At 40.4% G+C, this 144179-nt stretch overlaps 4 protein-coding genes across 6 annotated transcripts in view; 2 read left to right on the forward strand and 2 right to left on the reverse strand.

Moving 5' to 3' along the window:
• LOC124115802 overlaps positions 1–7027 on the forward strand; it is an 8641-nt gene extending 1614 nt beyond the window's left edge. Inside the window, exons 2-6 of the mRNA XM_046476966.2 lie at positions 1511–1653; positions 2090–2481; positions 2952–3084; positions 5870–6045; positions 6320–7027. Of these exons, the coding sequence (XP_046332922.1) occupies positions 1511–1653; positions 2090–2481; positions 2952–3084; positions 5870–6045; positions 6320–6576 (1101 nt within the window). The 3' untranslated portion in view covers positions 6577–7027. The remainder of the gene's footprint in view (positions 1–1510; positions 1654–2089; positions 2482–2951; positions 3085–5869; positions 6046–6319) is intronic.
• A 6239-nt stretch (positions 7028–13266) lies between these two features.
• LOC124126030 (ileal sodium/bile acid cotransporter-like) lies at positions 13267–19086 on the forward strand. The gene is made up of 3 exons (XM_046489489.2): positions 13267–14310; positions 17153–17327; positions 18086–19086. Exons 1-3 carry the CDS (start codon positions 13606–13608, stop codon positions 18778–18780), a joined length of 1575 nt encoding a protein of 524 aa, XP_046345445.2. The 5' UTR covers positions 13267–13605; the 3' UTR covers positions 18781–19086.
• Positions 19087–42012: 22926 nt separating this feature from the next.
• On the reverse strand, positions 42013–119349 carry LOC125377865 (sodium- and chloride-dependent betaine transporter-like). 3 transcript variants are annotated; one of them, XM_048391932.1, is made up of 15 exons: positions 119242–119330; positions 98002–98074; positions 79657–79895; positions 74644–74775; positions 50861–51158; positions 50460–50592; positions 49989–50123; positions 49635–49738; positions 49152–49276; positions 48468–48580; positions 48067–48198; positions 47723–47822; positions 45990–46090; positions 43606–43773; positions 42013–42759 (listed from the first exon to the last, which is right to left on the reverse strand). In XM_048391932.1, exons 3-15 carry the CDS (start codon positions 79877–79879, stop codon positions 42613–42615), a joined length of 1911 nt encoding a protein of 636 aa, XP_048247889.1. In that variant the 5' UTR covers positions 79880–79895; positions 98002–98074; positions 119242–119330; the 3' UTR covers positions 42013–42612. The 3 variants fall into 3 exon arrangements, with proteins under 3 accessions (XP_048247889.1, XP_048247890.1, XP_048247891.1); XM_048391933.1 differs by lacking the exon at positions 98002–98074 and having other exon boundaries at positions 119242–119349; XM_048391934.1 differs by lacking the exon at positions 79657–79895.
• A 4120-nt stretch (positions 119350–123469) lies between these two features.
• Positions 123470–138076, reverse strand: LOC125377874 (sodium- and chloride-dependent glycine transporter 1-like). The gene is made up of 7 exons (XM_048391947.1): positions 138073–138076; positions 137417–137529; positions 136881–137009; positions 135809–135908; positions 133499–133599; positions 132960–133127; positions 123470–125944 (listed from the first exon to the last, which is right to left on the reverse strand). Exons 1-7 carry the CDS (start codon positions 138074–138076, stop codon positions 125807–125809), a joined length of 753 nt encoding a protein of 250 aa, XP_048247904.1. The 3' UTR covers positions 123470–125806.
• Positions 138077–144179: the final 6103 nt, after the last annotated feature.

Raw genomic sequence — 144179 nt, forward strand, 5'->3', positions numbered from 1 at the left:
GTGAAGATCCGGGGTAGAGTAGGTCTTCAGCAACCCATTCTTGCCCTAAAAGGCGTCTATGCTTTTCGTAAGAGGCGACTATCGTGATCGGATATCATCGTATCTCAATTGCGTGGATCGATGTTCATGATGTTAATCACTCGATTGTCGGGTCCAGACTCAGTTATTTACAGATCGCCGTCATATAGCTGGAATATTGCTGAGTGCGGAGTTAAACAACAAACAAACCAGCATGCCTTGTATCTTAATTGTGCAAAAAGTCTGATAATGTATAAAGATATAAAACCACAATTTAATGTCACTTGTTAACAAAATACTACAGCCATGTGTCAACACAAATGAAGGATACTGAAAGACATAAATCAAAGATGGTATCTGACTGTAAATCACTAAAATAGCCCTATTACTTGCAATCAGAGCGAGCCCCGCCACAAAAACTAACACACACAATCCCCAAGCGTGCCCTTTAGGCAACCCCGAGTGAAGGTCACCGCCAGTGAAAGCCTGGTGAGAGAGATAGGTGGGCCTCGGTTCCGGGAAGTCGGCCCAAAACACACTCTCAACAAAGTGCTGACATGACGCAAAGGTCGTTACCTAACAGAGGAGTGTGACATGGGACGGCCGGCCCGACGGTGTAGACATACTGTATATGGGAGGCCTGTAGAATAATAGCGCTTATTACTGAAATATGTATGGTGAATATTTTCTCGTCCATTAATTCTCTATTATATCCCTGTGTAAAGTATACAAGAAAACATTGATGCAAAGCATCAAAGTTCCCCGCCATATGTGATGCCTCACAAACGCATAATTATGATGTTACTGAAAGGCATTAAGGAGCATAATTAGATTAACCACAAATAACACAACGCTGTTGTGGAAGAAATATTATTTATTTTGAGTATTGGGCAATATACAGTGGATACATTTGCATAGGGAAGGTCTATTTAAAAATAGTTTCTTGTTTAACGCCGCACTCAGCAGTATTTCAGCCATTTGACCGCGGTCTGTAAATAATCCAGTCTGGACCAGATCATCCAGTGATTGACACCAAGAGCATCGAACTAGGCAATTGGAATATGATGTTATGCATCGACCAAATCGGCGAGCCTGACCCACAGGGCCACGGATAGCCATACTATACTGACTGTACTGATTATTGTGTAAAGCATATAACTTGTTCTTATTGTAAATAATTGTAATATCTAAACAGATAAAGTAGAATTTATCTTTAAAAAAACGCATAGAAATTAATTTTATGTTACCACTTCTTAATTGGGTATGGGAGCGGTCGGGTAGCCTAGTGATTAAAGCGTTCGATTCCCGACATGGGTACACAGTGTGAAGCCCATTTCTTGTGTCCCGAGCCGTGATATTGCTGGAATATTGCAAAAAGCAAATTCACTCACTTACTTGTGTATGAACACCGGTGTTCGCTTATCAGTTATCGTTAATACCATTGACATCATACTTGTCAGTCATACATGTATGTTTTTTTGTTTGGTTTCAGGTAAGAATTTCTGTATCAACGACATTAACCTCAAAGATGCTAACCACTCATGAAGGTTGGTACAGGGTCAAGGACGGTACCAAGGTCATGGAGATTGAGGTACCCTTCAACTTAATCAAGGTCAAGAGGATTTCAGGAGCCAGGTATATATGGAGACGCGCATGTGAATCGTTTATCTATACGTCTAGCCGAGCTAATGCCGAGCGACAGGCAGTGTAACAACAAGTACCGTCTTTTAACGTCCTATTGGTCTGACGCGGCCGGGGATCACACCCACGACCTTCCGCTCTTGAGCAGATGTTCTTTCCGCTAGACCACAGAGGCGGTCAGAATGTAATGAAAGAAACTGGCTTTGTTGCAAACATGTGTAGTTGATTAATAGTGGTAAAGAAGGCATTTTGATTCCTTTTGACGTCAAGGCTTGCGTTCAAGGTTAAAGTTGCAACTCATTGTTTATCAACCCACATGGGTAAAATGTGTAAAGCCCATTTCAGTTGTCGCCCGCCGCGATATCGATACTGGGGGAATATTGCTAAAAACGGTGTTAAACCATACTCAGTCACCTCCATTGTTTTTCAGATATATTCCACGTGCAGTCAGTCCCCGTGTGCGCATGTCTAGGCATCTGATACAGAACGATCTGCCCCAGGATCGACCTAACTACATGAGGCGGAAGAACCCCAAGTTCAGCCTGAAGCCCCGGAAGCAAAGGACCTACCTCAGCAGCATCCCCACATCCAACAGCGCATGGACATTGCGCACCTTTCGGTCACTTCTGGATGCCTTGGGTTCCGGTCGAGCAGTGTACTTCATCATGGAGTTGTCGCGGTGTATGCTACCTTCGCAGGCCAAGATTGAGAGAACTTCTTTCGGAGACGCCATAGACGTGTTTGAGCACGTGAAGCAAATGCAGGGGAGACGGAGAGAGTTTATCAAGTTCAGCCAACGAAAGTTTCAACAAAGTGCCAGAGGTATGTGAATCAAATCAATGTTTGTTTGGATGACTGAATAATGATGACCTACTTATTGAGGGGATAAACTAGTTATCAGGCTGACAATCGGGCTTCGATTCCCCGCGTCAGGTTCGGTGGTGGTTCTCGAATAGTGCAAGGAGCGCCGTAAAAGCCTTCTCACCCATTAACTTCACCGAAAGTAGCTGCTCTGCTCTCGTAACAATGATGTTGATAATATCGAATGTTGAATTACATCCGGGAAATCATAACGCATTTAAACACATGAAGAAAAACTATGTTACAATTTGCATGTTTTATCAACTCCTGGGAAATAGTCGCCATGTATGTGAATATAATTGTCTTGACACGGTGATCAATACATATGATTCACATCAGAATTATGTTTTGTGTAATATACTATCTCTGCATCTAAGTCGTAATATAGTTGAATATATTCAGCAGACATATGTTACATGTCTTTTTTTAAGGATACGAAACTGCTGTGAGAGAAATTACAGTTTTCCGCAATGGCAAAGTAATAGTCCGACTCCGTATGACGAAACCAGACAAAGTCCCAGTCACATACGCAGCAAGCTGCAGGCTCTACGATTATGACGCGAGGTAAGTTTTCTCTACTATTTCAATAAGCTGACCTGCTCTGTGTGTGTGTGTGTGTGTGTGTGTGCGTGCGCGTGCGCGCGTGTGTGTGTGTGTGTGTGTGTGTGTGTGCGCGCGCGCGTGCGTGTGGAGCTCCTGGTTAACATATTGGTTGATTGGTTCGTTGTTTAACGCCGCACTCAGCAATATTCCAGCTATATGACGACGGTAAGTAAGCGAGTCTGGACCAGACAATCCAGTGATTGACATCATGAGCAACGATCCACGCAATTGGGATACGATGACATGCATCAACCAGGTCAACGAGCCTGACCACCCGATCCCTTGACCTTTTACGGCAAGCATGGGTTACTGGAGACCTATTCTACCCCGGATCTTCACGGGTCGGTTTACATATTGAGACACGTAGGCATGGATATGCTGGCTTACATATTCAGACACACCAACAGACACGTAGGCATTGCAGTGCTGACTTATGTACACAGACACACTTAAGGACATGTGGGCAGGGAACTTCTGGCTTTTATATTCAGACACACAAACAGACACGTAGGCATTGCAGTGCTGACTTATGTACACAGACACACTTAAGGACATGTGGGCAGGGAACTTCTGGCTTTTATATTCAGACACACAAACAGACACGTAGGCATTGCAGTGCTGACTTATGTACACAGACACACTTAAGGACATGTGGGCAGGGAACTTCTGGCTTTTATATTCAGACACACCAACAGACACGTAGGCATTGCAGTGCTGACTTATGTACACAGACACACTTAAGGACATGTGGACAGGGAACTTCTGGCTTTTATATTCAAACACACAAACAGACACGTAGGCATTGCAGTGCTGACTTATGTACACAGACACACTTAAGGACATGTGGACAGGGAACTTCTGGCTTTTATATTCAGACACACCAACAGACACGTAGCCATGGAGCCCGTAGCCAAACATTCCGGCAGTCAACACATCTCTACAGGCAAGGCCCAGCTGTGGTCAAGCTGTCCAGCAATAACGTGACTGTTCACGACTTAGTTCAGACTTGACTTGTTCAGAAATGAATTGCAAGTGATCCCGTGGCACTTGATGGGTTAATTAGCACATCTTTTAATGTGTTTATGTTTTCATAAAACAAAAACAAGACAGCTTGTGTTGCATTATTGCGCTGAACGAAGTCATTTTGTTGTCTACAGATGTGTTGGGTTGTTTATGATTCAAAAGGAAGTCAGTGAAGTTTTTATTGTTGACGTATACTACGCGGTTTTAATTGTTTTAATCCGGTCAGTATTTCATGGGACGAGTGAGGGTTTTATCGCTGGTTTGAACAGTATTCCAGTTATATCACTGTGTGTCACCTGAATGTGGGAGGAAATGGATGTAGGTCTCAGGCGTCTACCACGAAGGTGAAACCCACAATCACGGACATAGTGCTGACAAACCTAGATTCATAAAGGGGCCAAACCGGGATTCGAACCCAAACTCATAGGTGTCTTGCGTGCACGGCAACTTGCGGCGCCTTAGACAACTGGGCCACCCGTTGCCTCTCTTGGTCTATATAAATAGTTATAATGGTTGAATACCCGTCAAGTCACATACACTTCTAACACAGCCTCCACAAGCTTGTGCCTCAGCTAACACAGACCAATGTCAGTTCAAGTTGATTTCACTAAAGATCTATATATTCTTTATACTCCAAACACAGGTAACACTTGTCACTCTCACGTACTTGTTACATGGCATTACACAAATATAAATCCTTACGGCGTAATGTTATGACTTGTCAATATGTACGAATGTACACTGACGTGTCTATTGCCTGACTCGCGAGTATGCACAGCCCTACATTGCCGTGTCACCATGCAACCGAGAAACTACATCCAACATTATCCACCACTCAGCACGGCACATAATGACATGCATCATCTTCATCACTAACTGTTGAGCGTGATTCATTAGTACTGTGGTGTGAAACGTACATTCTGGTCGGGCTTTAAGTGGCTTCCGCCGCAGCCAAGTGCTACATCCGCCATAATCAGGGATCTGGCATATTAAGATGCTTTGACCTTTCTAAAAAATATGCTGAGCTTATAAGTAGGCCTCACTTCCTTTCGAATGTTGTGTCACTGACATTACTCAGGTAAATTAACTGAAAGTTTATATAAATATTATTCCTTACCAGAAAGAAAGACATCCTGCATGAAGCCACGTGAGTACACGGAAGCCGCACCGGCTACATGCAAATCACTCGGATACCTACCGAAGGCGCCATGCCACGTGTCTACAGACCGTCGTGTTATAGCTTGGATGTCGCTAACCGCGGAGTTAAACATCAAACAAACAAACATTTACCTATCTACGAAAACTTACAACTTTATGGATAGCATCTTCTGGTTTACTACATTATCAAGACGTGACATAGGTTTTCTTAGTTACAGAAATGCCTATCAAACAGTTAGTAAGAAGTCTTCGTGGAGACGTGACATCAATACCATTAGCACCCTCACCCGACTTGACGCTTATGTAATAAACAAGAAGTTGTGATCCATATAGTTGTACGTTTTCTGATTCACTCACCAACTTCTAGAATGCCAATCAAACAGTTAGATACCTGTGTCGACGAGGGACGTGGTGTATCTGGAAACTCGGCAGTTGGTCACCCTGACATGGTCACACTGGTGTCTTTGAATTCGGGGACTAATTGCGTTTGTAGTTTTAAGACTTTTGGATTAGATATGCATGCTTTGTTGAAAGCTATTCAGTTTATCTTTTATTGCATTGACAGTTCTGGAGATGTGAAATTCTCAACGGATCCTTTCAAAAACGTGAGGAGAATCAAGACTTTTGGCTTTCTGAGGTCATCATTGAAGAAAGGTCGACGAGTACGGATGACTGTGGATTTTTCGAAATGTTCCGGAAACAGCCCGAATACAATGACGGAAATTGGCGGCGAAATACGAGGTATGTAGTGAAACAGCTAATTCAGTTGCAATACATGTTGTGACTCACAGTTGATGGAGAAATGCATAATCATCATTATTATGTACATCATTTCATATTTAACTCAAAATATCACAATGACAATGGCTTTTCGGGCTATGTCAGCATAGGCCACTACATATGGAGGTGATTATATCTCGTTATCTCTGTATGATGAATTATGATAGGAAGTAAAGATTATCTGTCCATCCCATAATTGTCTCAACTGACATGACCTTTCTTTGTTGTTGCTCAGGCTACGACTTCATCAATTCCGGAAAAGGGATTGAATTTTCATTGGCAAGACCAGAGCTGGACTTGTCACGCGACGGAGTATCGCAGCGCTTCCTGCTTGGTCGTGTTTTACACAACGGTGACGTCATATTTACAGACATCGGTGACGAACATTCAAATTCCTTCCACCAAAATGAACATCACTTCAAGTGTTCCCTGAGAGGCAGCGAATCGGTAGAAAAACCTGGCGAGAAATCAGTGAAAATGTATTACCTGTGAAATGATTCCGTATAGTACTGTGTATCACCCCCTCACGTTAATCGATGTGTGAAGATGTTGAGAATAGTGACAGCTTTGTAAATATCATTGATATGTGATACTTTATTCAAATACCTGAATGCTACATGTTACATCACTTGTCTTTTTTACTTAAATCACACTTTTTTGTCCAGTGAAACAATGTTGCTGAAAAGCAAAAATATTTTAAGGTCTTTTTAACATGTTTATGAATGTTTGGTATGTAAATGATTTATCGGATATTTAAATGGTTATGAAGTTTATAATTACGTTGTATATCTTGCTACTGTAAATACCCAATGTGTATATACCGACAACTCTCTGTATAGCGAGCGTAAGTGGTCTCATATTATTAATTTAATTTTGTGATCAGGAAGTTGTGATCATTTGTCCTGAAATGTAAATAAATATCTGAACGCTATCGACAACATAATACATGCTGTTTTTCCTATATTTCGTTATGGAGCTGATGTCGTTGAGCTGCAGTTAATGTGCTGTGTATTGATGGTGAGAAATCCCTCTAAAAATGTATTTAATAAAAAAATTCTCATCACGAAAACACATCATTTCTGCCATTCGTTTTGAGAAATGCGTATGACAGACCCACTCATATAATAATGAATATATAAATATATATATATATATATATATATCCTTATACCGGACACAATGAGTCCTGGGATATTATCACATTAGTTATGTGTTCGGTGTATATATCCATAAACACACACGCACGCACGCACGCACGCACGCACGCACGCACGCACGCACGCACACACACACACCACAGACTCACACACACACACACACTCACACACACACGCACGCACGCACGCACGCACACACACACACACACACACACACCACACAGACATGTGATAATGGATGCGAAACATAACTCGCAGGAAACCCTCTTTGCGCGTGGTTCACTATTCTCTAAACGCTTCGCCCTATAAGCCCTCACAACGCAGAGCAAGCCAAAGACGGAAGGTGTGAGAGTAAATATGTTGTCCCTGAACATGTATTCTGGGGAAACGATAAACCAGGAGTCCGGAACAATTTGGCTAATCAAGGAATATTTTTCCCAACTCTTTCCACGGCAAGGTGTCCCTGAACACAGATGTGTAGACACTCAACGATTCAAAATAATTTAAGTATATTTGTGTATAGTTAAATATCACTTTCGACAATCAGAACTTGGGTCTCAATGCCTTGTTGGGTGCACATGATAAACTATTGAAGCACCGTAAAATATCCCCCTCATTCCGATCCAGGAATTAAAGACATTGTGTTTTGTCGTGTGTGACCGGGGAAAAAGGTATTCTTAATCCGTCAGGAACTATTGTCCAAGGGAAAAGACAACTGTCCCATGCTTATATACATTGTTTCCCCGGGTATAAAGCGCCCTTGCTATTGAACACGAGTAATAAATATCATGGGAACGCTGCCGGCTGATAATGCGATCGTAGGGCTGTGGCATCTACGACACCGGGCACATTTCATCAACACTTTCTTAGATGTGAACCTTCATCCCTTAGTACACACTGACCATTCCCACTGGTCGACATGGAGGAGCACACGTGCAGGTGTAGTGTGGTTGCTGGCAGACAGTATGTGCACACACGTGTACATCAATCAGATACTAAGCTTGTAAATGTATTAGCCTCTGTCTTATCAACAACTTATCTGTATTTGAATGTCATTCAGAGAGACACGTATGAGAGAAATAATTTATGGATGTCAAATTCTTTATTATGAGGAACACAACGTTTCGAGGTATATGCTTACTCCTTCATCGGGTGAATGAAGGATAGGACCCATATGTACATGTACATATATCTGCTGTCTGCATTCCAGCATTTATTCAGCGGTATCTCCTTCAAAACATTCCATAAATTATCCGTCTTCTTCTGTATCACAGCCCAACCGTATCACAACTCAATTTTATCACAACTCAACCGTATCACAACTTAACCGTATCACAACTTAACCGTATCACAACTCAACTGTATCACAACTCAACCGTTTTACAACTTAACCGTATCACAACTTAACCGTATCACAACTTAACCGTATCACAACTTAACCGTATCACAACTCAACTGTATCACAACTCAACTGTATCACAACTCAACCGTATCACAACTCAACTGTATCACAACTCAACCGTATCACAACTCAACTGTATCACAACTCAACTGTATCACAACTCAACTGTATCACAACTCAACTGTATCACAACTCAACTGTATCACAACTTAACCGTATCACAACTCAACTGTATCACAACTTAACCGTATTACAACTCAACAGTATCACAACTTAACCGTTTTACAACTTAACCGTATCACAACTTAACCGTATCACAACTCAACCGTATCACAACTCAACTGTATCACAACTCAACTGTATCACAACTTAACCGTATCACAACTCAACTGTATCACAACTCAACTGTATCACAACTCAACCGTATCACAACTCAACTGTATCACAACTCAACCGTATCACAACTCAACTGTATCACAACTCAACTGTATCACAACTCAACTGTATCACAACTCAACTGTATCACAACTTAACCGTATCACAACTCAACTGTATCACAACTTAACCGTATTACAACTCAACAGTATCACAACTTAACCGTTTTACAACTTAACCGTATCACAACTTAACCGTATCACAACTTAACCGTATCACAACTCAACTGTATCACAACTCATCTCCGTCACAACACACCCGTATCAAACGCATCTGTATCATACATAACATTGGCAACAGAAAATAGAATAGATACAAAATACTCCAGGCAATTACCAGCACATATATACTGAAAGACATATGGTCATGTAAGGAAAATAAGCCAAGTATTTGACCTGGTGACTTCCCGCTTCCCATTTGTCGTTGTATAAGACGCAGCTTCAGACCTTTAATGTTCATGTGAGCTGACTAAAGCTGAAGCAGCCCTGTTTTAGGCGACGCCTGGGTTAATGTTCAGACCAAAATAGTTCTGCAGTGACAAATGAGGCAGTGGAGAAAGTTCTTGATGACCGTTTTCGTTTCGAAATGCCAATACATGTACATAGACTCTAAACATAAAGTTTACTGTATACCACATGTCCATATATGTACAAACCCCATCTCTGTATAGTCCGATAGCTAGCTGTGGCATTTGTTAGCTTGTAAGACTTGTATGGTAAACATGTATGTACACAAGCGGTCACTGGACCTTGTGATTCATGAGCGATGGCTGGAAAGTTCACCTTAAGAGCAACAATGGTGTCCAGATGCAGGTGGCCTGTATGGTTGGCTGATGCTGACATACAGGCAGACTACCTGGGACGCACTGGCGACCTTCAGGATGTTGTGAACAGTCAGATTCCATCACGCGTGAGTACCCTCAGCCGTGTGTAACCAGTGAGGGGACTGGCGTGTTGCTGAAAAACACATGTATGATGGAAGAGTAACCAGCGACGCTCAGTCTTAGGTGTAATCCATTATAGAAAAGGGCAGCGACCTTCGAACCGAGCCGCACTCATGATCGTCGCCATCATCATCATCATCGTCGTCATCATCATCATCATCATCATCATCATCATCATCATCATCATCATCATCATCATCGTCGTCGTCGTTATCCTTTTTGTAGGGGTTCTTTTTAATATACACATGCATGTAAGCATGCTGTTACACAAAACATGTTTAAATCATGTATTTTTAGTAGAAAACGACAGATCAAAATAAAATACGCAGAAACATGCACGGATATTTCTAAGGCCGTATTTGCATGTTTCGGTGGTCACAGATATGCTCGGCAAACAAACTGTGGCTATGTGCAATAACATGTAGTGATAACAGGGTCGCCTGTGTCTCTGGTCAGTTGTGTTTGCTTGACCGGTCAGCATTGTAGCCATATCTCAGAGCCTGTTTACCCAGGGGTCAGGCGCATGGACAAGGATTAAGGTCACGTACCTTTTATTCCTTGTGTTATATACTCAGTATCCCCAAAATAATGCATGCAAATAGATGTTATAGATGGTTATATGTGTTGGTAGCTGGTGGAATTAGGGTAGTTATATGTGTTGGTAGTTAGTGGAATTAGGGTAGTTATATGTGTAGTTTGTGGAATTAGGGTAGATATATGAGTTGGTAGTTAGTGGAATTAGGGTAGTTATATGTGTTGGTAGTTAGTGGAATTAGGGTAGTTATATGTGTTGGTAGTTAGTGGAATTAGGGTAGTTATATGTGTTGGTAGTGGAATTAGGGTAGTTATATGCGTAATTATTGGGTGGTGGAGGTAGACAGTGAGGGTGTCACAAAAGTTATGGAGAGGTGGAGGAGTTATAGAGACTGGAGGAGTTATAGAGAGGTGGAGGCGATATGGACAGGTGGGGGAGTTGTGGAGGTGTGGAGAAGTTATGGAGAGTTGGAGGAGATATAGAGAGGTGGAGGTGTTATGGAGAGATGGAGGAAATATAGAGAGGTGGGGGAATTGTTGAGAGGCGGAGGAAATATAGAGAGGTAGAGGCGATATGGAGAGGTAGAGGTGTTATAGAGAGTGGAGGAGTTATTGAGGTGTTGAAAAGTTATTGACAGGTGGAGGAGTTATGGAGAGTTGGAGCAGATATAGAGAGGTGGAGAAGATATAGGGAGGATGAGGAGATATAGAGAGGTAGAGGCGATATGGAGAGGTGGAGGTGTTATAGAGAGTGGAGGAGTTATTGAGGTGTTGAGAAGTTATGGACAGGTGGAGGAGTTATGGAGAGTTGGAGGAGATATAGAGAGGTGGAGAAGATATAGGGAGGTGGAGGAGATTTAGAGAGGTAGAGGCGATATGGAGAGGTGGAGGTGTTATAGAGAGTGGAGGAGTTATTGAGGTGTTGAGAAGTTATGGACAGGTGGAGGAGTTATGGAGAGTTGGAGGAGATATAGAGAGGTGGAGAAGATATAGGGAGGTGGAGGAGATATAGAGAGGTAGAGGCGATATGGAGAGGTGGAGGTGTTATAGAGAGTGGAGGAGTTATTGAGGTGTTGAGAAGTTATGGACAGGTGGAGGAGTTATGGAGAGTTGGAGGAGATATAGAGAGGTGGAGAAGATATAGGGAGGTGGAGGAGATATAGAGAGGTGGGAGGTGTCATAGAGAGATGGAGGCGCAATGGGTTGTTATAGAAATGTCTCTTTACAAAGTGTTGGTCAAAGTCGCGTTCTCTTGATGATGCAGGGCGCGGGTTCTGTCTTCCATGGGGCAATACACCCGGCATCCTATTAGCCGACAACACTACGTTGTCGAGCAGCTCCCCTGACGGACTGCGGTGTCTGCTCAATGTTATATACATATATGCCATTTCATCTAAAATATAATGCAAGTAAAAGTGCCTTTCTACTGTTTGGGAACAGGTGTGTCAGCACGTTTATATTGGTACCTCTCAGTATGTTAGTCAAAATCAATTCTCTAAATCCTATCACAGGCGTTCGTATATGGGAAAGGGTGATACTACCATGTGGAATATCTGCTTGTAATGAATGGTGTAAATTGTCATCTAAGGTATATGACATGTTTGAAATTATTTAAAGCTCATTTGTGAAAAAAGAGTCAAGGATTGTCCAGACGCACTTCGTTCGTTGTCACCAGAGATTGTCTTGGGTGAATCTTTCTTCAGACGTACATTGATCAACGACCTCTTATTCCTTGGACGACTATGCAATTGTGACATTAACTTTGTATTTAAACGACTATTACAGCACATACCTGTTCAGTATCAATTCTATGCAATTAAGAACGAGATGATAAATATCACCATTATATCACATGTTATCACCAGTAAATAGTTCGAACCTAAAAATGATATAGATATCTATTCTACCTCTTCTCTATGTCCCGACAGACAAGCATGGGCGGTCCTGTTGAAGGGGCAAATAAGCGTATTTGACCGTAACGTAATTCCCACAGAGATTCATTCAATAGAAAACCTAAACAGATACTCTCTTATACCCTCACCTTAGGTACACAGGTCAATGTTAATGACAATTGAAAAACCGGATCATTTCAATGAATAAACTTATCTATTATGTCTTACTATTTATACTGAACAATCTGATAAATGTTTATAAGAAACATTTGCATATGATAGAATAAAACATGTATTTATGTATTGTAAGAAGACGCATAAAGAGAAGATGATCGTGTTGAGTATAATATTGATTTACGAGGTGTAAATATTGAACACAATTTATGGATTAATATAATGCTTCTTATATGTAAAACAGTGAAAATGTGAAAAACCTTTGTCAGTAGCCATGTATGATAAGAATGTGACATTTCTTGTACAATGAATATAACCACTGTTATATGACTGTAAAATACCGTAATGTTTATGATAAGATTATCTATCTGTCTGTATGTCTGTCTGTCTGTCTGTCTGTCTTCGGGTTTTCCTCACATATCTAGTATTGCTCACAATCGCGTTAAATCGTCCACTCATACACTTTACTAGAAAGTTAGACGAACAATCAACGAGTCTGATCAAACTGATTGACAGATACAAGACGTTACCTAACATGCAACGGGTAGCGATATGGAAGCGTCAACAACGGGGGCTGGACAAAGCCCATGATGTGACCGTGACCTTCATGGGGGGGGGGGGGGGTCGGGGGACGCTCCACGACAGACGAGTCCAAGCGGTCAGACCAGTCAGAGATAAGCATGTTGTTGACACCTAGGGATATCTTCAAGACACACTGCACTTCTCCTGTTGATGTGGACCAAATAACACCATTACTTTGTGTAACAACTGATTTCGCTTGGTGCAATGCAGGGAGATGACTTACGTCCATGGGACTTACGATTCTCATAGAAAGCTGAAAGGTGAATAACATTTGACTGCATAGCTTTCTATACAGAAGGCGTAAACGGAATAGCCTTTCAAAGGAAAGGATTTAATTGACTGTTTAAGTGACACTGTTTTTAATTATTTCTTCGTGTGGCTCTTTATGTCATCAATGCTGAAATGAATACGCACGTGGCAGGCATCGTCGCTGTGACCCTCCTCCTCGGTGTTGCAACATCGTCCACGAACAACACCATTATGTATACGCCCTGGTCAATGGGAGACATTTACCTTAATTCAACAGACAATACAACAACGGATTTCATGATTTCTGTGATTTCACCCTCAGTTGAAATGTTCATGGACGCCAGCGCCGTTGTCAACGTGTCCTACTCCATCCTCTGCGACACACCCGACACAGTTTACAATCTCAGTGTCTACACGACGGAGGATAAGGTGGCGTTCCTGACACAGCCTGGCGACGTCAGCATGTCGTGTAGCAATGTATCCAATTTGGCAAGTCGGGCATTCAAAAAGCCAACCCGTGTTTCAGGAACACTCAGCATCAACTTACACTCGGATCTCATAGGAAGAACGTGGCTTGTCTTTAAAACGGATCACGAAAGGTCCACACCACAAGAAACACAGCCAGACACGGATACAATGGCAGGCCAACCAGGTGACCACTTCCAGAGATACATGATCGTGGTAGTACGGAACTACCGGCCTATCGATACCGTGTTTCGTGTTGTCATGTACTTGTTTGTGATCGCCAGCACTATAGGAATGGGATGTAAGATCGAGCTGAGCGTAGTCAAGTCGGTGCTGCTCAAACCCGTGGCTCCTGCAATTGGCTTCTTCTGCCAGTATCTCGCCATGCCGCTGGTAAGTCTCACACCTACACACACAGTCGCGCATTCACAAGCACGTACATGCACATGAACATGTCCGCGTCTGGCTGTTTGTGTGTCACCGTGCCCCGAAAGCGTGGGTCGTTATTCATAGTGTCACACCAAGGGTTTGCAAGCCCAGATTCAATTATTTACTGACGGACGAGGTATCCTTGGAATAATTACTGGGGGGAAAGGCAACATGTACTCATTCACCCATGAACAACATGCACTCATTCAGCCCTGAACAACATGCACTCATTCACCCATAAACAACATGCACTCATTCAATCATAAAAAACATGCACTCATTCACCCATCAACAACAACATGCACTCGTTCACCCAGGAACAACATGCACTCATTCACCCAGGAACAACATGCACTCATTCACTCATAAACAACATGCACTCATTCACCCAGGAACAACATGCACTCATTCACCCAGGAACATCATGCACTCGTTCACCCTTGAGCAACATGCACTCATTCACCCTTGAGCAACATGCACTCATTCACTCATAAACCACATGCACTCGTTCACCCAGGAACAACAACATGCACTCGTTCACCCAGGAACAACATGCACTCATTCACCCAGGAACATCATGCACTCGTTCACCCTTGAACAACATGAACTCATTCACCCTTGAGCAACATGCACTCATTCACCCATAAACAACATGCACTCATTCACCCATAAACAACATGCACTCATTCACCCATGAACAACATGAACTCATTCACCCATCAACAACATGCACGCATTAACCCTTGAGCAACATGCACTCATTCACCCATAAACAACATGCACTCGTTCACCCTTGAACAACATGCACTCATTCACCAATAAACAACATGCACTTATTCACCCTTGAACAACATGCAGGCATTCACTCATAAGCAACATGCACTCATTCACCCATAAACAACATGCACTCATTCACCCATGAACAACATGCACTCATTCACCCATCAACAACATGCACTCATTCACCCATCAAAAACATGCACTCATTCACCAATAAACAACATGCACGCATTCACCCATAAACAACATGCACTCATTCACCCATCAACAACATGCACTCATTCACCCAGGAATAACATGCACGCATTCACCCATCAACAACATGCACTCATTCACCAATAAACAACATGCACTCATTCACCCATAAACAACATGCACGCATTCACTCATAAGCAACATGCACTCATTCACCCATAAACAACATGCACTCATTCACCCATGAACAACATGCACTCATTCACCCATGAACAACATGAACTCATTCACCCATCAACAACATGCACGCATTAACCCTTGAGCAACATGCACTCATTCACCCATAAACAGCATTCACTCATTCACCCATGAACAACATGCACTCATTCACCCATGAACATCATGCACTCGTTCACCCTTGAGCAACATGCACTCATTCACCCTTGAGCAACATGCACTCATTCACTCATAAACCACATGCACTCGTTCACCCAGGAACAACAACATGCACTCATTCACCCATGAACAACATGAACTCATTCACCCATCAACAACATGCACGCATTAACCCTTGAGCAACATGCACTCATTCACCCATAAACAGCATTCACTCATTCACCCATGAACAACATGCACTCATTCACCCATGAACAACATACACTCATTCATTCATAAACAACATGCACTGATTCAATCATAAACAACATGCACTTATTCACCCATGAACAACATGCACTCATTCACCCATGAACAACATGCACTCGTTCATCCTTGAACAACATGTACTCATTCACTCATAAACAACATGCGCTCGTTCATCCTTGAACAACATGTACTCATTCACTCATAAGCAACATGCACTCATTCACCCATAAACAACATGCACTCATTCACCCATGAACAACATGCACTCGTTCATCCTTGAAGAACATGTACTCATTCACTCATAAACAACATGCACTCATTCACCCATGAAAAACAACATGTACTCATTCACCCATGAAAAACAACATGCACTCGTTCACCCTTGAACAACATGAACTCATTCACCCATAAACAACATTCACTCATTCACCCATAAACAGCATGTACTCATTCACCCATGAACAACATGCACTCATTCACTCATAAACAACATGCACTCATTCACTCATAAACAACATGCACTCATTCACTCATAAACAACATGTACTCATTCACCCATAAACAACATGTACTCATTTACTTACACTACAACAAGGGAGTGAGGATGGTTTTACGCCGCTTATTGCAATATTACAGCACTATCACTGCGGGGGACACCACCAAATATCTTCCCCCATTGTATCTACTTGGAGAAGCGAGCCCGGGCCTTCAGTGTGACGAGCGACCTGTGAACGTCCGGGTGAGAATAAGTCGTCAGCAACCCATGCTTGCCGTGAGAGGCGACTACCGGGATCGGGGGGTCAGGCTCGCTGACTTGGTTGATGCATGTCATCGTATCCCAATTGTGTAGATCTATGTTCATGCTGTCAATCACTGAAATGTCTGTCCAAGACAGATTATTGACAGACCGCCATCATATAGCGGAAATATTGCCTAGTGCGGCGTTAAACAACAAACAAAAGACGAGCGAACGCTTTAACCCCTTGGCTACCTCATCGCCCCCATTCACTTGAGAACAACATCATGCACGTATTAACTTATGCGAAGAGCATTCCAAGCGTAGACTGGAAGTCCGCGTTTTCTCTCTGGACAGTTCTTTGCTATTTATCTACTAAACGCTCACACACGTTCGTACACCAGGCAACACATGCATATTCATGGCAGTCTCTGATATTTCTTCTTTCAGATTGCCTATGGTGTGGCGAAGCTTGTGACTTTCGAGATCCCTGCCGTGGGGCTGGGGATATTTGCCTGTGGGATCTGCCCGGGGGGAGGGGCTAGCAACATCTACTCCTATCTCCTGGGCGGGGACCTGTCGCTGTCTGCTACCATGACAACCATCAGTAACATAGGAGCGCTAGGTAAAAATGCCATACAACTGACATCCCTTAACCTTGGAAATGTCTTTAACACAGTTATTGGCGCAAACATATGTGCTTTAAATTTACAAGGTGCCTCCAGAATCGCAATTGAGTATTCCTGCGCGTAGAGATACGTTAACGCCATAATCAATACCACAAGCCTTTGCATGTTATAGTCTTATGAAAGACAAAATGGAATCATTCATGCACGTGTGTGTGTGTGTGTGTGTGTGTTCTAGCCCGGGCTGATGCCGATTTATAGTGCCAGCTCACTAAGATACCATGCTGCAGTTTAACATGAATTATTGAATACCCCACTTAGACACAGTATACTGACTCCGAACCGACCAGTCCTTGTTTTAGCCCCTCATGCGCCGGACAGGGTAACAACAAGTACCATTTTTTAATGTTTTTTGGTAAGAGATCGAACCCCAGACCTACCGCTCTCCGGGCGGACGCTATACCACTAGACCACGGAGGCGGTCTGTCACAGTACTTAAGGTTAATCGATATATAGACAATGAACATATCACTGGATTCTCCATAATTCGTTATTGATGATGGTGTTCATGTTTGATAGTTAATTTAGATTTGATGTCGAGGGAAAGATTTGAGGAAATACGATTTGATAAAACACGATTTTGTTACGTTTATATGAACTGACCGAGGCGTTCTTAAAATACTTCCTCTAAGCAGTCTTCTGAAAACCAACACAGTATTTGCATGTTTGTCTGAAGATGTTTGACCTTTGCCCCCAGGTATGGTTCCTCTGTGGATGTTCACGCTGGGTCAGCAGTTTCACGATGACAAGATGCAGATCAACATCCCGTACGCCAACATCATCCAGACCCTGGCATCTGTCATCCTGCCGATCTTCGCTGGCATCCTCATAAAGTACAAGTTTCAGAAGCTCGCGGCTGTCATCGTCAAAATCCTCAAGCCGGTCACGTTGATCACGATCGTTATCCTGCTCACCTTCGGCATCTACGCCAACCTCTACATCTTCAGACTGTTCAAACCGTCCACGCTCCTCGCTGGGTGCCTGCTGCCCTACTGTGGCTACATCATCGGCGGGTTGGTTGGGTTGATGTTCCGCCAGCCGTGGTACCGAGTGAAGACCATCGCCATAGAGACTGGCATACAGAACGTCATGGTGGCCTACCTCATGTTGCAGATGGCGCTGCCGCCACCAGATGGCGACCTTGCCGCTGTCGGCCCTTTAGCTTCCGCGGTTATGACGCCACTTCCGCTCTTTATTTTGGCTATTGGCTATACAATTTATTTGAAATGCACTAAGCAGGATTATGACAAAGTTTCAAAGAGAGATCAAGGTGAGAATGGTGTAGTAGACAAGAGTGAGGGGAAACAGACAGGGGTGGGGGCTGACGGACAGGGGCAGGATGACGCTGGGGTGGGGCTGGTCAATAAGGCGGATCGTGTTAGTGTCAAATAATTGCAGTAGCAGTTTGAAACATCCGATAGGCGGCCACTTGCAGCCTCTCAGCCAGCAATGTGACACACGGTTGCGGCCTAGTTGGCAGTGAATAATCTAATGTCTGTATTACCGGTGACATCCTTCCTAGGCCAAACGAAACTTTTGTTTGTTTGATCGTTTCTTGTTTAACCTCGTATTCGGCCATATTCCAGCTATACGACGGCGGCCTGTAAATAATCGAGTCTGGACCAGACAATCCAGTGACATCATGAACATCGATCTACGCAATTATGATACGATGACATGTATCAACCAAGCCAGCGAGCCTAACCACCCGTTCCCGTTAGTCACCTTTTACGACAAGCATAGTCACCTTTTACGGCAAGCACGGGTCACTGAAGACCTCTTCTACCCCGGATCTTCACGGGTTCGAGGGCTTAACTGAACATGTCAGCTTGTAGGTAATCAGACACCTAGTCTCATGGTCGCAGATACGGCCCGTGGAAGCCCGTCACCGGTAATACAGACGCCAGATAACATCACCCGGGGGATGGAACTGGCTGCGTATCCGTTGGCAATAACCAGACACGTGTCAGTGTTACATTTTCATAATCATGTCCCTAGAAACACAGTAATATCTTCATTTTATGTTAAGAATATCTTCTGCAGACTTTGACATCACGTCATCATTAAATACTTCGGTCGCTTTTTGGAAACAATTGCATAATTATTGCATACGGATATTTGAGCTTCATTAAGGGGTGACTATTCAAACAGTTTGTTATAACCCAAAGGGAGTGGGGATTTAAGTCATAACTGCTGAATGCTTAAGATGTGTTTTCTAAACATCTGAGTGACTGTTGCAGAAAAGACCGGTTGGTTGGATAATATTTTTCATCTATTGTTATGTTTTGGCGTTTCTCGGATTGTGAGGTCATAGCCTGTCAGAGATAAATAGCATGTTAATGGAAGTGTTGTTTTAACTAAAACTACATTAGAGTTATTATTTGGTAGTGAAGACGATCCTCCAGACATCTTCCCTGTGACCACAGTGACACGCGGGACGGGGAAGCCATGTCGTAGTCCGTATGCTATTGACTAGATAGTAGATGTGCAGGTACAAATTAGACTATGTACTCTGGTGTATTCGTCCTTCGTTCTCAGTATAGTATACTTTTACGCCGCTCTTAGCAATATACCTGCAAAATCAAGGTGGGGAACAATTTAACCACTAGGCTAACCACACACACACACACACACACACACACACACACACACGCACGCACGCACGCACGCACGCACGCACGCACGCACGCACCTCATTCGTTCTCAGAGTAAAATGTCGCCGGCGGGGTATTATATTAATTTTATATAACTAAATCTTTTTTCAATACTGGAAAACAACAATATATTTAATTAACTGTCCACTTTAGCAATTGGATATAGCGTTTCTGAATAGTTGCTTTCTACAACTTGTGACGGAACAGTGCATTTCATCGTTGATAGAATGCCTGCCTCCAACTTGCCATAGAAATAAAGTTTCAATAAATAAAATATTTCCCGTTGTGTTTTAGGTTTGTTCGTATTCATCGTATTACATTAAGTCGTACAGACAACGTCTGTGGCAGGAGCTGTCCTTGTCACATCCCAGGACATGAAGCGGTGACAGAAGATTAAACCAAGTTCTTTCATGATCGTATAACAAGCAGGGGGTACAGGTGTTAATGTTTTAAATAAACACCAGCAGGGGGTTAAATCTGTTAATGTTGTAAATATACACCAGCAGGGGGTTAAATCTGTTAATGGTGTACATATACACTTGCAGGGGGTTAAATCTGTTTATGGTGTACATATACACCAGCAGGTGGTTAAATCTGTTTATGGTGTACATATACACCAGCAGGGGGTTAAATCTGTTAATGGTGTATATATACACTTGCAGGGGGTTAAATCTGTTTATGGTATACATATACACCAGCAGGTGGTTAAATCTGTTTATGGTGTACATATACACCAGCAGGTGGTTAAATCTGTTTATGGTGTACATATACACTTGCAGGGGGTTAAATCTGTGAATGTTGTACATATACACTAGAAAGGGGTTAAATCTGTTAATGTTGTACATATACACCAGCAGGGGGTTAAATCGGTTAATGGTGTACATATACACCAGCAGGGGGTTAAATCGGTTAATGTTGTACATATACACCAGCAGGGGGGATAAATCTGTTAATGTTGTACACATACACCAGCAGGGGGTTAAATCGATTAATGTTGTACATATACACCAGCAGGGGTTAAATCGGTTAATGTTGTACATATACACCAGCAGGGGTTAAAATCGGTTAATATTGCTGATATACACTAGCGCATGGTTAAATCTGTTAATGGTGCGCATATACACTTGCAGGGGGTTAAATCTGTGAATGTTGTACATATACACTAGCAGGGGGTTAAATCTGTTAATATTGTACATATACACTAGCGTGGGGTTAAATCGGTTAATGTTGTCCGTATACACCAGCAGGGAATTAAATCTGTTAATGTTGTACATATACACCAGGAGGGTGTTAAATATGTTAATGTTGTACATATACACCAGCAGAGGGTTAAATCTGTTAATATTGTACATATACACTAGGAGGGGGTTTAATCGGTTAATGTTGTACATATACACCAGCAGGGGGTTAAATCTGTTAATGTTGTCCGTTTACACCAGCAGGGGGTTAAATCTGTTAACAACACCAGCAGGGGTTAAATCGGTTAATGTTGTACATATTCACCAGCAGGGGTTAAATCGGTTAATGATGCACTTATACACCAGCAGGGGGGATAAATCTTTGAATGTTGTACATATACACCAGCAGGGGGTAAAATCGGATGATGATGTACATATACACTAGCAGGGGGTTAAATCTGTTAATGTTGTACATATACACCAGGAGGGGGTTAAATCTGTTAAAGTTGTACATATACACTAGCAGGGGGTTAAATCTGTTAATGTTGTACATATACACTAGCGTGGGGTTAAATCGGTTAATGTTGTCCGTATACACCAGCAGGGGATTAAAACCGTTAATTTTGAACATATACACCAGCAGGGGGTTAAATCTGTTAATGTTGTACATATACACCAGCATTGGGTAAAATCTGTTAATAGTGTACATATACACTAGCGTGGGGTTAAATCTGTTAATGTTGTCCGAATACACCAGCAGGGGGTTAAATCTGTTAATGTTGTACTTATACACCAACAGGGGGGATAAATCTTTGAATGTTGTACATATACACCAGCAGGGGGTTAAATCGGATAATGATGTACATATACACCAGCAGGGGGTTAAATCTGTTAATGTTGTACATATACACCAGGAGGGGGTTAAATATGTTAATGTTGTACATATACACCAGCAGGGGGTTAAATCTGTAAATGTTGTACATATACACCAGGAGAGGGTTAAATCTGTTAATATTGTACATATACACCATGAGGGGGTTAAATCTGTTAATGTTGTCCGTTTACACCAGCAGGGGGTTAAATATGTTAATGTTGTACATATACACCAGCAGGGGTTAAATCGGTTAATGTTGTACATATACACCAGCAGGGGTTAAATCGGTTAATGTTGTACATATACACCATGAGGGGGTTAAATCTGTTAATGTTGTACATATACACCAGCAGGGGGTTAAATCTGTTAATGCTGTACATATACACTGGTGGTTGTTGTAATCTGTTAATGTTGCAGATATGCACCATCAAGGATTATAATCTGTTACTGCTGTACGTTCGTACATATACACTTCTGCCTAGAAGTTCATTCCCCTAACACGCGTTGAGAACGCGTGTCACACGCGTGTCACGCATGTGACACGGGAGCTCAACAGGTTGCACACGGGTCAAGAACCCGTAAAACACGCGTGTGTAACGTGTGACCAACGAGTGAGACATGCGTGTAACACGGGACCGGGTTTCAGTTGATTCAAATGAATAGTGAGATAAAACAAAACAATGAGATGTGAATCTTGAGTTAATGAGCGGTCATTGACCTGTGTTCACCAGATCATAAAAAAACATGGTCGGCAGTCTTAATAAGTGCTTATACACTACTGGGGGTTGTAATCTGTTGATGTTGTACATATAAACTAGCATGAGTGAATAAGTGAGTTGGTTTAACGCCGCTTTTAACATTATTTCAGTTATATCACGGCGTGTCAGCTTAATGTGGGGGGAAAGCCCGGAGTGATGCAGGTCTCACACGTTTACCACTTAGGTGAAACCCACGGGCACGGGTATGGTGCTGACAAACCTAGAAACATAATCGGGGCGAACCGGGATTCGAACCCACAACCATGGGTTTCTGGTGTGCCCAAGGGACGCAACTCTGCACAGTGAAACGCGGCGCCTAAGACGACTGGAACTGTGTTCACCAGATAATAAACACATGGTCAGCAGTCTTAATAAGTGTTCGGCTGCTCCAAGTCCAATCATTGTGGCTTGCCGACAGCAGAATTTAGATACGCGTTCATTGCTACAGGAACCCCCGAATTAGCACAATTGTCGCGGGTTGGTAAATGTTCGCAATTAATCCAGTTATTGTGTTGGTAGATTTTCGTTTTAATTGTTGTCTTCATGAGTCATTCTAAGTGACTGCAAATATAACGATGTTCGTTCGAACACAATGATGCTTCAGATGTCACAAGACAGAAGAGTCACCAGTACTAATGTCCTAGTATCTCATGCAGTTACATGTCCCATTTCCCCACACCCCACTTTTTTGTTTCTGTGAGAATTATTAGGAGGAAGTTTAGTTGGGGACTCTAACATTTACCATAAATGGATATTGGAATCGAATATAAACTGCCCATGTTGTCTGACTGTAGATAGAATTTGTGATTATTTTAACAATCAACGGATGTGACCATGTAGACAGTTTGTGGATTGTGATTTTTACAATTGTCCAATGCGCTGAGTGTACCTGCTTATGAGATAGCAACGGTAACAGGTTTTGATTAGCGGAAATTGGTTGTGAATACTTGATACCATGTAGATAAGATACCTTTAGGATTCTTTATTCTTTCGTTTTCTGTGGGTAACCCCTTCACGCTGATGGAAAGGAAGTCATTCAGACAGATCATGCATTCTCCATCGTGGTCTTCTCGCCCCCTGTTCATTGGGAGACAGACAGCAGGGATCGTCTTAGTTTTTTATTAGCTTTTCATTTCTACAGAACTACCAAGAAATATATACTGGACAATGCCCTGACAATGATTATGCGCAAGGTTCCGGGTCGTGATACGATCACTAGAAGTGTCTGCAGTTGTTGGACATGCAGCGCACAGCATTTTCATTGTACGCGGGTACCTGGCGTTCGTTTCACTCGGAACTTAAAACCTTGGTGTACATGGCTACGGTCTGTTGGGAACGAACTCGACATTCACAGGTGCATTTACTATGTTAAAAATGAAGCTGTTGATGATCCCAGTATTAATATACTATCTCAGTGATTTCTTAACTGGTCACTCAAACTGCCTCAAGTCGTTAAACTTCAGCGAACTGAGTTTATTCACATGTTAGTTTTCAAAGATTTGTATGGATACTCATTCATCCTGGGATAGGTTCACTCACTAACTACTGTGAGCGCTTTTGGCATGACCCCTGTGCTTCTGTTACCTATTCTCTTTAAAGGAACCCCCAACGGTGGTATATGAGTTACATTTTACACATAAATGTATACAAATTACAAGATGGCGTATAAACGTTTTAGAAAACTTGACAATTTTTTCATAACATGTATCTTATTAGTCCCAACAAGTTTCTTATATTTTGACATGTTAGGCCATTCATAATAGTAATGACTGATAAAAGAAGAACGTTCATTCGCCAATGCTTTTACATCTGAATAAATAAAGGAACTCGTCGCCAATTTGTTTCGAATTACACAATGTACAAAATCTCTCTTCGAGAAGAATGCTCAACCAGCGAACCTTTTCAATTGGTAATTTGTGACTGCTTGTTCTAAACTAAAGGAACGGTTTGGAAATGTTGTCTGAGAGTAATAAATACTTTTCAATACTTGGTGATTTTTTTAATAAAGGAATAGTATAAATCTTTAGAAGAATAGCGAATATCGCTTCTCCAGGACTGCAGAAACCGATCCTTTTAAATCAGAACAAATTTTGCAGTTATCTTTCGAAATAATGATGTGGATATTCAAAGACATTCGTGATACTACAAGTTCTTTAAATCACTTCGATGTAATTTAAACACGGATAAGAATAGCCCCAGTGTACGTTTACTAATCATATAATGGAGAATAAATGAGACAATGTTAATGTCAGTATGAGGACATGATAGTTTGCCCTAGTAAGCTATAGCGCATTTGTCTATTTGTATACGTAACGGTTCTCTACCTCACTTACTTAAATTTGGATGTTAAAGTGCGCTTCCCAACATAAATAAGTTTAGAATTTTAGGGTTCTGCACCTAGTTCTGGTTCACGGTAAACCACATAGTTGGCTGTTGATATTCTCAGACCCGCTACAAGCTTTAGAAATTTAGGTGTACACGTTCAATGATATAGGGCTTTTCAAAACCCCAGATTTCACAACCGTAAAGTAAGACTGAAGAACTACTTCATGAAATGAAGAAATAAGACAATCCAAAGGTGTAATGTAAATTTCTCGCTCATTTTAATAAAGACATTGCGGCTTTGGAATTCACATCTGCAGCATGTTTGATAACGGTAATCATTTTCCCGTCTCTATGAAATGTTATTCCGAGGTACCTAAAAGTATCAACAATTTCCAGGTTTCGATGATTATACTGAAACTTGTTTTTGTTATTGCCCGCTGAGCCCGATCCAAATATAAGTATTTTGGTTTAGTTAACTTCAAGTTTCAAGAAATCGCCCTAACGTGAAAACCAATCAAGTGCTCTCTGTAAATGGTAGTTACTTTCGGCTAAAGCATATACAAAGTGAGATCTGTATGTAAACCATGCAATAAATGGATGTTCATTCATTAAAATATTGATGGGTGTGGGTGATTGTCCGTCCATTGACAGGGAGTTTTGGGGAAATGTCTGTGTGGGGACGTGTGCGACTCCTTGATACATTATGAGTGACATAGGTATTGAATTAAAAAACATCGTTAGTTCATTTTATGGAGTAACAAATAGGCAGCAACATAATGAAATGATAAAGTCTCTGCGTAAGATAGTATCGGCATGTACGTCATGTTCATATGGGGTTTAAGCCACATGTGTTTGGCTCAACTTGTTGGTCGGAAGTAATAGACGGTTGGAACAATAGAGTGACGTTATAAGAATTATATTTATATCTGTATATAAAGAAACTGAACTGAAACAGAGGTTTTGAATATGAACAGAAATCGACGAATATTTTCTATATACGATTCTGTACCAACGTTTATACGAAACACACGTTTTTGTAATGCTTTCAATTCCAAGTGTGACGTGCTGCTATATCGTTTGAATTAATCTAAATGTTTGTGTGTAACACGCAGCTCTATATGTGTTAATATTCATATATTTTTATGTTGAAATGTTGTATAGCGCTTGTAGACGAAACAAATTATACAGAAAGAATAATTAAGCATTAAAAAACATGACTGAACTTAATTTTTATTTACACTCAGGCCGCTATCAGCGCATCAGATGTACAAAATTATACAAAATTATTTCAACATAATACATATACATATAAATATAGAATACATACAAAAACATCTTTGCCGGGCAAGCATGTATATTCATGCAGATTCACTAGGGTAGCAATATATGTGCAATTCAATAACAGGGTATAGTTACTTACTAGATAGTAGTAGAATCTGTGTATAATGTATTCTTTCGTTTTGTAAAGATGGACAAATAAACAAATAAAAGAATTCAACACCTATGTCAGATATTTACAAAGTGGGCATTTCCGTTCGGTTGAAGGTATTTTTCTCCATCTCCCAGTTTCAATAGGTAGATCATGGTAACAAGTTCTAAACTTAAGTAAGACTCGCCTTACATTTTCCTGCAGTACAAGGACATGCAAACCATTAGTCGGGAAGCACGTACGATTCGGAAAAACGCACCCAGTGCATTAACAAAATGGCCATGGAGCTGCACGTACTGCACGTGCAGCAGCACTATGAACGGTATTAAAGTGCAGGGTTTTTGATTGTCTGACAGTTCAACAACATGCCAAGACAACGTGGTAGGCCCTTTACAGGCAGGGGAATCCCGATCAGCTTAGCCAGGGTTTTCAATGTAGCGCCCAGCACCATCTCTAGGCTATAGGATCGGTTTCAACAGCATGGGTCAACACGTGATCGGCCAAGGTAGGGACGACCAAGAGTAACCACCCCCGCCTAAGATCGCTACATCCGACTGCGCCACCAACGTGAAACGACGACCACAGCCACCTCAACCGCGTCCCAAAGGTTAGGTCTACTAATGCCTACAGTGACTAATGCCTACAAAAGTTGTTGTTTTAGTGTACACACTGTTTCACGCACCCCTGCACTCAAGTGGTCTACTCTACTTAGTGTTCACTAATGCCTACACTGTAAACACAGACTAATTAATGACTGAGAAATGTTACTGGGATTGTGAAGATATTTGACCTTTGTATAAATTTATTTTCTTAGTTGGTATTGTACTTTGATAACCGGAGCAGGAAATATGGATTTTCTGTAAAATGAGAGTAGAAGAATAATGTTTTAAAGTAATTGATGATAAACTTTGAGAAGGGAATGTTCCAGTATAAAATATAGTTATCGAAGATTGGCATGTTAGAGATCTAGACATGGCAAACCCGAAGAAGGTCCAGTATCATATGTCACAAAAAGGTGGTCAGCAAGTCCTACTAGTTGGCTACAGGTACAGACTCAACAACCGTAGGCTAACATGTGTGCACTGGAAATGTGTACAACGTGGGTGCACAACAGTTGGCCAGTTTGTGAGGAATCAGTCACCTCATAATCATCAGCCAGACGACCTTTGCAGACTGTAAGCACACTTCGACAGAGAGTTCAAGCAGAGACAACTCCCATCCAGATAATTTACGACGAGGAAGTTGACTCGACGACGTTCAGGATGCTGCTGTCTTCCCGGCTGACCACAGCAAGAAGAGTGCAGTTCCATGACTACACGACCAACACCTGGATTGATGACCATGCTCAGTTTCGTTTGGGATTGTGGAATCATCACGACAACATTGGCCCCAGAACCAACAATCATCTAGAAGGGTGGCATTGTCATCTTAACAAGGTCGTCCAGAGAGCCCATCCGAACATTTTTGCCTTCATCAAAGTGATCCAGAGACTAGAGAAGACGGAAAGAAACGAGCTTGCTCAGTATCTCCATGGCGCCCGTCCACCACCCCGCAAGAGAATCTACCTACAGATCAACCAGAGACTAGAGAGGCTACAGGAGCAGCTTCGACTGGGTATCAAGTCTCCTCTCCAGTTCCTTGATGCAGCTGGATGTGTTGTAAAACTGGGCTAACAAAGCAACTAGTTTGTTCAAATCTGTGACACATGAAACATGATAAATGAAAATGAATGATACATATGGATGATGTATGAGATGATATATGATGAATGTAAGTCTGATATGTATTTAATGTACATGAAATATGACAGATGAAACTGAATGAAATGTATATATGGATAATGTAAGATGTTGGATAAAATGGGAGTGTGAATGTGATGTTTGAATCATAATGTACATGAAATATGATAAATGAAACTATGGATGATGTATGATGTATGAAATATCAGAGTAAATGCATGAATAAAGAAAAAACACTAAATATCATTTGCTAGTGTTTGTCATTTGTCACTGTAGGCAATAGTACACTAAAATGGGCTAGTTCAACTCTGCAGAGAGGTAGCATGGTATCACATGTAAAACCACCGAAGCATATAAATGTTTGTTTTAGACTGTAGGCATTTGTCAGTGTAGGTGGACTCCTCTATCCCAAATACCCGGACTGCGCAGAATCTCCGACCAGACCGTACGAAACCGTTTAAGAACAGAAGGGTGTACAAGCAAGACGTCCTGTTCGACGCGTCACATAAAGTCGACAATATCGTCAACAACGATTGCCTTGGTGTCGTCAACACAGGGTATGGCATCAACTGCGGCGGAGAGATGTCTGGTTCAGCGACGAATAAAGATGTCTCCTCCGTCGAGGGGAAGGAAGAGCACGGGTCTAAAGACGTCGGGGAGAACGTTTCGCCAGAAACTGCGTACAAGAACTGGACAGATTTGGTAGGGTTAGGGTCAATCTTAGGGCTCAACGATACATCAACGAAATTCTCCTACCACGCGTCCTCCCAATTGCAGCAAACGGCAACGGTGTATTCCAGCAGGACAACGCTCGACCACATGCAGCAGGGATCACAGGAGCCTGTCTGCACAACAACAACGTTGATGTTCTCCCCTGGCCCTCCAGATCCCCGGATTTGAACCCGTTAGGGCACCTGTGGGATGAATTGGATAGACGGCTACGCCGACGTCAACCACATCCCCAGACGTTGCAGCAGTTGGCTTTTGCGTTGCAGGCCGAACGGGCTACCATTCTCCTGGATGTGATTCGCATACTTGTCTCTTCCATGGGCAGGATCTGTCAGGCCGCTATCGATTCCAACAGGGGACATGCGCGTCATTGATGGTACCTGACCTTCACCTTGGACTTTTCCTATGTACCGATAACTGAGATGACTGCAATCACCAAGTGTTCTCACCAAAACATTTGGCTCAATAGCTTGTACGGTTCCTCGTATAAATGTATTTTCCTACCTCACACAAATCTTAGTTTGCGTTTCTTTTTTTAAGAGTATATCTCTGCCTATCGCTCTCACTTATGGCCAAAATACTCCAGAAACGGAGAGAGTGTGGCAAATGTTACACCTGACATATTTGTTCAAATGGCACGTCTGAAAACAGAACGTGAACCGTTATTAGTCTATATACGGTAACAATCGGGGTAATTATTTTCTGTGTTATAGAATCAAAGTATCGTTGTATATACAGCACACAACTGGTATGCTATCTACAGCCTTTGTCTCTATGGCCTTAGGCCCATTTGTTCTTGTAACATTTACTTATATAGTCATATTCAGATGATGTCCCTACATGTATGTAAGCTTCTACTCAGTAATTAATCAGTTTTCCTCCTGGCTCTACTGGGCATGTTGACCATCAGCCAGGATTACAAATGTGTCTTGTTAATATTGTATTTTAATGCGATTTCAATATTATTATTAACCATCTAACTTACTTCATATTTTACATGAGACCTTTCATATTTAAAATGCCACCATAAATTACAATTATTGCATGTAAACTGAACACAATTGACAAATATTCTAAAACACATGATTGTAAACTATTAATGTACGTTGAACAAATATATGTAGTGTTAATGCTAAGATGATGTATAAAGGATAAATTAGAAAAAATATATACAGTAACAATTGGAGTTTATTCAACAGACCGGCCGTGAAAACAAAACTACTTTATTCCTTTCAACTTTCAAAGCTCAAGTTTACCTCTCCTGGCTGCCATTTTGCATCGGTCATCTTATACACAATCCTGCGCTCACGTCTACTGGTCGTTTCCTGTGGTACGGCAATTAGTTGAACACCTTCTTTTAATGTGTCATCCATGATATAACCTACTCTCATTAATAAAGTGCTGCATTTCTCCAGCTTCACGGCTATAGAGCTGAGAAAAGAGATCCAAACCACAACAAAGCATTTAGCGTGCAATAACGACAATGCCCCGCTATACCTCATACATATAATCACTGGAAGTCGTACTTCAGACATTCAATGTTAAATGGCACAAAATTTCCCACGACAATAACATTTTCCTGGATCATGTATTCTCTTAACACCATCGGAAAACATCAAGTCGAAGCCAATGGTCGTATGAATAAGATGGATCTCATTCATCACAACAATACTCATATTTTCCTACAAAATCAAATATAAAAAGGAGACATCAGCAAGTATATATCATTATGTGTTTTAACATTTTCGTCATGACATCACACATATTACAGCCTCCAATTTGAGCTAAACATGGATCTTCCTGTTCCTTCCACAATGCGTGCGTCACGGGCTGCACACGAGTGGTGAGGGCGGTTTAATCTCTTAATGTTGTACATATGCACTAGCAGAGGTTGTAATCTGTTAAGATTGCATATACATGTACATGCAAATAAAACCTATTATGAGTTCCTTATTGGCTATATTAGATAACGTCTGTAACGTCACCACCACCACCACACACCCACGAGTTTGTTTACTTCCGGCATAATGATCGGACGCCATTTTGTCGCATCTTAACTACCAACGCCTTCCAACCAAATATCGGGATTTCGAACAGTGCTAAAACCAAGGGATTTCGAACCTCAACTCCCTAAAGGCTCCCTAGCGAACGCCACGCTCGCCCCCCGGCCAAGCCGGCCACTGGGCTAGGACTTCTACTCGGCTCTCAGCCCTCAAATCACACCAATCCATCAGAAAAGTGCATCTTTTCACCGATAAGTATCTATACCTTATCCCCTCCTCCCTTTACTGCATGCTTATTTTCACCCTATTATCTGCATTTCTGAATTTCTTTTGTTATTATTGTACTACACTTCCCCAGACTACATATCGCCATCACCACCCCCCCCCCCCCCCCCCCCCCACAACCCCCATACCGTACCACTTACAACATGGACTCCCCCCCTTGTCCATCCCCTCATTCAACCTCCCTCTTCACCACACCCATAAACAGCAAACAACACTTTCCAGGTCTCACCCCAACACACTCCACAAACCCAATCCCCTTTGATTTCGGCCTCGACCTGGAAGAACTAAACCTTATCCTCCCCCCACCCCCGTCAGGTACATCCCCCTCTCCCCCCACCCCAAACCCTACCACTACAAATCACCAACCCCCCTCCCATCAACACGTTGAACCCCATATTATAATTCAACAACCCCAAACCCCAAGCCAGGCCATACAACCCCCATCAGATAACAGACATCCATCACCCAAACAAACAAAACGCCCCTCCCATTCACCCCCTGAAATAGAACAAACTACCAAAAAATCCTGCTCCCAACAAACCCCCCCACAAACAACCACACTATCCAAACACATTCTACTCGCATTCTCTACAACATCCACACCCTTAAACGACACCTTCTCGACCAACAAATTCGCCCTCTGCCTGCACAAAGCAAACATTACATACAAATACATAAACAAATGCGGCAGGGGATACAAACTTACATTTCCCAACCATGAAACACTCATACATGCCAGCAAACAACCACTCATAGACGGACTCAACATCACATGGCAGGTGCCTAAATGGTTTACACAAATACAAGGGGTCATCTACATAGATTACAGGGATACACTAGAAGACATCCAAGATTACATCAACATGGCAAACAAACTTCACACCCAACCAAAGATCATACACTTCAAAAGCATAAACAACCGTACACCCATCCCGGGCAGGACAACAACTCAAACAATATTTCTTACATTTAAATCAACTGAACTCCCCACACACATTACTTTCGGCACACTTACATTCAAAGTCAACCCAGTTAGGAAAAAAAAAACCCAATGCTCCATATGCCATTCATTCACCCACCCAACATCCACATGCAGACAGCCACCCATGTGCCAAAAGTGTGGCTCATATAGACATGAAGCCACAGAATGCACATGGGCCGCATATTGCATACACTGTAAGACAGAGGGACACACAGCTACCCAAAACACCTGCCCGATTAAACAGTCACACATCCTTAAGCTCAACAAACACATTACTAAAGCCCAACTACCCAAACCAGCTACAATTCCAATATACAACTCCATCCCTGACTTCATCGACCTTGACTCTACAACTGACTCACTGTCTAGCTCCCTCCCAGAAACCCTACCCCCCCCCCCCCCCCCCCCCCCCCCCCCCGCCCCGCCCCCAAGGGAGAAAACGAAAACAACTCTTCAGGAACCACAACCCCTCCCAAGCACCACCCCCCCCTCTACTACCCAACCCCGTCCCCACATCCTCCCTCTCCCCACCACCCTCCTCTACCCCCCTCCCCCAACCTTACCCACACCCCTCCCACAGGCTCCAACCCCAAACAGCTCCCAAATTGGCCCTGTTACACACCCCCCAACCACACCTGCCCCCAGCCCCTCACCAACCTCCCCGTACAACCCCTCTTACCCAGCCCCCCCCCCCCCCCCCCCCCCCTCCCCTAAACCCCCCATCCCGGCCCTCCTCTCCATTCAAACAGCCCCCCCCTCTGTCCCATCCCTTCCCATACAGCCCCAACCAGACCTGTCCCTTCCCAAACCCCTCCACCCAGCTAGATCAGCCATTCCAATCCCATCAAACCAACCTCAACATAAAAACAAACAAATCAACTACAGGATCAACACAACACGGAAACAACTACTCTCCCACAAACTCCAAACACTCAAAACAACCCCTCAAGTTATAGTCACACCCAAAAAACTTCACTCAAATACACACAAAATCATAGAATTCATATCAGCAGCCATTCTCCTCAGAAACCCCACTACCAAGAAACTCCACTCCCTAGCCCACCAAGCAAACATATATCAAAAAACCCTACAACAATTCCAGGCAGCCTTAAGGACCCTTAAATGAAACCCTGTCCATATTATTCTAAATTAGCCCCGGAACACCATCCATTTAACTTCCCCCTCATTCTAAAACCAACTAATGGTGTTCATACAGTGGAATTGCAACGGGATCGCCACCAATGGGCATGAGCTTAAGGCCCTCATCGCCCTTCAAAAAATTTCTCCACTATTAATCGCAGTCCAAGAAACTAAACTATCCCCCAAAAGGACCTTCAAAATTCCAGGCTATTTTCTCATTCGAAAAGATAGACCCCGACCCACTAACTGCCCAGGACCACCACATGGCGGCCTGGGCATCTTCATCAAAAACCATCTTGACTATGACATAATAGATATTCCTACTCCAAACCTGGAATGCCTGGCCATCAAAACAACTATACACCAAACTAAAATCAGTATTATAAATGTCTATCATAGCAAAATAACACCTTTCTCGGCTGAAGACCTAAATGTCTTATCAAAATTCATTGAACCTAACACCATTTTTCTAGGCGACTTCAATGCTCACCACCCACTGTGGGGCACAAAAAACTATATAGATAAATTCGGAAAATTAATTCAAGAATGGTCAGAATCAAACAACCTTATTTGCCTAAATGATAATCAACCTACCAGATACCCCACAAGCCACCTACATTCCCCCTCAGCAATCGACCTTACCTTCACTACCACCCATCTCCATCCTAAACTCTGCTGGGAGGCCCATTCGGACACCTGGGGCAGTGACCACACGCCCATCAAAATTTCACTATCCCTACCCACCCCAACCCCCCCCCCTATCCCAATCCCAAACTGCTACCCCATTAGACAACTCCTCCCAGCAACCCAAGTTCAATCTTAAAAAGGCTGACTGGAAAACATTCCACATACTCTGCAATCAAATAAACATACAAAATATACACAACATTGACAACGACATCTTCAATACAAACTTCACAAACAAAATTCACAATATAGCCCTCCAATGCATTCCAACAGTCAAAACTTCACCGCACCATATCACTGTCCCCTGGTGGAGCTCAGAAATAGATAATTCTAGAAAACTTAGGAAAAAGGCACTTAATAAAGCCAAGCGGGACATAACCAAACTCCCCTTGGCAAAACAGTTCAGAAACTCAACTAAACAACTTATAAGAGCAGCCAAAAGAAAACATTGGCAAACTTTTACCAGTTCCTTGAAAATGGGGAAACAAAATACCAAAATTCTATGGAAAAAACTTAAAGCCATAAAGGGCACTTCAAAAACTTTCTCAGCCCCATCCTTCCCTAATCTAAATACAGATAGAGAAAAGGCTAACGCCATGGCTGCTCACTTTTCGGCCACTAGCAGCTCCGCCAACCACACCCCCATTATGCAAGACACTATTAAAAATCACCCCACTTATTCCCCCAGACCACCCCTCACAAGCATGTCATACAATAAAATAATAAACATACATGAACTACAAACAGCCATCAATAACAAAAATACAGCCCCAGCCACAGGCACAGACAATATTAGCTATACTATCCTAAACCACCTTCCCCCTAAAATTCAAAAACTTCTTCTCCAATTATTCAATCAAATTTGGACCTCAGGCTCCCTCCCCCATGCCTGGAAAACAGCTTTGGTAGTACCGGTTCTCAAACCAGGTAAACCCCCCAAAGAACCGGATTCCTACCGCCCTATCTCGTTAACCTCCCATATTTGTAAAATAATGGAATCCGTCATAAACAATAGACTAAAATTCCAAATTTCTTCCCAAAAACTACTTAATGAGGACCAGAGTGGTTTTATGTCAAACCGACAAACTTTAGACCACGTTTTACATTTAGAACATGACGTTAAAACAGCACTCGCCCAAAAACAATATACTGTGGCCATTTTCATAGATTTTAGTAAAGCATTTGATATGGTTTGGCATCATGGCCTAATCCAAAAACTTAAAGCAAAAGCCATAGATGGTAGAATCCTAAATTTCATACACTCTTTCTTAACAGACAGAAACATCACAGTTAAAACCAACAACACCCTATCTGACCCACATCCTTTAGACAATGGTACCCCACAGGGCAGTATAATCTCACCAACACTTTTTAATTTTATGATTGACGACATTTTCCCACCTAAAATTAAAAAAACAACTACTGCAAAATTCGCAGATGACATTTCCTTCTGGACGTCGTCAACATCTATAAAAGAGATCCAAAAAAGGATTCAACCCCTTCTGAAACACATAGAACTCTGGGCAACCCAGTGGGGATTCCAAATTAATACTAATAAAACCATCGGCCTACTTTTCAAAAATAGACATAAGCCAAATTGCACACCCAAACTCACCCTTAACGATCAAACCATTTCATTCAAAAAGGAAGCCAAATTTCTGGGAATTACTTTTGACCAGCACCTAACATGGGCCCCCCATATTCATAATTTGGTCACATCATGTCAAAAAGACTTAAATTTAATGAGAGCCATCAGCGGCACTGATTGGGGCGCTGACAAACAAACACTGCTTAATATATACAAGTCACTAATTCAATCTAAGATTGACTATGCTGCCCCGGTCCTCAGCTCCATCTCAGAAACTCTTAATAACAAACTAAACTCCATTCAATATAAAGCTTTAAAGATAGCCCTGGGTACCAGAACCGGTACAGCCCTAAATACCCTTCAGCTTCTATCAGGAACCACCTCCATTCAACTCCGCCGCAACCAAACCATTCTCAATTACTGGGCTGGGGCCCAACAAAACCCCATCCTTAAACAAATTATCACCAAATACAACAACCTTAGACCTGCAACCTTAAAGAAATTCAAAAACAATCATACCCTAGCCCCCTATCTTACACATCTCTACAGACTCCTAAGAATACATCAGTTAGAAAACATCAAACACATAAGCCCCCAAAACATATACATAAATGACAAACCCCCACCTGAAACAGACCTCTCACTCCACAAAACATTCATCTCACATCCTGACCCTAAAAATCTTGATAAAAAGGAAATATCTAATAACTACATACATCAAAACTGGCCCAACCACACCCATATCTATACCGATGCATCACAGACTAACAATGACATAACAGGACTAGGCCTACAGATCACACAACCTACACCAATCACCACAAACTTCCACTATACCAACTACACACATACCACCACAGCTGAATTACTGGCTATACAATGTGCATATCACTATATAAAAATATCCAATGACACTAACTTCCTTATAATTTCTGACTCACTAGGTGCACTAACCCAAATTCATAACAAACAATCGAAATCAAGGCAAGACATTATCAACAATATCATAGACATTCACACAAAACTCATACAATCAAACAAAACAATATCTCTCTTATGGGCACCTGCACACACTGGCATAACAGGCAACCAATTAGCAGACACAGCAGCAAAATTAGCCACCACCCAACCATCACCAAGTATTGAATTCACCACCAGTAAAGCCGAGATAAAATCATTAATCAAAAGAAACACATTATCTCAAAATTTCAAAATTAATATTCAAAATTGTAAGTCAATCCTGACAAAATCCCTCTTTAATAAACCAGTCACTAAGTGTCGAAACTTCACAAAGTCCATTTTAGCAGATAAAGTCATTAATAGAATGTTAAGCGGCCAAACTAATCTAAACGAGACACTCTACAAACAAAAAAGACACCCACATCCAAACTGCATTCACTGCAATACACCTGAAACACTAGACCATATATTCAACCACTGTTCACAATATAAACAACAACAAACACAACTTTACAACTCTCTCCCCCCACAGCTCAAAAACAACATCCAACTCCTTCTAGATCCCTTTAACCATACCACTAAATTTACCCATATAGCTACATTCCTTAAAACTACAAATCTAATAAGCAAACTTTAGGAAAATCCCAACAAAGTACAGCATAAACGCTATGCCTAAAACCCACACATTTACAATTTAGGATCGGGATCCAAATTCTTAGCGCGGACCGACTTCTCCGACGTCCGCGCGACAAATTCGCCCATATCCATACTCTAATAAATATTACCGTTCAACCAGCCACCAACCCAAGCTCAGCTCCCACGCGCACGGCCTATACCCACCCCCCCCCCCACCCCTCTCCTGACTCCCTACCCCAGCCAGTAAGCCCACACTTTTTATGATAGGTTTTTCACCTTCCCCACTGTTATTTTTCATTTATAATACATATTATTATTTAGCATATCAGCTTAACTGATTTTATATTATATCAAGTCTCTGCACTAGTTACTTCCCTTAGATTAGGTTTCTCTCAGCTCTACATTACTACTGCTAAACTTCTTTTCCCTTCACACCCCTTTACTATATTTCTTTCTTCTTTAACCCCCCTAAACTTACATTTTTTTGGGCCAGCCGATTACTTATGTATTACCCACTATTATTTATTATTGCTAAACCCGTCTGGCGCCGACTGCGAAATAGCCATCGGCTGAAGCGGTCGTAAAATCTATAATACTACTACTAATTGGCATGTTAGAGATCTAGACATGGCAAACCCGAAGAAGGTCCAGTATCATATGTCACAAAAAGGTGGTCAGCAAGTCCTACTAGTTGGCTACAGGTACAGACTCAACAACCGTAGGCTAACATGTGTGCACTGGAAATGTGTACAACGTGGGTGCACAACAGTTGGCCAGTTTGTGAGGAATCAGTCACCTCATAATCATCAGCCAGACGACCTTTGCAGACTGTAAGCACACTTCGACAGAGAGTTCAAGCAGAGACAACTCCCATCCAGATAATTTACGACGAGGAAGTTGACTCGACGACGTTCAGGATGCTGCTGTCTTCCCGGCTGACCACAGCAAGAAGAGTGCAGTTCCATGACTACACGACCAACACCTGGATTGATGACCATGCTCAGTTTCGTTTGGGATTGTGGAATCATCACGACAACATTGGCCCCAGAACCAACAATCATCTAGAAGGGTGGCATTGTCATCTTAACAAGGTCGTCCAGAGAGCCCATCCGAACATTTTTGCCTTCATCAAAGTGATCCAGAGACTAGAGAAGACGGAAAGAAACGAGCTTGCTCAGTATCTCCATGGCGCCCGTCCACCACCCCGCAAGAGAATCTACCTACAGATCAACCAGAGACTAGAGAGGCTACAGGAGCAGCTTCGACTGGGTATCAAGTCTCCTCTCCAGTTCCTTGATGCAGCTGGATGTGTTGTAAAACTGGGCTAACAAAGCAACTAGTTTGTTCAAATCTGTGACACATGAAACATGATAAATGAAAATGAATGATACATATGGATGATGTATGAGATGATATATGATGAATGTAAGTCTGATATGTATTTAATGTACATGAAATATGACAGATGAAACTGAATGAAATGTATATATGGATAATGTAAGATGTTGGATAAAATGGGAGTGTGAATGTGATGTTTGAATCATAATGTACATGAAATATGATAAATGAAACTATGGATGATGTATGATGTATGAAATATCAGAGTAAATGCATGAATAAAGAAAAAACACTAAATATCATTTGCTAGTGTTTGTCATTTGTCACTGTAGGCAATAGTACACTAAAATGGGCTAGTTCAACTCTGCAGAGAGGTAGCATGGTATCACATGTAAAACCACCGAAGCATATAAATGTTTGTTTTAGACTGTAGGCATTTGTCAGTGTAGGTGGACTCCTCTATCCCAAATACCCGGACTGCGCAGAATCTCCGACCAGACCGTACGAAACCGTTTAAGAACAGAAGGGTGTACAAGCAAGACGTCCTGTTCGACGCGTCACATAAAGTCGACAATATCGTCAACAACGATTGCATTGGTGTCGTCAACACAGGGTATGGCATCAACTGCGGCGGAGAGATGTCTGGTTCAGCGACGAATAAAGATGTCTCCTCCGTCGAGGGGAAGGAAGAGCACGGGTCTAAAGACGTCGGGGAGAACGTTTCGCCAGAAACTGCGTACAAGAACTGGACAGATTTGGTAGGGTTAGGGTCAATCTTAGGGCTCAACGATACATCAACGAAATTCTCCTACCACGCGTCCTCCCAATTGCAGCAAACGGCAACGGTGTATTCCAGCAGGACAACGCTCGACCACATGCAGCAGGGATCACAGGAGCCTGTCTGCACAACAACAACGTTGATGTTCTCCCCTGGCCCTCCAGATCCCCGGATTTGAACCCGTTAGGGCACCTGTGGGATGAATTGGATAGACGGCTACGCCGACGTCAACCACATCCCCAGACGTTGCAGCAGTTGGCTTTTGCGTTGCAGGCCGAACGGGCTACCATTCTCCTGGATGTGATTCGCATACTTGTCTCTTCCATGGGCAGGATCTGTCAGGCCGCTATCGATTCCAACAGGGGACATGCGCGTCATTGATGGTACCTGACCTTCACCTTGGACTTTTCCTATGTACCGATAACTGAGATGACTGCAATCACCAAGTGTTCTCACCAAAACATTTGGCTCAATAGCTTGTACGGTTCCTCGTATAAATGTATTTTCCTACCTCACACAAATCTTAGTTTGCGTTTCTTTTTTTAAGAGTATATCTCTGCCTATCGCTCTCACTTATGGCCAAAATACTCCAGAAACGGAGAGAGTGTGGCAAATGTTACACCTGACATATTTGTTCAAATGGCACGTCTGAAAACAGAACGTGAACCGTTATTAGTCTATATACGGTAACAATCGGGGTAATTATTTTCTGTGTTATAGAATCAAAGTATCGTTGTATATACAGCACACAACTGGTATGCTATCTACAGCCTTTGTCTCTATGGCCTTAGGCCCATTTGTTCTTGTAACATTTACTTATATAGTCATATTCAGATGATGTCCCTACATGTATGTAAGCTTCTACTCAGTAATTAATCAGTTTTCCTCCTGGCTCTACTGGGCATGTTGACCATCAGCCAGGATTACAAATGTGTCTTGTTAATATTGTATTTTAATGCGATTTCAATATTATTATTAACCATCTAACTTACTTCATATTTTACATGAGACCTTTCATATTTAAAATGCCACCATAAATTACAATTATTGCATGTAAACTGAACACAATTGACAAATATTCTAAAACACATGATTGTAAACTATTAATGTACGTTGAACAAATATATGTAGTGTTAATGCTAAGATGATGTATAAAGGATAAATTAGAAAAAATATATACAGTAACAATTGGAGTTTATTCAACAGACCGGCCGTGAAAACAAAACTACTTTATTCCTTTCAACTTTCAAAGCTCAAGTTTACCTCTCCTGGCTGCCATTTTGCATCGGTCATCTTATACACAATCCTGCGCTCACGTCTACTGGTCGTTTCCTGTGGTACGGCAATTAGTTGAACACCTTCTTTTAATGTGTCATCCATGATATAACCTACTCTCATTAATAAAGTGCTGCATTTCTCCAGCTTCACGGCTATAGAGCTGAGAAAAGAGATCCAAACCACAACAAAGCATTTAGCGTGCAATAACGACAATGCCCCGCTATACCTCATACATATAATCACTGGAAGTCGTACTTCAGACATTCAATGTTAAATGGCACAAAATTTCCCACGACAATAACATTTTCCTGGATCATGTATTCTCTTAACACCATCGGAAAACATCAAGTCGAAGCCAATGGTCGTATGAATAAGATGGATCTCATTCATCACAACAATACTCATATTTTCCTACAAAATCAAATATAAAAAGGAGACATCAGCAAGTATATATCATTATGTGTTTTAACATTTTCGTCATGACATCACACATATTACAGCCTCCAATTTGAGCTAAACATGGATCTTCCTGTTCCTTCCACAATGCGTGCGTCACGGGCTGCACACGAGTGGTGAGGGCGGTTTAATCTCTTAATGTTGTACATATGCACTAGCAGAGGTTGTAATCTGTTAAGATTGCATATACATGTACATGCAAATAAAACCTATTATGAGTTCCTTATTGGCTATATTAGATAACGTCTGTATTCTTTGAAAGAAACATATTATGGAAAGTTCCATACACCTCCTTGACAAGTTCATTCCAACTAGGCTAATAATAGCGCCAAACACTAACATTTTTTATGCAAATTGTGTGATTATCGGGTTCTATCAGTGGCAGGACATGTCCTTTTAGCGAACACCTGTGTTACCACTGATGTTCAGTGTTGTGTACATATTATTTTCACCGGCATTTTGCCTTGTACGTCGACTTGAATCTGTTTCGGCGGACAATCGAGACTGGTTATTCTATGACATTGACGTTTCATGTATATTGTATTGAATGACTAATGTTTTATATTACTTGAGCCATTGTCCTCATTCTATTTCTCAGAGGGGAGCAACACAGTGCTTCTGGTTATTGGTTAATCTGCAGTGTACACAACTGTTTAGTATCATTGCCAATGTGCCTACACGCCAATGTGCCTACACGCCAGTGTGCCCATATGACAATGTGCCTACACGCCAATCTGCCTACACGCTAGTGTGCCTACACGCCAATCTGCCTACACGCCAATGTGCCTACACGCCAATTTGCCTACACGCCAATGTGCCTACACGCCAGTGTGCCCATATGACAATGTGCCTACACGCCAATCTGCCTACACGCTAGTGTGCCTACACGCCAATCTGCCTACACGCCAATGTGCCTACACGCCAATTTGCCTACACGCCAATGTGCCTACACGCCAATGTGCCTACACGCCAATGTGCCTACACGCCAACGTGCCTACACGCCAATCTGCCTACACGCCAACGTGCCTACACGCCAATCTGCCCATATGACAATGTGCCTACAACACCATAAAAGTCACAACACAAGGTTGGAGTACTATAGGTGGTATCCACTTGGATATGGTGAATTTGTCAGCTGGTTATTTCAAACGCTGAATGCTGATTAACACATGTTTACTTGCCTATTAGGTTTCGTTGTGTTCCGGCGTCAAAATTTCAATTTGTATATTTTCACTAAATATATTTTTAGGTAAATGGTAATTCTAACACTCCCTTATAAACAATATTTTTTTTAAAGGCATATCAGGAGTGTATGTTCCTGATTTCCAAGTGTTTACTTACGTGAAATTACATTAATGTGTATAGAACACTGTTTCTACATTTGACATCTTTATTCGTACATGTGTATTAGTAGCGAGCTGTCTCAACAGATTTCTTTCCAGATTTAAAAATATATCTAAAAGATTCTGCAAATGTCCGCCTGGTGTGATTCTTTGTGGCGAGGGTGTTTGCCGGACACCACGTCCCGTCAGGTCGGAGCAACTGCAGCAGTCTCTAGAACACGAAACTCGATAGTAAATTGTGAGTATTTTAAAATAATACATATGAATTAATCTGCACAAAACGGATAAATGTTTCTCGGGGACATTTCTCTCAAACGTTAGGAACGGTATATATTTTTATTCAAAACATAATATTATAATGGGTCTTACTATTTAACGTCCGGGAGGTTTCATTAGACGCACACGCAGTAAAATAATGCAGTGCAAGTCAGTCAATAAAACATGTCTTTCTCAATTTGGTACGATTTTGAGAATATCCAATGTTAATGACTTACAAATAAATTAAACACAGCCTAAAACCAAAACAAATGTACAAGTAACAAGGTAAGAAATGTTTAATAGGCCATGAAGGGTTTTTTATCCAACAAAGCGGACCTAATGGTAATTACAGACAAGTTTGTTTATAAATGTTTGTTTGTCAGCAATATTCCAGCTACATGACGGCGGTCTGTAAATAACCGCTTCCTGGACTTGACCGGACGATCCCGGATGATTCCGGACGTTTCCGGCCGCTCCCGGACGTTTCCGTATGACCGATTATGAGTGCAGTTTCTGTTTGTCAACTCGACTATACATACATGTAACCACTCTTTCATACTATGTCAATTGTGAAGTATGGATAACAGAGTTTCTTATGATGAGGGAAATTTGAAAATATTATATATTGGCAGTAACATTGACTGATGCGCCGTTGCCCGAGAAACACTTCTTGTCTTAAGACTTAACATGTTGTGCCTCAAAAACACATGACCACTCACGGACATACATGTACATGTATAACGAACTACTTGATACTCAATGATTCTGTACGTGTGTGCACCTCGATCGACGTTCTGACCTGCTTGAGTGATCCTCGTTGCTTTTGTAATTGTGTTATCATCATCACCGGGATGGGAATGAGAGGCAGAGATGCTATCATCCAGCCAATCACGACTGCTGAGGTAGGGTAGGTGTACTTCCCGTATGATGGCGACTGGTAGTTAGCAAGCGTCATGAAGAACACAACCTGTGGGTCAATGAATGAAATATATTGAGAATACCAGTCGTCTCTACCCTACCCTTATCTAAGAAAAGAATGTACATAACGTAGGTGGCAGGTCGGGTTGGTCATATGGCACGACTGGTTCATTGTGTAGAAACCATGTGTATAAGGAAGAGTGCACATATTCAGGTTTTTATTGGTCAAGACTCGAGTATTCGAAGTTTTGAAAAAATTTGGCCATATTATGCGGTCTCCTCACAAATGTGGGGAATCGAACCGGTGACTCGAACACTGACACCACTCAGACACAGAACACTGACTCAGAGCCGACCAGTCCTTGTTAATGCCGAGCGCCAGACAGGGTAACAACAAGTACCATGTTTTAAAGTATTTTGGTATGACGCGGCCGCTCTCCGTCATTCTCTTGTTGTATCAAGCCAATCTGCTCACAGATGAGCTTTAGATATTATTTATTGGGAAGATATGCCAGTCGTGTAAAACAGAAATAGCAAACTTACATGTACTGCAAGTATTATTATCAAGTTTCAGTTAACAATTTGCAATCAGCCACGTGCGACAACATATTAATGGATGAGAAGTATATCATATTCATACAGCAGTTCGACTGACATAAAATGTTGACGAATGAAAAACGGTTCGTCAACATTCCACATGGTTGTTTGACATTTCGGAGTGTATTATTAATGGTTCGATGAAAGTTGGAAAGTTCTTGATTCTGACTGACCAATCAGCGGTTCCAATCACAACATCCAAATCAAAAACTTCAATATTCAAAGTATGTGTGGAAGTACACTTTCGACAGTTAACATGTTAGAATTGGAGTAAGCGTGTATATTTCAGGTCTTAGTTGCAAACGAGAGCTCAGCCGATGTTGCTTCAATCACTAACTTCCATATCATCAAAACGTGTGCGTCTAATTATTTTAAGGATTGACTGTGTATTTATTACGGTTCATTTAGGTATGAATCGAAAAACCGATGTGCAAACTGTATGAATCCGCGAATATTTACAAAAGTTTGCACATCGGTTCTTCGATTCATACCCCAATGAACCGAAAAAAATACACAGTCAATGCTTATAATTATATTCGACAACGTAAAACATGTTTTAACTATAATAGTTTAACCAAAAACAGTTGTATATTACAAAATAGACAAAAATGACGAGATTGATAAACATTCCAGGTGTAGGAATACATACTGTGGCGCGACATGAATCAGATGATTGTTTAATTTATGCACATAACTTGACACGCCTACACAGTCAGTAGCCAATCAACGGAGAGTAGGATCAAAACATTGTTCATTGGACCTGTCAATTAAGGCAATAGGCGAAAAGAACTGCAACTGTCAGACTGTAACGAACCGGAAGATATATGTCCAGGAGAAGGCGGCTGTTTTAAATAACATGGTCAGTTACCGCCAGATTCAAACATTACTTCCCTAATTACGGTAAAACACAGTTGGAAAAATGCTAGTTAGGAATGAAACCCGAAGACATGAAAGTTGAACCGAGGCGAGCGGGTAAAAAACAGGCGAGCGAGCCCGCAAGTTTGCTGTTTCATTCATTCTCGGCCTTCGGTTTCAACGGGTAGTTTTGACAATGAATAATCATGAAAGTCGCTAATCGTCCTTTGCATGACGATACACGTGAGCAGAAAGGGAATTCCCCCGACTGTAATATTGGGATTCCCCGACATTCCGTAATAAAAGTAGTCCTCATCGGTGGGCGTTGCTTAAGTTTTTACATTAATTGGAAAATGAATGCAATAACACGTGACCAATTCAGCTAATCAGAATGCAGGAATTTGAATAAAGACAACGAAAATTTAATTATTCAGAATTGAAATATAAAATATTGTGATTTAAATGCTGCGACGTCCGTCGCTAAATTCACTTTAGCGCGGTTAAATCTATAGGTGACACTGATAACACAATATATCTCTATTTTCGAACAGAACTGTCAAAGCAGTTCCTGTTTATGTATCAAATAAACTAAAATGTCAAGTAATACTAATGACATGGATCACTTACACCGGAATGACGCAACACAGCAACGTGATGCATGGGTGGCCACTTTTGTACGCCTTGTCCACGCAGCGTGTTCAAGAGTTAAAAACGGTATATGCTGTGCCGCTGTGATTAACCAGCTTTTACATACAAAGTAACATGATGCTATTTCCAGTTGTATATACATTTGTATATGTACATGTACTGTACCAGAAGTATTCCAGGTGTGACGAATCCCCACAGTACTTTCACCAGGACAGGTAAAGGGCGTCCGGACATCAGGCGTATGTCGTCACATAGCTGCTGGATTCCTGCATTGTGCAAACATTCACACAATTACACGTCATTGAACAATGGCCTAGATACTTACATTGTGCAAACACTCACACAATGATACGTCATTGAAACATGGCTTGGATACTTACATGGTGTAACCACTCACACAATTATACGTCATTGAGACATGGCCTGGGTACTTACATTGTGCAAACTCTCACACAATGATACGTCATTGAACAATGGCCTGGATACTTACATAGTGTAACCACTCACACAATTATACGTCATTGAACAATGGCCTGGATACTTACATTGTGCAAACACTCACACAATGATACGTCATTGAACAATGGCCTGGATACTTACATTGTGCAAACACTCACACAATGATACGTCATTGAACAATGGCCTGGATACTTACATTGTGCAAACACTCACACAATGATACGTCATTGAACAATGGCCTGGATACTTACATTGTGCAAACACTCACACAATGATACGTCATTGAACAATGGCCTGGATACTTAAACTAGCGAACTGATTGTAGTGGAAGGCCATTAAGTGCACCAATATAACTGAAGATCTCTGGATAATTGTGGAAGTTTCCCTTTTTTCAGAAGGGCCCCAAATACCGCGAGCCCTGAAACATCAATCGGGGTCATAGTTTCACATTAACCATGGACGTTGTTTCAGTGTGTGCCACAAAGTGGCCAAATCAAGTGAATGAACAATGTCATTCAAAATCCGCACAAAGATAATTATTTTGCCGGGCCCAGCAAATGTACCACCAACTCCATTTCTCAAAGATTATCCATAATCCTTGATACTTTCAAGGAAGGGCATTCTTTGTTTTCACAGAAAGGTTTTGAGTCAAGAGGAATTAATATCAGGGGGACTCTCGTAAACTTTCCTTGAATTTCAATTCTGTCGAAACATGTGATTTTTCATCTGTGTAGGCAACTATCCCCCATCACAAACTTCCATTCCTTCATCATTGAGACACTTGTTACAAAACATGGTGACAATCGATATAGTTACATATCTATCTTCAGAGGCTCAAGACAACTTGTCAAAAATGAAAACAAATGCCTTTTTCACTGAGAAAACAATATGTCAAATGCTGGACTTCCCCATTGATAACATCAATGTAAAATTTGGGGGTAAGATATTTAGGCAAGAAGTAGGCATCCCCATGTGCACCAAATGTTCTTCCCTTCCTGCTGATCTGTTTCTTAATGCATATGATATGCACATGCAGATTTCATCATATTCATGATTTATGTATCGCTATGTGTAAAAATCTGACATATTTGGTGATCTTATTCATGACGCGTTTCTATTTTTGTGGCGTATACAATGGTCGGTTGGTTTGTTTGTTGTTTTACGCCGCACTCAGCAATATTCCAGCTATATGACGGCGGTATGTAAACAATCGAGTTTGGACAATCCAGTGATTGATATCATGAGCATCGATCCACGCAATTGGGATCAATGACATGTTTCAACCAAGTAAGCGAGCCTGACACCCCGATGCCGTTAGTCGCCTTTTACGAGAAGCATAGTCGCCTTTTATGGCTTGCATGGGTTGCTGAAGACTTATTCTACCCCGAATATTCACGCGTCTTCTTATACAATGGTATGCAATGAGCTTGAGTACTTACCGTAGAACCAGACCGTGGCCACACACTCCAGGGTACAAAACATGAACAACGACAGAGACACCAGATACCAGTCCAGGAGCTGCATGATGTAAGTGCCACCCTGAAAGTGCCGCAACACCTAGGTTACCTCTATGTCAGCTGAACAAAGTGAATACATTTGATGTCATCTATCGCCTGCAATGGATTCATCAGCAAATACTAGTGTCCAATTGTAATCTGTGTGTGAGGCAGTGTCTCATTACCTCAGAAGACAATGTCTAACAACATCTAGAGTTCTCCATGAGATTGGAAATTGAAACTTTGCTCCTCTCTGATACAAATTAACAATGCTGTGACTGAATTACCTGTGTGCATATAATGACACCCAACAGAAAGGCAACGCCACACAAAGCTGCTGTCACCAAACCTCTTCGTTTCCCAAGTGTCCTTGGAAACTGGTCAATAAGGGCTGTAGACACGATTTCCGCGAACAGAAACTGCAATACAGCATGTTTTTAATTGTATACTTCTGATCACATGCCAGTAATGGTCCAAGGCCACTGTTCAAGGTAGCTTACATCTATTCTTTTTGTGTTCAGACTTTATTATATTGTCATATCTAATGGTTATAAGCCTTCTCGGTGGAAATGATCAATTAAACTCAAAGTCCTGAAAAAAACTTTACATGTTTCCTGTATCTCTTCTGAGCGCTATTTGTTTACGTGCACAGTAATCATAGTACGTTATCATAATCTTTTATTCTTACCTGAGAGTCCAATCCAACGGTCAGTAACATTAAAAAAAACAGAAACGACCACATCTGAGGAAGCGGAAGTTGTGATAGGGCTTCCGGGTACGCAACAAAACCCAATCCTGGACCTATTGATAGACATATTTATTTGTATATCATCAAATCATGAATAGGTGTTTTTGCAACGACAAAACATATTCCGTTTCTCACGTCAATTACTGCTTACCTCTTTTAACCGATACTGTTCTTGTTATGTAACAAATGTTATAATTTGGGATAACACTTTCCTAGTAAAGTACAGATTCTCGTACTTTCTTGGATTGAGTCCCGTCCGGAATTCGAATCCCCACTGCCAAGGTGAGGCGCATAAAAAACAGCACACAAAGTCACAAAACCCACTCAGCCACCGGGGCTTCCCCAAAATGAAAGTCCGACAACTGGAAGTCTAGATCATGTACTTTGTATACCCCTCTGACAAGTGTAAATTGGCACGGCTCAAAGCTATGATTACACAATGCCATTTAGAAAATGTTATATTTGGGACTCAACCCAAGAAAGTACGAGAATCTGTACTTTTCTAAGAAAGTGTTATCCCAAATATAACATTTGTTACATCTGACTACTTTCTAAATGGCATTGTGTATTCAGGTTCTTGTTATGTCAATAATACTTGTTTATTTCTGCACACACATGCCTCACCTGATGACACAACTTCAGTGATGGACACACCGACTCTCTCAGCCATGACTCCCAGGATAGAGAAGGTGACAAAGCCAGCAAATATACTTGTGCCCTCTGATGCAATGCACAGAATAATACTATCCCTGAAAATGTCAAATACATATTGTCTTATCCTCTCAAAATTACGAATATGCTACATGTATATACGGTTTAGAAACACATACACAAAATTATGAATCAAAGAATGTTATCTCAGTATCAACATGGATACTCAGTTTTTGAAGGTCACCTGGGTGCTTGCACATGGCTATATGCTTCCCTACTATTCGTATAACGAGACAAAATATTTTATTGATATTGGTTGGGCTGTTTATACATAAATGCAACCCACAGTCGACAGACATTTCACTATGTGTATCTAATGAAGAAAGAGTCTTCAATAATAAATCAGTAAGATCTGTCACCTTGAGCTACCCTTTATATGATGCATCTTCCACCCACCTTAATGTAGGTTCAGTGAACTTGTTGTAGCTAGATGTTGTCACGATGATGCCCCACCCAGGACCCAGGCTGTAGAACACCTGTAGACAAGCTTCAGACCACACCTGTAGAAATCAATGGCGGACATGTTTGAAAGCGTACACTTTAAACCACATTAAATAATTCGCTTGTATGTATCCATATGGGCTGGGGAAAACAGATGACCCAAATAGCAAATGATTTATTTATTTTGGCCTTTAAAAGAAATAATAAATCTCAAGTAACTTTACACCGATGGGGTATTTCACGAATCTGACGAATGACTGATGTCTGAACCATGGTAGTAAGGGAGAAGAACACGCACAATTTAAGTACCTCAATATTGAGCAGTTTGCTGAAATCTGTTTTAATGTAATATGCAATGCCGTCACCAGAGCCAGGCAGCATCAGGGACCTAATCAGGATAGCGGTCAGGAGAATGTAGGGCAGCAAAGCTGTTATGTACACTATCTGCAACACAGAACACCTGTTTGAGCAAATACATTTATACGCAGTGTCAATACCCTTTCAAATTCTCTTTCAAATACTGTTCTTAGATGTTAAGTGCTGCTGTCATCTTTGCACGCACAATATCTGTAACACTTTATTTATGCGTGTGCTTTAATTTGTCAACAATGCCCATCTTTGGGGATATATCAATATTCATGCACACCCTGACTTTCAGCTGGTTTTGGTTTGGTCTGTTATTGCAACAAAAATAGTTTTTTATTGTTATATTATGAATGTAATGACGATGTCTCTATGTCTGTTTTTCTTTGTTGTAATAGTACAGTCGAACAGTTTCACCTTTCCGGTTGCTTTCACTCCACGAAATATGCAGAGGAATATAATGATGTAAGAAGCAAAGAGACAGGCCACTAAATGCCACTGAATGGATCCAACTTCATGTATTCCATTTGAAATACGTAGAACATTGTACCTAAAATAAATGTAAAATAATTAATTTCAACTCCGATATTTATCTAATGCTTGTATAATACAAGATATTTATTGCTAGATATGAAATAATTACATGTATTTATGTGATGGAATCTCCTACTTTCATATCTTTTCTGATATGGGAAATATGACGTAGAAATTAATATCATTGTTTATATAATTTAGTTAAACATCGTTTAATGTTCGCATTGGATATACTGACTGACATTCACGTGTACTGCTTCATGCACACGTTCACTAATACTGACTGATAGAACTCCTCCACAGCCGTGTGAGCCAGGGTCGCGTTCCCCCATTGTGCAGCAGTGTTGATAGCGGTACCATTGACGCCAGCCAGGGAGTTCATCACGTCAGAGGAATTGGTGGACAAGTTTCTGAGAAGTGAGATGTCCTCTACGCAGAGGTCCGTGTTCCACCAGTTGCCACACATCGTCCAGGGCAGGACGGAGGAGCACGATTGCACCAGGTAGTAGATTGGCCAGGCCAGGAGGATGTTGTAGTAGGGCAGGCAGATGGCGACCTGGATAATACTTCCAATGCCAATACCTGGGAAGACAAGGTCACTGGCATATTAGCAGAGGCATGCACGGAAGATTATTATCTGTATGATACACCGCAACAAGCACCACAACATCGAATGTTATATATACTTGCATAGTAAAATTCGTGTATGTTTGAAGTGTTTATTGTCAAGGGCACACGGTAACAGAATGTTCTGGAGGCTGCCATCCTGTTTCCTACCAAAACTTGAACCTATGAAAATTGGGAATGGTATGCAGAAAGTAAAAAGTAAAAGTAGAACAAACATAATCTGTAGTATCCTTCAGAACACAGCCGCCCCTACGTTTTGGGACAAAATTTGCTTTTACACAAAATGAATGTCACAGTCACTTAATAATATCTTCATCTTCACAGTAAGAGTTATTTGACATCATCGTCTTTACTCTCCAGTAGATGGATTAATCTTGCCACAGGTCTGGTGACTCCCTGGAACTTCACATTGAATCTAGTTAGTTGGTATGTTAAAGTGGGTTCCATGGTCATCCAAGTTTCACTCAGCTCTATTTCTAAACCCTTGAAATTGCTGCCACAATCTGAGAATTCATGGGGCTTGCCACAACAAGCCACAAAGGACTGGAATGCCATCAGGAAGGCGTGTGTACTCATACTGTCAAGTTAGTGAAGATGTACTGCAGGTGTTATCATACACTGGAAGATTACTCCCCATCTCTTCTCTGTGAGCCGTCTTATCTTGATTGTCAATGGCCCAAAACAGTCCACTCCTGTGGACGCTGATGTTAACGTATGTCAAGAATTTTCGCCTGATTTCGGCCATAATTCGCTCAGAACCGTAGTCGAGCAGTCTTTCATCAAAATCCTTGAAGACAAGTTGAGTTATCAAATGATTAGGAACAAAAAGAACTGGATGTTTGGCATCACAACAAAGAGATTCTGCCTTCCGCAGTCTCCCTCTTACACGGATAACATTGCTTTCAGTATCATAGACAGGATTTAACTGAGCAAGCTGACTGTCTGTGGGCAACTTCTTATGGGACTGAAGGGCACTGAGTTCCTCATGAGAGCAGTCGCTATGGACTTGATGAAATAATAACATCTCTGTTTTTATTGATCAAAAGATGATTGAGGGTCTGTGGCTGTCCTGTTAAGCATCTGCATGGTATCACCAAAAACTCTCTCCAGGTACTGTTCTGGCTCACATCTCGAATCATTGAGTTTTCAGTCACGGGCATTGTGCAAAAGTTAGTTTTGACTCGTGTCCTCGATGGGGGCGTTTGTGACTATGTCAGGCGGCCACTCTGCTTGTGGTTGAAGAAGGAAGGTTAGACCATTCTTCCAAGCAGAAGAATAGGTAAGCTCTTTCAGGGTCTTGCCTCCAGTTAGATCATCAGCGGGGCTCTCTTTGGTGTTCAGGTACGGCCAATCTGTGAGTGTCAATCTCAGCAACCCTCATTCCAATAAATACTTTTACCTGCAGGAATTAGATTTCAGCCAAGCGAGAACTGTTGTTGAATCACTCCACAAGGTGACACTTTCAGTTGGTGAGGTAAGTTCTCTAAGTGCTTCTGAAAGCTCGAGTTGAAGTATAGAAAGTTGACGTTTTGGAGCATCTCTGGATCTGGCTTGAAGAAAACTGACATAGACGGTCCCTTGAATCACTGTCCGAAGGAAGGCAACTTCACCATAGAAACAATCGGAGGCACCAGGGAAGATAAGCAGCTGTTGAACTGAACTTGATGCATCAACATCATGAGAAGTGTAGCAACGTGGTAGATTCACCTTCTGGATGTCTAGCAGATCCTCCTCCCATGAACATCACTTCTCATACTCACTTCCATCCTTCATAGGGACATCACAATCTCTCATCAGTTTCCAGAGATCTTGGACTATGACCCGCGTTTGCTGTGAAGGGAGTTAAATATCCGAAGGAGTCATACTGGCTGGCAAAGATTCGATATTTGACTTTCATGGTGAGGTTATCATGACTCATGTCTTTGACCCTGTATCCAAGTACATGACTATAACATTGCCACTGGAGTCCCAAGTTTCCCCTAGTAAGTCCTATCTCTCCAAGACTTAGCCAACGCTCAGAATTGTCTGCCTTGTCCTTTGTAGGTAAATCAACCATGACTGAGGTAAAGTTACTAATCCACTGTGGAAGCCGCCTTTATCCAGTAAGACACTCATGTCATGTACTAAATCTTTGGCTTCTGATGCAGTGGGAACGCTGTTGAGACAGTTGCAGTTGTCTACATAAAAAGCTGTGGTGACCGATCTGAACACATCAGCATTTACCTCCTTGTGATCATGTGTCTGCAGCGCATGTATTGCACAGCAATAACAACAGGTGGTGCCGAATGGTAGTATTTGCCATTCATAGTTAAATTGGTGAATTCATTGGTGGACCATGGCCGGAAACACAGTATAAACTTCATGTAACTTGCATTTACCAATTTCTGTATGTGTTCCTTGTGTATCTCAGCTAGTTCAGTGTTTGACTGAAGTCGCCTTTCTGTGCAGATGAGATTCTGCTTCACAGATTCCAAGGTGACATTAAAAAAAACTGTAATTCTAATTGTCAACAAGAATGTTGCATGGCGAACAACTTCATGAATCTCAACTCTTTAGGTGAACGTCTCTAAAGTGTCCAAGGCTTGCTTGGCCTACTTTGACCTGGTCACATCCCTTTCTGTATTCGGAACAGCATCTATCTGCCCTAGTTCCTAAACATTATTCCAAAGCTAAACACAGTAAAGACTGGAAGTGAGTAGACACTGTTTAGCCCCTGTGACATCCAAGGTAAGTGCATGTCGACTGACCCTTTTAAAGTCCAATCAAGTATGAACAGCAATTGAAGCTCATTTTGGCCCTAAGCACACAGGTTCCTGTGGGAGAATAAGGTCAGCATCATCCGAACCAATCAGGATCACTGGCTGTGCATTGCAGATAGGGGGTAGAGGATAATCTCTCATCTGTGCCCACTGCAAATCCTCCACTGGATAGGTGTATTTCAAGAGGCAGAGGGAAGGTGATGTGAAGGCATTTGAAACAGGAAACTGAATCGGTAAAGAATCCCCTGGTGATAAGTAGTGATTGACACTCTTCCCAGTACAATGGTAAGATTTATTCCTAATTGTTGTCATGCGGATGTCATCCCCTGGGTTTAAGCTTGTTTGCAGTTGCCGTCAAAATAGTTCACCGTGACCTGTGATGTAATATGGCATTCGTTTCTCTCTCACCACTTGGACCACGAAGGACAACTTTCAACTTTCAACATGACAGAGCATGGTTTGGAGGGTTGGTCAACATGAACTGATGGTTTCTCTACTTAATCTGAATATATATATATACGGTTTTCGTTTTCATCCAGTTGACAGCTTGGTCTAATGAGAGTTTCTTATACGCCTTACAAGGGTTCAAATAGTGTATTGAGGATGAAAAGTAAGGGCAGTAGGCTCTGAACATGGACATCACCTTTGTCCCTACTCTACTGGGTCATAGGGCCTGGATATTTGTTTTCTGTGAGTCAGGCCTTGTAAGCTTACAAGCCATGAAGGTTGGGTTCCCTTTTCCACGTTGTACACGTCCGGTTACCTTTGTCTGGTCAGTTGCCATTGCTATGACATGACGAGATGACTTGACTGGAAAGACGTCTAGCTTGCGACTTAATCTGAAGCCAATCAGTGAAATGAGAAAGAATGTAGATTTGAATTGAGTCTTCCCCTATTCCACATTTCTTGATACAGTGTTTAATGAAGCTGTGTCTTAAGCTCATTGCTAGCTAACTCAATACGCTGTCCACATCACAACCAGTGAATTACAGCAAGGGCCAAGTTCTCAAATGCATCCTTATCCCCAAACGTTTACAAAGGGCACACTCAAAATTGCACCAAGCACACTTTGAACTAATTGGCGAGGCTAGCCGTACTTATCCTTTAGAGTAAAGCTGTGATGGATACATGTATGGTTATGTTAAAACCTTGGCTCTTCCCCTTAGTCTATCAAGCAACAGCCGATACTTGTACTGTTCGGTTAAATGAGTATGGACATTGACCAGGTTATCAGGGCCATTTTGAGAATGGTGAAGTCCTTTTCCTTCTCAATGATTTAGGAGGGCAGTGTCGGCCGGGGAATCCCATATCACGCGGAAAAATTAATAGTTCAGACATATTTGTTGTCATAGGTGGAATGTATCTATGAAGGAAACATGGTGACAATAAGGTGCGCTTCCAAAGGGAGCACCTGAGAATGGATCTGCCTCGCGGGACCATGAAACGAAGTGTATGTTCGAAGTGTCACAAATTTATTCTCCAGCGCACATGGTAACAAAATGTTGTGGAGGTTGTCATCTTGTTTTCCACCAAAACATGAACCCTGAGTTATGCATTATATTGCATCTAAAACTGTTATCGAAGGACAGTATAACAACTAGTAATATATAAATATAAATTATAAATATAACTAGTTTTAGAACAGAAAAAGGATCAGTCTATGACAGGACAATGCAATAGAATAACTGGCTATGGATCACCAACAACTAATGTTAGGCCACCATACCATGGACCATGCGGACGTCCTGTACTTCTGGGGTGGTCGGGTAGCCTAGTGGTTAAAGCGTTCGCTCCTTACGCTGAACACCAAGGTTCGATTCCCAACATGGGTACAATGTGTGAAGCCAATTTCTGGTAACCCCCGCTGTGATATTGCTGGAATATTGCTAAAAGCGGCGTAAAACCATACTCACTCACTCACTCCTGTACTTCTGCTACCTGCATGGAACCCCAGCAGGATTTACACCATCCATCATGATCTAGTTGCCGGCAATTATATGCAATATAAACCAACACTTAAAATAAAGAAATATACTATGATTAAAAACAGTAGTCGATACAAATATTCTTTGAATGACATGGATTTTCATGATGACACCCTCGACGCAGTGAGTGATAGAGTGACTGAGTGAGTTGGGTTCACAAGACCAAATAGCGTCCATTCCAATTTGGAATGAACGTTGGAATGCTTTGGAAAGATCGCTCATTCCAAACTTTCCAAAGCTTGGAAAGATCGATCTTTCCAAAAAATCCAAAATTGGAATGGCAACATTTCCAAACATATTTCCAACACTGGAAATGTTTGGAATGACTTGGAATGGTTTGGAATGGTTTGGAATGACTTGGAATTGTTTGGAAATATGGTTAGAAGGAACAGGTTAAAATATGTTTTATCAGTAATTTGAACAATAAAAAGACTATGAATTAGGGGCTTTAGGGATTGCTCATATAGTAATTTTGAAATTTTGAGATTTGGAAAGAATGCCAAGAGTGGGTGGGGGACGAACTAAGGGAGCTGTGTGTGTTGGGTGGTTGTTAGATAAGGTAGTTTTGGTTTTATTATTTTATTTGGGGTTTAAATGCGACTAATTAGTCCTGTTTTAATTAGGTATAAACCTAAGGCTTTGAATTTTTCTAATTTATTTTATGGATTTAGGATTGATTCTAGTGTAAGTCCGGTTTTAAGATTTAGGGTGGTCTGTAGTGTTGTTCGGTGTGTTTGGTAGTGTGTGCAGTGAATGAGTACGTGTTCTGGTGTTTCTTGTTGTTTGCAATGTGGGCAGTTTCCTGTGCTGTGTAGATTAGCTATTTTACGGTGATTATTTAGTTTGGTGCGGCCTGTTTGTAGTTTAGTAATTATTCTGTCGATTTTTTTGGATGGGTGTAGTATTTTTGGTTTATTTAGGTTTTTTTTTAGTACTTTCCTGATTTGGCCATTTAAGTTTTGGTATATATTTTGCCAGTTTTTGTTGATTTTTTGTTTAGTGAGACTTTTGATTTCTGATTTTGAGCTGGGTAAGTTTAAGCTTATTTTTAGGAGTTAAAGGGATAATTTTGCTGCTTTATCTGCCTTTTCATTTCCAATGATTCCTACGTGGGCGGGGGTCCAAATGAACTCTATTTGTTGACCTGCCCTAGTTAAGTTGTTTGAGCTATTAAGTATTTGATTTATTAGTTTGGGGTGGTTTTTAGTGTTTTTATTTTTGAGGGCTTGTAGTCCACTGAGGGAGTCGGTTAGGATGAGGATTTTTGTTTTGTTTTTTAGATTGCTGATTGTGTAGTGCTGAGACAACTACTGACTGATATAGAAGATTTAACGTGCGCTTTCCGACTGCAGCGTATTTCGCACACGGGCCTGGCCGGACCATTTAGTGTATTCCGAGAAGGGTGAAAGTGGTGTGTGCAACCCAAGAGGGGGCATTTAGGGGTTGCTTGTATTGAATTTTTGAGATTTTTAAATTTGGAATAAATGCCGAGGTGGGTGGAGGAGGGAACTAAGGGAGCCGGTTGAGGTGGGTGTTTGTATTTTTATTGGATTTTGGATTGGTAGATTAATTAGTTTTTAGATGCGCTTAATTAGGTCTGTTTTGATTAGGAATACGTCTAGGGCCTTGGAGTTTTCTAGTTTATTTTGAGGGTTTAGTGGTTCATCTAGAGTAGGAACCTTATTTAGATTGAGGGTGGTTTGTAGAGTGGTTCTGTGTGTTTGGTGGTGGGTGCAGTGGATGAGTGCGTGTTCTGTGGTTTCGGGTTGTTTGCAGTGGGGGCAGTTGCCTGTGGTGTGTCTTTAAGTTTTTTTAGGTGGTTATTTAGGTTCGTGTGTCCTGTTTGGAGTTTTGTAATTAATCTGTCAATTTTTTTAGAGGGGTGTAGGATTTTAGGTTTGGCTAGTGGTTTTCTGATTTCTGATTCTTTTTGATTTGGCTATTTGAGTTTTGATATTGATTATGCCATTTTTTGGTTATTTTTTGTTTGTTTACACTTTTAATTTCTGATTTTGAGATGGGTAGGTTTAGGCTTATTTCTGGTATTTTAAGAGATAATTTAGCTGCTTTATCGGCGCTTTCGTTGCCGTAAATTCCTACGTGGGCGGGGATCTACAAGAAGGTTATTTGTTTGCCTGCTTTTGTTAGGTCGTTGGAGCTTTTAAGTATTTGGTTTATTAATTTAGGTCGTTTTTTGGTATTTTTGTTTTGGAGGGCTTGTAGTCCACTAAGGGAGTCGGTGAGAATTAGGATTTTATTGTTGTTTAGATTGTTGGTTATGCAGGGCTGAGGCCATGCCAATAAGTTCGGCCGTGAATATAGATTCGTTGTTAGGGAGTCGGTAAGATTGTGTGGATATAACTGGTTGTGTGGTATGGACTCAAAAGCCTGTGTGGTTGGAGATCGGGTCTGAAGATCCGTCAGTGTATATGTGACACCCATTTGGCCATTTTCATGTATGTATGCTATTGTGGTGGTTTTAGCTATGTTTGGGTCGGTTTGTTTATTTATTTGGTTAGCTAGCGTTGTGTCTATTTTGGGTATTTTGAGTTTAGGGGTGAAGATATTTGATTTTTTGCAGTTTTGTTTAAGATTTTGAGTTTGGTGTTCATTGAGGTAATTAGTTATTCTTTGGGATATTGGGGTGAGTAAGGGGTGTTTGCGAGCTAGAGTTTGGTTTCTTGGGCTTATGTTTTGGTTAATTATGAGACAACTAACACTGCAAACACGAAAACGTCGTTTTTTCCGTATATGGTCATTGGACGGAAAAACGACGTTATTTGGACGCTTTCAAACCATCGTTTTTCCATCCAAATAACGTCGTTATTTGACATCGGAATTTACTGGGAGAGAACGATATCATCAAGCTCCTCCCTTTCTTGATTGGCATTGTCAATCAAGCAACAGCGTCTACCGGTATTCCTACTTCTCAGATTTCATTGGTCAGTTCTCGCGTGTTAGATTACAGGCCCGAGTTTGACGCTGTACTCGAAGCGCTTAGCGGAAGTACTGAAATCAATCGTTCTGCGCATGCGGATTGCTTAATGCCTTGTCCAAATTTTCCGTTCTGTGCATGCGCAATTTCGCGTATTGTTTCCACTATATGTCACCACTATTTAACAGTGATTCATAAACACTGTCTCGTGATGAGTTCGGAATTGTACAATGTCGCTTTAATTTATGGCACGTACTTGATCGGCGCGTATTTCCCATTAACAAATACAATGATAACGGTAATAATGTTAGTCAAAATAATTAGGAAAGCGCAAGGCTCAGGAACGCCTGAGTATAGGAAAAGGATTTATACTTTCGAAAGTTATATACTCGTCAAATACGCAAAAGAATATCAACCTGCTTTTAAAACTTATTTTTGTAGAAGGTGATCTTTGTGTTTATTGCCAGATAGTATATGCATATACATTTTCAAGATATTGCTTATTGTAATGTTTATTAATAGTTTTAATGTTCGTCCGCCTAATTGACGGGATTCCACTTTCTCATTTGTACATGACACTTAAACAGTGTTCTGTTACTGTAAACAGATTAGTTTCAAATTCCAAACTGATGATATCTATTCAGACTAATGCTTAGTCTCTAAAACTGTATAGTTTTGAAAGAAACAAGTAACTCCATTTAAATTGAAGAGTCACATGGAAGTGCACCAGAATTATACACTGTATTCCGGACGATTGTGTTCTTTCATCTACTTTTAAATGTTGCCTATACACTAATCTGGACGTACTAGTCATTTTTCTATTTATGTCATCCTATTATATATATATATATATTTATATCAGATATACATTAACGCGTGTTACCATTCTAAAGTCATACTCTCATATAACCTTATATTGTTCATAGTATCAAAGTTTATTCAACAACATCAAGAACAGCAATTTAAACTACTGAAACACCCAAACACAAGGCTGTTATCAAGCGCTGGTGCAGACGTGATGCATCGTAAAAACTGTATCGTGATGTCTTCAGAAATACAATTTCTTGCAACATTTATACTACGAGATAGTAAGCCTAAAGCTTACTCACCGGTGGAACGTAGACAATATCGCTAATACAGATATCACGTGTTTGAATGTAAAAACTAAAGACAACACTCATTATTTTTGCAGTGACGATATAACACTTATACACGTTTATTGGTGACTTTCATCAGTTTTGCTATTAATTTTAAAAACTTTGTTTTCACATATACAAGTAGCAATACCCGACTAGCCTGTCATACATACTTATGGAGCAGTTTTCAATCTTGTACTGACTTACTCTGGTGTTCCTGAGGGGAGGTTATTGGCTTGGGTGTTATACCCCGTTTTTCTGGTAATCCTATTATTACTTCATTTTTATCTAATGACACCCTGTTCTCTGGATCACGGCTCCGTGACTATCCATAACAATTAAGATGACCATTCAGATCAAGTACATGAATGAGTTTGTTTTGACGCCACAGTCAATCAAAGACCAATGCTGTGCGGTTTGATTACACACTTCTACCAGGTCGAACATCGTGGATCTTTTTCTACCTAAAGAGAATCATAGTTCATATGCTAATCCATCTATTGCCTACGAAAACCGTCCCGCTCAAGATGACCTTACTTGTTGTTAAATCCATTCAAATGCGCTGAAATGTGCGTGTCAAGGACAGCTGATGTCCGATGCTGAAGAACCGTGTTCACAGCTGACCGACTTGGTATTTTTCTGCACTGACAGAAACTGGATGTACTGACACACAGCTGTTATAGATATTTAACTAACCCCTGATCAAATAGATGCCCTTCGTTAATCTCTGTGTGGAGTACCGTATATACCTGTGATAACGATACCGGTGGCGATGCTGATGCTGATGCTGATGGTGGTGGTGATGATAATGATGGTGACGGCGATGCGGGAACACCGCATGGATGACCTATTCCTGCATAGATATATCTAGATCGGTGACGCTAAGCCGGTGACCCGTACCCAGATCCGGACATACCAGTGAAACAGGCACTCACTCACTCACTCACTCACTCACTCTTTCAATCTATCAATCAAACAATCTATCAATCAAACAATCAATCAAAATGGAAATCGAGTGACGGATGCTTGACTCATTGTAAGTCTTTGTACGCCATTGTATCGTTGCTAGTGGTACCAGTTACCGGTTTGGGCTAGACGAAGCATTGACGAAGCAAAGAGTTTAATCAGACGTCTCCTTGGGGGAGACAGGTATCACACCTGTGATCCCTGGCGATAAGATATATGACATTGCGTACCAGGCCAGCAGTTAGACATATCAACGTATAATTGTAAATTCTCCTCGGCGTAATATATATCTTGCAGGTGTACGTAAACAGGATGTGTTTGGTAACTTGAGCAGGAAGCACAAGTACACGAAGGGATGGTATTTCAGATGACAAATGAAAGAAGACTTGATTTAGTGATTTAGTGACTGGTGGCCGTGTCGCACACACGAATTTGTATTAAATGTATCCTCGAGAGTCATTAAGAAACTAGAAATAACTGCCTTTGTTCTGTAAATCTCACAACGTTTCAGCTTTCGCCTCTTCCTTTGTGAATGAGGTTTCACATTTGTAAAAATGACCTCTGTTATCTCTCTGTACCATCAACTTAACTGCCCTCACCCCCTGCAGTTGTCCCGTCCCATATTACCAACAGGTGACCCACAAGGAGGACTCATGAGTTATACTGTGCCTACCGCAATAAGTTGTGAATACGTAGCCTTGCTGTGGCCAAACATTTTGTAACAATTTGGCAAACTTTGATATGTAAACAGCACATATAATTAAGTTTTATTTCATCTTAACATATCAGTTGAATCCCACTTGACCTTTGAAGATCCGGTTAAGAATAGATTTACAGCAACCCATGCTTGCCGTTATAGGCGACTATGCTTGTCGTAAGAGGCGACTAAAGTGATCGGGTGGTCAGGCTCGCTGACTTGGTTGATGCATGTCATCGTATCTCAATTGCGTGGATCGGTGGTCGTGATATCAATCACTGGATTGTCTGGTCCAGACTCGATTATTTACAGACAACCGTCATATAACTGGAATATTGCTACGTGCGGCGTTACACAAAGAACAACAAAAACGGAAAAAACGGATCCTACTTATTTTGTGGATACCATAACAATAAATCAAACCAATAAATCGTTTGAGCTAGCTAAATATAAAAAAATAGTCGCACGGTCTCACGTGAAATGTTCTTCATGAATACTGTAAATCATGAAATTAACGCAATAATAAGTCAGCACATTAATGCGAGTATAGAAGAACCCTGGCCTCAAATGCGTCATGACATTTATGAGAGTAGCCTTGCAAAAATCACTGTAGTCATAAAAACGATTTTTACATATATAAATACATAATGAGGAAATGCTTAGCATTTATCTTTTAAGGAAGAATGTGGGACTTGCTTAATACATATGTATGTGGACATATATGTATGTACATTTGGATGAATATAGATATACCTCCTTATAGATAGTGATCGTAGATGATTGTAGAACGTGCACGAAGAAAATGGAATAATTATGTGAGTAATCGGGTAAATACCACGTTTAGCAATATTCAGCCATGTTGCGATATTGGTTTCCAACATACAAGACGGACCATGAAATTATGACTTGAATTTGGACCTGGCTTTCTGGTGTGATGTAACACCCCATAATCTAATGTAGAAAAAGAGCTAAAAGCACGAATAAAGATCACGAGATGAAACTTATGTATACATCTGGGCATATATTTGCGTAGTATTACTACGTTAATTCATCAGTATATATGTATTTTGCACAAAGGATATTGTAGATCGACGCTTACATGCGCATATAACCTATTCACCAGTGCTGTAATATTTAATTCATTTGTCTTTTGATACATATAGATAGGAACATGGAGAGGCTGTCTGAAGAAATATAGACACGCATAGGATCTTTTGGATAGTTGTACTTCACGGTTAGACAAACGCTTAGTCTCTGAAAATACATTATTTTGGTTAAAACGAGAAACTATATTTAAATTTAAAAGGAGCCCAAGTGATATGGAAATTTCAGCCTAAACCCGTTGAACATCTAGGCTTGTTTCATTTGGGGCTATAGCATTGCAGTAAGGCCTGGGCGGAAGGGAACATAATTTGGTTCAGGGACTGTGAGACAAACTGCATCACGGCCTGTATCGCCGTCATGATCTTTAGAGCTACGAAATTAGAGCCACCTGAGACAGCCACTCGACACCTGTTTGCACCCATCAGATACCAGTCACTACTGTCACTACTCCTCTCTCCAAACGAAAAAAAAAACGAAAAATGTCGGAAGTGTATATTTTTAATCCTTCTAATTTACTATTTAGATACATGATTTAACTTAAAAGTAATTATATAGATATCTGTGATGCTGGTACCGTTTTGGCGCCATTGTGTAGCTATTGTGGAGTTATTATGAATATCAAATACATGTCTTGAAATATTGACTTGTAAAAGAGTTAATCAAAGAACCATATGCAGCCATTTAATTGGCGTGTATGGATATATTATCCATTTACTTATACACACTTATTATGGACATATACAGCATTTCATTGTACCTTATTATTGAAAAAATACCCGTGAAGATCCGGGTTAGAATAGGCCTTCAACAACCCATGCTTGTACTAAGGCGACTAACGTAATCGGGTGGTCAGGCTCGCTGACTTGGTTGATGCATGTCATCGTATCCCAATTGCGTAGATCGGTGCTCTTGATGTCAATAACTGGATTGTCTGGCCCAGACTGGATTATTTACAAACCGCCGTCATATAACTGGTACATTGTTGAGTGCGGCGTTTAACAACAAACAATCAAACAAAAACTACTATTAAGGAAGTGTGCAGGACGACTTGCTTTATACATATATATGTGGACATATATGTATGGACATTTGGATGATATAGATATACCTCCTTAAAGATAGTGTTCGTAGATGACTGTAGAAAATGGAATAATTATGTGAGTAATCGGGTTAATACCACGTTTAGCAATATTCAGCCATATTGCGATATTGGTTTCGAACATACAAGACGGACCATGAAATTATGACTTGAATTTGGACCTGGCTTTCTGGTGTGATGTAACACCCCATAATCTCCGGTAGAAAAAGAGCTTAAAGCACGAATAAAGATCACGAGATGTTACTGATGTATACATCTTGACATATATTTGCGTAGTATTACTACGTTAATTCATCGGCATATATGTATTTTGCATAAAAGGATATTGTAGGATCGACGCTGACATGCGCATACCACCTATTCACCAGTGCTGTAATATTTAATTCATTTCTTTTGACACATATCGACACGAGAAACTATATCTAAATGTAAAAGGAGCCCAAGTGGGATGGAAATTTCAGCCTGAACCTGTTGAACATCTAGGCTTGTTTCCTTTTGGGCTATAGCATTGCCGTAAGGCCTGGGCGGAAGGGAACACCTGTTTGCACCCATCAGATACCAATCACAACTTCTCTCTCCAAACGAAAACAAAATACGAAAAATGTCGGAAGTATATCCTTCCAATTTTCTATTTAGATACATGTTTTAACTTTAAAGTAATTATATGGATCTAATGTATTATTGGAATCTGTGATGCTGGTACCGTTTTGTCGCCATTGTGTAGCTTTTGTGGATTTATTATGAATATCAAATACATTGTCTTGAAATATGGACTTGTAAAAGAGTTCATCAAAGAACCATATGCAGCCATTTAATTGGCGTGTATGGATATATTATCCATTTACTTATATACACTTATTATGGACATATTCAGAATTTTATTGTACCTTATTATTAAAAACATTACCCGTGAAGATCCGGGTTAGAATAGACCTTCAACAACCCATGCTTGTTCGAAGGCGACTAACACGATCGGGTGGTCAGGCTCGCTGACTTGGTTGATGCATGTCATCGTATCCCAATTGCGTAGATCGGTGCTCTTGGTGATGATAACTGGATTGTCTGGTCCAGACTGGATTATTTACGAACCACTGTCATATAGCTGGTATATTGCTGAGTGCGGCGTTAAACAACAAACAAACAAAATCTATTATTAAACACCTTCCAACAATGAGAAATTAAACTTATATTTCTATATATTCTGTTATATTTATAACATAATTTGATTCATAATTTAATTATTGCGTTGCTTTCTTCCCTGTCATTCAATGTACATGTTCAACCCCCTAAACTTTTAATATAAGTTCATTTTTCACAAATGGATACGTTAATGAGTTGCCTAGATCTCTCGTTACCTACTCACACGAACAGATTAAAATAATTTGTTTTACTATCATATTTATGTTTATCTAATTCATAATACGAAATTGATAATTCATTTATCACAGTATAGATCATATTCGTTTATATCACTATCTGATGCTAAGGTTTTATTGCAGAAATTATAATTAATTCAAAATGTAGAAAGATACACAATTTGCCATTATTTATTAAACTGTACAAAGTATAATATAAAGATCAGAATGCCTGTAACGGGTAGTATTTAAGAAAGAAATATTTGTCGATAAGTCCCATTTTTCAGATATGCCCTTCAGTAGTATTATTGTATATCTCCAAAGAGAGGTTTACATTGTAGTTATCATTATTTGTGGATAATTCTAAAAGCAACATAGAAAATATATATGCTACCATGACGAAAGAATACAGAGTATACATAACTCGCAATTATCCAAAAGAGATTTCAAATCACAATAACATATCTGATATAAAGAGAGGTGGTAATGATTTAATCTCTACATTGTGCCCTTGTTCGTGAGCCCTTGTTCTATTCAGCAAACAGCCCCAAACCGAAACTCCACAACATATCCGATTACACTGATTCAGGCTGTCCCAGTTCTCCATGCGATACTGGGGCGGTCGGGTAGCCTAGTGGTTAAAGCGTTAGCTCGTCACGCCGAAGACCCGGGTTCGATTCCCGACATGGGTACAATGTGTGAAGCCCATTTCTGGTGTCCCCCGCCGTGATATTGCTGGAATATTGCTAAAAGCGGCGTAAAACCTCACTCACTCACTCACTCACTCACTCACTCCATGCGATACTGAAGCCCGTTCGTCTCCCAGACCATAGAGAATAAATTTAAAAGGAATCCAGCTCAAGTCTAGAACGATTTGGCAAGCCTAGATTGCCTCAATTCTATCCATGAAAGTAAGCATTAATAAAAAAAATATTGTTCTTGTCTGCTTCAGATTATATGTTGTAGAGACATATGTTTAACTAGGAAAATTGTACTGACACCGGCGCTGTCCCTATTGAAGCTATTTATAAGAATTTCGAATTGTCGTCCATTGTTCGATGTCAATACATCGATGACAAGTGAGGATATCATAAAGTAATCGTTGATGCCGCGCTACACTATAATAAAAATTATAATAAAGTTGACTGGTGTGTACATTACTACAGTGAACATTTACATGATCATGCCCTTATAATCAAATGCCGTAATGTCAAATTCTAATATATTATTGTGTGATGAATTTAACTGGATCAGTGGTAACATGTGATATTAATATTCCATCAATTTCTCTCCTGGTTGGTCCATCCATGTCTACAAAATGAACATAATACAATTAAAATGGAGCCTAGACCAATTCTTAATTTCAGGCTAGGGCTGTGGAAATCTAGACTTTCCCAGTCGTTATAGATTTGAGTTGGTCTCGAGCTCATTTTTTACATTATTCTCTTGGGTCAACGCCACAGCTCATACCATTAACTAACAAGACCAGATTGCCCCCCGCCGGAGCTCCTGGATTTTGGTTATATCAACTAACATGGCCAACTCTGCTCTTAAGTAAACAAGAACCTAATCAGCGAGGGGTCCTTTATCATCCCTATGTGACTGCTTATAAAAATCTGATATCTCTTCCCAAAGACCTGGTAAATAATATATTTTCTGCTGAATATTCGAAACAGAGTGAGTGAGTTGGTACTACATATGTTTACGGTTCTATTTTAAATGACTGCAGCGCCCCATTATGAAAACAAATTGTTTTAACGCCGCTCTCAGCAGTATTCCAGTGATATATTACGGCGGTCTGTTGTATATGAAATAAATGCAAATTGAATCTTGAATCTTGAAAGTTGTAACATTTCCGCTAATAAGTATCACATGCAGTATACAGTATATCAACTGCAGTATACTGTATACAACATTCAGTATACCGTGTGTCGGGAGCTCCGCGCTGGGCTTGAGCACACATTTCCTACCCCTCTCCCTTCGGCAAACACCTCATGAGGGTTGCAACGAGGTCACAGGTCAGGCGTGCACTCGTCAGTTGTCTAATGCGGTCAAGAGTAAGATCTTCTGGAAGACCACTGCACTAGAGGTATGTGGATTGTTGATGAGGTACTACGTGTTTGGAACTGGGAGTCGAACACTAAGCACTTTTAGAGAAGAGCTCACAATAAAACGTTATGGACTCGCGGACGGACTTGTGTTTTCATTTCAAGACTTACATGTATCAGGTTGAACTTCTACGACAGATGTAACTTGGTTACCGCTTCCTAACTGTAGCATTAACTTTTAATACACATTTGTGATGGGGCGACAATGCGACAACGAGACATATTTTGACCTTGAAAATGTCGCGTTACGGCATCGTCGCCCTTTTGTAAAATAAAGAAAAGGATTATTCAAAGAGCGACAATGCAAACACGCGACAATGCGACAAATGGCCAATTGTCGCGCTTTTGTTAATTTTGACACGTTTTGCTTGTTTTTGTAAGGGCGTCAATGCGACAATGCGACAACGCGACAATGTCCCTTCCGTGATCCGTGCAAATAAAACTGAGTTATGAAATAGAAGTCTGACATGCCAATTAAAAGATAAAGTGTTGCAGCTTCTGATTTCATAGATCTTCAAGAAGGATTATCAATAATAGGATGGGTGATGAGTTCAACTGCATGCCGATTCTATACGCTGTGATTAACAATAATGCACCGAGTCAATACATTTTGTCAAAATGTATGACATGTATTACGTGAATGAACATATTGTTTATACTCGTCCATGTTTTTGACGGACAATATAATTTACATGCTCGGTAAAAGTGAGGACGGGCATCACTGTGTGTTTCCGTGCTTTGTTCAGGTGAACAATTGACTTGTCCTTGCATGTGTTTGTGACGGGTGCCACTTGTGTGGCAGGATACGCTCACCTTTTCCCGAACACCCGTTGGATGGCCTGAACCAATTCGGATTTTAATCCCACATCAGTCTGTACACCGTGATATAACTGAAATACTAAATTACTGTACAGTTGAAAATGGTGTTTAATGCGATTACCGTAGTGTGTTACTGCAACTGTTCAAATGTTGTGCAGTGCTGTTATGTAATATGTAAAAGAAAGCATATTCAATTAACCAATTGATTTGAATAGTGCGTCAGTGTATTTTATTAACGCCCCAAACCGTAATTTAAACACATATAATAACAGATCATATACACGCATGGTGCCTTGACTTACTGCTAACTTTAATGGGCCATCCCGGAATAAAATAGCCCCCCCCCCCCCCCCCCCCCCCCCCCCATGTTTTAGTATGTTTACAAGAAATATATTCCAAACAATATCCTCATTAGATGAGGATTACCTCAGTAAGTCAGTTACAATGACAGAGCGTCGTAATACATTTACATCAAGTACAATACGTCAAAATGGCCGACACGATAAACGTGACGGGAGATATTTCCGAAGTTGTTAATTAACCTGTGGCTATTTCAAGCCTTTGTCATCACTGATCTATTAGCCGATCGTTGAAAGGTGATTGTAAAGATGTGTCAAATAGATACTAAGGTAAATTCATAGATTGCTGTTGATTGTCACTACGATAGTTTGGATGTTTTTTTCGTTTGTTTTTTTCTCTGGGATGGATTGTAGCGGGCATGCAACCACGCTTCTGTATGAATTCGTACCAGGGAATTCCAAGGGTTTTCCCCAGGAATGTGGAAGTAGTCAGTGTTTACGCCATTTCAAGAATACAGTCACGTAAAGAACGTCATGTGACCGACCTCTCGTCCTAGCCGTATATCTTGTTAACTTCACATTACAAATTTTGTTATTATTATAACCAAATGAAAGACAACCCATTATTCGATAGGGGTAACTGTTCAGAGCCGAGGGATATGTTACCACAATAAACTTGGTTACATTGTTTGGTTTGACTTCTTGGCGCGTGCCTGAATCCATATTGCATTTCCTAAAACTGGCTTATCAGCAAATCTCGCTGCACTGCGCGCGACAGATACTAGAGCAAGGCATGCCAGAAATACGAAACCTAAAGCTTTCGAAAGGAAGCCTTAGGAATCACGTGCGTCGGGGGACCAGCGCCAGCTGATTGGCCATTAACAGCTGTACAAGGCGGAGCAAAAAGCATCGTTTTTCCGTCCATTTTACGCTTGAAAACCTCGACCATTTTCTGCACACTTTCTAGACGCTCACCAATTAATCAATTTTAATGAATTTTTAGTCGTTTTTCCGTCCATAGACCATATACGGAAAAAAACGACGTTTTCGTGTTTGCAGTGTAATAGGTCTCAAGATTAAGTATTCGGCTGGATGGCAGCTGCCATTTAATTACAAAACAGACAGTCGTCTAGACGGCTCACATGTAAGTGCGCCGACATGTGCCTAAGATCATAAAATGGACAATCTTTGGTAACATCTAATTTATTGTTGTCTCACGCCAGAGCTGTGAATAATTCTGTTCATTGAACAATTGGAATTCAGGAAGTTATCAATAATTGTTTTACTTAACATAAGATAAGATTAGTTGTTTACAACATCATATTATGATGTCAGGACGTACTACAGTCAAAACCATATATTTTAAAATCAATTTAATGACAGACTATGATTTCCAAGTCCCGATTAGCAAATCAATGAGGTATCAGTTTCACCACATGTGCACAGACCGCCTATACTTATATGTATATTTTTCATAACTATTCTCCAGTTAAAGTCCTATCCTCTTATCAAAAAATCTGTGAGAGTGATCATCATTAACGAAACTCATTCTCATCAAAGAATACAGAACAAATGAAGAATCAGATGCATACATTTATTGCCATGCTTCATTTATCACGAAGTAGATTTACATACATTGGTGAATGGCACTTAAACTGTGATAATGAATTTTACCATTGTCCATATTACATTATAAATATTAACCATAATATGGATTTCCGAATATAAAAACGACTCCAAACGTTGATATTTCAGACAAAAACAAAGTCAGCTGTCTTTTAACGTTCAGGGGAAAAGGGTTTGCTTTCACAATTGAACATTTGTTTTCACCAAAGGACAATCAAATCAAGCCAAAAACAGTAAAAATACACATATATGGTTAGCGACCGTCTTTATACAGCGAGGGGGGAAATTCGTCTGCTCTAACTGCCTTCACAAAAACATTCCAGCCCTTAATTAACGAGGCAGCTGTGACGTAGTAGCATTACATTCGCTGCGTTTGCAGCATATAAGATGTGTAATCTGTGGAGTGACTAAAGTAATATTACGGCTGAAATCTTACTTGCATGGTTGTTTTAATAGAAAACCTACGGTTTAAAAACACAATTTTTCTTATATAATGTTATTAGGTTTGGTTTATAAATACAAGAGAAGATTTTTTATACATATAAAACTGGTCGAAAAAACAGCTGAACAATAGAAAAAGAAAAATAGGAGTTGTGAATAGTGACAAATTTGAATTACATCACTGTGTCAATAATTATTGATTGATTCCTTCAAACAATTGTCAAACCATTTATTGCCATGTACGTACATGTACACAGGAAGTCGGCGCTGTCGGAGGCTCCAGGTAAATAAACATCGTGGTTTTATGACGGGAGATCAGACGAACCGTGAACCAGGGGCATGCGACGTAATTACACCTAAAGGTGGTAGAACCAGGGTATTGTCTCTTGGACTGGCTAATTGACCGTACGTATAATTGGTAAATATATTCGTTTTGACACCAGTGTTTCATGCGCATCCCGGCTCATAAGCAGAATACAGACAAATGAGGCCCCGTGATCAGCGGAGCGTGAACAACATGGATGCCGCCTTTCGGCCGTGCCGAACAGTCAAGCTGCGATCTCGGAACTGAATCCAATTGCAAGCGGAGACAAGATTACTTCCCTTACCCAAACATGATCGTTGCTCAGAAATGTTCAAATCTATCTTCAGTAAATCATGAAATTAATGCGAGCATGACATTTATGCGAAAAATGCGACTGTCAGTCCCTCTGATTATTTTAATATGTTTCATTTCATCATGATAAAAAAGTTAGTCACTTATAAGGTTACCACGTTGAAAATTGAAACGATCGTTAACAAAAACAACAAAATGTATTCTCTCATCACTCAGCCTAACAGTGATATAACTGCAAATTAAACAATCAAGTACGCTAAAGTATTACACATGGTGGGTGGAGGACCAGGGGCACTTTGAATTTGACAGGTGTCATCAACTGGTCAAGTAACATCACGGTTTGTATATTCACGTTGATCGGACAGTCTAGACTGGCGCCAACTAATCATGACGGCGTCTTCAGAACAGAACAGAACTTTATTTCTCCCAGGTTTAGGCTTACGTGGATAACGGAAAATTTTGTTTAAGTGATAGCACATTTTTAATTCAATCTAATATACTTTCCTTGATTGATTATATGGCTGCGGTCGTAGATCCGGATGTATCTAAATATGCTCAGTATATACACAGGGTTTATTGTTATACTATTAGGATTAATAGATACAATTGAGTATTTATACCCTTGATCATAAAGTTAGTCACCACTTTCACACTTTGTTTTGTATGATTTGGGTTATGATTAAATTGACAAAATAAGAAATCATTCCGTGTATATGTGTATTATATATTGTACCCCAATACATAATTAAATTGTGTATAAATAAGGACACTAGGTTTATTACTGTAATTGATTATTTGATAAACATATTCACATTTAGTTGTGTGATATGTCACAGAGGTAAAGCTAATTCATAACAACTAATTGTCCCATTTATTTGGTTTCTATCTTTTATATGAAACAAATGCTATAACATGGGGTGATAAACTTCATTGGCAATAGACGTAGTATATAATTGTCCACATGAACAGTCTACTCTGTTCCAGATATGTTTATTCATTTTGTCAGCATTTAAATCGTTGCATTCCTGGCTAGATGATTCATTTGACGAAATCTTGTTCCCTGTTTTGAATTACCGTCAGATAGTTCCAGAACAATTATAAAATTTTCAGCCCTATGTGTTGCGCATAATTCCGAGATAATTCGAAGTTCATATTCTTGTACAAACACTTATCAAAATTCATTTATACCTAGTACTATTATGTACATATGTATATTAGTTCAAATTATAATAATGAGGCCCTCTATATTCTCGAAACGGTCTTTGTTCTACGACAACCGTAAGGCGGTATGGGAAAACAAAATATTTGTTTAATTGTTCAAAGTTCAAAGTCAATGTCATATAATTATAGACAAGGAAGATAAGAAATTAAATATAAAGAGTAGCCACTTTAAATGACAGAATTTCTTTTAGTTAAATTTGCTCATGATTTGGTCTTTTCGTGGTACATAGTGCCAAAATACTCTTAATTATTTACTTTCATGTCATTACTAATCTCACAAAAGGTCAAAAGTTGTACAACTTTTAACAGATATGATTATGATATGTTGTATCCAAACATTTCCAAACATTTCCAAACAAATCCAAACAAATCCAAGCTTGGAAATATGACCTTTCCAAATATTGGAATGGTCATATTTCCAATTGGAATGGTGGTATTTCCAAGTTTTGGATTTTTTTGAATGGATGATATTTTGTCCAGTGCTTCTCTTTTCTGCAAGGTAAGACGCTATTGACTTAACTATGAACTTATTCTGTCAGCTACGATCTTAATACGTTAGGTGTAGGTTAGATGTATTTCGACTATATCGTAGCGTTGTGAAAATTATCACTGACTTAATATCCAGACAATACTGCCTCTCGCGAACGTATATTTTTGTATATTAGCAAACTAGTTGCACGGCAACATCCCAACATGAGTATGTGTACCAATGTCAATATCTTGTACGTTCCTACATTCAATGACACATACTTATAACAATGATTTGCCTTCAACTTAGTAGCAATGAAAACTAAGACGGCCAACATTATATCATATTGTCTGTTATAACAGTATGTTGTTAAATATCCACGCATGCCAGCGTGAGACCGTGTATTGTTTTCTCCTAGACATATTTTCTCGTAATAAATGCCTTTCAATAACCTTAAAATACAATATATTGTACATCTATACAGTCATGTCAGTATCTGTTGTATGCCGATTATATTGTTATGACCATACTTGTTGTACCATTATCCAATTAGTATAATCATATGTATACGATTATATGAATGTGACTACCTCTTAACACGTGTTGCACACGTATCATATTATCTTGTCATAATATTAAATGTACTTCACTCTACTTCCAGCGAATAAACGCCATCAACTCAGCAGCCTTCTCTGTCCTTCAAGGTGACAGCCAGTCGTGACCGCTCTACTACCGCTAGTTCCCCCAATTAAGTAGCAACACCCAAAGGACGTCTACGTCACCCAAAAGACACGCTACGTCACAACTAAGACCCCTAAGTATTAACTGGACGATTCTCTACAAACACAATCACCATTCCATCCATCACATGTTCGCCAACACTTGGTTTCATCACTATGTGATAGTTCTTCATAAACACATACGTGTGGTATAGTCTGCTGATACATTTCATATCTAACTAGAAAGGGTATGATAGAACGTGTTCATGAATCACTCTCAAATAACCAATTCATCTGCATTTACCTGAACTGATTGAATGACGCATCATGTTACTGGCAACACGCCATCGTCAGTTTATTGTTGGAATTATTGTTTGCACAAAAGCAACGCTCAACAAATCTGTTGTTACTCTCTGTTTAAAGTAATATATGTTGCCATTCGAGATTGAAAGAGGTCCTTACACAATGATGACATTCGAAATTTTGTGTAAAGGTGAGGATGATTCAATGTGCATCCACTGTGAAGAGACACGCCTGTTGTAAAGTATTATCAGTTAGGAATCTGCTGATAATGTTCATTTTAATGTAATCATTTTTTTACAGATAAATTGGATTGTTTAATAACGTGTAAAAGAATAATCAGCCTCGATTACCTGTCGAAACAGATTCCAGGTTGATGACTATTAAGTGAATTCATTTAATTAAAAGGGATGTAACGAAGAATTTAAAAAATATTAGCAGTAATATTTACTGCAGTTTTTTACTCTAGTGGTATTAACTCTAGTATTAACTGTAGAATATTAACTGTAATAGTAAAAGAAATACAAACTGAACTGTTAACTGAAATATTTATAACTGTAGTATATTAACTGAAGTAGTAACTATAGTATTGACTGTGGTATAAGCAGTTATATTAACTACAATATAAACTGTAGCATTAACTTCAGTATCAACCGTAGTATTGACGTAATATCGCCTGTAGCATGTTGGTGTGTGTTATTTGTTCCAACATCCTTGTGGACTGCACAACATATCAAAATCACTCATAAGAAATATGATCTTCGTTCTTAAGGAAAACGTCCTCACCTTTGAGGAGAGGACAGAAGTTCCACAGCTGGACCGCCCCTTTCCCTGAGAACTGCCCCAGCGCTGCTTCAAGGTAGAACATCGGGAGACCCGTGATGACGAGGAATGTTACGAACGGAATCAGGAAAGCACCTGTTCAGAGAAATATGATAAATATGAACAGACACAAGCCATTGTGAATTGATACAAATTACACGAGAGAGTAAAGAATGTTACCTGGTCCACAGTAATTGATGAACACACATTGGCTACTTGCCGGGCAGTTGCCCAGCTTGCAATCGTCCAAGGGCGTGGTGTCGCTGATTTCATGTGAATCTTGGTATGTGGTAGCAATTCAATAACGAATGAATGTTATCCGATCTGGTAGGATTTATATAGGGCAAGAAATGGGGGAACGCCTGTGCATTTCAATTTGCACGGAACTCACGTGCATCGGGTTACCATGGCCAGATATGTATATTTATCATATAACGGGTAGGTTTCTCGGCAGGATAAAGCCAACGGATAAAAACGATATCCGTTGGGGTCATATGCGGATAGAGATGCAAATATCAAAGGTCAAGTAGGGACTACTTTCACTGTTTATAAACAAACATGGCGTCGCCCTCGTCATTCGGGGATCGAGTCAGAGTTAACCATCGGCAATCTGGATAAACTACAGGGATAATTGCTATCATTATCAAAAGAACAGTCTAAAATCCGTGTCTAGCTGTGACGTAGATAAGGCATTTTATAAGTTTGGGCAACTTTGGAGTTATAAATTTCGAAACAATTTTGCGAGGGCACGAGGCCTAGCCAAGCGGGATCAGTAGCCATATCTGTGCTTGTAGACCTCTGCGACTTGAAACCTTCACCACAAATTCAAATAGTTGGATTTGGCCGAAATATATGTGAATTGTTACCTTGTTGCGTTTTGTCGCTGTGTGTACATCTGACTACACTTCTTATGTTATGACAGGACAGACCGACTGTCAACAAGGTCTGACCGTGGCCGTGACGTCTCAGAGACTAGAGTTAGAGTAGCTTCCCTTGGACAAAGGGCAGTTACTCTAGCGAACAGACCGCTGGATTGCCGCAAAAGGCAATTAAAAACAATTGTTGTTTTGCGTTTATGTTGCTTCGCCACTGTATAAGAAATAGATTTCAGTTGGAACTATATTGGCTACTGTCACTGTCCGACTGACACGTCACTTACCCTCTGACGTAATAAATATTAATGCGCGCATTGCAGGAAAACTCGCAATGTTTCGATTATGTTTGTGAGAGAGGGAAAGCGATTTTTAAGCACAGAACTAAAGAATGACATTATATGATAAAGAGGTTATCACGCTTGTGTGTTTGGGGATGGTAAATATCCTGTATTAGGAATAAACACTATGTATTTAGCTCGCCAAGGCTCGCTAAATACAATGTTTATTCCTAATGCAGGATATTTACCATCCCCAAACACACTCGCGTGATAACCTCTATGACAACTTTTCATGCAATGTTACTTGGGATGACACATGTACATGAACACACATCTTCATAAATACACTCTACATGAACACACATTATTATAAATACACTCTACATGAACACACATTATCATAAATACACAGCCATTATCATAAATCAACAAAGACCGGATTTACATGAACACCCATTATTATAAATACACTCTACGTGAACACACATCTTTTTAAATACACATGTACATGAACACCCATTATTATAAATACACATGAATACACATTATCATAAATACACATGTACATGGGAATTCTCGGACATGTACACGGTAACACTGATGTTTTAGTTCTAGATGCAGAACAAAACGTTCTGGTATGGCAAATTCTGCCTAGAAATAAAGTAAAACATTTTCAATTAACAGGTATAAACATTTGCTTTACATATGATGGCATTGATTTTAGTCAGTACAGGCATACATATTACTACATTGATGCATATATAGTCATGATGACCCTCAAGATGGTTACAATAACACGGTATAGTTAAGGGGTCGGTATGCACTACTCCCATACGGATTTGCCCTAAGCAAAATGCAGCATGTCGTAAACTAGAAATTATTTTATATAAAACTATATGTCTGACGATTGGATTTTCAGTATGTGCGTCCACTCGTCATATCGGCGATAGATTGATTGACTAACACAATGTCTTCTTTGAGTGGCATTTAGAAGTTGGTGTGATGAAGTAAGACGAGTTCTATGGATGAACAACTTCTTTATTACAATTAGTGCGACGTTTCGGTGGAGATCCCAACACCTTTATCAATATCACTTGCTTGATAAAGGTGTTAGGATCTACACCGACACGTCGCACTAATTGTAATAAAGAAGTTGTTCATCCATAGAACTCGTCTTACTTCATGACACAATGTCGTTACAACCTTCACATACAGGACAGTTCGTGTTTAGCAGCGATTACAAAATCACACAGGAAGACATCCCCTTAACGCACTGACCAACATCCACTTCCGTATTTTCATATACCTATACACCTATACACCTATACACCTATACACCTATACACCTATATACCTATACACCTATACACCTATACACCTATATACCTATACACCTATATACCTATACACCTATACACCTATACACCTATACACCTATACACCTATATACCTATACACCTATACACCTATATATACCTATACACCTATATACCTATATACCTATATACCTATACACCTATACACCTATACACCTATATACCTATACACCTATACACCTATATATACCTATACACCTATACACCTATATATACCTATACACCTATATACCTATATACCTATATACCTATATACCTATACACCTATACACCTATATACCTATACACCTATACACCTATATATACCTATACACCTATACACCTATATACATATACACCTATACACCTATACACCTATATACCTATACACCTATACACCTATATATACCTATACACCTATATACCTATATACCTATATACCTATACACCTATACACCTATACACCTATATACCTATACACCTATACACCTATACACCTATATACCTATACACCTATATACCTATATATACCTATACACCTATATACCTATACACCTATACACCTATACACCTATACACCTATACATCTATACACCTATACACCTATATACCTATACACCTATACACCTATACACCTATATACCTATACACCTATACACCTATATACCTATACACCTATACACCTATATACCTATACACCTATACACCTATACACCTAAACACCTATATACCTATACTCCTATACACCTATATACCTATACACCTATACATCTATACACCTCTACACATGTACACTTATACACCTATATACCTATACACCTATACACCTATACACCTATACACCTATACACCTATATACCTATACACCTATATACCTATACACCTATACACCTATATACCTATACACCTATATATATATACACCTATATACCTATACACCTATACACCTATACACGTGTACACTTATACACCTATACACCTATACACCTATATACCTATACACCTATACACCTATACACCTATACACCTATATACCTATACACGTGTACACTTATACACCTATACACCTATACACCTATACACGTGTACACTTATACACCTATACACCTATACACTTATACACCTATACACCTATATACGTATACACCTATACACCTATACACCTATACACCTATACACCTATACACCTATACACCTATACACGTGTACACTTATACACCTATACACCTATACACCTATACACGTGTACACTTATACACCTATATACCTATACACCTATACACCTATACACCTATACACCTATATACCTATACACCTATACACCTATACACCTATATACCTATACACATGTACACTTATACACCTATATACCTATACTCCTATACACCTATATACCTATATACCTATACACCTATACACCTATACACCTATACACCTATATACCTATACACCTATACACCTATATACCTATACACCTATACACCTATACACCTATACACATGTACACTTATACACCTATACACCTATATACCTATACACCTATACACCTATACACCTATACACCTATACAACTATACATATGTACACTTATACACTTATACACCTATACACCTATATACCTATACACCTATATACATATACACCTATATACCTATACACCTATACACCTATACACCTATACACCTATACACATGTACACCTATACACCTATACACCTATACACCTATATACCTATACACCTATATAGATATACACCTATATACCTATGCACCTATACACATATACACCTATACACCTATACACCTATACACCTATACACCAATATACCTATACACCTATACACCTATACAGCTATACACCTATATACCCATACACCTATACACCTATACACCTATACACCTATACACCTCTACACATGTACACTTATAGACCTATACACCTATACACCTATATACCTATATATACCTATACACCTATATACCTATATATACCTATACACCTATACACCTATACATCTATACACCTATATACCTATACACCTATACACCTATACACATGTACACTTATACACCTATATACCTATACACCTATATACCTATACACCTATACACCTTTACACCTATACACCTATACACCTATACACCTATACACATGTCGACATATAGTCCGAGAGAAACTAATGGTCGGTCCCACATACAGTTGGTATGCACGTACCTCCACCTATACACCTATACACATGTACACTTATAATCCGAGAGAAACTAATGGTCGGTCCCACATACAGTTGGTATGCACGTACCTCCACCTATACACCTATACACATGTCGACATATAGTCCGAGAGAAACTAATGGTCGGTCCCACATACAAATGGTATGCACGTACCTCCACCTATACACCTATACACATGTCGACATATAGTCCGAGAGATACTAATGGTCGGTCCCACATACAAGTGGTATGCACGTACCTCCACCATTCCTGTTGCAGATGTAAGGGAATCTCCATAAATTCCCAAAACCAACACAGTAGCCTATCATGGACATAATATAGTCCAGTCGGGTTGACCACTGATCCCTGGAAGATTTAGGTGCAGGTGGAGTTCGGTCCATCTCTGTGCATCCATCCGAACAGGCACCCACAGATTCAAGAGCGATTGCTCTGGTCAGTTCCTCAAGTTGCTCCGAGGCCATCGCGGACAGTCGTTACCTACACAATCAAAGAAATACGAGCTGATAATATATTCCATTTTCTGAAGAGATTACTTATGTGTATTTGATAATATATATGCATACACAATTAGTTGTCAATTATCTTGTACAATCACAGCTTGTACACTATACAACCTTAATATTAACGATTATAGCTATCTTTCCATATCTTTGATTTGAATATTTTCTGTAAATCAGCATCATAAACAAAAAGACAATCTGCACTGTCGTTTCGTCTCTAGCGCCGTGCTGAATCGCCATGACACACAGTCGATAAACATATGCAATACTTGAACAAAAACTTCCGTGGCCGACTAAATGCTAGTACTCTTACGCCAATAACTGTACAGTGGGGACAAGTAAATCGTTCTAACCAGTCCGATCAGATTTCTTTTTCCAATTGGCTGTCTGATATAATAATAGTTACGTGTATGTAAACATACATGGATGTTACCGGAATTTCTTCAAGATATACATTCCAAACTGTCATACGTATTGCGACATAATCTTTGAAACAACCTGCATATGAACTAATCACGACCCCTTCCGTCAATTATGTTTTGACGTCAAAAACACGGACAATTTCGTCGGGATTTTTTATCGGTAAATATAAGGAAGGAAAAATAAATCGAAATCGAACTTAACACCACAGCGTATCCATAAGCGATTAACCTAAATTCAAAAGGTATTGCTGGCATCATTGTAGAAGTTATGTTGATGTTTTCAGTAGTTGCATTATGTTTGTATCGCGTGTACCATCGACAGAAACGGGGGCCGAGCTACCACATGTGGAACCGACCTGGACACAATTTGTTTACAATATGGCGTCAACTCACGTTAGATGTCGTGGCCACACTTTTGAAAGCTCCTTTTGCGACAAAATGTGAAACAGTTTGGGCAAGTCACTCACACGGTCAGGTTGTTTGAGCAATCACACATGACTCGTGGCCATTTGATATGAAAACAGTAGCAGTTATTTGTCTGAACGGGCGAGTATGTAGGACAACCGGTAAACAAGAAATCGCGGCACTGCTATGATGCGAACGTGCCCTGTTGATCACTTCGGGCTTGGCCATTCAATGTTTAGGTTTTGATCATGAACTTCCTGCCCATAAATATACACTATACAACCTTAATATTAACGATTATAGCTATCTTTCCATATCTTTGATTTGAATATTTTCTGTAAATCAGCATCATAAACAAAAAGACAATCTGCACTGTCGTTTCGTCTCTAGCGCCGTGCTGAATCGCCATGACACACAGTCGATAAACATATGCAATACTTGAACAAAAACTTCCGTGGCCGACTAAATGTTAGTACTCTTACGCCAATAACTGTACAGTGGGGACAAGTAAATCGTTCTAACCAGTCCGATCAGATTTCTTTTTCCAATTGGCTGTCTGATATAATAATAGTTACGTGTATGTAAACATACATGGATGTTACCGGAATGTCTTCAAGATATACATTCCAAACTGTCATACGTATTGCGACATAATCTTTGAAACAACCTGCATATGAACTAATCACGACCCCTTCCGTCAATTATGTTTTGACGTCAAAAACACGGACAATTTCGTCGGGATTTTTTATCGGTAAATATAACTCACGGAAAATTCTCAGTGAATATAAATGTTATATGTCTGTCACCGTTAGGACATGTACTTGCCAAGATATGAATTATAGGACATTTAGATTTCAAACAAAGGCGCTAACTTGACTTTACTTGACATATTCGGGTACTTCCATATTACGATTAATGTAGAAAAGTAGGAAACTTATAATACAAGCACTTTAATCGAGGGCTAGGCAGTGCATAGATATTTTGGATTTGGTGACTTCAAATACGGATGGAAAGACAATCAACTCGAGTTGCATGTTATACAATTTGGTTACACTGTGTGAAGAAATAAGAACGTTGTAACACTTTTGATACAATGTATATGTTTTTGAAACCGCGACGTCATCACAGTGCGGCAGTAAGGCACCATGACGTCCAGGCACCATGAGGGTTAACGCCACTTTTAGCAATAGTCCATCAATAAGACACTTGACATACAGTGAACCCATGAGGAAAATGGTGACGAGCGAAAGCATTAACAACGCGGGTAGAATAAACCCGGTGTAGAAGGATCAGGTCACTTCTCCTTATTGTATGAAAACAATGTATGGTAAGTTAAAGGCGACGTACCTCTGTCTTGCCAGTATGCTACTATGAATAATAAAGGTTATAAAACATGTATTCAATTTGCCATGAACTCCCATTTTGCCATAATACTTTTTATGTACTTTTTATGTAGAATTATTTTTCCCTTGATTTATACTCCTCTGCCAGAAGTATGTCAAAGTATATCATTGTATATCATTTTAAGAATTAATGTGTAGAAGTTTCATTTCTGTCACAGAATGTCAACATAACAATATATAATACTTAAAGTTATTAAAATTGCTTTTTAAAAAATCAAAAGTTTTCAACACAAATATATCTGCTCAGCTCAGAGCAATTTGCCTGTGTGTACCTTTACGGAATGTTAAGACTTCTTGTAGTAACGACATGAAATATTTATCGCTTGTGATGGAAAAAAACAATACAGACAAGTGTCTGTACCATTTCTTCTGCATTATATCTCTGATGCAACATCTGATAACAGGCTGCATGGAATTAGAAGTGGTGTAAAGTGCTGTTTTAGCTGCGCCAATAGTGTTGGCTGGTTATTAGCGGTACGGAAGACTCCCGAGTTACCTCCCTTGTCTTCGCTCTTCTCTCTCTCATTATTTTGTACTCGCCTCGTGGTGTTCGGAAATAAAACCTCTCGCAACCGAAAAGCCTCTCCATCTTGTGTCCCAATCGTCAGTGGCCTAAGAGTGTCCGTCAAACCTTACTGGCGTGGTGGCAGCGCTACGGACAAGTTCCCACACCTGACATTCGGTTGGATCGTGCAAAACACTCAAAGTATCACAATCGCTTCACAGCAGACGATCGGTCAGTATTGCTTTTACTGGATAGCACAAGTTACACCCTCATCATGGCTAGTACTGCGAGAGCACCTAAACAGTGGTGTTTAACCAAACACGAGACAGTTAATTCATTTGAGAACTGGCGTCAAAATCTTTTGTATACATTGTCACTAGATCGGAACTTTGCTCCATCCCTAGCGACAGGTGCTACATGGCTCAAGAAAACCGCCCATGCTCCCTTGCGTGGATTTACGGATGATAATGAGGAGGTTCCCGTCGCGTTGCGACGAACAGCTCTACAAAAGGTCAGTGCCCTGGAACTTATGCTTGGACAAGTAGCCAATTATTGCCCCGTTATCTCAAGGAACACTAGTGTGAAGAATTCTACATCCATTGGTCAGATCTGGCAAGTTATCAGACTCCATTATGGATTTCAGTCTACCGGAGCTCACTTCATAGACTTTTCTGACATTAAGCTTGACCCTGAGGAACGCCCAGAAGATTGATATCAGCGCCTCATGGCCTTTATTGAGGACAATCTCCTTCGTCGGGAGGGTGCTATTACCCACCATGGAGTGATAATCAACGAGGACGAGGAACTTTCTCCCACTTTAGAGAACTTTGTTATACTCACATGGCTACGATTGATTCACCCTGAATTGCCAAGACTGGTCAAGCAAAGATATTGAACCGAACTACGCTCACGGACCTTAGCTTCCATCAAACCGGAAGTCTCACAGGCGCTTTCATCTCTCCTAGATGAAATACGGACAGGGGATGACGTGAAGATTATGATTATGAGTCTACCGGAGCTCACTTCATAGACTTTTCTGACATTAAGCTTGACCCTGAGGAACGCCCAGAAGATTTATATCAGCGCCTCATGGCCTTTATTGAGGACAATCTCTTGCGTTGGGAGGGTGCTATTACGCACCATGGAGTGATAATCAACGAGGACGAGGAACTTTCTCCCACTTTAGAGAACTTTGTTATACTCACATGGCTACGATTGATTCACCCTGAATTGCCAAGACTGGTCAAGCAAAGATATTGAACCGAACTACGCTCACGGACCTTAGCTTCCATCAAACCGGAAGTCTCACAGGCGCTTTCATCTCTCCTAGATGAAATACGGACAGGGGATGACGTGAAGATTATGAGGGCTGCAGCGTCCTCAGATGGCAACCGAAGATCTCCATTTACCAACAGACCTCCAAAGACCTCCCCCCAACGCCCAAACAAGATGTGCCCTCTGTGCAGCCAAGCTGGTCGTTCAGACATACGCCACTTCCTCAGTGTGTGTTCACACCTGCCAGAACGGGACAGGAAATACATGACGAAGGCTAGACAGATATCGCACATTTTAGACATAAACGACAATGACAATGAGGAGACAGAGGATGTTTTCACCATCGAGCCCCCAACATCATCTAAGTCTAACCTCTCAGCACTTAGGATCCAGGTCCGCCAATCTCCATATATTGATGTTTTCCACCATCATCATGGTGTCCGCCTCACACTCGACTCTGGAGCAACCGGCAACATGATTCGCCTGTCAGCCGCAATACGTCTAGATGCTAAGATTACCAAGTCATCACAGTCAGCCCATCAAGCAGATGGATCCTCGCCCCTAGAAGTCGTTGGAGAGACCTGCATGACATTTGCGCGCGATGACAAACAGTTTTTGTTCGAAGGCTTGGTGGTTAAGGACCTCGATGTCGATGTCATTGCAGGAACCCCCTTCCTTGAGTGCAATGATGTCTACACTCGACCAGCTAAACGACAAGTGCACGTCGGTGACAATGCTACATATACTTATGGCTCTACCGACGAACCGACCACTCGTCACACTGTGCGGCGTGCAAGCCTTATACGAGCTCCCCATGTTGCTACAGTATAGCCTGGTGAATATCTGGAGGTCAGCCTTCCCGACGACATGTACTCTCAAGATGGAACCGTGGCAGTTGAGCCACGTATCGACTCTAGACAAGTGACTACAAAAGACGACTACATGTGGCCTCCACCTAGCCTCTTAACAAGTGTCTCAGGCAGGATCCGCATCCCAAATTTGACTTATAGTCCACAGGCCGTGAGACGACATGAACACTTTTGTCAAGTCAGACCAGTTGCTATCCTACAGGACAACAATGCGACAGCCCATGACCCTCCAACTTCGTGTCTTAAAACCTCAACTGTTCATCACCAGGGCGCAAACTACTCTAGCCATGTCAATTTAGATCCTGATTCTACTATTCCCCCATTGGTAGTGGCCAGTTTCAAGTCGCTTCTTGAAGAGTATGACACTGTTTTTGACCCCCGGTTCCAGGGTTATAACGGGAAGTCCGGTCCATTCCAAGCTGTTGTGAACATGGGACCTGTACTACCGCCGCAGCGCAAAGGACGTGTTCCCCAATATTCCAGGGACAGACTTTTAGAACTACAGACAAAGTTCAACGAACTCGAAGACTTGGGTGTCTTCGTCAGACCTGAGGATGCCAATATCTGCGTAGAGTACTTAAACCCATCCTTCCTAGTCAAGAAGTCTAGCGGAGGCTTCCGGTTGGTCACTGCCTTTGCAGACGTTGGACGTTACAGTAAGCCACAACCATCCCTGATGCCTGATGTTGACTCAACGTTACGCCAAATAGCCCAATGGAGACACATCATTAGCACAGACCTCACAAATGCCTTTTACCAGATTCCACTCTCACGTGAGTCTATGAAGTACTGTTGTGTAGCGAACCCCTTCAGAGGAGTGAGAGTCTATGCCAGGTCAGCCATGGGCATGCCGGGGTCAGAAACTGCTCTTGAAGAGCTCATGTGCCGAGTGCTAGGAGAATTACTTGAAGAGGGAGTAGTTGCTAAACTTGCTGATGACTTGTACTGTGGTGGGGATACCCATGAAGAGCTCTTACATACATGGAAGCGTGTCTTACAGGCCCTACACCGGAATGGTCTCCATCTGTCAGCCGCTAAGACTGTTATCTGTCCTTCTACGGTCACGATTCTGGGTTGGATATGGAACCGAGGCACCATTCACGCTAGCGCCCACCGAATAGCGACCCTCTCGACATGCGCTCCTCCAGAGACAACACGGGGACTTCGTTCGTTCATTGGAGCTTATAAAGTACTAGCCCGTGTCATTCATGGATGTGCCACCCTCATTTCACCGTTGGATGAAGCCTTAGCAGGTTCACAAAGCAAAGACAAAATCATATGGTCAGACGACTTGTCAACAGCCTTTGCTGAGGCCCAGGCTGCATTGAGTTCCAACCGTACTATTGTGCTCCCACGTCCGGAGGATCAGTTATGGATCGTGACCGATGGTGCTGTCAAGTCTCGTGGTGTCGGAGCAACACTTTACGTCACACGCGACAGTAGGCAACTTCTTGCAGGTTTCTTTAGTGCCAAACTTCGTGGACGCCAGGTTTCATGGCTTCCCTGTGAAATTGAAGCGCTTTCTGTTGCTGCGGCACGAAACACTTCAGCCCCTTCATCATCCAATCTCACCACAACACATGCATTCTTACTGACAGCAAGCCTTGTGTTCAGGCATTTGAGAAATTGTGCAGGGGTGAATTCTCAGCGAGCCCACGCGTATCAACTTTCCTTTCCACAGTCAGTCGATATCAGGCTACTATTCGTCACCTGGCTTGATCGTCAAATGTACCCTCAGACTTCTCAAGTCGGAACGCACCTGACTGTACTGAGCCAACTTGTCAAATTTGCTCCTTTGTCCGGAAAACTGAAGACTCGGTTGTCCGTACAATGTCAGTTCAAGAAATCATCACCGGAGATGCTAAGTTACCCTTCACCAGCAGAGCTGCGTGGCACGACATACAATCTGACTGTCAAGATATGAGAAGGACCCATGCTCACCTGCTTCAGGGTACCAGGCCATCTAAGAAGCTCATCAACATCAAGGATGTCAAGAGGTATCTCCATTCAGTCACCATAGCTTAGGATGGATTGTTGGTTGTGCCAAGAGTTGAACCTCTAGCCCCAACTCGTGAACTCATAGCAGTACCCCGCAAAGTCCTAGATGGTTTACTCACATCCATACATATCCAGTTAGACCATCCCTCCTCCCACCAACTTAAACAGGTAGTGCACCGTTTCTTCTATGCTCTCGACATGGATAGAGCTATAGATCAAACAACGAAGAGTTGCCATCAATGCTCATCATTACAGAAGATGACCCATACCATCATAGAACAGTCGACCTCTGACCCCCCAGAATCAATAGGTACGTCGTTTGCTGCAGATGTCTTGAAGCGGTCACGACAACTCATTCTTGTCTTGCGAGAAACAGTAACCTCGTACACCAGCGCATGTCTCATCGAAAATGAGAGGGGAGATACACTACGCGATGGTCTCATACGCCTTTGCGTTGAACTCAGACCATTAGATGGTCCAGTAGCTGTGATCAGAACAGACCCTGCCACCGGATTTGCCTCTATCATCAATGATAAGCTCCTTCACAAGCACAGAATAAATCTTGAGATAGGGAGAGTGAAGAATGTCAATAAAAACCCTGTTGCCGAAAGAGCCGTCCAAGAGCTAGAAGAAGAACTTCTACGCCAAGATCCTTTGGGTGGCTCTGTCATAGTTCTGACGCTTTGTGTGACCCTAGCCCGGTTGAACGCTCGTATACGGGGACGGGGCCTATCGGCCAGAGAAATGTGGACACAACGGGACCAATTCACTAACAGTCAGTTACCTATCAGCGACAGGCAGTTGATAACTGACCAACATTCCCAGCGTTCCAGTAATCACCGCCACAGCCAGAAGTCAAAAGCCCCGAAGGGAGTTCTACCCTCTAGTGCCCAGGTACAGGTTGGTGACCTGGTTTATCTTCACACAGACCGTAACAAGACTCGAGCTAGAGACCGCTACCTTGTGGTCCACTCAGATGGTTCTTGGTGCAACATTCAAAAGTTTGCCGGGAAGCAGTTGAGAAGTGCTTCATACAGAGTGAAACAGTCTGAGTGCTTCACAGTACCTAATTTCATGCCGCTGACGTCAGTACGCCCTCATGCAGGGGCCAATGAGGATGACGACACTGAAGGAGACAAGTCAATGGCAAGCTGCCATCAACCACCAGACCCCCCTCATATTCCTCTAACCCTTTCTAGTCCTCCAGAGAATGACCCTATACCCGAGTATCAGACTCATGAGATGCCTGCACCAGCCTGCAGTTCCCCTACTATCCAAACAGACCAAGAAGATACAGTCAGCGATATTCCCGGCCATGTCTACACCTCTGAACCCGTGACTAGTCAGGTACAGACACAGAGGTACCCTACACGCTCACGTCATTTACCCAGCCGTTTACGTGACTACGTCCTTGACTGATATAGACAATCTGTGAGTTTATTCTCAAGCGAGTCATTGTGGACTCACACAGTGTGTTGGGCAGAATACTCCCATAGACTTGAGGGCAGTCTACCCTATGACGGTCTATCCTATGCTCCATACATTTTGTTTGTCACTATTCCCATAATGTTACCTTTTCTCGTACATTATAGGCAATGTTTGTGTTACATTTAGTTCACACCGCGGTTAGTGTATGGTGCCACCATTATGTCCATCTTAATTCCCAGGCAGAAAGCCCAATTCTTTACTCAGTTTCTGTTACTGGCCTTCTGGAGAAGGAAAGAAGAAGTTACGCCAATAGTGTTGGCTGGTTATTAGCGGTACGGAAGACTCCCGAGTTACCTCCCTTGTCTTCGCTCTTCTCTCTCTCTTTATTTTGTACTCGCCTCGTGGTGTTCGGAAATAAAACCTCTCGCAACCGAAAAGCCTCTCCATCTTGTGTCACAATCGTCAGTGGCCTGAGAGTGTCCGTCAAACCTTACTGGCGCTGCATAAACATATTTGGATCCATATGTAAAATATATAGATTTGTAATTATTGTAGGTGCTTCTTAATTGATTTATATTCTTGATGATACATCAGCTGATTAGTGTCTGATTTGTCTAGTTTTGTTGACGAAAGATCAACCTGCTAGAAAGGGTCGACAGAATTTGGGTGGGAGATATGTTATTGGGATCCAGTTGAGGCAGAAATTTCAGGTTTTAGTCTTATTCTAAGTTTGGAGTAGATATTGTTTTTTAATGATCACAATGATCATAGAGAGGATTAGAAACGCAGTCATAAGCTGAATTAGGTTGATTTGAAAAAAAGTTGTGTGATGTACTGTAAGGATAGCTTTATGCGGCGTTGTATTAGGGATAGACAATCAGGTTCCACGCATTAAAGGGAGACGTTCTGAAGGCACCAAGGCACAGCTGAAGGCCCTGATCAAGGATGGCATCCAATACCATTACATTATTTTCACAGTCTCAACCACAGGGTCATAATCACGTTCAGAGTGAGTGCGTGAGTTGGGTTTAACGCCGCTTTTAACACTATTCCAGTTATATCGCGGCGTGTCAGCTTGATGTGGGAGGAAAGCCCAAAGTGATGCAGGTCTAAGACGTTTACCACTTCAGTGAAACCCACGAGCACGGGTATGGTGCTGACAAACCTAGAAACATAATCGGGGCGAACCGGGATTCGAACCCACAATCGTAGGTTTCTGGCGTGCCCAAGGGACGCAACTCTGCACAGCAAATCGCGGCGCCTTCGACGACTGGGCCACCCGTGCCCCAAATCACGTTCAGAGCGCATCAATGCTCTATATAGTTCGAGCAGGGCTGTCTGATCCCCTCCCCACTTTTAGACAACTAAGAATAGCAAGGGCCTTCAGACATTTATTCTTATATATTTAATGTGAGGCAGAACGGTTAAATTATGATAAAAAATTATACCTAATAATTTGGCTTCTTTCACATATTTTTTAGGGGTGTCATCTCATTCCGTGTCTTTGTGAGGTTAATATTTTTTCGGAAAGTGAACACATTGTTTTAGATTTTGAAATTTGATAATTTTGGTTATTAGATCATTTGATTCTGAGTAATGTTAATCTATTATTGACCTTGCGTTCCATGGTTTTGCAACCACAGCTGGTTAATGAAATAGGTCGGTGATGTAAGGGATCAACATGATCACGTCAAGGTGTAGGTATAGGAAAATATATAGCATCTCGCCATGAAGAAGGAAATTCTCCTGCAGATTGAATCACTATTATCAAAAGGATTTATAAACATGATTGTGATAAATATTTTAAGGGTTGATGATGTATGTTATCAGACAAGGTAAGTATGGAGCTCTTGAATAAAACAGTCTTCCCCATTATCTGAATTGAAATAAATATTTGTCATCTCTTGATGCTGTTTGTATTTTGTTTACATTGAGGTACATATGTTACAGTCCTTCATTTGAAAAAAACAGACTCTTAATGTTAAAAAATAAATTAACGATTGCAGCAAAAATTAACCTATTTGTCCAATCAAACTTCGTTTATAAGATTTATTGACGATAAGGGGCGATAACCCTTACTGTAAAAGAATATGTTCTTTCTTTAAGGGTCACGGGCGCTACTCTTAATGTGAAAAAATACATTAAGCGTTAACACGCAACCCTTAATGAAAACAAATTAAATTAAGAGTAATTTTTAAATAAATGACTGTAACATACTAATTTGATTAAGAGTGAGTGAGCTGGGTTTCACGCCGCATTCCAGTAATATCACGGCGTGTCGGCTTCATGTGGGAGGAAAACCCGAAGTGATGCAGGTCTCAGACGTTTACCACTTCGGTGACACCCACGAGCACAGGTATGGTGCTGACAAACCTAGAAATATAATCGGGGGTAACCGGGATTCGAACCCACAACCATGGGTTTCTGATGTGTTCAAGGGACGCAACTCTGCAAAACCGAATCGCGGCGCCTTAGACGACTGGGCCACCCGTGCCGCCCATGGGTTAAGAAGAATGTTGAGCCAACGTTTCATCCAGTTTATTTGCAATATCAGATTTACTAGTGAACATTTGATCCCCATTTTAAAGATGATGTATGCAAGAATTAGAGCCTTTACGTTTAATTGTCTGAATCATGTTCCATACTTCGGATATAGGTGTACGTGCATATACTTTCGAGACATCATTTTGACTAGACTGGCATTTGTTTTGTTGTGAAGTACACCGGGCTTTAGCATTTACGACTTTGAATCTGTTTAGATTATGAATCATAGGGTGGCGTTCTGCCTTTTCCCTTGTCTTCCTAGCTTGTTTGCAATCATCGTTAAACCCTGTCTTATGTATGTGAGAATTTGCAGAGGACTTCGGAATACATGCATCAGCTATTTAAGAAGTTTATTGGTGTAAAGCTTTTTAGGGTCGGGAACATTGATATAAACATCAGGTTTTAGTTTGATTGTACAAAGAATTTCATATAAAGCTCAGTTCACTCTGTCATGATGACGGATTGTGTCACAAATTGTAAAATGGTTGGAAAATGGTCATATCCAAAGAGGTCATCGTGGACTGACCATTCAAATTAACTCTGTAAATTATAATCTGCAACTGATACGTCCAGACTAGAGTGGGTGCCAGTTGCGGGATGTAGATATGTGTTAGAACCATCAATAAAATGCACAAATCGTTATTTAAGAAAAAAATCCTCTAGTAATATTCCCTTTGTATTGATGTCATTTTCATATGTACATTCGAATCTCCCATGATAACACAGGACACAGGAGCTAGTCATCCATTACATTCATCATTGGAAATCTTCAATTAATAGCTGAAGATCATTATATTTTTCTTAAGTCCTCTACAGTTTCATTGTATTAAATCGGGAGAACAACTCATTGAGGCTCAATTTTAGATCGTGGTCCTCTCCGATGATCTTGCAGTGGTAGAGTAACTTCAATATCCAGAGGCTCGAAGTTGTTGCGAACCTGGAGCGACACAGTCAAATGAGTAAGCACCTCCCTATGTTTGCGGGCCCTAAATTCTTTTCTTTTTGTTAGTCCGTCATTTCTTTTCAAAGGTTCTGGTTGAATAACATATTCTGGTGGAGGGTCAGAGTTTGGCTGAGTATCTGGTTCTGATAGGGTATCATGCACTGGCTGAGGTTTTGGGTGAGTTTTTGTCTTGGCAGATGTGCTAGTATCTACATCAGAAATAAATATAAAATTGTCTGATTGTCCATGGCCCAGGAGTATATGTATATAGAGAGAAATACTTTTGATGCAATTAGTAGTTTTCTTTGTATGAGGTAGACAAATACATACACAAACTTATACACACATGTAGTACGCCACACATATCACTTATAGTATTCTTGGAAAATAGGTATATTAAGTGGTATTAAACATATTTCTTGTGTATCGTGAGTGTTCATGTTTTCTGACAGAGGTAAAAACATGATTGTCATCTTCTATATACATTTTGTCGTTTAGCGGACAGTGCGGACATATTCTTAAAGGTCTGGTATCTTACTGTATCTTCCTGTTTCATACGTCATGAAAATTACCACATATAAATCTTGTGAAACATATTCTCAAACGTAAAGGAATAGCACTGCACACATATTTCTTGTGAATTTGGAAAGGGTTTTGTTGCTTTTTTTTACAGGATTTGGCTCCATGTCCAAATTGCTGACACTTGAAACACCTTAGGGGATGGAGAATGCACACGTCCACTCTGATGTTAAACTGTCAAGCTTTCAGTGACGTTCGGGTTGAAGTATATCAAAATTATTCGTACCGTATTGTCGTCATGTAAAATTAATGTACATACATGTGTGTTCAGTTGGCACTTCAGGGCTGCCAATATGCTGTGACAATATTAATTAAATGTCACACAAATATAATTTATGTAAATAAACTTTAAGAAAATGCCTTTCAAATACATTCTGAATAAATTGTATGAAACCAATAATGACAATACCGATAATGAACACATTAAAAGTCCATGTGCTATAAACGATATGATTCCCGTGTATCAAGTGATCTCAATTACATAATCATACATATATGGGCCTTAATTAGCCTTAAATTAATATTTATATTGTATCCACATTATTACTGCCTCTACATTAATATGTATGAAATCTGTCACAGAATTATTTCTAAGACTAGTTTTAACATACGGCCATTCAAATATGCAAGATTGTAATATATTGTCTATAATTTGTTTAACTACTACATCAAAAGTGGAGTCTTACATACATACATAGTACTTTCGCTGTACAGATGATGATGGACTAACGTGGACTTTATTATTTTATTATATATTACATGTACACCGAGTGAACATTTACCTCATTTTTGTATATATATATATATATCGATAAGCACATCTATATTTATTTATGTATATGTGTAAATTATTTTAGATGAGTTATGTTTCAAATAATTCTAATGGATGTTGCTTCAGGCTACTTTAAATATATTATGCGTATGGATTTGCGTATGGAATTAATTAAAACTTCACTGGTGACTCATTGTTATCTTTTTCCTCTAGGGGATGCATTAAAAATATCCACGGTTAGTTTGAAAATTTGAACTTGAAAACAATGCATTTTATATGAGGAAAACATGAATCCTCAACATACGAATACCACGCAGAACCTACAACACATGCACACACGATTCCACAGTAACACCCCTGTTGATATTTCCTGTGATATTTCGTACCCCTTTTGAGTTATATTATTTCCAAATAAATAAACATATGTGTACACTGCATTCTGTTTGTGTTTTTTGGTTGGTTTTTGTTGGTTTGTTGTTTTTGTTTTGGTTTGTTGGTGTTTTGTTTTGTTTGTTTGTTTGTTGTTCTTGTTTTTTTGGGGTGGGGGCGCTTTCATCAGATGGGGAGGTGACATGTCTCACAAGAGAGACCAAGGCCTGCTCTCTTCACCAGATCTGCAGTTTGGATATGTGTGCACTATCACGTTCACACTGCGATTTGTTTTAGAAGATTATATATTTAAAGTTTGTTTTAAGAGATCATAAATTCAAAGGTAAATCGAAACAATGTTAATTTCATTATCGTCAAGTCGTCAACAGCCACCTTGTTTAATATGGACAGTATTTCGCGTGATTTGCCAAAGTTGAGGCACGGGCTACCAAACGGTTGATGCCCATGCCTATAATAACAAAAGGACATGTGAGTGGATAAAATTGCCTAGGGTGTTCAGGTGACAGTGAGCTTACTAAGGTAGCTAAGTACACAAAAAGCTACCATTGGCATGGCAACTTGCATTGCCAATGGCGATTAGCCGCTGCCGCTGCATGGCCCTAGTAGCATATTTAATTATACGAAAGGCCTTCCTAGCTTTCAAATGCCAAGCTGCCAAAAGCAGCTACCGCTGATTGGCCCAAGACACCATAGCTGGCAACTACCATTGCCTGCAAAAGCAACTACCACTCCCTGACAACAGATACCATAGCTGGCAACTACCATTGCCTACAAAAGCAACTACCACTCCCTGACCCCAGATACCACAGCTGGCAACTAACATTGCCTGCAAAAGCAACTACCACTCCCTGACCCCAGATACCATAGCTGGCAACTAACATTGCCTGCAAAAGCAACTACCACTCCCTGACCCCAGATACCACAGCTGGCAACTAACATTGCCTGCAAAAGCAACTACCACTCCCTGACAACAGATACCATAGCTGGCAACTACCATTGCCTGCAAAAGCAACTACCACTCCCTGACCCCAGATACCATAGCTGGCAACTAACATTGCCTGCAAAAGCAACTACCACTCCCTGACCCCAGATACCATAGCTGGCAACTAACATTGCCTGCAAAAGCAACTTCCACTCCCTGACCCCAGATACCATAGCTGGCAACTACCATTGCCTGCAAAAGCAACTACCACTCCCTGGCCTAAATAGTAAAACTAATGTGGTAGCCACCCACCGGCCCAAATGTCAACTACCGTTGTCATGACGACTACCACCGCCAATATATGTGGCAATGTAAGTGGCAATTGGTTTCCCCCACAGTAAGCTGGTTTACGATAACGGCTTTAAAGTCGTTAAAGAGACTGAGAAGCAGGTAACCACTGCAAGTTTCCAATGAAAAGCAGGTAGCCTTAAACGCGAGTAGTCATTTTGAAGTTCATTTGTCACTTGCAGGAAAACCCACAAGAGCGATGCCACAAAGCACCAACGTGCTACATCAACACCCACGACCACCTAACTTGCCTTGATAGGGAAAAGAAACACTGACCCTTGGAGATACCATCCTCCCATTAATGTAGACCAAGTATCAGGGCATACAACAAAGTGTCAACAAACAGGACAGTCCTTTTTCTCTGAGGTGGACGTCCTCCCAGGCGTACAATGTCTTGGAAACCCACCCTTGTAAGCATCTTTATTTTGTAGTCCCGACTTATTTATACTTTTGTAGGGTGTGGCTTTATATCTCTCAGTAATACCGTGCAAACCCATGTGCGAAATACGCTTTTATGTCGTTAAATCCCCAATTATCACTCACTCACTTAATCCAGCGCAGCCGCCAATGTCAAGGTCATCCACAAAAGCCAACCCACCCAGAGCCACCGAGGCCTTACCTCGCCTCGATGATAACAATGATAACGATAGAAAGGTAAATAAACACAGAACGGGTTAGTATTATATGATACCAAAGAATAAATTTATATCACAAATTTGATTTTATCCTATCATGAAACATTTATTGATATCGCACTTTTTTACATATTAATAAATGCAAACTTTCTATTCACAGAAGGTTTTTGAGACAAGTGATATTAATAGCATGTCGATTCTCAAACACTCAAAGGATTTGCTTGACTTGTTGCAATCTCAGCCAGATCCATTCTTGCGGATCTGTTTCTTTATGCACACAAATCGGAATTTCTCCTCGGATTGGCAATTTCAAAAGACGGTTATTTGGCCTAGAAGTTTAAATTAAGCTTCAGGTATGTTGATGATCTGATATCGCTCAATAACAATCAACTAGCCAATTCCCTTCCACTGATTTACCCACCTGAGCTTGACATGAAGGAGACCAGTGAAACCGCCTCAGTCGTTGTATAATAAAATCTATGCACAAAGATTCAGAGTGATAAAACACTCTCTGCAAGTCTGTGACTTCAACTTTCCCAAAGTCAACTTTCCCTTCATATCGAGCAATATTCCAGCAGCTCCAGCTTTTGGTGTTTACATTTCACAACGTTTGACATACAATCGAGCATGCTCTTTCTACCAAGATTTCGAAGAGCGTCGTACGACTGTTGGTCAGAAATTGTTTGATCAAGTTTGCAACGTTAAAGGCCTCAGTTAAGCTTTCAAAACGTTTTATGGTAGACATGTGGAGGAAGCATACGTTCGCCTTTTGGCGAACACTTGGTATCATCACATTTGAAGTGCTTCATAAACATGCTCATGATACAGTCGGAAATGTACTATCGACTCTGCTTTTAGCAGAGACTTCCTATGAATATGGAAAGGGTTTTGTCGAATTTATTTGCAGCAATGCTGTTTATGTGTTAACAAAATTAAGAAAGATATAACTTTCAGTTAGGAATACTTATGTTTTGCTTACTGTTAAGTTTAGAAAGGATTTCACGTTTCTTTGAAATATCTTTAAAATACATTATATTTACATAGATTATAAACCTTTATACGAATGCGCTGATTTCTGTGTGTTACTTGTGTACTGTTATTATGAATTTCAATTATAGTTGCTGAAATGACAAAGCAAAAGTAGCTTTCAATGCTTAAATCTTGTTAGCAAAATATGAGAGTTGAAATTTATACACACGTGTCTAAATATTTCATTACTTGAGGGGGGCACAAGTGGCCCATTCGTCTTAAGGCTTCCTAGTTCCTTTCACAGAGTCGCGTTTCTTGGGAAGCCAGATATCATGGATCGTGAGTTCGAATCCCGGTTCATCCGATCATGTTTCTAGGTTGTCAGCATGCTCGTGATATAGTAGGAATTGTACACTCGACACTGGTTTATGCAGTGATTTCTATTGGATATGGAAAGGGTTTTGTCGCTTTATTTACGACCCTATGTCTAAAGTATTATTACGTATGCATGTTTAAAATACATAGCAAGATGCTTCCTTACATCATATAGACTGAAATAAAACTAATTAAATATTACACTACAATAGCCGTCGTCCTTCTGTCAGAGTAGACTTGCTAAATTTGTAAAGGATATATTTCATTTCAATACTCTTCATAAGAATGAGGGGCGGTCGGGTAGCCTAGTGGTTAAAGCGTTCGCTCGTCACGCCGAAGACCCGGGTTCGATTCCCGACATGGGTACAATGTGTGAAGCCCATTTGTGGTGTCCCCCGCAGTGATATTGCTGGAATATTGCTAAAAGCGGCGTAAAACCATACTCACTCACTCATAAGAATTATAGTAGCAACGAGACTGATATTTAAATGACACAAGTGTACATACAAGTGCAGTTTATTTAAGCATGGTAAGATGACAATTTCCCAGTTGAGCTATCAGCTCAGCCTGTGTTCTCCAATGGGTACAGTGTAAACTGGGGCCAGGTTTGCTTGCTAGCCAGAGACCAGTCCAGGCGGAGAAGATTACAAGATATGATGTTCTTGTAGATAGCCGGTGCGCGAATAACCGACTACAGACCATGGAACAAAGGAGGGATTCCGCTTGTTGCCCCCCAGCGCGAGAACTAGTGCCCAGTGCCGTGAACTGGTCGTGATTTGGTTACAGGGGTGACTGAGTTACAGCAGTAAGTAGCAATAATTTAGATACGTGCAATAAAGCCATTTAGTAGTTCGTACTAAATGCAAATAGCCATACCATTCCTGTTTCCTCTGTATGTAGAAGTTACTACCAACAAGTACATCAAAACCCGTGGAAACAGTCATGTTGTAATGCCCATCCCAAGTGCCATGTACACCCTATCAATGGAACCAGTACTGTTTTTCTTACTTCCCCACCGTATTATACTTATTGTTGTATGGCCTTGAATACCCAACCTATATGCAAAACAACAACATATACATTCATTAAGTCTATTCCTTTGACACTACAGAGAATGCTGAAATTAACATTATTTGATTCCAAATGTTAAACAAAGTATATTTAAGAGACAACTGATTCCATTGAACTATCCACACATCAGAACGCAGGTGGAAACGTTATGCGTGACGTCATAAGACATCCACGGCAGGATCGGGGAAGCAGTTTAAACATAGTTGGTTTAAAGCAAGGTCTACACTCACCGGTTTAATGTCCAAACTGTGGTTATTGCGTCTGTATTCACATCTGGGCGTGCAGTCTGGTGTGTCACCTGATCTGAAGGATGTGATCGTTATATGCAGAACATATTATATGCAGAATAATCACTCAGTGGTCCGTGACAATATAGGAATTTGTAATTAATACGTTTATCATTTCTTATATTATGTGATCCTTCCAGTTCATATAATCACGAATACTCAAATGATATTGATATTGAATCAACGAGTGTCTACAATCTGGCCGATGTTGAATCAACGAATGTCTACAGTCTGGCCGATGTTGAATCAACGAGTGTCTACAGTCTGGCCGATGTTGAATCAACGAGTGTCTACAGTCTGGCCGATGTTGAATCAACGAGCGTCCACAGTCTGACCGATGTTGAATCAACGAGAGTCTACAGTCTGACCGATGTTCAATCAACGAGTGTCTACAGTCTGGCCGATGTTGAATCAACGAGTGTCTACAGTCTGGCCGATGTTCAATCAACGAGTGTCTACATTCTGGCCGATGTTGAATCAACGAGCGTCAACAGTCTAACCGATGTTGAATTGACGAGTGTCTACAGTCTGACCGATGTTGAATCAACGAGTGTCTACAGTCTGACCGATGTTGAATCAACGAGTGTCTACATTCTGGCCGATGTTGAATCAACGAATGTCTACAATCTGGCCGATGTTCAATCAACGAGTGTCTACAGTCTGACCGATGTTGAATCAACGAGTGTCTACAGTCTGACCGATGTTGAATCAACGAGTGTCTACAGTCTGACCGATGTTGAATCAACGAGTGTCTACAGTCTGGCCGATGTTGAATCAACGAGTGTCTACAGTCTGGCCGATGTTGAATCAACGAGTGTCTACAGTCTGGCCGATGTTGAATTAAGGAGTGTCTACAGTCTGGCCGATGTTGAATTGACGAGTATCTACAGTCTGGCCGATGTTGAATTGACGAGTATCTACAGTCTGGCCGATGTTGAATTAAGGAGTGTGTGTCTATTGTTTGGCCGATGTTGAATTAACGAGTGTCTAGTCTGACCGATTTTGAATCAACGAGTGTCTACAGTCTGGCCGATGTTGAATCAACGAGTGTCTAGTCTGACCGATTTTGAATCAACGAGGGTCTACAGTCTGGCCGATGTTGAATCAACGAGTGTCTAGTCTGACCGATTTTGAATCTACGTGTCTACATTTTGGTTCATTGCCCAATCTGTCCGAAATCAGTGAAAAATTGATAATATACAACTTAAATAGAAACATTTGACCATATTGTTATGTGGCAGTGTATGTTTCTGTTGATTGCATGCACGCACGCACGCATGAATGCACGCGCACACACGTCGCATTCATCTTTCCCCTTTATCCCTACAACCATGTCATTATGTCTACGTCAGCCATCATGGAGACATGTGTATGCTTACATACATAATCCATCCTCCCACCATTCTTCAACATCCATCGAACCATAACTAATATCCGCCTTCATGTATCGGTATTCGTGCTTACATACATACACCCTCCTACCTTTCCGCTACATCCATTGCACTCATGTTCTCATTGCATTGCATGCATCGAATTACACGTTTAATGTATCGTAAATATTTTACAATATGTACATATTAAATATCAGCAAACAGAGAGTTTTATAACGCAATAGATTTCAGAAAGAAGGGCAGCCTGGAATTTTACAATGGCATCAGAATGCACTAAGACGTTCAGCTGGTCAGGAGGTGAGAGTTGCGGAAAATTACCATAAACCTCAGTTACAGATCTCCATTAAGAATATTTAAATTGTGATAAAAAGATCACAGCTTGCTATAAAGTGTACTTCATCCCTGCAATTTCCTTAGCTATAAAGTTTATGTCTAAATGCTTATGTTGACAATGACCCAAATGTTTATATTAAAGTCCACGCAAATATCTCCACATTTAAAAAAATAGCTAGATTGAGGCTTTGAAGACATTAAGAAGTGATACACGTGAGGAAGAAAATTTATGGATGCCAACGTCTTTATTATGAGGCAGAGAACATATATATGTACCTGTAAGAACAACAAAAGTAAAAAGATAGCAAAAGAGGAAACGCAACAAGGGAAGCCAACAGGTAATTGGCGCTAATTACCCCGGCCTCCCGTTTGCCCATTGTCCATTGCCCATTACCAATCATTCATAAGTTCAGATTTGACTTTAGTTTGTCCATTGATAATCGACCATCAACGTCTATTAACTCAACCCTAAAAAGTACAAGAATCTGTACTTGACTGAGAAAGTGTTATCCAAATATAACATTTGTTACATTTGACCACGTTCTTAATGGCATTGTGTGTTCGAAGCTTTCGGCCATGGGAGCCGTGCAATCCTTCACTTGTCAGAGGGGTACAAAAAGTACGTGATCTGGACTAACAGTTGGCCGACTTTTTTGTTTGGTGGAAGCATCGGCGGCTGGGTTAGATCGCTGACTGTGTGTGCTGTTGATTGGGTGCCTCACTCACAGTGTAGGTAAATCCCGGACGGGCATCTGTACTTTACTAAGAAAGTGTTATCCCAATTATAACATTTGTTGTCAAGAAAGCACATTAAATGTATATTCGGCTTTGGATGGGTAATATCACAGACATTTACGGATATTGATAACGACTTGAAGGGGCTTCGTAACACAAGTCTTCTTCAATTCTAACTCAAAATGTGTGTGCGTGCGTGCGTGCGTATGTGTGTGTATGTGTGTGTGCGTGTGTGTTGGCGAATGATGAAAACAAACACGGCCACCAGTCACTAAATTTGCGTCACAATCAGTCTGTCTTCTTTCATTTGTCAACTTAAAAAAACATCCATTCGTTCACTTGTGCTTCCTACTCAAGTTACCAAACACACCCTGTTTACACACGTACAAGATATATATTACGCTGGGGAGAATTTATGATTATACGTTGATACGTCTAACTGCTGCCACGGTAGGCAATGCCATATTTCTTATCGCCAGGGATCACAGGTGTGATACCAGTCTTCCTCAAGGGAGGGGCGGTCGTGTAGCCTAGTGGTTAAAGCGTTCGCTCGTCACGCCGAAGACCCGGGTTCGATTCCCGACATGGGTACAATGTGTGAAGCCCATTTCTGGTGTCCCCCGCCGTGATATTGCTGGAATATTGCTAAAAGCGCCGTTAAAACCATACTCACTCACACTCCTCAAGGAGACGTCTGATTAAACTCTTTGCTTCGTCGATGCTTCGTCTAGCCCAAACTGGTAACTGGTACCACTAGCAACGATACAATGGCGTAGAAAGACTAACAATGAGTCAAGCATCCGTCACTCGATTTCCATTTTCTTGCATTTGGAAAGCACGATTGATTGTTTGATTGATAGATTGTTTGTGGTAAGTGATTGGTTGATTGATTGAGTTAGCTGATTGAGTTGTTTTATTAAAATTGTTTGATTGAGTTGTTTTATTAAATTATTTGATTTGAGTGAGTCAGTGAGTCAGTCAGTGAGTCAGTGAATCAGTGAGTGAGTGAGTCAGTCAGTGAGTCAGTGAGTCAGTGAGTCAGTGACTGTTCCACTGGTATGTCCGGATCGGGGTACGGGTCACCGGCTTAGCGTCACCGATCTAGATATATCTATGCCGAAATAGGTCACCCGTGCGGTTAGCGTAATCTCGATTCATGTATTCAGGAACCTCTCGTGAACAACATTTATTAAAAATGCTACCGAAGAATCAAACAACTTAAAGAATGGAATCATTCTAATATTTCACATAACAGTTAACGTACTTCTTAAATGTTGTCTCGCCATTCATTCAGACAGATCTCGAAGATATGTTAATATTTATGCGAGGAGGACGGATTCGACATCGCGATGCCGTTCACAATCCGAAAAAGCCTGTGATATGTCATGAATAGCCCATTGCATCTCCTGAACAAAGACTTTCTTTTGCACGTGTTGTCACAGAGCCACAAACTTAGGGCAATAGATCAGATAAAAGCAGGGCTGCTGGAATCGGTTGAGGTCAACTTCCCATGACATTAAACCCTATTTGACAACCGCTTTAAGAAAGTGCCGCTATTCATGTACACAGCCCTGTGGATGAATGAACGACCTAGCGAGGCCAGTAGCGCCACCTAGTGAGATATAATGGAAGAAGACCAACCGAGAGTTGAATCTTGACATACTCCGGTGCCATCTGCAGAACTTTGGCAATATTGGCAATATTCCAGCAATATCACGGCGGGGGATTCCCACATGATATGCAGAGAATCGAACCTGGACTTTCGGCACGTTTGGCGAACGCTTTTACCACTAAGCAACGCCAGCGGTCTTGATCATATGATCAACTATATGTGTTTTCATTTTTCAAATGTTAAAGTTTGAAATCACAGATAATGTTTATCACCACTGTAAAATGCAAGGACATCAGCATATCATCATCATCACCATCATCATCATCACCATCATCATCGTCGTCACCATCATCATCACCACCACCATCAGCATCAGCATCGCCACCGGTATCATTATCACGGGTATATACGGTACTCAACACAAAGATTAACGAAGGGCATCTATTTGATCAGGGCTTTTTTAAATATCTACAACAGCTGTGTGTCAGTATATCCAGTTTCTGTCAGTGTAGAAAAATACCTAGCCTGTCAGCTGTGAACACGGTTCTTCGGTATCGGGCATCAGCTGATTTTCTTACGTCCTTGACACACAGAGACTTCTTGACATGATGTAACTTACCAGGGAGAGGGGATAGTCGGATTGCAGACACGAGGTGGATGTCGTCAAAAGAGTGGTACGAACTACCAGAAACCGTTTCATAGATCACGCTTTCTGTCTAGGAAACTAATCATTACTGCTGTACAGTATCAAATATATTAGAACAGATAAAGAAAATAACGACACCAATTCACAAACTGTTTAAAATTATATTCCCAGGATATATATACACAACCGGGCAAAAGAAAATGCCTGCCATTTTAATATCACACCTGTGTACTGTGAAATTGCGGCCCCCGTGTTCCTTAAGACATCATGTGCACGTCACGTGTTGTGAGACACTCATTGATATGATGCATGTAGTATCGCCTACGATACCCGAAGCAAATACATCTCCATCGAATAACCATTTCTTGTTTGTTTCATTTTTAACCACCATCAAACACGGGTGTATACTTACTTTTGCCCGGCAATTTACACAAGTTAATTGACGATTGGAACATGGTGATCGCAATTACAAACTGCACAGTGAGGTGAGGTGAAATGGGGTTTAACATCGCGTCCACGATAATTGCACTTTTAGAGCGATGTGCATGCACAGAGGAGACTTAAATAGGGATCGGGTGAACATAATGTGGTACCTTGTAGATTGTGTGTCATCAAACCGGACAACTTTGGTCTTTGACTGGTTGTGGCGTAAAACACACTTATTCATTTACTTGTATCGGAAATTGAATGTTCATCTTAATTGTTATTGATGAACACGTAATATATTTTTAAAGAAATAACACAGTGACATAATAACTACAACTTTATGTGAGTACGAGTAGCTCTATTGGAGATAAATAAGTGTTATAAAGTTGTAAGCTTCTTCACAACCATGTAACCATGAATTGACTTTATTGGGTAATGCATAAAGACATAGCGACCTAAAATAGCCAAATATGATACGATTTCATTTGTCCATCATCTTGGATGCAAGGCGAAAACATTTTAGCACGTTTGAAGCTACTGAGAATGCCCCCTGCAGAGTTGGACGAACATTCTGTGGTAGCGCGGCGGTGTCGACCAGAGGCTATCAGCAGTATTTCCTTTCCAGGTTATTTAGGTCCGTTGTGTGTGTGTGCGTGCGTGCGTGCGTGCGTGCGTGTATGTGTGTATGGGGGGGGGGGGGGGGGGGCGTGGGTGTGAGAGTGGGGGATAGATGATGGATTTAACAACAAGTAAGGACATCTGAGCGGGACGGTTTTCGTAGATGGATTAGTATATGAACTATGATTCTCTTTAGGTAGAAATTAAAGATCCACGATGTTCGACCTGGCAGAAGTGTGTAATCAAACCTAGCGGCATTGGTCTTTGATTGACTGTGGCGTCAAAACAAACTCATCCATGTACTTTATCTGAATGTTCATCTTAATTGTTATGGATAGTCACGGAGCCGTGATCCAGAGAACAGGCTGCCATCAGATAAAAATGAAGTAATAATAGGATTACCGCCCAGGAACATCAGAGTAAGTCAGTACAAGATTGAAAACGGCCCCATAAGTATGTATGACAGGCTAGTCGGGTATTGTTAACTGTATGTGTGAAAACAAAGTTATTAAATGAATAGCAAAACTGATGAAAGTCACTAATAAACGTGTATAAGTGTTCTATCGTCACTGCAAAAATAATGAGTGTTTGTCTTTAGTATTAACATTCAAATACGCGATATCTGTATTAGCGATATTGTCTACGTTTCACCGGTGAGTAAGCGTTAGGCTTACTATCTCATAGTACAAATGTTGCAAGAAATTGTGTTTCTGAAGACATCACGATACAGTTTTTACAATGCATCACGTCTGCACTAGCGCTTGATAACAGCCTTGTGTTTGGGTGTTTCAGTAGTTTAAATTGCTGCTCTTCATATTGTTGATTAAACTTTGATACTATGAACAATATAAGGTTATATGAGAGTATGACTTTAGAATGGTAACATGCGATAATGTATATGTGATATATAGGATGACATAAATAGAACAATGAGTAGTACGTCCAGATTAGTGTATAGGCAACATCTAATAATTAAATTCAACAACTCTCCTTTTAAGTCTTTTTCCTGACTTAAAAGTAAATGAAAGAACACAATCGTCCGGAATACAATCATTATGTATAATTCTGGTGCACTTCCAAGTGATAATATAGCATACAATAAGCTTTCGGCTCCCGTTTGGATCGGCTTTGGTGGGAGCCTAGACATCCATAGAATAGGTTCATCTCGGAATGTCCCATATAACTGGAGCTCCTCTTCAATTTAAATGGAGTTACTTGTTTCTTTCAAAACTATACAGTTTTCGAGACTAAGCATTAGTCTGAAAAGACATCACCAGTATGGAATTTGAAACTAACACTGCAAACACGAAAACGTCGTTTTTTTCCGTATATGGTCAATGGACGGAAAAACGACTAAAAATTCATTAAAATTGATTAATTGGTGAGCGTCTAGAAAGTGTGCAGAAAATGGTCGAGGTTTTCAAGCGTAAAATGGACGGAAAAACGATGCTTTTTGCTCCGCCTTGTACAGCTGTTAATGGCCAATCAGCTGGCGCTGGTCCCCCGACGCACGTGATTCCTAAGGCTTCCTTTCGAAAGCTTTAGGTTTCGTATTTCTGGCATGCCTTGCTCTAGTATCTGTCGCGCGCAGTGCAGCGAGATTTGCTGATAAGCCAGTTTTAGGAAATGCAATATGGATTCAGGCACGCGCCAAGAAGTCAAACCAAACAATGTTACCAAGTTTATTGTGGTAACATATCCCTCGGCTATGAACAGTTACCCCTATCGAATAATGGGTTGTCTTTCATTTGGTTATAATAATAACAAAATTTTTAATGTGAAGTTAACAAGATATACGGCTAGGACGAGAGGTCGGTCACATGACGTTCTTTACGTGACTGTATTCTTGAAATGGCGTAAACACTGACTACTTCCACATTCCTGGGGAAAACCCTTGGAATTCCCTGGTACGAATTCATACAGAAGCGTGGTTGCATGCCCGCTACAATCCATCCCAGAGAAAAAATCAAACGAAAAAAACATCCAAACTATCGTAGTGACAATCAACAGCAATCTATGAATTTACCTTAGTATCTATTTGACACATCTTTACAATCACCTTTCAACGATCGGCTAATAGATCAGTGATGACAAAGGCTTGAAATAGCCACAGGTTAATTAACAACTTCGGAAATATCTCCCGTCACGTTTATCGTGTCGGCCATTTTGACGTATTGTACTTGATGTAAATGTATTACGACGCTCTGTCATTGTAATTGACTTACTGAGGTAATCCTCATCTAATGAGGATATTGTTTGGAATATATTTCTTGTAAACATACTAAAACATGGGGGGGGGCTATTTTATTCCGGGATGGCCCATTAAAGTTAGCAGTAAGTCAAGGCACCATGCGTGTATATGATCTGTTATTATATGTGTTTAAATTACGGTTTGGGGCGTTAATAAAATACACTGACGCACTATTCAAATCAATTGGTTAATTGAATATGCTTTCTTTTACATATTACATAACAGCACTGCACAACATTTGAACAGTTGCAGTAACACACTACGGTAATCGCATTAAACACCATTTTCAACTGTACAGTAATTTAGTATTTCAGTTATATCACGGTGTACAGACTGATGTGGGATTAAAATCCGAATTGGTTCAGGCCATCCAACGGGTGTTCGGGAAAAGGTGAGCGTATCCTGCCACACAAGTGGCACCCGTCACAAACACATGCAAGGACAAGTCAATTGTTCACCTGAACAAAGCACGGAAACACACAGTGATGCCCGTCCTCACTTTTACCGAGCATGTAAATTATATTGTCCGTCAAAAACATGGACGAGTATAAACAATATGTTCATTCACGTAATACATGTCATACATTTTGACAAAATGTATTGACTCGGTGCATTATTGTTAATCACAGCGTATAGAATCGGCATGCAGTTGAACTCATCACCCATCCTATTATTGATAATCCTTCTTGAAGATCTATGAAATCAGAAGCTGCAACACTTTATCTTTTAATTGGCATGTCAGACTTCTATTTCATAACTCAGTTTTATTTGCACGGATCACGGAAGGGACATTGTCGCGTTGTCGCATTGTCGCATTGACGCCCTTACAAAAACAAGCAAAACGTGTCAAAATTAACAAAAGCGCGACAATTGGCCATTTGTCGCATTGTCGCGTGTTTGCATTGTCGCTCTTTGAATAATCCTTTTCTTTATTTTACAAAAGGGCGACGATGCCGTAACGCGACATTTTCAAGGTCAAAATATGTCTCGTTGTCGCATTGTCGCCCCATCACAAATGTGTATAAAAGTTAATGCTACAGTAAGGAAGCGGTAACCAAGTTACATCTGTCGTAGAAGTTCAACCTGATACATGTAAGTCTTGAAATGAAAACACAAGTCCGTCCGCGAGTCCATAACGTTTTATTGTGAGCTCTTCTCTAAAAGTGCTTAGTGTTCGACTCCCAGTTCCAAACACGTAGTACCTCATCAACAATCCACATACCTCTAGTGCAGTGGTCTTCCAGAAGATCTTACTCTTGACCGCATTAGACAACTGACGAGTGCACGCCTGACCTGTGACCTCGTTGCAACCCTCATGAGGTGTTTGCCGAAGGGAGAGGGGTAGGCATTGTGTGCTCAAGCCCAGCGCGGAGCTCCCGACACACGGTATACTGAATGTTGTATACAGTATATTGCAGTTGATATACTGTATACTGCATGTGATACTTATTAGCGGAAATGTTACAACTTTCAAGATTCAAGATTCAATTTGCATTTATTTCATATACAACAGACCGCCGTAATATATCACTGGAATACTGCTGAGAGCGGCGTTAAAACAATTTGTTTTCATAATGGGGCGCTGCAGTCATTTAAAATAGAACCGTAAACATATGTAGTACCAACTCACTCACTCTGTTTCGAATATTCAGCAGAAAATATATTATTTACCAGGTCTTTGGGAAGAGATATCAGATTTTTATAAGCAGTCACATAGGGATGATAAAGGACCCCTCGCTGATTAGGTTCTTGTTTACTTAAGAGCAGAGTTGGCCATGTTAGTTGATATAACCAAAATCCAGGAGCTCCGGCGGGGGGCAATCTGGTCTTGTTAGTTTATGGTATGAGCTGTGGCGTTGACCCAAGAGAATAATGTAAAAAATGAGCTCGAGACCAACTCAAATCTATAACGACTGGGAAAGTCTAGATTTCCACAGCCCTAGCCTGAAATTAAGAATTGGTCTAGGCTCCATTTTAATTGTATTATGTTCATTTTGTAGACATGGATGGACCAACCAGGAGAGAAATTGATGGAATATTAATATCACATGTTACCACTGATCCAGTTAAATTCATCACACAATAATATATTAGTATTTGACATTACGGCATTTGATTATAAGGGCATGATCTTGTAAATGTTCACTGTAGTAATGTACACACCAGTCAACTTTATTATAATTTTTATTATAGTGTAGCGCGGCATCAACGATTACTTTATGATATCCTCACTTGTCATCGATGTATTGACATCGAACAATGGACGACAATTCGAAATTCTTATAAATAGCTTCAATAGGGACAGCGCCGGTGTCAGTACAATTTTCCTAGTTAAAGTATGTCTCTACAACATATAATCTGAAGCAGACAAGAACAATATTTTTTTTATTAATGCTTACTTTCATGGATAGAATTGAGGCAATCTAGGCTTGCCAAATCGTTCTAGACTTGAGCTGGATTCCTTTTAAATTTATTCTCTATGGTCTGGGAGACGAACGGGCTTCAGTATCGCATGGAGTGAGTGAGTGAGTGAGTGAGGTTTTACGCCGCTTTTAGCAATATTCCAGCAATATCACGGCGGGGGACACCAGAAATGGGCTTCACACATTGTACCCATGTCGGGAATCGAACCCGGGTCTTCGGCGTGACGAGCTAACGCTTTAACCACTAGGCTACCCGACCGCCCCAGTATCGCATGGAGAACTGGGACAGCCTGAATCAGTGTAATCGGATATGTTGTGGAGTTTCGGTTTGGGGCTGTTTGCTGAATAGAACAAGGGCTCACGAACAAGGGCACAATGTAGAGATTAAATCATTACCACCTCTCTTTATATCAGATATGTTATTGTGATTTGAAATCTCTTTTGGATAATTGCGAGTTATGTATACTCTGTATTCTTTCGTCATGGTAGCATATATATTTTCTATGTTGCTTTTTGACTTATCAACAAATAATGATAACTACAATGTAAACCTCTCTTTGGAGATATACAATAATACTACTGAAGGGCATATCTGAAAAATGGGACTTATCGACAAATATTTCTTTCTTAAATACTACCCGTTACAGGCATTCTGATCTTTATATTATACTTTGTACAGTTTAATAAATAATGGCAAATTGTGTATCTTTCTACATTTTGAATTAATTATAATTTCTGCTATAAAACCTTAGCATCAGATAGAGATATAAACGAATATGATCTATACTGTGATAAATGAATTATCAATTTCGTATTATGAATTAGATAAACATAAATATGATAGTAAAACAAATTATTTTAATCTGTTCGTGTGAGTAGGTAACGAGAGATCTAGGCAACTCATTAACGTATCCATTTGTGAAAAATGAACTTATATTAAAAGTTTAGGGGGTTGAACATGTACATTGAATGACAGGGAAGAAAGCAACGCAATAATTAAATTATGAATCAAATTATGTTATAAATATAACAGAATATATAGAAATATAAGTTTAATTTCTCATTGTTGGAAGGTGTTTAATAATAGATTTTGTTTGTTTGTTGTTTAACGCCGCACTCAGCAATATACCAGCTATATGACAGTGGTTCGTAAATAATCCAGTCTGGACCAGACAATCCAGTTATCATCACCAAGAGCACCGATCTACGCAATTGGGATACGATGACATGCATCAACCAAGTCAGCGAGCCTGACCACCCGATCGTGTTAGTCGCCTTCGAACAAGCATGGGTTGTTGAAGGTCTATTCTAACCCGGATCTTCACGGGTAATGTTTTTAATAATAAGGTACAATAAAATTCTGAATATGTCCATAATAAGTGTATATAAGTAAATGGATAATATATCCATACACGCCAATTAAATGGCTGCATATGGTTCTTTGATGAACTCTTTTACAAGTCCATATTTCAAGACAATGTATTTGATATTCATAATAAATCCACAAAAGCTACACAATGGCGACAAAACGGTACCAGCATCACAGATTCCAATAATACATTAGATCCATATAATTACTTTAAAGTTAAAACATGTATCTAAATAGAAAATTGGAAGGATATACTTCCGACATTTTTCGTATTTTGTTTTCGTTTGGAGAGAGAAGTTGTGATTGGTATCTGATGGGTGCAAACAGGTGTTCCCTTCCGCCCAGGCCTTACGGCAATGCTATAGCCCAAAAGGAAACAAGCCTAGATGTTCAACAGGTTCAGGCTGAAATTTCCATCCCACTTGGGCTCCTTTTACATTTAGATATAGTTTCTCGTGTCGATATGTGTCAAAAGAAATGAATTAAATATTACAGCACTGGTGAATAGGTGGTATGCGCATGTCAGCGTCGATCCTACAATATCCTTTTATGCAAAATACATATATGCCGATGAATTAACGTAGTAATACTACGCAAGTATATGTCAAGATGTATACATCAGTAACATCTCGTGATCTTTATTCGTGCTTTAAGCTCTTTTTCTACCGGAGATTATGGGGTGTTACATCACACCAGAAAGCCAGGTCCAAATTCAAGTCATAATTTCATGGTCCGTCTTGTATGTTCGAAACCAATATCGCAATATGGCTGAATATTGCTAAACGTGGTATTAACCCGATTACTCACATAATTATTCCATTTTCTACAGTCATCTACGAACACTATCTTTAAGGAGGTATATCTATATCATCCAAATGTCCATACATATATGTCCACATATATATGTATAAAGCAAGTCGTCCTGCACACTTCCTTAATAGTAGTTTTTGTTTGATTGTTTGTTGTTAAACGCCGCACTCAACAATGTACCAGTTGAATGGATTTAACAACAAGTAAGGTCATCTTGAGCGGGACGGTTTTCGTAGGCAATAGATGGATTAGCATATGAACTATGATTCTCTTTAGGTAGAAAAAGATCCACGATGTTCGACCTGGTAGAAGTGTGTAATCAAACCGCACAGCATTGGTCTTTGATTGACTGTGGCGTCAAAACAAACTCATTCATGTACTTGATCTGAATGGTCATCTTAATTGTTATGGATAGTCACGGAGCCGTGATCCAGAGAACAGGGTGTCATTAGATAAAAATGAAGTAATAATAGGATTACCAGAAAAACGGGGTATAACACCCAAGCCAATAACCTCCCCTCAGGAACACCAAAGTAAGTCAGTACAAGATTGAAAACTGCCCCATAAGTATGTATGACAGGCTAGTCGGGTATTGCTACTTGTATATGTGAAAACAAAGTTTTTAAAATTAATAGCAAAACTGATGAAAGTCACCAATAAACGTGTATAAGTGTTATATCGTCACTGCAAAAATAATGAGTGTTGTCTTTAGTTTTTACATTCAAACACGTGATATCTGTATTAGCGATATTGTCTACGTTCCACCGGTGAGTAAGCTTTAGGCTTACTATCTCGTAGTATAAATGTTGCAAGAAATTGTATTTCTGAAGACATCACGATACGGTTTTTACGATGCATCACGTCTGCACCAGCGCTTGATAACAGCCTTGTGTTTGGGTGTTTCAGTAGTTTAAATTGCTGTTCTTGATGTTGTTGAATAAACTTTGATACTATGAACAATATAAGGTTATATGAGAGTATGACTTTAGAATGGTAACACGCGTTAATGTATATCTGATATAAATATATATATATATAATAGGATGACATAAATAGAAAAATGACTGGTACGTCCAGATTAGTGTATAGGCAACATTTAAAAGTAGATGAAAGAACACAATCGTCCGGAATACAGTGTATAATTCTGGTGCACTTCCATGTGACTCTTCAATTTAAATGGAGTTACTTGTTTCTTTCAAAACTATACAGTTTTAGAGACTAAGCATTAGTCTGAATAGATATCATCAGTTTGGAATTTGAAACTAATCTGTTTACAGTAACAGAACACTGTTTAAGTGTCATGTACAAATGAGAAAGTGGAATCCCGTCAATTAGGCGGACGAACATTGAAACTATTAATAAACATTACAATAAGCAATATCTTGAAAATGTATATGCATATACTATCTGGTAATAAACACAAAGATCACCTTCTACAAAAATAAGTTTTAAAAGCAGGTTGATATTCTTTTGCGTATTTGACGAGTATATAACTTTCGAAAGTATAAATCCTTTTCCTATACTCAGGCGTTCCTGAGCCTTGCGCTTTCCTAATTATTTTGACTAAAATTATTACCGTTATCATTGTATTTGTTAATGGGAAATACGCGCCGATCAAGTACGTGCCATAAATTAAAGCGACATTGTACAATTCCGAACTCATCACGAGAGAGTGTTTATGAATCACTGTTAAATAGTGGTGACATATAGTGGAAACAATACGCGAAATTGCGCATGCACAGAACGGAAAATTTGGACAAGGCATTAAGCAATCCGCATGCGCAGAACGATTGATTTCAGTACTTCCGCTAAGCGCTTCGAGTACAGCGTCAAACTCGGGCATGTAATCTAACACGCGAGAACTGACCAATGAAATCTGAGAAGTAGGAATACCGGTAGACGCTGTTGCTTGATTGACAATGCCAATCAAGAAAGGGAGGAGCTTGATGATATCGTTCTCTCCCAGTAAATTCCGATGTCAAATAACGACGTTATTTGGATGGAAAAACGATGGTTTGAAAGCGTCCAAATAACGTCGTTTTTCCGTCCAATGACCATATACGGAAAAAACGACGTTTTCGTGTTTGCAGTGTAATCTGTTTACAGTAACAGGACACTACTTAAGTGTCATGTACAAATGAGAAAGTGGAATATCGTCAATTAGGCGGACGAACCTTAAAAGTATTAATAAACATTAAAATAAGCAACATCGGGAAAATGTATATGCATATAATATCTGGCATTCTACCATGAATTTGGAATTTACTCGATTCTGATTGGTCAATCAGAGGCTATTAAATCACAATAAACCCCCTCTGATTGAAACAGCTGGTTTGACGGCCGTATCACATTTAACATTTGAAACCTCACTCTGCGCGTTGGGTTCCAAATTCAATTTAGCGGGGTTAAATCTACAGGTAACCTTGCTCTACATTGAAAACACAGTATGTTTATCTCCTAAATATACACCAACATCACCTTCTACAAAAATAAGTTTTAAAAGCACGTTGATATTCGTTTGCGTATTTGACGATAATATATCTTTCGAAAGCATCAATCTTTTTCCTATAGTCAGACTTTCCAGAATATTTTGACTAAAATTATTACCGTTATCATTGTATTAGTTAATGAGAAATACGCGCCGATCAAGTAAGTGCCATAAATTAAAGCGACATTGTCGATTCCGAATTTATCACGAGACTGTGTTTATGAATCATTGTCAAATAGTGGTGACATAGTGGAAACAAAACGCGAAATCGCGCGTGCACAGAACGGAAATTTGGACAAGGCATTAAGCAATCCGCATGCGCAGAACGATTGATTTCAGTACTTCCGCTAGGCTCTTCGAGTACAGCGTCAAATTCGGGCATGTAATCTAACACGCAAGTACTGACCAATGAAATCTGAGAAGTAGGAATACCGGTAGACGATGTTGCTTGATTGACAATTTCAATCAAGAAAGGGAGGAGCTTATGATATCGTTCTCTCCCAGTAAATTCCGATGTCAAATAACGACGATATTTGGACGAATAAAGTATGGTTTGAAAGCATCCAAATAACGTCGTTTTTCCGTCCAATGACCATATACGTGAAAAAACGACGTTTTCGTGTTTGCAGTGAAGGTCACTCATCCCTAACAATACCGGGGTATTGTCAAGGCAAAGATCGCCAATGGCGGACGCGGCACGGCAAAGGACTTATGGAGACGAATGAAGGACTTATGTAAGTAAAATGATAATACCGTCAGGTTTATGTGTCGTGGAAAGAATGACGATGGGCGGGCTGCCACAGGTGCCATCGATTGGTATTGGTGCGCGTGGTATTTGTGTACACGATCCAATGAACAATATAATCAGAAAGTTAGCGGTACAAATTCTGAGCAGGGATTTTGGCTCGGAATCGAAAAATTAATTCGCGCTTCTGAAGACGCTAGCCCCATAAGTACGGCTTCGATTTTCTTCATCTATGTCTCATGGTGTAGCTAAATGGATGGGCTTGAAATAAGTGTATGGTTTTATTGGACATTGTTGAACTAGTCCTCGAACGAACTTAGTGAGTTCCCCTCGTTACATGCCTTTCCGTTTATATAGTATACTGACACTGGGTGTGACCATATGTCTTGTAGCTGCTATTTTTTGCCTTGCAAGCCCCTGAAGGAGGGATACCCTTGCTAAACAATAAACAATGCTTTAAATAACAAAACAGGTTTAAAACACATCACATACTTTGATTACCCCAATCTCATAAAGGCAGAGAAAGAATGTGTTTTATGGAGGTATCGTGCTTTTTGGGGCATGATTCGAGCCCATCCTGCCAGAGTGAGGCACCTAATCGCCAGCACACAAACCCACTCAGCCACCAAGGCTTCCACAAAAATGAAAGTCCGAAAATTTGTCGTCTAGATCACGTACTTTGTGTACCCCACTGACAAGTGTAAATTGGCACGGCTACCATGGCCGTAAGCTATGAATACACAATGCTATTTTGAAATCAGACAAGTGTAACAAATGTTATATTTGGGACAATACTTCCTTAGTCAAGTACATATAAACCCAAACAATTACGAGAATCAGTACTTTACTGAAAAAGTGTTATCCCAAACATGACATTTGATACATTTGACCGACTACGAAATTAGAAATTAAAAAATCGTTGACAATATAACACTATATCGACTCTTAAAGATCTCACTTAATGAGCATGTTTCTATATGTTCTTTTAGCAACAGGGCAATAACGGATCAGACGTATCAGTGAGAATATGGGAATTATGAGAAGGCTGTTGTTTTTCTGAATTGTTCCCATTTTTCAAACCAAAAGTGTCAATGCATTTAAAAGCTGCATTCCTATCACAGTATCCACACAAGTTTTCATCAATCGGCTTCAAACATAATTCCCATTGGTCAGTTCGACACCTCAAATAATAAAATAATTAATTCGAGATTTCGTTAGAATGGGAGATATTCAGCCAGACGCTGTGCACTGAAAGACGAACCGGTCTTTTTCATTAAAATACGCGCACGGGCACCTGTATATCTCACACCGAGTGTCACTAAATTGCCCAATGTGATCAGTGGAATGTATATGAAAAGCAAAGATGCGACAGACAGGGTTCTTCCGCTCTGTGGCATCGTCTTTGTAAGTCATCATAAAAAATGTGACGAATTGAAATGAAACAAAGAGACAGAAAATGGGAAATGAGAAAAAAACCAACTGAACTGTAATGTGGTGGATGATAACGCCAATGAATGGAAATACGGTCGTACGAATTCGTACGATAAATTATAAATATATGATGAGAGATCGTTACAATAAGGTAACATCCAACCAAAAGGCACATTTGAAATAGTAATGTAATGATATAATATAAAATACATGTATATTTCACATGATACCATAACCTTTTCATGCATCCTATTCCGCATTCATTGCACAGTGTTTAATAGTGCGCACAGATGAGTAAAGACCCACTTTTTCAAGTCGCTCAAGTGTTGTTGTTGCTTTAAGTGTTCAAGAGGTCGCCTTGAGGCTGACCTGTCCTTCTGACCTGACCTTCTTTGGAACCCATGTGTGTGAGTAGGGTACACATATCTATTGTAAGTTTAGCCTCATACCGACGAAGTGTAGCTCCAAAATAAGGGAGGTAGTATGCCACAACTTGTGGTTTATATATATTGTAAACTGAATATATGTATTTGAATGTATCTGTATCGAAAATTGTGTGTGTCAGTGTGGGTTTGCGTGTGGGTGAATTAATCTCTGATTGGCATGGCACATTGTGTTGAGTGTTTAAACAATGTGTCTGGATTGGTATATACTTGTAATATTGCCATGTAAATAAACAGAAATCCATGATGATTGTTTTTCATGTCACCATGTGGTATACAATATTCCAATCAGATACGTGATCAGTTGTCAGAAAGTGTGTGTGTGAGTGTGTGAGTGTGTGTGAGTGTGTGTGTGTGTGTGTGTGTGTGAGTGTGAGTGTGTGTGTGTGTGTGTGTGTGTGTGTGTGTGTGTGTGTGTGTGTGTGTGTGTGTTTTCAACATGTTGTACAAAGCATTCGAAGAGGATATGTGACCGGTAGTCAAAAAGTATGTTTGGACCCTGGGGAAATTGTATTTATGTGGCTACTTATAAGTTGAATTCAAATAAAGTCAGCTGCCACGTTACACACATCAATATCAAATTGAGTTTTGAGCAAATGCAATTTTTTCACACAAATATTTTAGCGAAATATTTTAATAACGCCACAAATAAGAGTTAAAATGAGTGGAGTTATGTGTCATGATACGTGTAGAAACAACCTTTAAATACTGAACAACAAAAGTTCATGTGACATTGAATAAGATTTAATGCAAAGTTGTTTTTTTTTACCAAATCTGAAGCAATTTTGGTTTGCAACAGATAAAAGACTCCTGTTAGTGTTCAAATGGTTTAATTTGCCATACTGACTTCAGAAAATGCGCAATTTCATTAAAAAAAAAAATGAACATGCCAAAATGTCAATTTACAAATCAATAGCGTGTGTGTCCACCTCTGGTTGCGATGGAAGCAACACATCTTCGTCTACTGCAATGGACAAGGCGTCGCACAAAGTCCTGTGGGATATCTGTCCATATCTGATGGAGCATGTTTCGAAGTTCCTGGAGTGTCTGTGGAACACGCGGTTGACGTCGAAGGCGCCGATCCATCTTATGCCACATGTGCTCGATTGGTGAGAGATCAGGGGAGCGAGCCGGCCAGGGGATGACATTCACGTTGTTTTGTTGAAGAGAATCCTGAAAAAGTCGAGCAATATGAGGCCGGGCGTTATCAGGTTGAAAGGTAATGCCTGGTCCATGACGACGCAAAAACGGTAGAACAACAGGGCCGATGTTCTCGTCGCGGTAGCGCTGTCAATTGAGATTTCCCTCTACCACTATCAAACAGGTCCTCTGTCTTGCTGTAATCCCACCCCATACCATAACGCTGCCGCCCCCGAACCGATCTTCTTCCATGATACAATGACGTAACGCTCACCTCGACGTCGGTACACTCAAATCCGTCCATTGCTGTGGCTGAGGTGAAAACGAGACTCGTCAGTGAATAGAACTTCTCCAGCGTAGACGCTGTCTGCACCACTGTAGACGTGCTTGACGGTGGTTTCCTGTCACAATGGCGGGTTTTCTGGCGACAATGCCTGCACATCTGAGGCGACGACGTACGGTTTGTGAACACATTCGTCGAAGGCCAGGGATGCTTCTTGCAGTCACTGTTGCTGGCTAGAATCGATTTCGTAGGTGTGTTGTTCGAATCCAGCTGTCTTGTCGATTATTGGTTACGCGTGGCCTGCCACTCCGAGGATGGTCTCTGACTGCATTCGTCTGTTGCCAAAGTTGCCATAAACACCAAATGGTGTTTCTGTGGACGTTACACTGTCTTGCAACATCACGTTGACTCGATCCTGCTTCAAGCATATCAATGGCTCGCAGACGCTCATTTTCGGACAGGCGTGGCATTTCGTAATGTTGTTTAATTGCGTAATTTTGTTGTTTTTCTGAGTGGTTGTTGTCAGCACGATGCTAAACAATGCATATGGAATCCCGTTAACGCACATGTTTTTATACCCATTCTTGGGGAGTGAAATGCATGGGGTCTGCATTAAAGTCAACTTTTCCATGAAATGAATGCTTTGCTGTAGCAGTTGCGTATTTGTGACTTGATTCCATACATGTATAACAATATTGAAAACCACACTTTACTTGTTTGAAAAATACACTAAAAATATTGGTGTCACAGTAACTTTTATTGTTAAGTATACATTTGCAAAACATAAACATGAGTTGGGAGCAAATGAAAATATAATCCCCAAGGGGCGAAATATTTTAATAACGCCACAAATTAGTTCGATAAAGTTTAAATTAGTTGAATTATGTGTCACGATACTTGTAGAAACACCTTTATATATTTCCAAAACAAACCTGAGTTTTGAGAAACATATTCTTTTTCTTTTTTTCTTCCTTAGAATGTACCAATGAAAACAGCATGTTGAATTTGGTAAATACCTTTGACGGAGACTGGCCACAGCATGGAGAGTTTCTGGACAAATGGGTTTCAAGAATGAAATTGGAGGTGTTACATAAAACTACGAATGAATGAATGGGTTTGGTTGTTTGTCGGTTTGAAGATATTTCAGTTATATTATGGCATGTTATATTTGTTTGCGGGGAACCCACGTGAACGGGTGTGGTGCAGGCAAACCAAGGATCATAACCACGGCGAATCGTGGACTAAAACCCACGATAAGCGGATCCTGGGCTCATGCTGCAAATTGCAGCGATAACGATCACTACTAGGCCACCAGTATCCCCTTCAAAACTTAAAAAGAAATATAATTATGGAATCGTTTCAGACATTTAATTATTCACTTTGTGATTAGGAATGTGAGTAGGGTTGTGTGTCGACTATGTTGTCAAAATAACGTGTATCAGCAATGCAAATCTCCGCTAATGGTAGTCATCTTGCATTCAGTATACCGCGCGAACGTTTCAATCAACAAAACATGACGTATACATATGTTGTGAAACAGCCAATAAAACAAAGTCCAGTGCAGCAACAGATCTACCGTTCATGTTTAATTACATGATGCAATGCAATGCACAATATTCAAGTCACACAGAGCGCAATAGTTCGACCACGGCGTGACCAGAATTCTCGGGAACTTACCCTCGCATAAAGGTTAGTCTGACAGCAGACATACATCAACCGTAGTAACATTGCCGTCAGGATTACCAATCGTCAGCATTATGGTAACATAATGCTTGTTTGTTTAACACGGTGTTGTGACAACAATCCGCTACAACAGAGTCTTAATTGCAGTCATGGAAAACACTTTAAGTCATGGTGTATTTTCCTAGGTTTAAGCACATACATGTGTATGGAATATTTTTTATATATATTTGAAGTTGTACTGTGTTCTCTTTCAAAACATTCTAGTCACTTTGGAGTGACGAAGATCTGGGATGTGGTATGTGCAACAGGAGAAAGCTTAGCGCTGAGGGAGAATTTAAAAATTAAACGAGACTTACCTGTAAGGTGAAGTTTGATTTTATTTCTCCGAGGTAACAGGGAGCTGTTGAGATCACATGCCACACTCGTCCTCCCAGATGGCTTTCCCCACAGAACCAACCCTTTTATGGCTGGACCCGACTGCGCAGGCGCAGTCTAGTGTCACCGCACTCTGGGAATTACAATAAAGCTCACCTTACAGGTGGGTCAAGTTAGCCTTCAGCCTTTTCTTATGTGGCAAGTCATACAATACGCATTTTGTGAATAGAATGGTGTGAAACGTACACTTCGCAGATCAAGGGCGAGACAATCTGGTGGCTGGCATATGCTATGCTTACCTCGAGACTGACACCGTTGAACACGGACACGAGTACACTGTTTCACCTCGCTATTCTCTATCCGTCCACAGGTATACAGCAGGTATACTCCATTGACAACTGTGGTTACTGTTACGTGTTGATTCTCAAATTGAAACAATTATTTAACCCAGAAAATTGTATGTAAAGGGATTTAGTGTAAAACCGACAAATATTATACAATCGGCAATTGTATTACACAATTAAATAAGTTAACAACTCAATACACGTTGTCGTACAATATTCAATGGCAGATGTCAACGCGCGTGTTGACGGGGAATTGGCTCTTTGGGGAATCAAGGACAAAATCGACATCACTGTTCGGGAACGTTTTATGCACAACATGTAAACAATAAACAACAAATACACAATGAGCGGAATACCTGCTCTGACAACACAAACACAGCGATGAGCGGACCTTCCAGTTCAGGCATACAAGAGGTGAGCGGAGCTCCAGCTCAACCTCAGGACGTTTCCTACGAGCGGCACATCCTGCTCGAGGTCATCCCGACACCAGCACTCGGAATTCCAAGCTGACTAACAGTGTAATGTTAACACATATGTAGAAACAAACAACAATGGACAGACAGAGAGACAATGACGTTGCTCTGGACATGGGACATATGGGCGTGATGAACCGACACAGCTCAGTGGATGATCAATTAGGCAATAAATGTCATACTATAAATAACAGTAATTAACGGGAAGTGATATGGTAGCCCAGGTTGGCTGACAGTCAATAAATGACAATGAAATGTTGGTGAGGATTAACAACAGGGATTATCGCCTTTAAATAATGGCAATTAAGTTATGGAGACATACTCATGTCATGACTACAGGGTCTTTGGAATAAAATGTACTTCAGACAATGGTTGTCCCAAATCAGTCGCTATGACACACTCAGTATTAAATACAAAATATGATGGCACAGGTGATAGCAAAAAGTTCACTGATAATAATACTCAGCCAACCGCAACGGTGGTCTAGTTTCCAATATAGGCCTCGCCTGGGAATCCGTAGCTGGTATGGATGTTATGTCAGATGAAATGTGAGATGAGTTGTGAGGTGGCAGGCACGCGCCTGCTCCACTTCTACAGTCAAACGCGCTTCCGGCACTTTCCACACAGTTCTTGACCAGTCCAGTGTCACCTGAACACCACAGAATATTTTCTGAAACGCTATGCATTCATCCATGCTGAATTTTACAGATAATGCGAGCATCTAAATATAATAACTTCCTCAAAACTGCTTACATAATACGCGGACCCCGTGATCCCACGGCATTCATCGTATCGCGGCATTTGGGATTTCAGGAAGTTCACGTGGGACACGCATCCTAGCGGCTGTCTCTTAATGCATGTCATTAGCTTGGAAGTGCTTGCTTCGTAACAAATTTCAATTTCAAAACCAATAGCGTGTGTGTCCACCTCTGGTTGCGATGCAAGCAACACATCTTTGTCTAATGGAATGGACCAGGCGTCACTTGGAATAGTGAAGCAGTCTTGTGGTTGACGTGTAATACCAAAGACATGTTTGTTTCCCGACAAGGGTTCAATCTGTCGAGCTGACACCTCGTGTCGACGTCGATAGTCCGTTTAACGGTAACACAATCTACATTCACTGTCACACATGTTCAGATGTTTGTGCCAACGACACCAATGTCTAGTCGTGGGCGTGGAGAGGAAGACATTCCAGTTCTAAACGCACTTACAATAACGAGATGAGAGATGGCGATACAACGGACGTCATATGTTCTTGGAAAATAGATCAAGGTTCCCTTAGTAGTATTTGCAGTCTTTGGTTTATCTCAACTCGCTTTGTCTACGGGATCCCATGACACACAATCAGCCGTCTCACCTCGCACCTTTCTACGGGATCCAATGACACACAATCAGCCGTCTCACCTCGCACCTTTCTACGGGATCCCATGACACACAATCAGCCGTCTCACCTCGCACCTTTCTACGGGATCCAATGACATACAATCACCCGTCTCACCTAGCGCCTCTCTATGGGATCCCGTGACACACAATCAACCCTCTCGCCCTGTCTATGGGAACCCATGACACACAATCACACGTCTCACCTTGCACCTGTCTATGGGATCCCATGACACACAATTATCCGTCTCACCTAGCGCCTTTCTATGGGATCCCATGACCTGAAATCAACCCTCTCGCCCTGTCTATGGGATCCCATGACACACAATCACACGTCTCACCTTGCACCTGTCTATGGGATCCCATGACACACAATCACCCGTCTCACCTAGCACCTGTCTATGGGATCCCATGACACACAATCACCCGTCTCACCTAGCACCTGTCTATGGGATCCAATGACACATAGTCACCCGTCTCACCTAGCACCTGTCTATGGGATCCAATGACACATAATCACCCGTCTCACTTTGCACCTGTCTGCGGGATCCAATGACACATAATCACCCGTCTCACTTTGCACCTGTCTACGGGATCCAGTGACACACAATCACCCGTCTCACCTAGCATCTGTCTATGGGATCCAATGACACATAATCACCCGTCTCACTTTGCACCTGTCTACGGGATCCAGTGACACACAATCAGCCCTCTCACCTAGCACCTATCTAAGGGATCCCATGACACACAATCAGCCCTCTCACCTAGCACCTGTCTATGGGATCCCATGACACACAATCAGCCCTCTCAACTAGCACCTGTCTATGGGATCCCATGCCACACAATCAGCCATCTCACCTAGCACCTATCTATGGGATCTCATGACACACAATCAGCCCTCTCAACTAGCACCTGTCTATGGGATCCCATGCCACACAATCAGCCATCTCACCTAGCACATATCTATGGGATCTCATGACACACAATCAGCCCTCTCACCTAGCACCTGTCTATGGGATCCCATGACACACAATCAGCCCTCTCACCTAGCACCTGTCTAAGGGATCTCATGACACACAATCAGCCCTCTCACCTAGCACCTGTCTATGGGATCCCATGACACACAATCAGCCCTCTCACCTAGCACCTGTCTATGGGATCCCATGACACACAATCAGCCCTCTCACCTAGCACCTGTCTATGGGATCCAATGACACACAATCAGCCATCTCACCTAGCACCTGTCTATGGGATCTCATGCCACACAATCAGCCATCTCATCTAGCACCTGTCTATGGGATCTCATGCCACACAATCAGCCATCTCACCTAGCACCTGTCTATGGGATCTCATGACACACAATCAGCCATCTCATCTAGCACCTGTCTATGGGATCCCATGACACACAATCAGCCCTCTCAACTAGCACCTGTCTATGGGATCCCATGACACACAATCAGCCCTCTCACCTAGCACCTATCTATGGGATCCCATGACACACAATCAGCCCTCTCACCTAGCTCTTACCTAAGGGATCTCATGACACACAATCAGCCATCTCACCTGGCCCCTACTCCCTAGTCGGTTTTCATGACGCGGGAGGTAAAGGGACCCGTGGATTCCCAACGGGTACGCAACAAATATGAAGACAAATTTATACAATCACCTAATTTGTATAATGTCTTTCATGTAACACCACAGATAGACTCGTTAATAGATTTAACAAATCATTTTATTCTTAATGAAATATATTGTTCTATTAATAAATCATTTTATTATATATTTAGTAATGAAATACTTTGTTTACTTAAACACATAAGGTATAACCAAACACTAAGCCATTACTGGTTCGCCTCAATGATACACACATTCAGATAAGAACATGCATAACAAATAGAATGTTTACTTTTTTTGTCAAACAGGATGTGTTTATCATCTCACTACCTGAAAACGTTTTCACTTCTGGCCATAAAATATCGACTCCGAGATAAACACAAATAAGGGACGCCGTATATCAATTATTGATTTATTGACTCATTGAAAGTAGCTACAATGTGGGTTGCATCGTTTCGATGTAAAAGCCAAAGCAATCTAGGACAAGATATTGAAGCAATGTATACGATGTGGGATTATTATGAAACTAAAGACAAATATATAAACATTGACATACAAATAAAAGCGACAGAACCATTTGCATAATCACTATATTAACAATGCTATAATATAAGTATTGTTGTCAATGTCAATCTCACTCAGGGCCCTTTTTACTCTCAGATATACAATCTAGTTTAGACCCTGATGAAATAATCGACATCGACTGTAGTGAAGAACATTTATGGATGTCAACATCTTTATTATGAGGAACACAACGATACACATATTCAAAAAGGAAAATGCATAACAAATAGAATGTTTATTTTTCCTGTCAAACAGGATGTGTTTCTATTGACCTGAAAACGTTTTCACTTTTTCGTGGCCACAAAATACCGACTCAGATTAACATAAAGGGGCGGTCGGGTAGCCTAGTGGTTAAAGCGTTCGCTCGTCACGCCGAAGACCCGGGTTCGAATCCCGACATGGGTACATTGTTTGAAGCCCATTTCTGGTGTCCTCCGCCGTGATACTGCTGGAATATTGCTAAAAGCGGCGTAAAACCAAACTCACTCACTCAGATTAACATAAACAAGGAAGCCAAACATCAATTATTTACCTACTTACTGATTCAATTGTAACTGTAATACGTGTTTTATTGTATACTTTGTTACCGTCCAAGCCATGTAGGACTATACATTAGATCATTGATACATATACATAAACATTGACATATAAGTAAAAGCGACAAAAACATTTGCATTATCACTATATCAACCATGCTATAAGTATTGTTGTCAATGTACGTATGTGTGCAGACGTTTCATTCTATCTCGTTTAACTCCACGGTATAAAATATAGTTTAGAACTCGATGAAATCGGACATCAACTATAGTGATAAAAAATTAAAGTTAAATCATTTAAAACTCATGAATATTTGGTCCGCTAGAAACTTGACTGCGCTTGGAAGACTTACAATATTAAATTCCTTATCCTACCATAACCAAACCTCCTGTTTTCTTCTACACCTCATCCACCAGATCAAGTCACTTGATAAATGTTTTAACTTTGTTTTGAAAAATAACCCTGATAAAATAAGAAGGAAACAAATAATAGTGAAACAATCAAAGAATTAATCAGCTGAAAAGTTTTCAATAATAAGACAGGAATAAATCAAAACGATACCAAAGTAGAATTCGTTTAAATTCGTTTGATATAATGGAACTAAACTGTAATCATTTGAAACCAAATTAAGAAACACCTTTTATTGTGATTTTATTGTAGCTTGGTTTGACTTCACTGACGGTATTCTTCCAACACACAATGAGGACATTCTCGGTCACAAGATTTGGCCCAACCACCTCAGAATTGATAAGGAAAGTATAGAACGTGAAGGCGGTCCGGTTCATTAACCTTTAATAGATCAAAATTGCCATTTTCTGACCTTTTCCAAATTCAAAGAATGATGTCAATACCAAGTTTGTAAATTGTAAATTAGAATTAGAATCTATACCACAAGTTGTTTTGAGGGTGTAGAACTATTCGTCCAATTTGGACACACATGGAAAGTTGGCTTCTTGAAAAAACAGAATTGAAAAACGTTCTTAACATGGGGAAGATACCTCTTGGTCTCCCGGGAAGAAATAATGACCCTTTACATGTAATAGTTATATTTGCATAAAAGACTCATTTACAAAATAAACAGCAAAGACTGCCAATTATTCAACATAAACTGTCCGAACGCTACAATGTAACTAAATGTGCAGTTGCCATGACCAACAATACTGATCAATCCTACAAGTTCAGCAATGTCACGTGCCTTGCATGTGACAGTGAGAATGGTCTCTATGCAATAAAAATGTAAAGGAAAAAATCGCTATCACTCACTCATGGCTCACTCGGGGTAATTGTTTGATTGGTGTATTGCATATAGCGACGTTTCGATGTAGATTCTAACACCGTAGAGTCACTATCAGCTGCCTGGCCAAACCACTGGACCGCACGTGTCTTGCAAAAGAAGTTCTGAAAATGTACATGTACTTCAACACTGCCTATTCAGCTAATGTTTTATCACTTACTATGTACAGAAACATCTACTATTTCTATTCAGTGCTGAAATACGGGACTACTAATCGTGGTTATATATATCCCGCGGAGACGCGGAGATTGATCAACAACACCGGGTTTGAATAAATGCCTAGCATAAAATCACATCACATCGAAGACAATTGTTTTCTACAAAACATGTCCATGTATATCTATGATCTACAAGACAGCGATGAAATGAAGGTGTCTTTCAGAGGGTTGGCTTTGTTGTGTTTGTCCATGTAAAACACCCTCAATGACGACTTGGATGGTCCCCAGGAGCTGTCAGGTTTCAGGGACTTCTGGAATCTCTGTAACATGGCATAAGAGCAATCTGTGCACAAATTGAACTTACAAATTGATGACAAATATATATATTTGGGTTGTAAGAGAAATAACTCAACATTTTAAGGGAAATAACTCAACATATCTAAAATTTAGATCACAGCAAAACGCCGAATACAACCGAAATGTTTCATTCCTTTCATTCATCATGTATCAACAGCGGGGGATGACGTAGGCGTGTTGTGCAGTTATATGGCAAAACGTCTGAGACTTGCATCACTTCGGGCTTTCCTCCCACATTCAGTTGACACGCCGTGATATAACTGTTAAAAGCGGCGTTAAATCAAACTCACTCACTCACTCAGGTTACCTCTATTTATATGAAATGAGTCACGTATGACTAACCAAATAACTCCTGTAGCGTGTATTACCGTGTGAATGAATTTTGTCGCAAAGGGAGATTTCAAAAAAGTGTGGCCACGATATCTAAACATGGGTCGACGCCATATTGTCACGGTCGGTTTCACATATGGTCCCTCGGCCCCAGTTCCTGTCGATGATACACAAAACTAAAACTACTGAAACATCGGCAAAATGATGACAGCAATACTTTTTCGCATTTAAGTAAACCGCTCGTGTTGTTACGTTCGATTTCGATTTGTTTTTTTCTTTCATTGCACAACGCCAGGCGCGGTGTCTTATTTGTTATATGTTAATGTTTCATTAAGTCATTACATACTACTAGTTTTAATTTCATAATATGTTTGTTTTCTACTTTTATATAACATAAATATTTAAACTGAAATGTGCCATATTGTCATTCCTGATTCTGAATGTACCACATGCAAATTACAAGTTTTGGTATCTTCCGGGTTATACATGTGCGTTTTATGACAGTGTAGGTACTTGCATCAATAGGTAGGTATGCTACAACATTTCTTTGCACCGTGTTGATCCTCTGGATCAATGTTGTCTTGTTCAAACTGTGATAATGGCGCTATGATTAGTTTTCGGAAATTGTATTTTCCGTGTATTTAATGTACATGTAACATGCTGTGATTGTAGAAGATAATTAAAAACCAGTCATGTGTGTTACGATAATATATATATTGGAATATATCATCGCAACACGAAAGGGTTCGTACTTCAACATTCGGCAATGGCTATTATATCTTATTAATATTAGACTTACAAATTATTGAAGTAGACTGTACTCACTATCACGTCAAAAAGCTGATCTAATGTTGTGGTAGTATAATGGATACTAGGCCAAAAGAAATAGAGGAAATATATAATTAATGAAAACCATTGATAGAAAAGATTTTGCTTGTCTTATTTCGTAAGTTCATCATTAAAAATCTATTTTATATGCTGCTTTTCCTTTTATGAAAATAATTCCATTACTTTCATTAATCTTATATCATTTCAAACTTTTATAGAAACGGATGAAATGGGGAACTTTACTTGAAATAAACTGCCACGTATGTCCTTGAATGTACATACCAAGGTGGAGTTACAATTCTTAAGACGCATTTATTAAAATATGTGAAAGAATACGTGTTATTTCATTGACTGGGCATACAAGTTTATTTTGAACAAACGTCATCGAAACGTCGCTGTACATGTATATGCAATAAACCAAAAGTTGTTATCCATAAAGTTGAACGTTTTCGTTTTTAGAAAAGGTCTCAGTAAGGCAGCCAAGTGTGAGATAGAAGGTGAGACGAGAATGTATGTATAAGTGGCCATAGTGAAACCAATTTGTTCAGTTGTTTAGCACATGAACAGTATATAGATTGATCAATACTCTAATCGAAGTAATAACATTTTTCGTTATTGTCTCCCTTACTTAATCTAGATATTAATTATAATTGCACTGTTAAACAATAGTTTCTTCTTTCACCTGCGCAATTAAATATAGCCTACTCTACACTTATAGTGCTTTCAAATTTAAGTATCATCCAATAAAATCACGTTTCAAGCTTTAGTATAATCTTGTGAAATAAAAATGATGTCCGATATTCAGCGATGTCAATTTCAGTATAGTAAGGGCTGTTTGGTCATTCTTCACATTTTGTCATTTGAAAATGTCCGATGTCAACTACCCCGAAACTGTTTTTATTATTAAGTATAAACTAATCGCGATTACTTTATCAGTTTTGTTTTGACGTCAAAAACACTGACAATTTCACCGGGATTGCTTATCGGTAAATTAAACTCACGGGCAATTCTCAACGAATGTGTACTTTGACATGACAATGCCAGATGTATATCATCGTGAAGATATGTACTTTACAATGGTATAAATTATTGGACATCTAGAATTCAAAAAGGGCGCTTGCTTGATTTTACTTGCCACATTCGGGTGCTCAAATGTTACAATTAATGTAAAACAGTAGCAAACTAATACTGGCAATCGATGGCTAAGCAGTGCGTTTACCTTTAGATTTGCTGCATTTAGATACTGTTTGAACGACAATCAAGTCTTTTTGAATGTTAAACATTTTGCGTACACCTTGCGCAGCAATACGTAAGTTGTGACACTTTCATACAATGTATGCGTATTTGAAACCGAGACGTCATTCCAGTACGGCACTGAGCGGTATGCAAGCCATCTTACGGCCAGGCACCATGCGGGGTTAGGTCTATTTAATGCAGGATTGAAAAACATATGGTCAAGAGTTTGAAATAGTTTTCACACACAACAGAAGATTTCTGGATGACTGTTTCTCTATTTGGCCACTTTCGGACGAGTCTAGATACATTGAGGGCACTGTTAAATAACATGGAAAGAAATCTAACATTTACTCTACAAACGGATTCAGACAAAATCTCAATTCTTGACAGTGAGATTATCAAGCATGGTACTGGAGTGGATACTGACATATTCTACAAAGTCACAGACACTAATCAGTACCCCACGTTTCCCCCTGTCATCCCAGTCACATCACAACAAGTTTACCTCACAACTTATCACGAAGAATATGTACCAGTATGTCTCATGACGAAACACGTCATCACAGGCTGCTGGAGTCAAACATCTTCCCGAGGCAAGTGAGTTAACTGACTATAAAAGTTCAGTTTCCACCCTTGCCAAACTCGGCTGGTATTATGGAGTTACATTTTGGCTGGACTAACGAGTCTATGCATAGTCCAATCAAAATCGCGCACCGAAATCGAAATCCGGTTCGTAAAGTGTTATGCAGATTTCGGTCGACTGCAGGATTTGCAAAACATGTGCACCGCTAACTCGTTGTCAACAGATATTTTCTAAATCTGTTCATGCTTTTAATCAAGGTGCTCACGTGATTTGATGCACTTCGCGATGTAAGACTCGTTTTATCACAATATAGACCTTGATTATCAATCAGATCGTCTTGACTGGGCGCCACCGTTTCCGTTGAAGCAAATGCAAGTGATACGAGAGGTTGAATCTGATTGGTCAATAGGTGAGGCATAGAAAGGACATAACTCGTAATAGCCACTGGTGGCGCTACGATCGAGCCCAGGAATTCCAGCCTAGTTCGGCAAGAGTGGAAACTGGACTTTTAAAGTCAGTTAATTCTCTTGCCTCGGGAAGATGGAGTCAAAGGGCTACTTAAAGATGACATCCGATAGCACTCATTGGAATATCAAAAACACTAAGTCTCGACAGAAAGGTATTATCAGCAAGCAAGCACAAAGACTGATCAAACAATAAATCAATAGACTTTGTATCTACCAATAACCCACGGACAAATATGTTCAACAAAATCCATGCAAATGTCAACAATATAGAGCAGAACAAAAGAATGAAAACACATTGAAATTTGTTAACACAGTTAACAGGATACGTCGAAGTCCGAATCGCAAGAACATCTTAACCAAAGCCCGCTTTGATGCAAGTGCTCCAAAAGAGTGGAGTGGGGTTACAAAGTGGAACAGAGGCAACTGTGGGGCCAGTCAGCGCATGATGGAGGGCAACACAGTAACAGAATATTATTAAACGGTGATTTAAAGTGTTCTACCAGACATGTCATGTATGTTATTAACTGCATGGGGTGCAAAGAACAATATATTGGACAAATATTTGCGAGCTCGAATCCATGTGCACAAGAAGCAAAGAAAATACTCAGACATTGCATACCTTTAAGTGCACATCTCGACACATTGTCATGTGCACGGGAAAAGGAAATCAAATCTACTATAACTCCCTCTTATAAAATGTCTACAACGTACAAACTAAAAAGAACCCTAAAAGAACAATATTTTATTAATAAATTCTATCGTGCTTTAAATAGAATTAAATATTGCAACAAAAGTGCAGTTTCGGTGCCAAGAAAACTGCACATTCTACCATGACTACGTGAAATACTCGAATTTGATTGGACAATCACCAAACTCAGACATTGTCAATTTGGATTGACAAAAATGCTACTGATTTTATGACCGCTTCGCTGCGCACTTATACAAATCATGTGTCGTCGTTGGGATAGAGTTTATCATAAGAACCAATTCTTAATCCACCAACAGACATCCAGGGGGTTTGCAAAATAAGAGTTAGGCAAAACCCCGAATTTATGCCACTGATACTCCCTCGTGCCCCGTTGCATCGTTCAAAAATACATGTCAAACTTGAACCACCTGAATCCTGCTTTCTACCAGCTTCCCTCAAAACCGCCACTGCTGGTGATCCATACTGGTACTCTCTTAAAACCACCTGGCCACATTCCTCTGTCCAAAATCATGAAAACCATTTCCAAGGAATCCAAAGTTAGTCGCATTTGCGTTAGAACAACCAATGCAACTCTTTTGTCGCATAGAGAGGCACGTGAAATCATCAAACTCACTGGTCATTAAAATCAACAGCCCTCGATGAGTCACAACACTGACTCGTCGGCCGATCAGAAAATATTACTATTCTTCGATTCTGCAGGGTTCAGATTCGACAGACAGTCAAGTATCCTCCACTGTCACTACAAATTTCAATCTTGCACAAAAATGTACAATCTGGCATGCGCACGTCCGCCTCTTTCCAAATTTCATTAGTCGGTCAGGCCATTTCATGTAGTGTTGGCAGAGGGTACAGTACTACGGCACACCAAACAGTAAGCTGGTTTCTGTCGTGTTTGGAGGGTTTATATAACCAAGCTGTTACTTATTTACAACGTAACAAAATGTTGCATTAAACAAAAAGTTGTTGGTATTCGTTTGACGATTATTTTTTTCACGTTACAATGTAAAAAAAAACAACGAAAGACTCCTACCACCCCTTTCACGGACTAGTTCAATTCGCCACACGTGCCATGCCGGATTACATACTGTCGTCCGCGGAACGAATGGAGATAAACCTACTGTGTTTAAAAATAACATTAATGTTAGACCGAATAGTTTGGACCGATTTAATTAATCATTTTAAACCGAACGCGTATCAATTCGGTCTAACGTTAATCTAATTTCCAAACACAACGTTTATTTCCTAAATACACCTGCGTCTCCACCCGACCACTCCCTATTGATGACGTCATAATGTAACTGTGGCATGATGTCACAATGGCCTGGTACATGACGTAATAAACAATGTAACTGCAATCGCCTTCATGATACGAATTAAACATTTCGGGGGAAGAATTCGGCGTTATGTTTTGTTTTGAATTTTTAATATTTTGGACTGTACACTCGAGCTACAAGTACTTTTATTTACTTGTACGATAAACAACGACCAGGAGTTATATCTTGTATGAGATATCAAAATTATTATCTCTTCAAGGGTGTTGATAAAATTTGCAAGCTTTAAAAATAGTTACCTTTGGTTCAATAATGATGACTCCCTGAATAAATTCCGACCTCGACAATGTTGGACAAGTCCATTGTACGAACAGGTGGGTTAAGTTTGGTATTTCCCTCATATTCTCACAATAATCACGACGATCATCTGTACCTTTTCTCCTAATACCGATTGTCATATATCTCCCACATTTGGATGCGATCGTTCGGCCACTGCGTTCACCTGCGTACCCCAGCGAAATCTATGGGAAACAACTAACTGGACACTTCCCTCTCAAAAATAAAGTCGTCTAGTACATGACGTCATCAAGTTGCGAGCGCACATTCGAATCTCCAGAAATGAGGTCATGATAGAACAATGTTTTATCGCGAAACATAAGATAGCTACGTGGTAAATTGCAAAGAACAATGAAGAACGAAGCGTGGTTTATTTCAAGATGAAACGTTTATCTATCATGACGTCAATTCTGGAGATTCGAACATACGCTCGCAACTTGATGACGTCGTAAATTGGACGAAGATATTTTTGCGAGGGAAGCGTATAGTGAGTTGTTCCCCATAGATGTAGCTGGGAAACGCAGATAAACAATGGCCGAACGATCGCATTCAAACGTTGGAGAGATATGATAATTGGTATTTGGAGCAAAGGTACAGATATTCGACGTGAAAATTGTGAGAATCTCGGAATAATACGAACGTAAGTCCTTTGTTCATAAAATGCCCCACATTGCTGAGGTTGGGTTGTATTCAGGGAGTCATCGTTATTTAAACAAGGTTAAAAAGAATTAAATTACATTGTATTAAGATCCGACAAAATGTTGATGTCTCATAAAATGTCTCAAAAAAGAAATAAACGCCCCGCCTCATGTTATCGCGTATATATGTGTATTTGGGCCGAAACTTCTCACTCCTACCCGCTCACCGATGTCGAGAATAGGGCCGGATTAACACTCTGGATGCCGAGAATAGGGCCGGATTAACACTCAGTCCACGTATCATGACAAACTGAGGCACGTCATCGTAAACAACCCAACTTCCACGGAGAGAGGTTCTTCCTCAATATACATATAAGTTAATTACTAAAGAACATATGCATGACCTGGCCTTCGCCTCTTCACTGACATCTTGACAGACAAACAAAGTAAGTTCAAATCAAGCTTTTCGTAGATTGCCATAACTCACTATCATTACGACATCACATTGTTTTACTCAATATAATATGTTCTTGAATGATGTAACTGGTTTATATTATGTAAATTCAGTGCGATTCCATACCTGCACCAGATTCCCCTCCTCCTTGCTGATGGCGTGGAACATCATCACCACGAATGGGATGCCGGGGATGGAGGCCAAGCACCATCCAATGGTAACAGCGTAGTCGGGGTAAACATACCTCCCATAGGTCGGAGGCTGGTACTGGACCATGGTGAAAATGAAGGTTATCTGGAACGCCAAATCAAAAAAAGGCTATTTCACTAATAAGTTCATCGACGTGGACAGAAATGAAAGGATTGTTGTTTATAAGACACGGGACAGCAGAAAACCAATTACAATTTGATATCTTATGACAAAAGAAAGCTTGCTGTTACAATGTAAATATCAAATATATACCTGTATACCTTTGCGGATTCGGCACTCGTCTCGAAAGGGTTTGGATATTGCAGCTATTTTGAACAAGAATGAATTATGATTGTACTTACTGACACAGAGAGAGAGAGAGAGAGAGGGAGGGAGAGAGAGAGAGAGAGAGAGAGAGAGAGAGAGAGAGAGAGAGAGAGGGAGAGAGAGAGAGTTGCTTTGGCTTACGACCCTACCAGGAGCATGGTAGGTGTGATGTAGCACCAGCTTATCTTGAAGAAGAAGGGTACCGGTCTCCCGAGCATCAGTTCTATGTCTGCACTGACACGATTCACTCCTGAAATCAGGAAATAAAGAAACACATCTGGATAAAAAGAGATTATTAAATAGTTTGCAAAAAAGTGGATGGGGGATGACTGATTCTTAACACCACTTTATCAAGTTTCATCCCTTTGCCTGTCTCGATTCCTATTATCACTTTGCCAGTCTCGATTCCTATTATCACTTTGCCAGTCTTAAATCCTATTATCACTTTGCCAGTCTTAAATCCTATTATCACTTTGCCAGTCTTAAATCCTATTATCACTTTGCCAGTCTCGATTTCTATTATCACTTTGCCAGTCTCAAATCCTATTATCACTTTGCCAGTCTTAAATCCTATTATCACTTTGCCAGTCTTAAATCCTATTATCACTTTGCCAGTCTCGATTCCTATTATCACTTTGACAGTCTCGATTCCTATTATCACTTTGCCAGTCTTTAATCCTATTATCACTTTGCCAGTCTTAAATCCTATTATCACTTTGCCAGTCTCGATTTCTATTATCACTTTGCCAGTCTCAAATCCTATTATCACTTTGCCAGTCTTAAATCCTATTATCACTTTGCCAGTCTCGATTTCTATTATCACTTTGACAGTCTCGATTCCTATTATCACTTTGCCAGTCTTAAATCCTATTATCACTTTGCTAGTCTCAAATCCTATTATCACTTTGCCAGTCTCGATTCCTATTATCACTTTGACAGTCTCGATTCCTATTATCACTTTGCCAGTCTTAAATCCTATTATCACTTTGCCAGTCTTAAATCCTATTATCACTTTGCCAGTCTCGATTTCTATTATCACTTTGCCAGTCTCAAATCCTATTATCACTTTGCCAGTCTTAAATCCTATTATCACTTTGCCAGTCTTAAATCCTATTATCACTTTGCCAGTCTCGATTTCTATTATCACTTTGACAGTCTCGATTCCTATTATCACTTTGCCAGTCTTAAATCCTATTATCACTTTGCTAGTCTCAAATCCTATTATCACTTTGCCAGTCTCGATTCCTATTATCACTTTGACAGTCTCGATTCCTATTATCACTTTGCCAGTCTTAAATCCTATTATCACTTTGCCAGTCTTAAATCCTATTATCACTTTGCCAGTCTCGATTTCTATTATCACTTTGACAGTCTCGATTCCTATTATCACTTTGCCAGTCTCGATTTCTATTATCACTTTGCCAGTCTCAAATCCTATTATCACTTTGCCAGTCTTAAATCCTATTATCACTTTGCCAGTCTTAAATCCTATTATCACTTTGCCAGTCTCGATTCCTATTATCACTTTGACAGTCTCGATTCCTATTATCACTTTGCCAGTCTTAAATCCTATTATCACTTTGCCAGTCTCGATTTCTATTATCACTTTGCCAGTCTCAAATCCTATTATCACTTTGCTAGTTTTAAATCCTATTATCACTTTGCTAGTCTCAAATCCTATTATCACTTTGCTAGTCTTAAATCCTATTATCACTTTGCCAGTCTCGATTCCTAATATCACTTTGCCAGTCTCGATTCCTATTATCACTTTGCCAGTCTGGATTCCTATTATCACTTTGCCAGTCTCGATTTCCATTATCACTTTGCCAGTCTCAAATCCTATGATCACTTTGCTAGTCTTAAATCCTATTATCACTTTGCCAGTCTCGATTCCTAATATCACTTTGCCAGTCTCGATTCTTATTATCACTTTGCCAGTCTCGATTCCTATCATCACTTTGCCAGTCTGGAATACTATAACCATGTCCGACCGAGTTGTTGATCACCTGCTTCATGAACGGAGCAGCGTCCAAACCCAAATGTCGAATTGAAAGTAAATTGAAGTCAGCTGTGTTTTAAGTAAACATTTTGACGACTTTGAGTTAACTTGATCAGTAAATAATCATGGTGCTTAATATAACAGTCGGTCAAATGACACGAAACAGTCAAATGTTTTCTCATGAAGCCTTATTGACATACAATGAAGTGATCTGGTGTCTCTCATCCGCTATCACTCATAAGCCAGCACATACCACATAGCTCGGTGTTTCAGATTAATGTTTATTTTTATTATGGAAGGAGTTTTGTAGAGTTTATTTACAACCTGGTTCCCGCAAAGACGAGGCAACAATTTCATACATTACGACGTCCACCAAGACGGGATAGCCACCTGTTCTATTGGTTGGTATTCGCTGTCTCAGTCATCATCAACATGATAATATCAATATTACTTCACGTACCATATACCCATCCGAAAATGATGCACTCCAGAAATCCGTAGAAGATCAGGAATATGACGACAAAGTACCAGTCGACCAATTGGAAAATATACATTCCACCCTGAAATGATAGGGACCATGTTAAAAAGACAGAGCCTCAGTTAAGCTTTCAAAATGTTTTATGGAAGGCATGAGGAGGACATTTCGAAATTTTCGTATCAGTCACAAAAAGTAATTCCCTATTTGGACTTCTACCATATGTTCTCGGGTTATTTCCAGGTGGTGTCATCACTATTTGATAGTGATTCAAAAACACATGCTCGTGATATAGTCGGAATCGTACAGTCGACTCTGCTTTTGGTGAGGTGAAATGGGGTTTAACGTCGCGTCCAAGATTATTGCACTTACATAGCGACGTGCATGTACGTGTGTGTGTTTGTGTGGCTGCTTGTACTAGTCCGGACTGATGCCGATTTATAGTGCTAGCTCACTGAGATACCATGCCGCAGTTTAACATCAATACCCACTCAGACTCAGTATTCTGACTCCGAGCCGACCAGTCCTTGTTTCAGCCCCTTAATGCCGAGCGCCAGACAGGGTAACAACAAGTACCATCTTTTAACGTCTTTAGGTATGAGGCGACCGGGGATCGAACCCCGGACCTTCCGCTCTCTGGGCGGACGCTCTACCACTAGACCACGGAGGCGGTCCTGTGCTTTTTTGAAGACATGTATTATGGATATGGAAAGGTTGTGTCGATTTTATTTACAAGATGTATTTATTCACTGAAACGACATTGTCCTCTTTGCTTTATGGTTTATTTGTTTGTTTGTTGTTTAACGCCCCACTCAGCAATATCCAAGCTCCAGTGATCCAGTGATTGATATTGTGAGCAACGATCCACGCCGTCGGAGTGTGAGGACAGGCTATCAACTATGTTATCACAAACTTACCGCGGGATTCACTTGGTTACACCTTACGTCCAGCATTGGTTTGGGATTATTTCTAACCCGGCACCCCAACAAGGGCCTAATAACCGTTATTATAAGTACACATGATACAACATAATTATATAAACGCTGAATGTGCTAACCTCAGTGGTGAATATTAGCCCCAGCAGAAAGGACACAAGGCAGTATCCAAGAGTAACAGGGACTCGCCATTTCAGCAGAGAGGGGTTCTCATCCAATATGGCCGACGTCACCGTTTCAACTAATGAAAACTAACAAACCACAGAAAGACATATTGGAAAGAATTCAGTTCAAAGTTATTACTAACACTGACATATTAATGTACTTTTATATTATGATAAATAACTGGTCAATCAGAGTTTTTAAATCACAATAATTACCTCTCTTTGTAACAGCTGATTTGATCCTCGCGAAAGCTAATTTAGATGAGAGTATTATTTTTCAATCATTGAGGAGGTCATTACAACTTCAGGTAACTAGCTCTACACTGATAACGTGGACTGTTTACCTTCTTATTTGTCTCCAACTTCTGAATACATACTTGAATTGTTATGTTTATGTATATGTCAATGACTTGTGTGATCATTTATCCCAAAACAATAATAAACACTGGAATAGAATCTGTTATTTAAGCGTTACTGAAAAAAGGGTTTCTCACCAACGAATCAAGGGCCAACAGAATCAGCATAATAAAGAAGACGAAACTCCACAGCTGCGGAAGCGGAAGTTGCGACAAGGCTTCTGGGTATATCACAAAGCCAAGTCCTGGCCCTGGAACAGAAAAAACGGAGAATGATTACATTTAATGAACTCGAAATTCACAATCAACTTTCTGTCAGTAAGTTTATGCTGAAAAATAACAATATATTATGGCACGTGTAGGGGTTTGATCTATCGTGACAGCATTGTTCATGCAGGCAAAGGCCACCTAGCCGGAATCCCAGAATCTTAGACTCGTATCGATAAGGATCAGGGAAGTGTGCGCATCCATGCTCGGGGATTTCACCAAGGTGGTCAACTGATTTGCTTCACGTTGTGCTTTCCGCTATGATGAAACAAACACACCGTTAAGAATAATGTTAAAACAACCCTCTTTTACTCAGGATAAATAGTGATACCTTTTATCAACTTATACGTTTAATAATATATTACCAAACTATTTGCTTATTATTTCAAGGGGTCGCTCGTCACGCCGAAGACCCGGGTTCGATTCCCGACATGGCTACAATTTGTGAAGCCCATTTCTGGTGTCCCCCGCCGTGATATTGCTGGAATATTGCTAAAAGCGGCGTAAAACCAAACTCACTCACTCACTCATTATTTCAATGTGAAGTGAATTACCACATACCTGAGGACACCACATCACTGATGGGGATGTTAGCCTCATGAGCCATGAATCCAAGTATTGAGAAGATGACCAGGCCTGCGAAGAGGCTTGTTCCCTCGCTGACGAATGTACAGATGATGGCATTCCTACAGAGGAACACACAATATTCCAAATTATACTGAGAAAAGTAATGATAATTTGTGCAAGTCAGTATAAGATGACGACATTCCAAGCTAAACTGAGGGGCAAAAGAAAGTATACCGAGTTTGTTTTTATGTGATTGACAATTTAAGGGTCTGTTGTTAAATGTGATTATGTCCATTGAATCATCACTCTTTCCCGCAACAGTTTTAAAAAAAAAAATCTTTGACTGGGTAATTGTGTGTAAGAAAACATTGGTTCAAGGAAGACTGGGGTAAAAAGTGAATTTGCAACCACATGACCCCTACCATCTTTGAAATGTTGTAAAGTTGTGCCGAAAATAGTAATTTTATTAATTTGCCATATCTCACATATCAATCAGCAGTTGAGTTTTATGCGAATTATTCTTTTAATTCAAATTCTATTTTGTTTTTAATATATCATGCACACGTATAATTTGAATGCTGACTCAGGACAGTTTATGTTTTTAAAAAAATAATAAAGATATTTTCATTTGTAAATTACAAATATGATAAAATCAACTGAGAGGTATAGTTTCTTTTATTCCTCAGTACATGTTGTATTAATACAATAGCCATTAATGCTATGGCGTTTTTCAAAGCGTACACATTTTTTAAAATACATGTAAAAATGTACATAAACTGGAATATATAGGTATCTCTATCAAATCCTGTGACGAACATGACGGGTAAAACCATCATGCCCCACAGGTGTTGGCACAGTTGATGGACGGTTCTTGTAAACACTGCAACTGGTGGTGGTAAACATGTGCAATATTTCTACAATTCACTAGTGAAAGCCAAAATCAAAACTACCAGGTAGCAGCTTGGTGCGAACATATCCAGTCACATTAATAATAATATTTATATCATTTTATGTCGATCGAAAATGTCCAAAATATGATTTTGAAAACCCATGAAGACAAAGGGTAATACTTACATACACTGGAGCTGGGGATAAGGTATTGATGCCTTTTGTAAAATAAACAACTATGTTACAAATGGCATGGTAGCCCTTATGCTCAACTCACGCTTAAAACATCAATAGGCATACTACATGGACAAGGATAGGTTGTAAGTTAAGGCTGGTGTGGCGATCATGTCATGTTACCTCGGCTTGACATGGAGAGCCAGGAATCAGCTGGACGCTTTACACACAAACGGCCGCTTTGCTTGTAGAAACATATTTAAAATTCATGAAGCATTAAGAAAAAGCAAACAATTGTATTATCATATACAACTCAAAAGAAGTTAAAGAACACCCGATGTTTTCATATGACTGTAGTTAATCTGTCACGGCCAGACAGATAAAGTAAAGCCTTTTGAAAAAAACGGATGTTCTGCATCTACCTTTGGATGGTATATATAGTAAGGATGTAACGATGAACAATACGCTATACCTACTTGTGAGTGGAATATATAGTAAGGTTGTAACGATGTTCAATACGCTTTACCTACTTGTGAGTAGAATATATAGTAAGGATGTAATGATGTACAATACGCTATACCTACTTGTGAGTGGAATATATAGTAGGGTTGTAACGATGTACAATACGCTATACCTACTTGTGAGTGGAATATATAGTAAGGTTGTAACGATGTTCAATACGCTTTACCTACTTGTGAGTGGAATATATAGTAAGGATGTAATGATGTACAATACGCCCTACCTACTTGTGAGTGGAATATATAGTAGGGTTGTAACGATGTGCAATACGCTATACCTACTTGTCAGTGGAATATATAGTAAGGATGTAACGATGTACAATACGCTATACCTACTTGTGAGTGGAATATATAGTAAGGATGTAACGATGTACAATACGCTATACCTACTTGTGAGTGGAATATATAGTAAGGATGTAACAATGTACAATGCGCTTTACCTACTTGTGGATGGTATATATAGAAAGGATGTAACGATGTACAATATGCTATACCTACTTGTGAGTGGAATATATAGTAAGGATGTAACAATGTACAATATGCTATACCTACTTGTGAGTGGAATATATAGTAAGGATGTAACGATGTACAATACGCTATACCTACTTGTGAGTGGAATATATAGTAAGGATGTAACAATGTACAATGCGCTTTACCTACTTGTGAGTGGAATATATAGAAAGGATGTAACGATGTACAATATGCTATACCTACTTGTGAGTGGAATATATAGTAAGGATGTAGCGATGAACAATATGCTATACCTACTTGTAAGTGGAATATATAGTAAGGATGTAACAATGTACAATGCGCTTTACCTACTTGTGGATGGTATATATAGAAAGGATGTAACGATGTACAATATGCTATACCTACTTGTGAGTGGAATATATAGTAAGGATGTAACAATGTACAATGCGCTTTACCTACTTGTGGATGGTAAATATAGAAAGGATGTAACGATGTACAATATGCTATACCTACTTGTGAGTGGAATATATAGTAAGGATGTAACAATGTACAATGCGCTTTACCTACTTGTGGATGGTATATATAGAAAGGATGTAACGATGTACAATATGCTATACCTACTTGTGAGTGGAATATATAGTAAGGATGTAGCGATGTACAATACGCTTTACCTACTTGTAAGTGGAATATATAGTAAGGATGTAACGATGTACAATACTCTCTACCTACTTGTGAGTGGAATATATAGTAAGGATGTAACGATGTACAATACGCTATACCTACTTGTGAGCGGAATATATAGTAAGGATGTAACGATGTACAATACGCTATACCTACTTTTGGATGGTATATATAGTAAGGATGTAATTATGTACAATACGCTTTACCTACTTGTGAGTGGAATATATAGTAAGGATGTAACGATGTACAATACGCTTTACCTACTTGTGAGTGGATTATATAGTAAGGATGTAACGATGTACAATACGCTATACCTACTTGTGAGTGGAATATATAGTAAGGATGTAACGATGTTAAATACGCTTTACCTACTTGTGAGTGGAATATATAGTAAGGATGTAATTATGTACAATACGCTTTACCTACTTGTGAGTGGAATATATAGTAAGGATGTAATGATGTACAATACGCTTTACCTTCTTGTGAGTGACTACAGAAAATGACTACATGTGTGAAGAGATGTGTGGCAATAATGAATTGGCGTCACAGTAGGCTATACTGATAACTCCCAGTGGTCGTTTGTCCAGAGTAGAAACTCTATGATATGCCGAGCTGCTGTTTCTCGTGAGAAAACGTTCAGCATTATGCAGATGCCTCTGACAAGCGTTTGACTACGTTGATCGTTATAAACTATGGCGGTGTTTACGAACTACTGGTCCACATGGGAAAACGTATTCGATATTAAAAGCTATGTATTCACATATCAAATCATTTGCACGATGTGGTTACGATGGTTAGGATGTATCTTGAGCCCGATATTGTTCTCATTATTTATTAGTGAATTGTATTATGAACTCATGGCTACCAGTTAGCATGTTATTCAAATGTTCACAGATGTACTAGAAACTTTGATGTTCCTATTTGCCGATGATGTAATATGAGTATGAGATTCTCTTGTTGGACTACAAACACATCTCAACATTTTAGAATGTTACACCAATGAATTGCAGTTATGAGCTAACTACGATAAAATAAATATCGTGTTTTCGAAAGTATATGTGTGTATGTTCTGAATCATTATACATGTCTTGGTGTATTGTTTACCAATACAATGTATTTGAAGAAAGGTGTTTCAGATTTAACATCACGTGCAAAGAAGGCCTTAGTTAATGTTATGTCTGTCTCGCAGAAAGTTGGGGCTTTTACGCCGAATATATTTTTTTTTACATATTTGATGCCCAAACCTTGTTTTATAGATCATAAGTATGGGGATTTCAGGGATACCATTGTCTCGAAAAGCTAAATGTTTAGGCCTGAAAAAAATCGGTCGGCCCATCAACACCAAATTGTATGTTCTATGGCGAGTGTGACAGATACCCGTTATACATCAACTCCCAAATTAGATTTTTTAAATACTGGTTAAATGTACTTGAAAAGCATGGATGCCGAATCCCCAAATTTGCTTATAATATGTTTGTGCATTTTGATGACTTGGGCAAAGTAACATGGGCATCACACATTAGAAACATTTCGTTTTCTCATGGCAACGGCTTTGTATGAATAAACCAAACAGTTGGTGATGTTAAACTCTTTTTGAAACAATTTCATGAATCTATACTGAGTCGCAAAAGAAACGTCACCATGTATAGATTATATGAGAAACCTTAGTTGTCCAAACACTGTAAACATACTTTGAGACATATTAAAAAGATGAAACTAGGCAAAACTGATCTTCAAGGTTGAAATTAAAGTCTCAAATGTTCTTAAAGTGAAACACAACTGTAGTCTCTGAGAAAATGGCATCACAAGTCAGTATCTCGTGGGTCTGACATGTGCATTGATGACTGCCGTGTGACGTCGATACATGGAATGGATGAGGCGGTTGATGAAGACCATAGGCACTTGAGGCCACACTCTTAGGAACACCTGACGCAGTTCAGCTGCAGTTGTCGGCCTGGGTCGGACGCCATTCAGCCGTCTTTGACTCTCGTCCTACAGGTGCTCAATGGGATTAAAATCGGCACCGAGGGCAGGCCACTGCATGGTTCTGATGCCATTCTGAGGAAGTCTGTTGTTGCTCTCGCACGGGCTTTATCATGCTGAAACTCGTGGTTGCGGTCTCAAGACTTGATCGATGTACCGAGCTGCTGTGACACCATTGCCTCTCCTTTGACCGATGTTCTGGAAGACCACATAGCCGACACTCTGTGCAAGGCCAATTCGACCCCTCACCACGATGCTCGGACCACCCCATGAGTCTCTTTTAACAACACAAGCATCCGAATAACGTTTTCCACGGCGTCGCCAGACTCTCTCTCTCTCTCTCTCTCTCTCTCTCTCTCTCTCTCTCTCTCTCTCTCTCTCTCTCTCTCTCTCTCTCTCTCTCTCTCTCTCTCTCTCTCTCTCTGCTGTTGAGATACAGTAACGGCTGGTCCCGGCGATGACTTGGTGGTAGAATGGGTTCTCTGTGTGGCCTGTGACAGTGGAGGAGTCTGCTCGTCAATCTTCCACGCACGGTGTCCGCACTGATGTGTCGCTGGTGTGTCCCCGTGGTCTGTCGAGCAGGTTCCGCAGCAGTAACAAAGCGATCTTGAAGATGCTGTCGCACAATCTAACGGTCCTGACATCGGGTGGTGACCCTTGGTCATCTGTAGTGTTGGTGGTCTGGTACCGTTGCTGGAGCCTGTATATGGTTCTTACGTGGACTTGAAATGCATTGGCTACTTGCCGGGCGGTTTGTCAAGCTTGCAATCGGTGTCCGCTGATTTCTTGTCAATCTTGGCATGTAACTCGATCTGGATTGATATTTATAGGGCAAGAAATGGGGGAACGCATGTTCATTTCACGGAACTCACGTGCATCGGGTTCCCATGGCCGTTCTCGTGCTGCGTTTGGGCGATCGGTTTTTATCATCAAATTTCATTTTTCAGGCCAAGGTAATGTTACATTTTAGAAACTTTTAAAAAATTTACCCAGATATTTAAATGACAACTTTTGATGCAATGTTACTTAGGATGACGTTTCTTTTGCGGTTCAATATATAAGTATGTTTATCAAGAATGGCATTCCGCACTAGAAAATGGTTCAATGTACGACCTGTATAGAACTTTCAAGAGTATTATTATTATAAGGTAAATTCGTAGATTGCTGGAGACAATCACTGTCAGCCTAGACACAGATCGAGTCGATACTGACGATAGTTTGGATGTGCATTTTTTCGTTTGTTCATTAGGATGGGCCGTAGCGAGGAAATTCGTGAACAATCATGCAGTCAAGCTCTCTTACGTTTCTTAATGTATACTGAAATGCTGAGACCAAGATTAAAGGTTTTAAAT

The sequence above is a fragment of the Haliotis rufescens genome, unplaced genomic scaffold (assembly GCF_023055435.1).
Source record: "Haliotis rufescens isolate VD_foot unplaced genomic scaffold, xgHalRufe1.0.p SCAF_102, whole genome shotgun sequence".
Taxonomy (NCBI): Eukaryota; Metazoa; Mollusca; class Gastropoda; order Lepetellida; family Haliotidae; genus Haliotis; species Haliotis rufescens.

What these genes read in the sequence shown, in the direction of transcription:
- LOC124126030 (XM_046489489.2), top strand. Translation starts at nt 13,606, where the DNA reads ATGAATACGCACGTGGCAGGCATCGTCGCTGTGACCCTCCTCCTCGGT. An exon ending in AGTATCTCGCCATGCCGCTG is followed by an intron (nt 14,311 to 17,152) that starts GTAAGTCTCACA and finishes TTCTTCTTTCAG; the next exon opens with ATTGCCTATGGTGTGGCGAA. An exon ending in CAGTAACATAGGAGCGCTAG is followed by an intron (nt 17,328 to 18,085) that starts GTAAAAATGCCA and finishes CTTTGCCCCCAG; the next exon opens with GTATGGTTCCTCTGTGGATG.
- LOC125377865 (XM_048391933.1), bottom strand. Translation starts at nt 79,879, where the DNA reads ATGGCCTCGGAGCAACTTGAGGAACTGACCAGAGCAATCGCTCTTGAA. An exon ending in GGCCACGGTCTGGTTCTACG is followed by an intron (nt 46,091 to 47,722) that starts GTAAGTACTCAA and finishes TGCACAATGCAG; the next exon opens with GAATCCAGCAGCTATGTGAC. An exon ending in TCACACCTGGAATACTTCTG is followed by an intron (nt 43,774 to 45,989) that starts GTACAGTACATG and finishes ATTGACCCACAG; the next exon opens with GTTGTGTTCTTCATGACGCT.
- LOC125377874 (XM_048391947.1), bottom strand. An exon ending in CATTTTCGGATGGGTATATG is followed by an intron (nt 133,600 to 135,808) that starts GTACGTGAAGTA and finishes TCCTGATTTCAG; the next exon opens with GAGTGAATCGTGTCAGTGCA. An exon ending in AGGAGGGGAATCTGGTGCAG is followed by an intron (nt 125,945 to 132,959) that starts GTATGGAATCGC and finishes GCCATGTTACAG; the next exon opens with AGATTCCAGAAGTCCCTGAA.